Genomic DNA, 137,359 nt, shown 5'->3' with positions numbered 1-137,359 from the left:
TAAGTTCCCATCATCAGTCAGCACCCTAAGGAGGAACCAGATCAAGATGACAGGCATGTCGAACTCCCTAACTGGATTCTCCTCTGCACTATCTGCTGTGACAGGTATGATTTCACATGTTTTCCTTCATGAACAAACAGAACTGAACCAACATGTGGTATCAGAGCATATGTTGATTAGTCAGTTCTGTTTTCGTATCCATAATTCTGGGATTGAAACTTGGAAAACGGAATTTTTTTTCTTTAAAAACCGTATGAACATAACAGCCGATTTCGAGTTCATCAGGTTGCGACTCGAGATCTCTGTTTTTCGGGAAAAGATTAATTGTTTGTTCACCGAATTAACTGGATTATATTTACAACCGAAATCTGTTTAGAAGTCTTAAAAAAATTTCAGGTTTCGGGTTCCAGAATTTTATTTTTTATGATTAGGGTTCATCATGTTCATGAGAAAATTCGAAGTATTCTGTTATGTTTTGGAATGATTTAGGATTAATGGGTGTTTTTTCCATATTTGATCTAATTTTATCTTTTAATTTTATTCGAAACTGTTATTAGATAAACAGTTATTATTTTCGAAATATGTTGATAAAATTAGATCACTTTAAAACAGGAAAGAATATCTCTTAATCCCTTAGATTTCGAATTTTCGGTTATGATATCACAATTAACAGCTGTTAACGAGGTTGCTACTCGAGACCATGAGATTGCTACTCGAGATCATGAGGTTGCTACTCGCAACCATGAGGTTGCTACTCGCAACCATGAGGTTGCTACTCGAGAGCAAAAGGTCTACAACTCGCAACCATGAGGTTGCTACTCGCAACCATAACGTCATCACTCGCAACCATGAGGTTGCTACTCGCAACCATTACGTCATTACTCGAGACCATGAGGTTGCTACTCGCAACCATAACGTGATTAGTCGAGACCGTAGTTGCGACTCGCAACCAAAACGTCATTAGTCGAGACCATAGTTGCGACTCGCAACCGTAACGTCATTAGTCGAGACCGTAGTTGCGACTCGCAACCAAAACGTCATTAGTCGAGACCGTAGTTGCGACTCGCAACCGTAACGTCATTAGTCGAGACCGTAGTTGCGACTCGCAACCATAACGTCATTAGTCGAAATCGTGGTTGCGACTCGCAATCTCATTATTTTAGGCTGTTTAAATGTGAACCAAAACGTCATTAGTCGATCCGCGCTAACGGGTGGTTTGCTATTAAATGAATGGTTTTGTAATTTACTTAGTTAATTAATCAGAATCAGATAATGTAATGTTTTACAAAACCAGAATAGCTTAACTTGAATGAGTTTTTTGATATATCATTTCTGGCCAAAGCTGACTTGATACATCTACTTATCATTCAAGTATTACGAAAGCTATGCTAAGTGTGCATCATAAGCATGAATGTTTTAATATCTGGCCAAAGCTGATTTAATTCTTTCATAGATGGCATACTTAGCAAGTGCATAACTAAAGTGATTGTTTCAATTTCTGGCCAAAGCTGATTTGTTACAACCACTTTGCACATATGCTTAAATGACTACACTTCTGGCCAAAGCAGTTTTGTTTTCGTTTAAGTAGAACTTTTAGTTAAGTCTATTATTTTGATGTTAGTAATAGACATTATCACAGCTTCATTATGTAAAATGGTCATTATTTTGCCTGCCTTAGTTTAACGTGCCCATAGATCACATTAGTTTTCTTCCTTAGTATCATAACTTGCTCATCTTATTTCCACTATCAGCACCCAACTGCGGGATTCCACCTTTGACTGGTGATAACTTTGCTGCATGGAAGGATGCTCTCATGCTTACTCTCGGATTGCTTGATTTTGATTATGCTCTAAGAGAGAAAAAGCCAGCGGACCTTACCACTCAAAGCACTGCTGCTGAGCAGTTAACTCATGAAAAGTGGACTAGGTGTAACCGCATGTCTCTTATGTTTATGAAGCAATCCATAAGCAATGCAATCAGGGGAGCTATTCCTGATTCTGAAGATGCTAAGACCTACTTGGAACATGTGGAGGCGCAGTTCAAAGGGACGTCTAAGGCGCACGCTAGTACTCTTATTCTCAAGCTGGTGACAACTAAGTATGATGGGAGGAGCGGCATTCGCGAGCACATCATGATGATGAATGACATGGCCAATAAGCTGAAGGGGCTGGAAATGGAAATCAGTGATGGTTTCCTTGTTCATTTCATCATTACTTCGCTTCCTTCTTCTTTTGAAGCATTCAAGATCAACTACAACACTCAGAAGGAAAAGTGGACGATGAGTGAGCTGGTCGCTATGTGCGTACAGGAGGAGGAGCGCATGAGGATGGATCGCACTACTGATGTTGCCAACTTTACTACCTCCAATCCTAAGAAAAGGAAGAACAATTATCAGAGGAAGGATGCTTCTAAAGTCCATAAGTCTAATCCTAACTCTAATACAAGTGCACCTTCCAGCTCTAAGAACTCCTTAGGCAGTATCCGCTGCAAGTTCTGTAAAAAGACAGGACATATGCAGAAGGAATGCCCTGACTTTAAGGAGTGGCTGGCTAAGAAAGGTAACGATTATTTTATGATACTTGAGTCCTATAATTTAAGTGTTCCTGCTAATTCTTGGTGGTTTGATTCTGGTTCTATGGTTCATGTTACCAATTCTACTCAGGGATTCCTTTCAATCCGGAAGCTGGAAAGAAACCAAAGAACGCTTAAGGTTGGGGATGATCGAGAATTAGAAGTGAAGGCCATTGGAACATTACAATTAGTTATGAAAACTGGTTTATGTATTAAACTTTATGATACCTTATATGTTCCTGAGGTAACTCGGAACCTTGTATCAGGACCAAAGTTAGACATGGACGGTTTTATTGTTTCCCATGGTCATCGCCAACTCTCTATCCATTATGATTCTGTTCTTTATGGTACTGGTGTTCTGGATGGAGGTCTCTATAGATTAGAACTAGATGATGGTTTTTCCAAATCTTTGTTGTCATATAACATTAATGAATCACTCACAAAGATGGAAGAGAAACGAGACTTAGAGACTTCATCCATGTTGTGGCATCAGCGTTTAGGCCACATTTCAAAAGAGCGATTAAATCGTCTCGTAAAGGATGAAGTCTTACCTCCTCTCGATTTCTCTGATTTTGGAACATGTGTCAAATGTCTTAAAGGTAAAATGACATTAGCGAATAAGAAAGGTGCCACTAGGAGTTCTAATTTATTAGAACTCATTCACACTGACATTAGTGGTCCCTACCAAATCGCTGGCATAACAGGACATACTTCATTTATCACTTTTATTGATGATTATTCTCGTTACATGTACTTGTATCTTATTAAGGAGAAATCTGAATCTCTAACAACTTTTAAAGATTATAAGGCTGAAGTTGAAAAGCAATTAGATCGTCAGATTAAAGTTGTGAGATCAGATAGAGGCGGTGAGTATTATGGAAGACATACTGATGTGGGTCAAGCTCCTGGTCCATTTTATGAGTTTTGTAAGGGCCAGGGGATTGTGAACCAATACACCATGCCTGGTACACCTCAGCAGAACGGTGTCGCTGAAAGAAGAAACCGTACCCTTATGAACATGGTGCGCAGTATGTTAGCCAACACTAACTTACCATTATTCCTCTGGACTGAAGCATTAAAAGCAGCTGTTCATATACTCAATAGAGTTCCTTCTAAGTCTGTCCCTAAAACTCCTTATGAACTTTGGACAGGAAGGAAACCGAGTCTTAAATATATGAAAGTATGGGGCTGCATTGCTGAAGCAAAACTTTACAATCCTTTCCTAAGGAAACTTGACCCTAAGACAGTTACCTGTTTCTTTATCGGGTATCCTGAGAACTCTAAGGGTTATCGTTTCTATTGTCATTCTCATGTCACCCGTATTGTTGAAACCAAGCGTGCTGCGTTCCTGGAGAATTTCAAGGTCAGTGGGAGCAGTACCAACCCTTATGAAGAATTGCAAGAAGTACAAGACGCGGGGGGGAGAGACTCGTCGCTTACCATTACTCCGATTACTCCTCTTGTACCCAATGCAACTATTGTTCCTGAAGCTACTGCACCAACTGCAAATTTACCTCTACAATCAGAACCCATTATACCTCATGACGAAGGCACATCAAACGCTCAAAACCAAGACAACGCTGAACCCGATAATCTACTCAGGAGGTCATCCAGGCAAAGAAGGCCTCCTAATTGGGATGATTATGTTACCTACCTGACTGAAATGGATCCCGGAAAGCTCAATGATCCTATCTCTTACAATGAAGCCATTAGCAGTGATCAGTCTTCTGAATGGAATAAAGCAATGATTGATGAGCTTGATTCCATGAAGAAAAATGACGTTTGGGATTTGGTAGAATTACCCAACGGAGTTAAACCCGTAGGATGCAAATGGGTGTTCAAAACAAAACTGGATCCGAATGGAAACGTTGAACGCTACAAAGCGAGATTGGTTGCAAAGGGCTACACTCAGAAAGAGGGAATTGATTATCAAGAGACGTTTTCACCCGTCTCTCGTAAAGATTCATTAAGGATCGTCATGGCCCTAGTAGCTCATTTCGATTTAGAGCTGCATCAGATGGACGTTAAAACCGCTTTCCTTAACGGAGACTTGGACGAAGATGTTTACATGAAGCAACCTGAAGGCTTTGAGCCTGAAGGTCAGGAGCATCTAGTCTGTAAGCTGAAGAAATCCATTTACGGGTTAAAACAAGCATCACGTCAGTGGTACCTCAAGTTTGATGAAGTCATGAAGAAGCAAGGTTTTATGAAGAATCAAGTGGATCAATGCACCTACCTCAAGATGAGTGGGAGCAACTTTACTATACTTGTCCTTTACGTTGACGACATTCTATTGGCAAGTAATAGTTTAGACATGTTGCATGAGTCGAAGCGTTTACTCTCGCATAACTTCGACATGAAGGATCTCGGAGATGCGTCTTACGTCATTGGCATCGAAATTCACCGAGATAGAAACAAAGGGATCTTAGGATTGTCCCAAAGGGCCTACATAGATCGTGTCCTTACACGGTATAACATGCAACAGTGCAAACCCTCCGTCGCTCCAGTAGTTAAGGGAGATGTTTTCAGTTCGTTTCAGTGTCCGACAACAGAGGTTGAGAAGGAGCAAATGAGCCAGATACCTTATGCATCAGTAGTCGGGAGCTTGATGTATGCTCAAGTCTGTACTCGTCCAGATATCGCTTATATTGCTGGAATGCTAGGCCGTTATCAGACTAATCCTGGCCTAGATCATTGGAAAGCAGCTAAGAAGGTACTTCGATATCTGCAAGGGACGAAAGACTATAAGCTGACTTATAGAAGAAGTGATCATTTAGAAGTGGTGGGCTATTCTGATTCTGACTTTGCCAAATGCAAAGATGACAAGAAATCCACTTCGGGCTATATCTTTATGTTAGCAGGCGGCCCTATCTCTTGGAAGAATCATAAACAACAGTTGACTACAACTTCCACAATGATGGCAGAGTACATTGCTGTCTATAACGCAACCTGTCATGGAATGTTGATTAGAAACCTGGTCACTGGACTCAAAATTGTTAATTCCATTTCTAGACCATTGAAGCTTTACTGTGATAATTCAGCTGCCGTTAGTTTCTCGAACAGTAACAGTTCGACTGGAGCTGGTTTATATCTCGATACGAAATATCTATTTGTACGTGAACGTGTTGAGGAAAATAATCTTTGTATCGAGTATATTAGTACTAAGGATATGCTTGCGGATCCAATGACTAAAGGTCTCCCTCCTAAGGTTTACGAAGAACATGTTCGGAATATGGGATTATGTAAAGACCTTATTTGAGCATATTGTACTAGCTTATGTTTTATGTTTAATGAAATTTCCTCAAGTTTGATTTTGTATGTCTGTTAGAATATGTTCAACCGGTATAATGGCATATAGACAAATAAAAGTTACAAATCAAACAAAGGGCTTACGCGTATTTTGATCATGACGATTAGGTTTTAAATTAAGGCTATAGTATGATTAATGGGGGTCCTGAGTCGCATAATGATTCAAAGGCTGTATTTTTCTGCTATAGTACTTGTTTAAGGCTAAAATGAGTGTTAACTCCTGATCAGGCTTATCTAATACTCATAGTAAATGATTACTCGGCTAAGTGGGAGAATGTAAGATTAAATATATTATGTTTAATATTTAATCTATAGCCATCTTAATCATTTACATTATAGAGATCAAAATATATAATAACCTATTATTTAATTAGTTGGTAATTGTTGATGGACCATATTACCCTTAGTAACTAATTAGGTTTCCTCCTGGGTGCTTATATAAGGAGAGTTATGTGGAGGTTTAAGGGTTACTCAGTTTCACAATTCACACCCCATAAGTCATAACATCAATAAGGTTTTCGGCCTCCTCTCCATAACCGATACCCTTTTCGGTTTCTAAGTTCCCATCATCAGTCAGCACCCTAAGGAGGAACCAGATCAAGATGACAGGCATGTCGAACTCCCTAACTGGATTCTCCTCTGCACTATCTGCTGTGACAGGTATGATTTCACATGTTTTCCTTCATGAACAAACAGAACTGAACCAACATTCGTGCTTTGTATTAGCGTCAACTTCCCGTTGGCCAGTTTTATAATTTTAGACCCATTTAGAATTTATAAAATACTAAAACCCAAGTATGCTTAGGCTCTTAACTAGTCCATTAGGCCAACCATTCATTCAACCTCTTCAGGAAAAAAAACCAGAGGGCCCATACATGATAAAAAATTTAAATAAATAGATCATTTTACTACCATAGTTTAATTTTGTTTATATTTATCACACACAATTATCGTTCTATAACTAATTATATATAAGTTAAAATTTTTGAAGGCCCATTTTTATAAATTGAACAAAGACCTCCGAGGGCCCTTGAATTCTCCGAAACGACCTTGTTACACCGGTCACCGGGACTTCATGTGTGTAAATAAATCTTATACTACACTCAGATTAAACTTACTAGTCCTTAACTACAAAATTGTCATATTTTTATATTAAGCATTTTGTTTGTTACACCTACAAAATTGAATCCGTAACAAAAAAGAATGCCTTTCAAAAATAAATATAACCAAAAAAGAATAATTATATTTAGAGAAAAATGCCCGGATAGTTCCTGTGGTTTCGCATTTTTTCACCTATAGTCCCCAACTTTCTAAAATTACTTGAATAGTCCCCAACTTTTCATTTTTTGTTCCCGGATAGTCGCCGTGTCTAACTTCAGTTTGTTTTCTCTGTTAAGTGGTGTGAAATGACAAAAATGCCCTTTCCTTTAAAATGCCAAACCACAGGGACTATCCGGGCATCTTCTACATTTTTAGAGAAAAACCCCACCACCACACTTTCCGGCGAACTTTTCCAGCGAAATTAATTTCCGACGACTTTAAATCTTGAACGCGAGTTATTCCGGCACCGCCGCCTTTCCGGTGAACTGACTTCGACCAAAACCACCACCCATCACTATTCACGAACTCCAACCGTACACCACCACAGAAATCTCACATAGATTTTCACTTACAAAATACCAAAACCAAAAGAAATAATAATAATAATAATAATAATAATAATAATAATAATAATAATAATAATAATAATAATAATAATAATAATAATAATAATAATAATAATAATAATAATAATAATAATAGTGATAATATATTAAATTCTAGAAAATACTCACAGTATCCTGGCGAGCTTCTCGTTGACGGTGATGGAGTCCTCCGACAAAACACTCAACTGTTCCAACGAGTACGGATGCTCCGGATCTCTAATGTCCCTCACACAATATGTATCTAAACTAAAGTCAAAGATCACAATTACCTTCCTTACTACCAAATTATTATAATTTAAAAAAAAAAAACAGAAACCTAAGCTAAGAATAAATAAAAAAAAAAACATTAGAAAGGATATCATAGATGTCAAGAGGATAAAGGGCATTAGAGTGAAGATGAAGATGATCTGGTCGGGTGGTTCTCTCTTTCTTTTCACGTACAATTGGATTTGCGTTTATTAAGCCCAGAGTCATTGCTGCTGCAGCTGCTTGAGGATGACTAGAAGATTTGGCTGATGTTTGTTTATTGTTGTTTAAGAGGAAGGAAGAGTGGTGGTTTTAAGTTCCAGTTTGAGAAACGAAACTGGGTACTTGTGCAATTTCTGTGGTGGTGTACGGTTGGAGTTCGTGAACAGTGATGGGTGGGGGTTTTGGTCGAAGTCAGTTCACCGAAAAAGCAGCGGTGCCGGAATAACTCGCGTTCAAGATTTAAAGTCGCCGGAAATTAATTTCGCCGGAAAAGTTTGCCGGAAAGTGTGGTGGTGGGGTTTTTCTCTAAAAATGTAGAAGATGCCCGGATAGTCCCTATGGTTTGGCCTTTTAAAGGAAAGGGTATTTTTGTCATTTCACACCCACTTAACAGAGAAAACAAACTGAAGTTAGACACAGGGACTATCCGGGAACAAAAAATGAAAAGTTGTGGACTATTCAGGTAATTTTAGAAAGTTGGGGACTATAGGTGAAAAAATGCGAAACCACAGGAACTATCCGGGTATTTTTCTCTTATATTTATGTACTTCTAAAGGAAAGATAAGGTAATATACAAGTCCTTGAAATTACGGATTTACCTCCCATGGTGAAGAATGAAATGTAAAGACTGACAAACTTCACGTTTATGTCAGGCATTCTTAAATTTACCCCTTTCTCAACGATTTTATCTTGTGTCAGTCCCCGTGAATGTAATATTTGTGTCTTTGTGAGTAAATGTTGCATAATCTACTATCCCATTGAATTCTTTTGTCATGGAGATCTTAGATTTAATTCTATTGTTGCATTTGGTACTATTGTGTTAAATGGTTACCTAGAGTACACTCACTTTTTTTAATAGGATTAATTTCACATATGTCAACAGTTCGAGTCTGAGCCACCCCATGTTTTAGTCTACCGTGCGTTACGCGGCTTACGCCAAAAAGATTCTCTATTTTGGTGGCGCAAGCCCCTGCTACTGGCAATGGGTGGTATGGTTTCCCGAGGAACGCCGTTAGCCAAACTCTGACGCCAGCATAGACCCTGTTAAGACAATATAGTCTGGCCAGAGTAGGATTATGGCCCGCTGTTTAGGAGGGTGTGAGATCTCTTCCACAACAAGTTAAAGATTCTCACCGTTCAAAAAAAATTTTCGCATATGCGTTTACAAACTTGAAAATTTTCATATATACTTAACTATAACTAAAAATATCATATATGCACTTATAAAATAGTTAAAATATCAAATATACTCAATTTATTAATAACAATCTAATAAATAATCATTTTACCCTTATTTTTTGAACTTTAAGTTTTCATATATGCTCAATTTTTAACTTCATATTTTTATATAACACATTTTAAGCTTAAATCTATTTTTACCTATTTTTATTTTATTTATTTTATTTTATTATAAACAATAGTATTCTTCATTTATAATATTTGAAGTATAATAATAGTAGAATTGTAATTTATTAAATTGTTTTAATGAATTAGATATATGATATTTATAATTTTACAAGGGTACATATATTTTGCAAATTTATAGGGCTATTTATGAAATTGCCCTCTTTTAATAAAAATGTTATATCTATATACACCATCATCATCATCATCATACTCATCATCATACTCAGTAAATCCCATTAATAGGAAGATAAAGGTAGGGTCTGAGGAGGGTAAGATGTAGATAGAGAGGCTGCCTCCAGTGAGACCCCCGGCTCGATAGTAGTTTTGCATCAAGCCTTGAACATAAGACACATAACACTCAGCAATCGGGACAAAGACCGATTAGTGCATGTACCCTTTTGTCTTTCAGCTATCAACGCCAGCACATGATGCATGATTAACCGTCCTTGGCTTTTAACGTTATTTTCACGAAATTAGTAAAATAACGTTAAAATTAGTGCACTTTCACTTTTGCCCATCAAGGGCCCACACATATATACATTATATGCGCATACCGCAAGCAAGACCCACACATATATACATTATATCTATATACACACAAACACATAATAGTTTTTTTTATCATGATTCACCAAAAAAAATCAGTTAATACATCTATTCGTACTTAAGACTACCCGGTGTGGTTTGGTTAGTCCCCAAAGAGATTACCCGTCACGTAGGCACCACCTCACCATGGGTGGAGGACTATCCCCTTGGGGACTACCTAAGAGTGTGAAAGACTACTCAACCTATTATAAAAAAACCAATATAATATAATATATAATAAAGGGGGGAGAGAGAAGTCAGAGGGGGGGCCCACTTGCTTGCCTCGTCTCCAACAGCTTGGAGAAGACGCCGGTGCCGCGACGAGCCCAGGGGGCGGTGTGTGACGTGGGGGACGAACCGGGACGGAGAGGGAACGGCCCCATACCCCATGTTCTAAGTCATGTTGGGTAAGAAAAAGTACACGAACTGTAAAAATACGCCACATTATTAATTTTGATGATGTTACAAGATATGTGGCTTTGGTAATTTATTTTCATGATGTTACAAGATGTGTCGTTTAGGTTGTTTATTTTCATGATGTTACAAGATATGTCGTTTTTTCCTCGTGACTATACGTTATTTATTATCATGTTGATTTAACCTTATAACATTACATCATTTTATTATTGTTGGTAGACATTATATAATTTTATACACAAAACCTTACACATTATACGTCAAAAAGTACACTAATGCTTATAGAATAACCACTGGTAAACACATAATTAAAATTACAAGCTCGTGTTTAACAGACTTTACGTACGGTGTAAAACAAGTAGAACCCGTCTTGAGATAGTTAGGTCGGATCATTTGAATGATTTCGAGTTGAGATTAAAACTAAATTAGTTCTCAGTTAATATACAAGTTTGAGCACCAACTTTATGATTAATTAGATTAGCGAGTTTATATAAATTTAACTAATAACTATCATATAATGATGATAAAAATACAAATAATATATATTGTTATATAATTGTATATATACAACAAATTATATATATACATAGAAATAACTGAATAATACTTACATAATAAATACACCAAGTGCAACCTGGATTTTATAAAATTATGCACAAGTCGAGTTGAGTTTAAAACTAAAAAAAATATATCGTACATTACGGCTTAACGTACTTCACGTACAACAACGTGCGTGATTTGTTTTATAACATGCATGATTAATGTTTTTAATATGCGTGATTATTGTGTTTCAACATGCGTGATTTTGGATTTTTGAGTTATAACGTGCGTGATTTTAAAATGAACGTGCGTAATTACCTGTCGTAAGTGATGTACGTTAAGCTTCCTCTAAAACTACATTAGTTCTCAATTAATATACAAGTTTGAGCCCGAACTTTATGATTAATTAGATTAGCGAGTTTATATAAATTTAACTAATAACCATCATGTAATGATGATAAAAATACAAAATAATATATATAATTGTATGTATACAACAAATTATATATACATAGAAATAACTGAATAATACTTGCATAATAAATACACCTAGTGCAACTAGAATTTTATAAAATTACTCACAAGTCCGGAGTTTTATACATTTTTTTAAGGTGTGAATTATTCACGAATGTCGGGAGGTCTAGCATACGTTGTCTTAACGGGTCTGCGCTAGAGAGCCCATTCACACAATAGATCCCCAATTTTAACCCCTTAACGAGAAACCCCTATCACCCAGACTTAAACTTGAGACCTGGAGGGGAAAACTCACCCGGGCCCACCATAAGTGGAACTTAAATACCCGTAGCCACCACTAGAGCACTAGTGATGGTTGGTCCAGAGTTTTAAACATGATGAGTAGAAATGTAGAATTAATTCCAGTTCTTGTAAATTAAATAAATAAAGACCAAACTGGCATTAATTTTCTACCATTATTTATTATTCCTAAAGTTCAAAATCTTGGCCAGGTTTTTGGGTTCAAATTTTGGCAACCTTTGAAAGCTTGAAACTTAAAACAAATTTAAAAGAGGGTGTGGCCAAGAATCATGTGAAGTGCATCAAATGTAACCCTTGCATTAATTATAAGCACACACTTTCACTTATAGCATGTGTGTGTATATATATTGATGTGCATGCATGCTTATTATCCAACCCTTCTGATTCTTTAACTCCTGCTCAGTCTCTTGGTTTTGACCATAAGCCATCCCCCCCCCCCCCCCCCTCTCTCTAAGTTTGTCTTGTAAAACCCTAAAAGAAAGCCACAAACTTTACCACATGAAGAACATATATTCCAACATCTTGCTTCTTGTGACTATAGTTTTCTTGGTACTTAACCTTGGTGAAAGTCTCCATCCTCATCATTGTAAGAGCAATATACTTGCATAAGTAAAGTATTAATATATTCATGTTTATATATTTTATATCATATGAAATTGCATTACATATTAATAGTTTTCTACCTTGTATTTTAGTTACAAATAATCGAGGACAAGGCGGTCTTAGTCGATCCCAAAGTCAAGAACATCCTAAGGTTTGTTTGTTTGTTTGTTTCCCTCCGAAATTAGTTTTAAGTTCTTTTCGCGTATTAAACTATGAAAAATTAACAAATCTACGTTCTTATATTTCACTATCGGTTTAGGGTTAACTTTCAGCTTCTTGTCGATTGAGGCTTATTTATTATTATTAAGTTAAATTTTGATTTTGTAGAAAGGAGAACGCGTAGAGCTTGGGATGGATCTATACCCGACAGGATCAAGCATACCCGATTGTTCACACGCGTGCGGACCATGTTCTCCTTGTAGGAGAGTGATGATAAGTTTCAAGTGTTCCATGACTGAATCATGTCCAGTGGTCTATAGATGTACTTGCAGGGGTAGATACTATCATGTTCCATCTAATTGATCACTCTTCATGGATACAAACTTGGACAGTTAATTGGACTTTGATGGGAGATTTGTTGAATTAATATAGTTGTTAAATTAGAAGATTAATTTAGAACATTTTGGAACTAAGTTTTGTGGATAGGATCTTTGAGATTGTAACTTTTGTCACTAAGTTAGCTATTTTAGTTTCTTGTTATTTCATAGTTTTTTTTTATCAATTAGGTATTGTGACTTTAGTTTTGCTCATTGGTATAATATTTCAGTTATTTCAAACTAGTGTTATGAAGTTGTTTTATGCAAAACCAATTTTAAATAGAGATCTACAAAACCTTATAAACACATGTATATATTGTTATAACTATGCATAAAACGGTTATATTGTTATACGGTTATTACGGTTCGCCTCTTCTAAACTTCTTCACAACGGATCAGGACTAGAGGTGCACAAAAAACCCGAACTCGGGTATCAGAAAAACCGGGTTTTTTTAAACCCGATCCTACCCGTAGGGTACGAACCGGGTATGCATATTTTGTTCAATACCCGAACCCGGGTTTTTTCGTACCCGGGTTTTCAGCATACCTGTGTTTTCATAAAACCCGTACCCGGGTTTTCGTAATACCCGGACCCGTTGTGTACAACAACTTTTTTTGAATGTTTAGAGCTTGTGTGAGGCTTTTTGGTAGATTTCAAGGCATACAATATGTGAAAATAAGGTAGCGTTTGGTATGCAGGAATGAGAGGTGGAATGGAATGGATGATTACGAGGGAATGAAGAAAAGGGTGTTTGGTTGGTCAATTGAATGGAATCACCCATTCCAAAATGCATTCCATTTCCTCAAAATCATTCCTTCCACCCCCCATTTTTTTTTCCATTCCATCCCTCTTGCACCATTCATCAACAACACTACAACCCACCACATTTGCCACAACCCACCACCACCCACCACCGACGCCATCGCCGCCACCCGCCACCACCTCACCCCGACAGCCACCGCCGCCGCCGCCACCCACTTGCCACCGTTATCACCCACAGTTGCGACCAACTGCTAACGACACTCGTTGCCGCCGCCCACCACCGTCATCGACACCACCACCACCAACCGTCGCCGCCGCCACCATGTAACACCTCGTAAAATCACGTCCAATGATGTATTGACACGTGTAATAAACCCTGATGAAGTCAAACAGCGAAGTTTAGGGACTAAATTTTCGAAAAATCAAAAACTTTGATTTTGAAAGGACTAGAAGTGTTAGCATAACTAAAATAAGTTTCTAAATAACCTCTCACGATGATGATGTTCACAAATGTGCCACTTGATGATAAAGTGTAGCCGTTTGCGTAATTAATTGAAAGTTTGCGCAATGAAGGGTTAAAAGCGTCAACATGTTAATTCTTACCTCTGAGTGACCTTTTAACAAACCGGGAGCTTCATAATATTTAATTATACTCTCGGGAATGCCAAGTAATGGCCAACTAAGGTTTTTATGCCTATAAGTAAAGTTACGCGCAACTTTGCAAGTTAGAGGGGCTAAAAGTGTCAATATGTTTAATTATACCTCTGAATGATATTTTAGCGAACCCGAAGCATCGTGATGTTTAATAATACTTTCAAGGATGCCTAATATGGATTAGATGAGGCTTCAATGCTAATAAATGATGAAATGCGCAAGTTTGCGCAATAGAGGGGCCTAAAGCGTCAACTTTTGAATCTACGCCATCCGGGGACCATTTAAGCAAGCGGGAGCGTATTAATATTTAAATATATGCTGGAGAATGATTATTATGGGCAATGGAAGGCTTAGATATCATTAATCGGCATTTCGCGCTACTTTGCGCAATTAAGGGACTAATTGCGTCAAACTGCAAAAGGAGGTCGAATCGTATGGTAACGGACCTTCCGGAATATGTTCATAAGTTAAACATACCTTATTTATCCTTTATATAGCTTAGATATAGGCTTAGAGGTGTTTAGTGCGCAAAAATAAACTTTTATGTCATGCAGGGACTAAAAGTGTCAAAAAGTGCAAAAGTTTGCACTTTTGCGCATATCTTGCATTCTGAATATCCCCGGACACCCAAAAATTTATGTAAGCACTAAAATATTTTATTTTAGTGTGTGGCATGATAAAATTCCATTCGTCGCGTCGTTTGGATCGTTTTTCGCGTCCGTTCGTGTTTCGTCGTAATTAGACGCACAACGTGACCGTACGACCAAACGAACTGACATCCGACATATTCTTGAGCATGTTTCATGTCCCTCATGTTTAGGCATCATTATAGAGGCTTAAAAATGGTTTAACGGGCCTCAAACGCATCAGAAAGGGGCTAGAAGCATGCAGGGACCAAAACTGCCATTTCAGAAACTTAATTTCCAGCTGTTACCAGCTGTTACCAGCTGTTTCCAGGTGTTTAAAGTGGGTTTTTATCAATCTAGGGGCTGCCCATTGTTTTGTAAACCATGGGTAATAGGTGTATGGCTCAGATTTGATCACGGTTTACGAGAAACGATCCTAACGGTTCTCAAAATCCTATAAATACCCACCTTGATCTTTCCCCAAACTCACACCTTGATCTTGAATCCTCTAAGTTGGAGACCTTGCTCTTCATACCTGAGAATTTAGGATCAACCCTCCTTGCTTGGACCCTTTGTAAGTGTCCCCTTTCATGCTTAGTTTAATTTTAGCGGTTGTAACCGAAAGTCAAGCGTCTTCGATAAACGCTTTGACTTTTAAACGGTTGAGCCATGGTTCGCTTCGAACATGGCTACGTGATCGTAATTAGGTAGGCAATTAACCCTCAAAAGGGCGCCTCCTAATTACCACATTTACTTGGTTTAATTGTCGGATCAACTTAAAGTCAAACGGGTTAGTTTTAAATAAAGTACATAGCTATTAATATAAATGTTATAAAATCAGTTTTCTCACATTAATAACTTGGTAAATATTAGTTGAACATGCCTAAGCATGATTCAACCCGACAATTCTAAGTATAGGCCCGGTTCGGAGCCGAAAGTCGCGAAAGTTGACTTTTGCTTTGACTTTCAGTTCTGACCCGAATTAGACTTATTTAGATATGCCTTAGGATTCCTTTAGGATCATGTTATAGGTTAGTATAACCCTCTGAGGTTATACAACCTGAATCCTTAGTTATCCTATTCATTTGCAAGTTTCCGTTATATGCCGAATTGTTGACCGTTATGCCCTTTTGACCTTAAAACGATATTTTTGAAAATGTGAGAGGATAGAAACCTTCACTACTAAATTATAAACTTGTCCATAAAATTTGACATCAGTTTGAGGTCTAGATTAGGAGTTATGCTCAATAGCGTAATTAGAAGCTTCTTTAGTAATTAAATAGCGTAAATTGCATATAGCCTATCTAAACCCAAATTTTTATACAAAACTTTGTACCTACTGTATTAAAATAATATTTTGGGATTTTTAGAAATTTTTATTTAATTTTAGGGTGAGCATAACTTAGCGTTCTAAGCTTAATTCGGCTAATGCCGGTTTTGCCCTTTTGGGCTATAAAATGAGTTTTATATATCCAATTGACCCCAAACCTTTTTCTACTGATCTAGTATGTTAAATAAATTATTTTGAGCCTTCTGGAATTTTAAAAATATCAGCTTTCTATATAAAACCCGGAAATGGCTCCAAATCGCCTTTTTAAGCGTTTTTAACGCATAAGTATGTGCTAGAACCTAATTAAGCATATGAGGTTGAAACCTACTGATGTATTCAGTAAAATTTTATATTTTAAACAGTAGGAGGATATCTTAAGATCAGAATTCCAGTTTTGATCTTTTAAGCATATGTGAAATTACCAAAACGCCCCTACGGAGTCTAGGATGATTAAGATTGATAAATTTCACATAGGACTGATACCCTACTGTTATAACTTGGTAAAATGAGTAGGTTTACTGGTTTATTCAGACCTGTAACTCAGAATGTCATTTAAACCCTTTTTATACCCTTTTAAATGACCAAAATGCCCTTATGAGGCATAGTTTGGGTTTAAAACCACTTGGGGCATAATGGAAGGTATCTTACTGATATCACAACATGTTTAAGGCATATTAACTTAGGAAACTTGTATATGACTCTTATGGTTACTCGTTACGCACTTTATGCGTTCGGATCGGCGTAGGTAACTAGTTTACCCATTATAGCCGAAACGGGTCAAACCATATCATTTCGGTCTCAAAATCCAGAATGTGATTAAGTTACCCATATTAAACAAGTATGCAAGCTTGTTGGGTCAAAACCATATTCTAAAAACGGTCTTCGCCTTATCATGCGTTTAAACCGTAATCTTCATTTAAGAACTAACCGGTCTAGGCTTAGGCCAAATTAAAGACCCGTTAGAAATCTAATAGGTTATAAAAACCTTCGTTCCAGATTTAGGAGCCCAGTAAAAGCTATCCGTACTTGCTTGGTGGTATACGGCTGGGATTAAATTTATATTTAGCTCAGGTAAATACTTTTAACTTATTTTCCCTTATACGGGCTTGGGGGTACGGTATATAAAATACCGCTTGGTCGGGCAATTGACCCCAACTCATTAGTAGTTGGGTACTATCAATGTGACCCGTTTAAAAACCTGGTTTTGTTTGTTTTTACGCCTTTGGGAGCTTAATGACCATGTCCCGGATATCCTTGGCATCATTTTTGGCCACGACCTTGACACCCGGGTGTAGGCGTACACCCGGTATTATGTCCATATTATTAAGGTATAAACGTTGGCTTCCCGCCGCGGACTTATACTAAGTGGTGTGCCATTTAACCTTAAACCCGATACGACTCGGGCGACTGAACGCACAACAAACATGTAAATCTTTTACAAGTTTAACTTTGATTAATTATTCCCAAGTTATAAAATGTTTTATGCCTTGTGCATTCAAATCAATTTTTAAAAACCTTTTCAAAATGAGTCAGTTAAATTGTATTTACCAGTGAAAACTGACGTATTTTCCCAAAAAGGCTAGTGCAGGTACTACGCGTAATAGGCTGGTTTCTCCTAGCATCAAATAGAAGTCTCGCAAGCTTAGATGCCTGAAGTCTGTTGAACAATGTTTTATTTTATTTGCGATCCGCCTGTGGATCTTTTACTTTCCGTAATGTAATACTTGGATATTACTTCATATCGGATTGTAATATATTTATCTTTTGCTTCCGATGTGCATTTAAATTGTGTGGTTTGACTATGATGATATCAACTACGTCACGTACTCCCCACCGGGCCCACCGGTGACACGTGGAAAATTGGGGTGTGACACACCAACCGCCACCTCTGCTGCTACCCACCACCAACGACCACCTTGCCACCTCCACCACTCGTCGTCGCCGCCGCACCCCCACTCGCCGCCACCACCACCACCCATCGCCGTCGCCGACACCCACCACCGCCACCTATAACCACCCACAATCACCACCACCACCACCACCACCATCACTCACCGCTGATTATATTACTCCGTTTTTCTTGCCTACCGAACAATACACAATAATAACTCATTCCATTCACACATGGTAACCAAACAAGATGTGGAATGGTAATGATCCATTACATTCCCTCGTTCATTCCATTACCCCGTCCATTCCATTCCTTCGCCCATTCCATTACCCCATACCAAACAGACCCTAAAGGTTTCCATTATATTTCTATGTTTTATGCCAAAAAATAATCGAAAAACCCAATCTATACCCGAACCCGTACCCGAACCCTACCCGACCAGTACCCAAACCCTACCCGGACCAAGAAATAAAGTATTCTAATACCCGGGTATTAAAAACCCGAACCTGAACCTACCCGAACCCGAGTAGTACACAGGATATAGACTTTCTGGCCAAAACCGGGCCCAAACCGGGTATGACCAATACCCAAAAAGTCAAAACCCGGTCATACCCGTACCTGGGTATATACCTGAACCCGGGTATTAAAAAAACCTGGTTTGTGCACCTCTAATCAGGACTCGGGAGGGTTAGTTTTTACACAAATCTTTTTTATTGAAGGGCCTTCAGTTTTGTTATAGGCCCATTGAGCCTTGAAGAAAGTATTTCAAAGTTTTTTTTAGCCCATCCAGTAACGGTGTGTGTAGGGCTGTAAACGGATCGCACGAACACGAACACAGCCTTATTCGCGTTCGTTTGTTAAAGAAATAATGTTTTTTAGCCTTGTTCACGTTAAACGAATTTTCTGTCGAACAATTCACGAATTGGACGCTTACATGAAAGAGAAGCCAATGACCGTTCATAATGGCACGCTTCTTGGTTGGTTTTTGCCTTTGGTGACAAAACAATCGTAAATATTTATATATTTTTTTAAACTAACAAACTAAATTTTTAAAAGGAAATTAACAACTTACACCGTTAGTCCATGTGGTTTATGAAAAGTAACAAGATCAGGTACTAATAGTTTAAAGTCACACTCTGAGATTCTAACGTTTCGTTTTGTAACAACCTTAGGTATTAATACTAACTTTTATTTTCTATTCTGTTAAGTTGGAGTGAATTTACTAAAATGCACTTTTGCAACTATAGGGGTCATTTATGTAATTAATTTTATTTTAAAGCTGGAATGATTTGTGTAATTACACAAACGGTCCCTGATTTAAAATATAACTAATTACATAAATAGGCCCTGTAGTTAAAAAATGGTATCTTGGTAAATTCACTCCAATTTAACAGAAAAGTTAATAGAAGTTAATGTTAATACCCCATGTTGACATGTTGTTCAAAATGAAATGTTGAAACCTTAGAATGTGACTTTATACTATTAGTGCCTGACTTTGTTAATTTCCATAAACCACAGGGATTAACAGTGTAATCTTTTCTCTAATTATATAATATTTAAATACAGTATGTAATACTTTTTATATTTTATTATATTATATTTATTTATTTATTTATTCATATGATATTAAAACTTAAATTATATATTACATAAATAAAGTAGTTATTTATTTATCTACTATAAATAAGCAACATTTCAATGCATAGAGATGTTGTACTTATAGTCCTAAAGTTGATTGATATTTTACTTTTAATTTAAAAGTTTTCATTTTATAATTTTGTTTTACTTTCAACTTTGGTCCCCTACATTTTCATATTTGGCAAAATTTTCGTTTTACCTTTTGTTCTAAATTTTGCAAGTTAACATGACGCAAAGTTCGTGTGTGGTTCAATGTTTTTTACGTTTTGTTTTACGCTTCGTTCTATATTTTTCAAGTTAACATGGTGCAACATGCGTGTGTGGTTCAACGTTTTTATGTCATCTATTTTTCCCGTTTGACAGACCCGTCGCAACGGCGCGGGTCTTTAATCGACTTAGTTATTATTTTCATGTTTTACGTCTAGGTCTCATTTCTCCGCATTAACACACCGTAACTTCAGTGTTGGTGGTCACTGATGGTGATGTGGTATGGATACTATTTGTCATGGTTTTACGACCCACCACAACGCACAATACTAGTTGGATATAAATGTAAAAGTAAATAATGATGTGAAGATGTAAGGAGGTTTGTGGGATGAATTGGTTTGATTGAAAAAAAATTAAAAAGTTTGTTTTGGGTGTTGCTAATATGTTAGACGACCATACATATTTTACTATTTTAGGGTTTTTGAATTTACTCTAGATGATCTTAGGGGCTTCCAACTTCCAAACTTATATTAGGTTTTTTAAGCTTTGGAAGTTTCATAAGAGAAGAAAAAAAGGGTTGAAGGTTAGCACATTGATGAGTCAATTACTTGCTCAAATGTGGACTTTTCTATAAAGAGGCTATTTCGGCTCTAGTCATCGTTTCATCCATCCGTCTTAGATCTGTTTTGATTAATTCTTACAGTCCACGCACGTGGATCATTTGTTTCATCATCATCGTACTCAGTAAATCTCACTAATAGCAAAACTAAGTTAGGATCTGAGGGTAAGATATACACAACCTTACCTTTACCCCGTAGGAATAGAGAGACCGCTTCCAGTGAGACTCCCGACTCGATAGTAGTTTTGCATCAAGCCTTGGACCTAAGGCACATAACACTTAGCAATCGGTACAAAGACCGATTGGTGCATGTACCCCCTTGTCTTCAGCTATCAACGCCACCACATGATGCATGATTTACCCCCCCCCCCCCCAAAGCGCCCACACATATACACATTGTATGTGCACACCGCAAGCGGAGTTTGAAGATTCTAAAACATTGTATAGTGTATGTTTCCATGTTTTTAAATCATTATACTAGTCAATATGTCCGAGTAGACATGTCATTCCTCATTTTTGACTCTCGCGCAAATGAACATTCTTTAAACCAGCCGACGATATGCATGCTCGTGCATAGTGATCAAACATGAAGACTTCTATTGGGAACGAATGTTGTTATTCAGGGTCGAAACTATATTTTCTTCTACAAAATTAGCTTTTCTCAAGAGTCAACATTAGAAAGATAATAAAACTAGACTTCAGCTTTGATGAATGTTTACATGAACTTATCTCGAATTACTTTCTCGATTTCTTCCATTTTTTGGATGATTGTAGGGTTCATAAGATCTCGCGCTTCCTTTATCAATGTTCCTTCTCTGCTAAAATGGTAAGCATTCACCACCGCTTTGATCCACGTATGCAGCTTCTCCGGTGTCCTGCAAAACCATAACATTATTATTCAAATAATATAAATTTATAAAGGCATATTGAATTTTAATAATTCCAACTATTCGCTGTTGGTCGCCAACAGTCCCAACTTCAAAAATAACCACTGTCAGTCCCAACTATTGACATATTGACCACCAATGGACCCTGACTAACAGAACCCTAACGCCGTTAGTCTCCGGTTGCCGGAAAACCGTTTTTGTCCATAAAAAGGTTTCTAAAGGTCCGATCTAAGGTTACAAAGAGGTTTGGGGTGAAAATGTTGAGTTTTCCGGCCAAAAAGTTGAGTTTTCCGGCGAAAAAGAATTTTTCCGACGACTTTAATAATTGGGGCTTTTACTAGAAAAGAGTTCCCAAAAGTCCATAATAAGCTTATTCGGGACGAAAATGGTGAGTTTTCCGGCCAAAAATGAGTTTTCCGGTCAAAAAACGTTTTTCCGGCTACCGATACTAACAACGTTAGGGTTCTGTTAGTCAGGGTCCATTGGAGGCCAATATGTAAAAGTTAGGACTGCCAGTGGTTATTTTTAAAGTTGGGACTGTTGGCGGCCAACAGCGAATAGTTGGAATTATTAAAATCCAATATTCCATTTATAAATTATAATCATATTTGATAAAGAAATCTGACGGACTACATACGTATATAAATTATCGAAATCCTTTCCTTCAAGCTCGTCACCAGGGGTAAAAGCGTCATTTAGCGCGGATAACAACCTTTCAGGATCTTCAATAGTAAGAAGATACTTGACAATCCGAACCTCTTTCGGCATAAGCCTTTGAAGATTCCCTCTTGCTGTCATGTACAAATGATACAATATATCTTTCACCTATCATTAGCCACACAATAGTAAACAACTCATCAATATTAATCAAAAAAATCGAAAGACGTCAAATAATTTAGGTCTGCAAACGAACACAAACACGAACAAGACCTTTTTTGTGTCCGTTTGTAAAGGAAATATATCTGTTCATGAACACTTACCAAACGAGATTTTCTGTTTGTGTCCGTTCGTTAAGGAACTGAACGTGTTCGTGTTTGTTAATTAAAAGTGACAAACACAAACTAGGGGTGTTCATCGAATCGAATATCGAATTTTCGAATTATTCGAATAATTTTTATTTTTCCTTGAATTCGTATTCGATTCAAATTCGATTAAAACTTATCGAATTCGATTCGAATTCGTATTCGAATAAAAAAACCCAATTCGTATTCGATTCGTATTCGATTAAAAATTCGAATTCGAATCGAATTCGAATAAATTCGTTTTAATTTAGATTCTTTAAAAACATGTAAATAACTATCAAAATGAAACATAAATTTTAAAGCAGCCATAAAGCACGGTATCACATTAAAAAGTTCCAAATAAAGTACTATAATTCTAAAATTCAAAACTAGAAGTCGGGAATAACCACTTCAGATTAAAAGATAATATTTTTAGGGTTAGAGATCTATTGATAGATTTGTTACTTAGGTTTTAATTGTGGGCCATGTAATGGGTAATTTTAATACTTGGAATAAATTTTGAAAATAATTTACACTATAGCCTAATAAAAGTTGTATATGTATTATATATAAAAATAATTAATAAAAATGTATTATTTTTATTCGAATTTCGAATCGAATCGAATTTGAAATTATAAATTCGTATTCGATTCGTATTCGATTCGTATTCGATTTACTTGACTCGAATTCGAATTTTTATAATCGAAACGAATTCTTGATAATCGAATCGAATTTAAACGAATTTCGAATTTTTCGAATTCGAAACGAATTCTGAACACCCCTAACACAAACTAATGTTCATGAACACAAATGAAAACAAACGAACATAAACAAGCATTCATGAACATAATATATAATACACTAATATTTATTAAATATTTTATTTGTCGGAATTTTGAAGTAATTAAATAAAATGTTAAATCTAAAAACACTAATGAACTATCGAACACAAACGAACATAAACAAACAAGTTACCGAACGTTCACGAACACAAATGAACAAACACGACCTCTGTTCATGTTCGTTTGTTTATCAACACAACGAACTTCCGATCGAACGGTTCACAAACTGTTCGTTGAACGTTCAGTTCATTTGCAGTCCTAATCAATATATTTCAACAACATTCGAGCGTTGACCAAATGCTCAACATCTTTTCATCAAATTCCGATGACACATTCGGCTAAAAAAACATTTTAAACATATTTACCTCGTCTTTCATCATATCCGTCTCCTTTGCAGCTGACCAAGCTTTAGTAATCATTAAAACCAGTGCGGAATCTAATTGATTTTTTTCAGCCAAATTATCGATTTTCCTACAAGCAGCATCGACAGACGGAGAATTGATAATATCCTGAAATTTTAATTCTGCAGCATTAATTGCTTCAATGCTTTCGGTTGCAGTATCATACGCTTGTACAGCAGCCAAGCATGTGTTGCCAATTTTCGCAATTGCTAGCCACATAAAATAAAAAGATTGTTATAAAATTAGTAGTAGCATAAAAAAAAAGACCGTAAGAATTAGCATAAAAAGATTTAGAGTAAAGTACACGGATGGTCCCTATAGTTAACCAAAATTTTGGATTTAGTCACTAGCTTTTTTAAAGTACACGGATGGTCCCTGTGAATTGCATTTTGTAACGCATTTAGTCCCCATCTTTTGCCAAAAGTACATGGATGGTCCCTGTGGTTTGCACTTTGTAACGCATTTAGTCTGGGGACTATATGTGTTCTAAATGCATTACAAAATGCAAACCACAGGGACCATCCGTGTACTTTTGGCAAAAGTTGGGGACTAAATACGTTAGAAAGTGCAAACCACAAGGACCATCCGTGTACTTTTGAAAAACTAGGGACTAAATTTAAAATTTTGGTTAACCACAAGGACTATCCTTGTACTTTACTCAAAGATTTAGTAAAGATCACAACGAAAAATTTTCCTTACAAAATGGAGTGTTACCATTTTGTTCGACCTCATTATCGTGATAAGATTCTGCGACAGCGTGAAGATGCATAAAGAATTCTTTTGTGAAATCTTTGCGTTGCCTGGCAACTATATCACCAATTTCAGAAGGGGCGTTTTTGACGATTTGAAGAAGTTCATTGTGTCTTTGTACGTCTTCGTCTACCTGCATAATATTGTATGTAATCACTAGATGAGTGTGCGCGTGATTATGTGTGTGTATATTGGGCCATATTAAACGTGAAAGGAACATACTTTCGGATCAATATTTATGAACAGGTGTTACAAGGTAATAAACAAATGAGTTAATTACGTTTTTGGCCCCTGTGGTTATATCACTTTTACCATATTAGCCCAAAATAAGAATTTTTAACATATCTGCCCCCATGGTTTCTATAACTAACCATTTTGGCCCCTAAGTCTATAGATCACGGGGGCCAAAATGGTTAGTTATAGAGACCATGGGGGCAGATATGTTAAAAATTCTTATTTTGGGCTAATATAGTAAAAGTGATATAACCACAGGGGCTAAAAACGTAATTTACTCTAAACAAATTTAGGGACTTACTACATAACCGAGTCCCTTTTTTTTTTTACGAACTTACAAAATAAGCCCTTAAATGTTGATTTTGAAAGTACATTCCCTAAATCAACAAACGACTGAATGGTTGTTCGTTTTACATGAAATTTGTCCTTACAAAAGTTTCCAGAAAATTTATGTATTCGTGGTAGATCCAAAACAGAAAATTTTTCATGTTTCATGGCATAAAATATGAGAAATTTTAGATTAGAGTAAAATGCCATTTCCGTTGAGGTTTGGCTACTTTTGCGACTTACGTCCAAAGGTTTGTTTTTGCGCATCTGGATCCAAAAGGTTTGAAATCTTGCTGTTTTCATCCATCTCGTTAACTCCATCCATTTTTTAACATTAAGTCAGGGGTATTTGCGTCATTTTAGACACTTTTTGTGATGATTAAAGGGTTTCGGTGGGGAGAAAGTCAACAAAGGCGGATCTTTATTTCCTATAGTATGTCTAAAAAGACGGAAATGCCCCTCATTTATCGGAGAAAAACGGATGATGGAGTAAACAAGTTGGATGAAAATAGCAAGATTTCAAACCTTTTGGATCCAGATGCGAAAAAACAAACCTTTGGCCGAAAGTCGCAAAAGTGGCCAAACCTCAGGGACGAAATACGGCATTTTACTCTTCAGATTATCTACTGCAATAACTGAATTAAGAGCCATTAACAAGCAATATAATTAACTAAATTCAACTACCTCTTTCAACTTTCTTCCAAGTCTTAATAACTTATGTTTCATTCCAGGGTCATCTTCCTTATCCGCCCGATTTCGACACCTGTCAAAGAAATGAGGTCGAATCGTATCCCACTCTTTGCTAAAAGCTATTAATCGTCTCCAATCAATAGGATTAGGTTTGTCAACCATGAAAACATCAATCAATTTGTCACATATTCTATCCATTTTAGGGTCACCCGAATCATCACAAGTTTCCGGATTAGCTCTTGGGTCGGTTTGTTCATGAACCGACTCGTGATCTGCAGTAGAATCGTTTGGTACAGCTGTTGTGTCACCAACAACAGCTTTAAGTGTAAAGTTTGATTGTTGCAGTCTTTCTGCAGTCAACTTAAGACCTGTAAATGTTTATAAAGCTGTGATCATTTTTCGAAGCGATATACTTTAAAAAAGCACAGGGCGTTTAAGTCCCAAAAGCCGATGCGCGAAGTCCACATCTATGTACAGCCAAATAAGCTTTATTTACAACCAGAAACTGCATATATCTCATATTTTTTACATATAAATCTATTTATCAAGTAAACCTTTCATAGTTTTTGGATTCCTAAGCATAGTTGTTAATGGCGAATAGCGACAGATAGCGATAAGGTACCTATATGCTACATATCGAATAGTGATAAATAGCGAGCGCCTATTTTATAAAGGCAAATTGGAAAATAATAATCCCATCTTTCTGAAATTGGCCGATAATAATCCCAAGTCAGTTATTAGCCAATAATAATCCGACCTCGTCCAATTTTTTTGTAAAATAGACCGCCGTTAAAATAAGCTTAACGGAGTTAAGTTTTTTTCCGAATTACAAACCGATGTTTTAGGGCTTTTGATCAGAACGAGGATACGAGTCAATTGATGTAAAACTTACCTCGAAATTGTGTTCGAAATGGCTTGAATTTTGTTAATTGGAAGTTAAACACCCGAATTGAAGCACCGTTTTCGTGGGTCGGGGGCAGTATTTTGAGGTAAGTTTTACATCAATCGACTTGTATCCTCGTTCTGATCAAAAGCCCTAAAACATCGGTTTGTAATTCGGAAAAAAAACTTAACTCCGTTAAGCTATTTTAACGGCGGACTATTTTACAAAAAAAATGCACGAGGTCGGATTATTATTGGCTAATAACTGACTTGGGATTATTATCGGCCAATTTCAGAAAGATGGGATTATTATTTTCCAATTTGCCTTTTATAAATAGTGATACACTAGAAGAAAATTTTAAAAAGTTTATATGTATGTTATACCAAAATACGCTGGTATATATGCTACTTTACATATATATATAACAAAAAATCCTAAAATCTAGATATTTTATAGCTACATTAATTGCTATTTATATTAAAATAAAAAAATAAACTGTCGCTGTTATCGCTACAACCCTAATAGCGAGCCTAGACCTATACGCTACGTAGCGCGCTATAGCGATCGCTACGCTCGCTATTGACAACTATGTTCCTAAGATTGTTTTTACACGTAAACCTCCTACAGACCCTAATTTTGACCCAGAACTACATGAGGCGCGCGCACCTTCATCACCCTGATGAGTTTTCCTCAGCATAATGTGCTCCTTCTAAAACCTAGACAAACACATCTACAAAACATTCTAGAAAAAAAAAAAAATTCCTCTAATGCGCAATCTGTTTTCATGGCAGTTATACACCTGCTACAAAATCTGATAATTTTGGGCCTAAATAATTATATAGAGGCCAGTTAACGTACAATACAGCTTAACGTACATCACGTACGACAGATAATTACGCACGTTCATTTGAAAATCACGCACGTTATAAACTAAAAAACCCAAATCACGCATGTTGGAAAACATTAATCACGCACGTTATACACATAATCACGCACGTTGTCGTACGTGATGTACGTTAAGCCGTATTGTATTTTTACACTTTTCCTAATTATATAATCACTATTCACTTATAAGCGAAACAGATTATCAAGGGAGTGTTTGGGACTGCATATTTAAACAGCTTATGCTTTTAAGCATTCAGGGAGGGATCTATGCAGCACACTATACATTGTATGAACACGCAAAACATAATAGATCATTCATTTTTTTCAATCCTGATTTTTTTTAAATATAAGTAACTGGTTGAAATGCAATTTTTATTCATCTCTCCTGAAATTCAAAAATAAAATATAAAAAACTTTGTTTATGTATGAACCTACTGCCTACACATGTGTGAGTAAACAGTTAAAAGTTCAACAAAAAACCATATGAACAAATTAGTCTAATAGTGTTTATGAACACAACATATGCATTTAGGCTTGTAAACGAACCGAACGTTCATGAACTGTCCGTGAACTTGTTCGGCGGGAAGTTCATTTATGTTCGTTTATTTAATAAACGAACGAACATGAACAAAAATATTTGTTCGTTTAATTAAATGAACGAACATGAACACACATTGTGTTCATTCGTTTATGTTCGTTCATTTATTTTCGTTTATGTTCGCTTAAATTTTAGTAAATACATAAAAAGTTATATTGATATAAATATTAGGTTTTCTAACTAATTATATAAATATAACTAACTAGTAATTGAGTTTTCTAGTAATAAAAAATTAAATTTTAAAATTTTTCTTATAGTGTAATTGATCAGTTAATATTTATATAAAAACAACTTAATTTCAGTATCTATGAACCCTAATTTAGATGTGTTTTCGGATGAACTGTAATATATTAGACTTCTTTATTTGTGTTCACTAATGTTAAATTATGTTTGTTTATATTTGTTCAATTACGTTCATTTGTGTTCGTTTATGTTTGTATATGTTTGTTCAGTTAATTTTTTTGTTTATGTTCGTGAATTGTTCATTTACGCTTTAAACGAACGAACATAAATGAACACGAACATGCCTGATTTCTTAATGAACGAACACGAACAAAAAAATGCGTTCGATTATATGTTCGTGTTCGTGTTCGGTTAAAGTTAAATGAACGAACACGAACACGCCTATGTTCATGTTCGTTCGGTTCGTTTACAGGCCTATATGCATTTGCATGTAAGAAGTAAAAGATTTTAAAAAATATGAACCATTAATAAAAAGCATGGTTGTAAAACAAGGTTTCCAAGTCCGAGTAGTCGAGTACTCTCCGAGTAACCGCTCCAAGGTAGGCTACCAAGGCGACTTTCTTTAACTCCGCCTAATTACTCGGAATCGATCAAACGCATCATCCTCGGCCAGAATCGGATCTAGTAGGTCAACTCAGGCCAAGTTTGACTTTATAAAAAAATAAAACAAATTTCTATGCCTATCCTATTAAAGAATGAATATCATTTTCACGTATTTTGTTATAAATATTAGTAAATTTATGTTATTTGACATATATTTAAATTCCGATAACCTATGCAGTTAATGTGGTAAAATATCGGATATCAGTCAAGGACCAATATTTGAAATATAGGTTAACTCGGTGAGATATCGGTGGGATATCGATAATTTTAATATAATGCAGAATTTATATATATAGCAATTTAACACCAATAATTCAGTGATATATCAGTGATATATCGGTTATATCGGTCAATATGCCGATGATATCGGTACCGATATTTGACACCGATATTTTACTAAGGGACCGATATTTGACACCGATATTTTACTAAGGGACCGATATGACCGATATAACCGATATATCACCGATATTAACTGCATAGCTGATAACTAATTTCTTTATAAGTTAGCATGTCCGAGTACTCTCAACTCCCTGCTCGACTGACTAGGGAGCGCCTAGCGACTTTTGCAACCATATTAAAAAGTTAAACGATTCAGGTTTATTATATATGTTCTAACAAGCATATAATCAACTTATTCCCACCAATTATTTAAAACAAACATCTTAATTTCACCCTAAGCAAGCAAATGAAGTCTTTTTTTACACGAAAACTCAAAATTCCTAACTTAAGAACAAATTTCTGATAACAAAACCAATTCGAACAGATTCAATTTTATATGAATCGACATAATCATTAAAGAAAAACAACTATCTGAAATTGAAGGAACAATTGGGGGCGAGTGGAACTTACCAGAGGAGAAATGAGTTGTTGGGTTTGAGATTGTGATGAAAGAGGGAGAAGATTGTTTGGAAGTTGAGGCTGAGAGTGTATATGTGAAGGAGCAATATGAACTGAATGATGGGGATGATAGTAGCTCCATTGATGAGCTCTAGTTAGTTAGGGTTTCGATAGTGAATTAGTAGTGGGAGTAAACAGAAACCACAGAACCGTTAGAATTTGGGTGAATCATGAATGGGTGAAATCGGATCCTAAACCCAAGACTAGTTAGAGTTAGAGTTAGAGTTAGACTAGTGGGTATGGTTCGGCTCATCCCCACGGGGATGAGCCTCCATGTAGGCGCCACGTAGACGGCCAGTGGAGGATGAGCCAAATGAGGGATGGAGGGGGGATGGAGGATGGGGCCCCACCTCATTATTTTATAATTTTCTATTGTTTAATTTAATAACCAAGGTAATAAAAACTTTATAAAATTTAAAAAGGGGATGGAGGATGGGGCCCCACCTCATTATTTTTGTTCTTTCCTTACAACGTTCCATGCTCGGAAGTGCGGGAAAGGCGTTGAATTTTGGGAGTCCCACTTGGCGATAGCAAGGTTAAGAATATCTTGCTCGTTACTCCCGCTTGGAGGAGAAAGGTAAATTTGGTTATAAATTTGATTAAAGGCGTTGACGACCTTGATCATTTTTCGCCACTTGCCCGAGACGGATTCGACATCACGAGCCTCCCCATGCTCCATAATCGCGTTAAACCTATCCGTTGTCTTCTTCCAAAAACTACTACCCGTTTGGTTGTTTCCTAAAATTTTAAAAATAGTGCATTAGTAAAAAAAATTAAATTTTATAAAAAAAATAGAAACCGAAAATAAAAAAAAAATTATACCGACTATCGGGCAATTAGAGGCCTTAGTAAACGCCATAGCTAGCGCCTCCTCTTCTACTTTCGTCCATTGCCTCCCCTTTGCTCTCGGTTTTTGTGCGGTTTCGGGTTCAACCATCTTTCCCTTACCCTTCTTTTTTTTGCGCGTGAGCTCTTGCGGTGGTGATTCGGGGACGACTTCTTCATCATCATCTTCAACTTGAACCGGGGGTTGCGATTGGGATTGGAGTTGTTCAAACGTGTTGCGTTGCATGATTTGTTGGAGCGCTTGATATTGTTGAACTTGTTGTAGTTGAGACATTTGTGAGAAGGCGTTGGGTGTTTGTTGGAAACCCGAAAACGGAAATTGCGTAGCCCCCCACGAAGGATCCATAGTCGGAGTGTAAGCGGGACTCGAAAAAAAATTAGGTTGGTTCGGATTGGGATTATTCGGGTTGGGGTTGTTTGGGTTGGGGTTGTTTGGGTTGAATGGATTCATGTTTGGGAGAGAATGGTATAAAAAATATAGAGTATTTTTATAAAAAAGGATGAGAAATGGAGAAGAATGGGAGTAGAATGAGAGAAATTGGTTTAAAAATGGATTGGGATTATAGTATTTATTTAAAAGGAAATTGATTTTTTTTGTTATTAAAATAGCCGTTGAATAACGGTATTATTTTGAAAAGAGGGGCGGCACACCCGGCTATGGGTGGCCGATTGTGATGGAAGCCGGGCCAGGGGGCGGTGTGGGGGTCCGGCGCCGGGCCAAGCCGGGCCAAGCCGGCCCCCATACCTTCTAGTCTTAGAGTGGGTAGTAGTCTAGGTTTAGACTTATGGCATTATAGCCTAGTGGTATCTTGGGGGTGGAATAAGGCTTATGACCATTAGGTCATGGGTTCGATTCCCACAAAGGGGGTTTTCCCAGATTTATTTGGTTTCCTCCTGAATTGGTGTATAGGCATTATTGCCCAGTGGAGATGGATATGATCGGGTGGTTCTGCTGGTGGTACGATGTTACTCTAGTGGTCCGTCAGTGATCCAAATTTGCCGTTCGAAAAAAAAAAAAAAAAGTAGTCTCGGTTTAGAAAAAGAGAAAATTACCTATATTCACCGTTTGACTTTAAAATCAAAATCTTTAATGTCGTAAGTTTCTATACTCACTTTTTTTAAGACTCCAAGTTATGGAACGTGGGTTGGGGCGGCGGAATATCAAAAACGCTGGCTAGTCCACACCCGGCTAGCATTGGCTATGGCGTTACCCAGCTGATGTGGGGATTGAGCCTTGCGTGGGGACTGGGGTGATATGGCTGGGTTTGATTGGCTATTATTTGATGACCGTTGGGCTAGCCGTTGGCCAACGGCTATATAAAAAAATCTTTTAGTTATTTTCTATATAAACCAAACACTTTTTACTCATTTTTACCATCCAAAAATTCTAAAATATATAAAATGGATTCTTCAAGTTCAAGCGATTCGTATGATAAATTTGTTTTGTCATCCTCATCCGATGACGGGGCGGAATTAATATTATCAGTAGTGACGATGGTGATGAAAGCTATTGTTGAAGATGCAGATGAAGTGACTTTCCAATCCCAACGAAGGAAGTATGTTGTTTGTGAACGTGAAACCGCAAACGATTTGCTAGTAAATTCAACGATTAATATAAAAAAAATTAGGTGTAACATGGCATGTTATATAGAAGAGTAATTAATATTAATGTTATATTATTAATTTTGGATGTTATAAAATCTGATTTAGCATTTGCATCCGTCATTCAAGTGACATTTTGACACAATAACTAGAAAATTTGTAAACGGCTAGCTTTTAGTTTACAATAATAAAAAAAAACCGGTACTAATAGTTTAGCTCATGGTTTTTCTTTTAAAATCGGATCGTGAACACCACTACCATTTGCCAAGATTTTCTTCGACAAGTTAATTAGTTCCATCTTCTCTTCCGTGTCATTCTTCGACAAGATTTTCTTTTTCTTCCGCCGTTTGGCCCATTTCCATGTGTTGTTAAAATTCTCCGTTGATGCCTTCTTCTCATGATCAATCTGTATAATCCATGCAAATATATGAATCAAAAAGATCTATGATAAGTGTATATAGTATATATTCAAGTTATGTTTATTTCTAGCAAGTGAAATAATATAATAATAGTTGCTAACCGAAATCCTAAAAAAAATTATACAAATATAATCAATCAAGAAAAGTGCATGTAGCAAATTCGGGATATGTTTTATTGTAAGTGAAGTGGTATACATGAATAATGGCCTTATTTATGGGTGTTGTGCGTCATGTGTCAGTTCAGTCAGGGTCGGTTCAACCATTTTGGTGGCCTAAGGCGAAGTAAAATCTTGTGACCTTTTTCCCAAAAAAAAATGTATGTGATTGAAAGTTAAACTTGAAGGGCCCAAATGTAATTATTTGAAAGATTGTGTTAAAATTTAAAAACAAGAAAAAAAATGGTGAACCAGGGATTTGAACCCGGGTCTCACCAACATCCATACATACACAAAATCACTACACTACCAACCATCAATCTATTGATAACCCACACTCTAAATATTTTATAAATGGACTGTGGTTTCATCAAATTTTGGAGACCCTATAGTTTTGGTGGCCCAAGGCCCAAGCCTCATTTGGCTTACCCTTGGGCTGGCCCTGAATTCAGTCAGCAATGGGTATTATGGGGCGTTTTTTTAAAATGGGTGTAGTAGGGATGTGGGCATTGTGGGACATTATGTTAAAAGGGGTGAAAAAAAAAAACATCAAAAAAATCTTATTGACCAAACAACAACAACAACAACCATACCCAGTAAATCCCACAAATAGCAAGCTACTTATAGGGTCTGGGGAGGGTGGGATGTAAACAGACCTTGCCTCTATTCATAAGGATAGAGAGGCTGCTTCCAGACAGACCCTCGGCTCGAAAACGAACAACAAACCAACACACCAAGTCAAAGAATATAGAAATAAGAAGTCTCCCATACCAATTAATTTATCCGAGTGACACAATATAATGTAAATCATGTATAATAACATGTAAATCATGTATAATAACATGCATACAACATCATTTGGGCACACACAGAAGAAGGCAATCACCGGAAAAGTCCCTCAAAGAGTTCATTGGCTAATTCCTTTCATCTCTGGCGTGGAAAAAAGGACGCCCTGAGCTTTTTTTGAAAATAACGCCCCGGGGCGGAACATGGGCGTTGTGGGGCGTCTTTTAGGGGGGAAACGCCCAAAACCCCCCACTACGGGCAGTAGCGAAGCTTGAGATTTCCGACCGAGGGTCGAAAACATATATACCAAAATATTTCTATAAAACCAGGGGGTCAAAAACGTATATACCCAAAAATTTCTATACGAAAACTACATACTCCCCACTACTGAACGAAAAGTTTGAGGAGTCGGCCACCCCTATTATCCTACACCCATGACTACGGGTGGTCTAACAAGTGTGTGGGGGGGGGGGGGGGGGGAGGGGTCCCTGACTAGTCACAACCTATTTCATAAGCAACTAAAATTGGCCAAAAAGTGTTTCTTGTTTTACTTAAAAAAATGCTTATCTAAATCGCTATGTTTAAGAAATCAGATTATTCTTAATATAAAATACCTTCGAACCAGAGAGAGCACACATTCGAATATTTAACTCGCGATTTTGTTGTTCAGCCCAAGCAGCGATCGTCATATCACCTCGTTGATCAAAAGCCTTGCGTCTTCTCGTTAACCATTCCATCCATGCTTGAGATGCCTGCCAACATTATGTAAAATAAATCTAATATAATCATGGTTTTACACAATAGACCAAAATATGAACTTCTATCTAACGTCATGCGTAAAAAGGAAAATTATGACATGAGAGCAAAATAGGTGCATTATTGTGATTTTGTACTTAAAAACTAAGCTTATGATAAAATGTTCATGAGTTTGCACACAAAATGTTTGTGTGTAGTGAAGTAGATTTCCAACCAATTAGTCTCCTATAACATGTCACTATGTTCTCTAGCGGTTCACGTGTTCTTACAAAATGGTTTAACGTATGATTCGTACACGATACATTATCAACATGCGAAATCTAGTATCTAACATACGAATTTGGGTATCAACATGCGAAATCTAGTAAACTAACATGCGAAATTGGGTTCCCTGAACAACATGCGACTTTTAAACACAACATACGAAATTGTATTTGTTTTGAACATGCGAATTTTAGTTTTTTGAACGTGCGAACTTTCGTTTTTATAACATGCGATATTTCATCTCCGGGTATATAACATGCGAACTTGTCATCGCGTACGCAGCATACGTTAAGGCATTTTGTACGATACACCTTTTCTTTTGTACATATACGCACAAATTTATACCCACAAAATGTACAAATAAGGTGAAAAGGTAAAAAAACGCGGTGACATTTTCGTAATTATTTACTTGTAGAGTAATTATAAAATTACCCTACAAATGATCTCGTAGGGTAATTTTATAAAATGATCATATAGGGTAATTTTAATCTTGTAGGGTAATTTTGTAAAATGATCTTGTAGAGTATCATAATTACTTTACAAATGATCTTGTATAGTAATTTTGATCTTATAAGGTAATTTTGATCTTGTAGGGTTATTTTGTAGAGTATCATAATTACTTTACAAATGATCTTGTAGAGAAATTTTGCATTGTATGTTGTTTGATAAACTTGCAGCGTAATTTTGATACACTTGTAGAGTAATTTTGATAATTACCCTATGTGCAAATATTTACGAAAATGCCACCATGTTTTTTATGCTTTTTTCATGCCTTTCATATGTTTTGTATGATAAAGTTCTTTGTACGTGAACTTAACTCCAAATTTATATTCAAACAATGTGTTTCTACATGTAACATACTTGTAGTAGAAAAAAAATTCTTCAATTGTGTTAAAATAACATGATTTCGACTGTATATAATAATTTAAAAATTAAAAATATGAAGTGCTCTTAAATTTAAGTTCTAATCGACTAGAAATTAGTATATAATAATTTAAAAATTAAAATTATGAAGTGCTCTTAAATTTAAGTTCTAATTTTGGTTTTCTTTTATTATTTTAACTTCTGCTAAAAATATGTTAAGGTAAATTGATAATTATCTCTCTTTTGATATGAAAACGATTTAAAATACTTTTTTCATGACAAGCATAAACACCAAGATTGAATATGCAAGAACTGAATTTCTTACGACCCAACATCTCTTGTATGTTGTCGATGTGGGATTTGCATAGAATATAACATGATATCCAAAATAAGACTAGCGGTTGGCTACAAAATCCAAATTTTCTAAAATGTGTAAAAAGTCACAAAACATCGAAATGTCAATCATAAAACACGTCCAAAACTCACAAATAATATTCAATAAAGTGATTAGAAGGACCTTTATTGGATTGGCTCGGTTTTCCATATCATATTCGCTTCTCTTCTCACTATCTATGAGCAACTCATAGGATGCTTGAATCTTGATAAACCGAGCTTCATTGGTTTCTCCTCCTTCAAGAGACCATGTGCCATCATAAACTACAAACACATATCATAAACCCAAATTGAGGCTTTGTTACATAGCTTAAAATCACAATTCAAGTAAACAAGTTTGTTATAGAATAACCAAAACTAAAACATAGCATTTATATCCATAAACCATAAAGAATACCATGTTGCACTATGTAAGAAATTATAAGGAACCTTTATGGAGGTGGTGTAGTGATAAAGCACTTGAGTCCCTCTAGCAGAGGTCTCAGGTTTGAATCCAGCTTTCACTGGTTTTTCAACTTTTTTGTCTTTAATCCCCTCAAAGGCAGTTAAGAACAAACCATCAAGGAGATAACTCTTCACTAAACGTCCGTAAACCAACTTTACTTGGTCGTCGCTAGCGTCGGCCTCTAGCTCTGCACAATTAGATTTTATCATGAACTAAAAATGAACAAAGTATGTTGAAGAGGTACGGTACCAAATGATTGGTCCGGAATTCCTTTTTGACATCAGGATGGGTGTTTGGATTTGCAACTAATTGATTTTTATGGTTTAGTTATGATTGTTTGGGTAAAAAGTGATTATGATTCTAAAATTTTGATAATGTAGGATAAAAAATTTAGCTTTATTTTTCTAGTATCAATGGTCGCTTTAAAAAAAGCACATCCAAACTTGACGGAAAACCCGAAACAAAAATTCGAGACTGGTATTGAAACATGTATGATATTGGTGATACCCACCTAATTACCCAAACCCGTAAACCCCGTCATAACACAATATATTAATATATTATCTAATCCTTAGAAAATATAATAAATCGTATAATGATACTGATATATACTTGAAACAATAAGAATTAAAGAATTGTTACAACCATCGTGTGAATAGTTTATATCGCAAGTCAGTTTTTAAGAGAACACTTTTTTATCAAAGAAAAGACCATATACACGTATACTTATACCTGTGACCCACACATACACGATGGTCCCGATTGTATAACCTAAGATAGTATATATTTTTTTCGAGTTAAATGCCACTTCAGTCAAAAAAAAAAATTGCGTCAGTTCCGTACCCAATATTTTTGAAACGTGTCACGTCAGTCCAAAAAGATAATGCCTTTTGCCAGTTCCGTCCTCAATATTTTTAACGGGCATTATCTTTATGGACTGAAATGACACGTTTCAAAAATATTTGGTCATATTTTCTTCCCTTTTCCCTCCCCTTTCCCTGTTAAATGAAACTCGGGAACATGGTTTTTCATATTTTCATCTCTTTTCCCTCCCTCCCTGTTAAATGAGTCTCGGGAAGAGAGAGTATTTTATATCAAATTCCAAACCCTAAAAATCGATCGAGGCCCACAAATTGTTCTCAAATTGCTCATTTTCTACAATTTTGAGAAATCAATTATCAAGGAGTCATTGAATATGAGATTTTTATTTTGTTTCTATTTTTAAAGGGACAAATTTAGGGTTTTTATCAATGGATTTGTGCAGGGCGGGCCCCTGAGCATGGGTCGGGAGGGCGACGGCTCAAGGCCAAAAACGTAAAAGGGTCCGTATTAACTTTTTTTATGTGTTGTAAATTACTAGCAGGGACTAAAATGACAATTTACTCTTAATTTTTTCAATAATATCTTATTTTTGAATATCATATTTCGTTTTATTTTTTAATATCGTATTTCTGAATATCATATTTCATTTATTATTTTAATTTGATCGTTCTACGATAATTAGTCAACTTTTTTAAATTTCCAAATACAAAGTTATTTAATATCTTTGATCAACATTTCAATATAAATTTTATTAAGAACAAAATCATTTTTAAACATTAACACTTTAAATCTCTAATACGAAGTTATGTTAATATTCTTTTTATCAACATTTCAATATAAATTTTATTAAAAATAGAGTTTTATCTAAACGTCAATACCGGTATTCATTTTAGAGAGTGTGTTTTAAAATCTTACTAACAATTGTATTTCATAATGGTAATAACACACAATATAACAACAAAAAAAAAAAAAACCACTAGGATCCATGATATGATATATGACAAATTAAATCAAACTCGAAACATACCACATGAAAGTTTGAATCTTTTTAACATCTTTTTGATCTACAAAACTTCTATATTGATTCATATTCTAACACAAAATCATGTCATCTCTCTTTTTTCACTTTCAGGTTTTGAAAAATAAAGGTCCAAACAAATTTCTAACGATCGAAAGATAATAAACCCTTCAACATTCTTTCCTCGACCGTTGTATCATCCGAGATTCTTTTCTTTCACAGGATTGTGCAAGAACAACCGCTCTTTTTTCGCTCCCCGTCCTGCAACTTTTCTGCACCAAAATCAAAGAAGAAATAATTAGAAATGTCGGGTCTGTTGACCATTTTGAAGTTGGTTTGACCTCGACGGTCAAATACACGAATTTCTGACCATTGAACCTGTGTGAATTAGTTATACTATTATCCATGTAAAGAGAAATGTTGGTGCAAAATTTTTACCAAACTACAATCAAATCTTGCATCTAAAAAGTCAAAAGTTTGACTTCAAAAGTCAAACCATATCCTAAGGTTCCGTACTTCGATACCCTTATGTCAATTTACCGTCTACATTTTGTGGGTTTTCCTTTGCGTTAAGTATACTTTTGTGAAATGACATAAATGCCCTTCAAAATTACTCAACGATAGTAGATCAAGATAGGTATCAACTAAGCTAGCCTGCATACCGACAGTTTTTTTTTACCAAAAACGAACAATCTTGAAGATTAGCATAGAGGATAGTCCAATGATTAAACTACTAGAAAGTCAGATTTTTAGCATTACTTTTGTCTAATCTTAAAAATCATAGTGTTGTGAAATGACATAAACGCCCTTCAAATGTACTCACCAGGGGTAGATCAACTTAGGCTTCATGACTACACTACGCAACATAAATTTACAAATTTTTTTACCAAAAAGTGAGCAATCTTGAAGATTCGCATAGAGCTTTTACTCTAAAGATCAAACTATAAGAACGAAAAAATATTAGCACGCTTTGTTTAATCGTAAAAAATCATTGCTTTTTAAAATGACATAAATGCCCTTCAAGATTACCAAGTGAGCAATCTTGAAGATTCGCGTAGAACTTAGTTTAAAGAGCAAACTATAAGAACGTCAAAAGATTAGCATACTTTGTTTAATTGTAAAAGTCGTTGCTTTTTTAAATGACATAAATGCCCTTCAAGATTACCAACCAAGTGAGAAATCTTGAAGATTTGTGTAGAACTTAGTTTAAAGAGCAAACTATAAGAACGTCAAAAGATTAGCATACTTTGTTTAATCGTAAAAATCATTGCATTTTAAAATGACATAAATGCCCTTCAAGATTACCAACCAAGTGAGCAATCTTGAAGATTCGCGTAGAACTTAGTTTAAAGAGCAAACTATAAGAACGTCAAAAGATTAGCATACTTTGTTTAATCGTAAAAGTCGTTTCCTTTTTAAATGACATAAATGCCCCTCAAGATTACCATCCAAGTTAGCAATCTTGAAGATTCGCATAGAACTTAGTCTAAAGATCAAACTATAAGAACGTCAAAAGATTATCATACTTTGTTTAATCATAAAAACCGTTTCTTTTTAAAATGACATAAATGCCCTTCAAGATTACCAAGTGAGCAATCTTGAAGATTCACATAGAGCTTAGTCTAAAGATTAAAGTATTAAACTATAGAAACATCAAAAGATACATACTTTATGTAATCGTAAAAATTGTTGCTTTTTAAAATGACATAAATGCCCTTCAAGATTACCAACCAGGTTAAACATGTTAAAAATAATGCATCAGAATCTAACAATATTTTTACCAAAAATGAACCACCGTGCAGTAATATTTATATAGAACTCATAAAATTTAAAATGCTTTTACCAAAAATTGGGCAATCTTGAAAATTAGCATACAGTTTAGTCTAAAGTTCGAATCAAAAAGAGTAAAGACGTCAAAAGATTAGCATAATTTGACACAAATGCCCTTCAAGATTACTGACAAGAGTATATCAAGCAAGGTATCAAAGACTTTATGCATCAAAAATAAAACTAAAATATCTACAAAAAAATGAACAATATTCTTATCGAAAATGAACAACTGTAGAGTGACCTTTAAACGGAACCCACAAAGCTTAGCAATTTTTACAAAAAAAAAAAAAAAAAAAAAAAAAAAAAAAAGAGCAATCTCGAAGATTAGAATAGAGTTTAATCATTGCTAATACTATAAAATCATTGCTTTTTGAAATGACATAAATGCCCTTCAAGATTACTAACGAAGGGAATATATCAAGCAACGTATCGAGACTACACTATGCTTGAGAATTCAAGATTACTCACAAGGGGTAGAAGACCAAGTTAAGCATAAGGAATAATCTATGCATTAGAATATAACTATATTGTTACCAAAAGTGAGCAACCGTGGAATAATATTTAAACGGAACCCACAAAATGAAATTTTCTCAAACGAGAAAAAAGATGAGAATCAAATGTCAGAAGATATTATACAATAATAAAGAATAGTCTAAGCAAAGATCAATAAATAAGAATATCGACAAACGACAAAGTAGCATACTTTTTCTAATCTATACAAATCACTAGTTTAATGCATATAACCTTCTAAGTTGGTTTATGCAAAATATTGAATTAATAGATAAGAGTAAAGTACGCAGATGGTCCCTGTGGTTTACCAAAAATTTGGATTTGGTCCCTAGGTTTCCAAAAGTACACGGATTGTCCTTGTGGTTTGCACTTTGTAACGCATTTCGTCCCCCAGCTAACAAATATAAATGTTTTAGCATGTCCAAGCGAGAGACTAAATGTGTTACAAAGTGCAAACCATAGGGACCATCCATGCCCTTTTGGAAAAAGTTGGGGACTAAATGCGTTATAAAGCTCAAACCACGGGGACCATCTTTGTATTTTTGAAAAGCTAGGGACCAAATCCAAAATTTTGTTAAACCACAGGGACCATCCGTGTACTTTACTCTATCTATTAATTAAATTTTTTTCATAAACCATTTTTTTACGTTAGAAAGTACAAATCACAAGGACCAGTTGTGTACTTTTGGAAAGCTAGGGACCAAATCCAAAATTTTGGTAAACCACGGGGACCATCCGTGTACTTAACTCTAATAGATAATCATGTAGTTTTTGTAACTATATTTAACACGCAACTTACTCATAAAAAAACTAAGGGTGAGCAAAAGGAAAAACCCGACCCGACCATTACCCGCCCCGACCCGAGAACCGATCAAACATAAAATGCAGAACCGATTCACTACCCTAAATATAAGGTCGGTTCCGGTCCATAGGTCCAAGTCGGGTTTCACCATGAAAAGAACCGAGAACCGACCCGACCCTATTTTATATGAAAAATTGGAACCGATCTAAATACCTAGGTACTTGGGTTCGGGTCGGGTTGGGTATATTTTCGGTTCGGTTCTCGGTTATTTTCGGTCCGGACCTAAACTTGCTCATCCCTAAAAAAAACATATGTTAAGGGTCCACCCAACCCGTACCATATGTCCAAAACATACCCGTTTTGATTGGAACCGTTACCCGCCCCTAATTCCACATCTAGATTACATGCATCGTTTAACAATATTCCCACCAATAATTAACAACTGTGGAGAAAAAAATCAATGAACCCCACACTTACAAAAGATTATAAATTTACATGCAGTCAATAGCGGTGGGATAGCGGTTATCAGGCCTTCCAAAATAGCGGTGTCAAATGCGGTCCATAATAGCGGACCGCTACTATAGGCGCTAACTACTATTTGACCGATATTGACCGTTATTTTAGATGCCTTGGTTGATATGGACTCGGAGGAAGATTTCATGCCTTATGATTAGATCATGTTTCAAATATTGTCACTTTCTGATATTATTACTAATATTATATGTGTTTCACGTTTTATATATGTAGAAAAAGTATATCGTACATTACGGCTTAACGTACTTCACGTACGACAACGTGCGTGATTTGTTCTATAACATGCGTGATTAATGTTTTCAATATGCGTGATTATTGTGTTTCAACATGCGTGATTTTGGATTTTTGAGTTATAACGTGCGTGATTTTAAAATGAACATGCGTAATTACCTGTTGTACATGATGTACGTTAAGCCGTAATGTACGTTAACCTTCCTCTATATATGTATATATACAAATTCTGCATGATATAAAATTAACGAGATCCCACCGCGATAACCTATATCTCAAATATCGGCCCTTGACTGATATTTGGATTTGGACCGCATTAACTGCATAGTAACCTTCTTAATTGGTTCATGCAAAAGATTGAATTAATACGATAGTCACGTAGTTTTTGTAACTATATTTAACACGCAACTTATACATAAAAAACAGATGTTTCGGGTCCACCCAACCCGTACCAAATGTCCAAAACATACCCGTTACCCACCCCTTATTCCACATCCAGATAAAATTAATCCAAACTTTATATGTATTGAAGGTAGATAAAAGAGTAAATTACATTTTTGGCCCCTGTGGTTATATCACTTTTTCTATATTAGCCCAAAACAAGAATTTTTAACATATTTGCCCCCATGGTCTCTATAACTAACCATTTTGGCCCTTAAGTCTGGAGATCATGGGGGCTAAAATTGTTAGTTATAGAGACCATGGGGGTAGATATGTTAAAAATTCTTATTTTGGGCTAATATAGTAAAAGTGATATAACCACAGGGGCCAAAAACGTAATTTACTCTAGATAAAATGAATCCAAAATTTGAATTGTTTGTGAACACTTTACCGCTGTTTTTATCAGCCGTTGGAGGACGCACGACAACAAGCATAGTGATGGCGCCTCCCGGGATTTCACTAACCGGAGATCTTGATTCTGCAAGCGTTTTGTTGTTTTCCAATATCTTTCCAGCATTTATGAGCTTCAGATCATTTATTGATTTCGGCCCGTTTTCTTTGTCTGACAAAAGATTGGAAGATCGTTAGTAAAAAAAATTAATGAACATCATTTTTTTATTGATTTCGGCCCCTATGAATACCATCATTATTTAGAGTGAATTGTCATTTCGTCCCTAAGGTTTGGCCATTTTTGCAACTTTCATCCAAATGTTTGTTTTTTCCGCATCTGGGTCCTCTGGTTTCAAAAATTTGTCGTTTTCGTCCCTGAGGACCAAACCTCGAGGGATGAAAATGACAAGATTTTGAAACCATGAGGACCCAGATGCGGAAAAACAAACATTTGGATGAAAGTCGCAAAAATGGTCAACCTCGTGGATGAAAATGACAATTTACTCTTTTTTTTTTTTCAAACAATTCTTAAGCTAAAAGTACATATTTGTATATTGCCATCTTGGGTATGAAACTTGCTTTGTAGGGGATGTTTTTCATTGCGTTTATGAAAAACGTTTATCTGCTTATTGCGCTTTGATACAACGAGTTACCGTGACGGTGTTCGGGAATTAGGATTGCTTATCCAAAATGCTTATTAAATTTTTGTTAGTATACTAAGCATTTTAAAGTTGATTATTTCAAAACGTAATGCGCCAATAAGCGATTTTATAAGCAATCCAAACACCCCCCCCCCCCCCCCCCAACTTCTAGTTCTACTAATAAAAATCTAACAAAAACTATGGACATAGGTAAAAAAACTGTTGAGTACTTGAATCATGTACACAAAATTTTAACTTTTAGGTTTCTTGTGAAATGACATGACTACCCTTCAAACCTTCTTAATAACATAAAGTAGTAGAATGTTACAACTTTCATGTGAGTGATGTAACATAAGAAATATCCTAAATTATTACTAAAAATATCCCAATATAGAAATTCTAACATGAACCTAATTGAACCTCTACTAGCAATATCTACACATCCCCTTCTAACTTTTTGCAAATAAAATTAGAGTGAATTTCAAGGATTGTCCTTTATCTTTATACCCATTTTCAGGCGCTATCCTTTATGTTCAAAATTGACGAGTTTTGTCCTTTATGTTTTCATATCATACACGTTTTGTCCTTTAGGCCTAACCCAGTTAGTTTTTTTTCAGTTAAATTTGGTCATATGCTTTGTACATGAGAGCATTTTTGTCAATTCAAAGGTAAGTTCAATGGCAGATTTACAGCTCAAAGCTTCTGCAACCTTTGAATTGGCAAAAATTTGCACATGACCAAATTTAACTGAAAAAACTAACTGGGTTAGGCCTAAAAGACAAAACGTGTATGATATGAAAACATAAAGGACAAAACTCGTCAATTTTGAACATAAAGGATAGCGCCTGAAAATAAGTATAAAGATAAAGGACAATCCTTGAAATTCACTCTAATTTTATTTTATGCATCAATTCATAACATTTTTTACTTCAAATAACATTTTCCCAATCCTAAAAAAACAACAAAAAATAAGATAAAGGCATCAATAATTCCACCCAAATAGAATTTTAAAACAATCATAATTCCTAGAATAAATTACTTTTTGAGTCCCTGTGTTTTAGTGGTTTTAATCACTTGAGTCCAAAATCAAAAAGTTTAACCCCCTGAGTCCCTATCAACTCATTTTATAACATTTTGAGTCCAATTTTTAAGACTTGTACTTTTGATTTTGGACTCAAGTGGTTAAAGCTACTAAAACGACTCAAAACGTTATAAAATGAGCGGTTAGGGAGGCGTTAAACTTTTTGAAATTGAACTCAAGTGGTTAAAACCACTAAAATAGAGGGACTTAAAAAGTAATTTACTCTAATTTCTACTATAAAAAATCAATTTTAGATGCAAAATATTTTCTACTACAAATTTAACATTTTTCCAATCAAAAAAAAAATAAATAAAAAAAAAATACAAGAACAACAATAATCAAGATTAAGGCAACACTAATTTAACCCAAATAAATTTTCAAAAAAAAATCATAATTTCTACAATCCAACTATCAAATTCTAGATGCAAACTGCATAGTAAAATCCCAACAAAATATCACACAAATCAAGAATCTTGATATTTCTACAATAAAAACTAGCAATTCTAGATGCAACTTCTGGTATAGTAAAAAAAAAAAAAAAATCAAACAAATCAAGAATCTTGATATGAAACTAACCTTTGGGCCATTGTGAAACAATCTTTTCTTTCAAAGATCCAACAGTGGTGACAGAACTGTATTTGCTGGGCCCAATATCAGTGCCATCAGCTAACCTAAACTTGACTTCAATAAGTTCTTCAGCAGCCATTACAACAACCTGTTTCAAATAATCATTACCCACTTGGGATTCTTCAAAAAGATTCAAAAGAAAGAATCTTTTTCAACTGGGTGTGTTGAAAAGACACAAGATTTAACAAAAATAAAAGATTTTGCAGTGAAAAGTGATGAAAATTGTTGAATGGGATGAAGAAATGATAGATCAAGAAGAGGTTTTTGTGGGTTTGAAGAAGGAAACAGAAGGAATTAAAGAAGGGAAAAGGGGTGAAATTATAGGGAATGAGAAGGTTTGTTGATTGGAGAAAGAATAAGAATACAAATTTTAGGTCAATGGTCCCTAATTTTATGCCAAATGGGGAGATTTTGTTTGATAAATTGGAGTGATGATGGTGGGATAGGTGTCACGCTTGTAGATTAATTATATATATATATATATATATATATATATATATATATATATATATATATTAAAGTAACTAGCAGGATTCCGTTGCCTGATGGGACGGGATTTGGTTTCGATCGATATTTTGTTTGGTCTGTAACGGTACCGACATTTGGTACAACAATCGAAAGAGAAAACGAATGAAAAAAATAAAGTTGTAGTTATATGGTCAAAATGATATTGACACGTGTTTATAAAAACGAATATCGGTACCAATTCTGATAATATCTTATACTGGTAGTGATGATACCAGTTTAGTTCGTCACGATACTGATACAGTACTGACATCGTCATAGCTTATGATGGCAAAAAATTAGTCTACTAAACTTTTAACAAAATTTATGTTTGAAAAAAAAAAATTGAATACACCTGTAAAAAGTTAAGAAACACAAGTTATTAAATTAAAAACTAATAGTTAAAAACGTATGTATAAAGGGTGAATATAAAAGTAAAATGTATTATATTATCAATATTCACTTTTCTTTAATATATGTTGTAATAAAATTTATATCTGAATGTTGCGGAAGAAAACTAAACACAAATGCCTATTTAGTTTTATTTTTATTTTAATAAACACAAATTATTAGAGAAAAATGAAATTAAATGAAAATTAAATAGGTTAAAGTGTATATTATTTATAGTTATTGAATCTTAAAAAAATATAAAAAAGACACTTGACAATATATTAATCGTGCGTTTACTATTTTTAGGATATAAAAGAATTAAATGTTATACTCTATTTTTCAATGTTTCTAACTCTATTTTTCAATGTTTCTAGAAATTACAGACTTGATATACATCACACAATAATACATTTAGTCCTTATTAGTACCTAGAAAAATCCCCTCGCGCTACGCGCGGAGAAATGGGAATTCAGTCACTATTGATTCGTTTTGTGACATGATCGATATGGTACCTTCACTCGGTATATTAACAGAAAAAAAAATTCTAAATAAATAAGATCATGCCATTACTAAAACAATACATACACATAAAAAACACATTACGTCTAGTAATGTTCAACTTGCACTACACCGCAGAAAGAATATATCTTAAAATGTTATAATTTTTTAAAAATATATATGGTTTAAAAAAAAACCAAATTTAGAAGGAGAGAAAACTACATAAAAGTCAGAAAAAAAGGAATAAATAACTAAAAGATTTTTTGGAAAAAAATAATAAGACAAATTACTCTATTTGATAAATATTGAGATTTGACCAGCCGGGATTCAAACCTAGGACGTCTGTGTTGTAGACATGCAACTGGAACCGGTTGACCTGCATCAGAACCTTGTAGGTAGTTGACGCATTTATTTTTATAAGCTATAAATAAATCAACAAATGACAAAAAAAACAAGGTGCGACTGTACTTGCATTTTAATAAATATTATAGATATATAATAGACATTACAAATCTATGGAATGGCAAATAACTATTTTATCCTTTTACTTAAAAAACATGAAGTCCTCAATAGTCCCTCATCACATGGCATGAATTCTCAACATATACAATAACAAGTTTTGCTGACGTCAGGGAATAGTGTTGCACTTTGACTTTTTGTTTTTTTTTTTAATTTTTCATTTTTCATATAATAGTTATTTATAGGTGATGTCAAATTACAATTTTATCCTAGGTGTAAAATTACGATTTCGCCCTCGATTCAAAATAAAATGTTGCTTTTGCCCCTTGCTTAAATTTACGATTTTGCCCTTAGTTAAAAAATACAATTTTGCCCCCAGTTCAAAATAAAAATATGGTTTTGCACTCAGCTAGAGTCCTGCCAAATTATGATTTGGTTCCCAGTTTAAAATTACGATTTTGCCCCCAGCTAAAAATTACGATTTTGCCCGCAGCTAAAATATTACGATTTTGCCCCCATTTCAAAATAAAAAAAATGGTTTTCCCCTCAGTTCAAAATATTATTTTACCTCCATTTTAAAATTACGATTTTACCTCCGCGAAAAGTTGCAATCTTGCCATCGTTTTTTTCCTTTGGCAAAACCATGGTAGTGTTTTATTTTACTTTGTTGATTTAATTTTGTTTTTATTCATGCCAAACAGCTGCCTAGCACTCGCTAATTGGTCCTGACAAATTATTGTTTTGCCCCCAACTCTAAGTTACACGCTTGTCATCGTTTTAGTTAAAATTTTTTATCATAACTATGGTACTGTTTTTCTTTAATTGGTTAACTTGATATGTCTTTTTTATATCGTTTTATAGGTAGCATGTATAACTAACCGACATAAAGGCGTACATGTTATTAACCTAAGAAATACTCGGTTTAGCGCCCCGCAACGCGTGCGGCGCATAACTCTAGCTGCCCAACACTGGCTCATTTGTCCTGAAAAATTACAGTTTTTCCCTGAGCCCAAAATTACGGTTTTATCATCGTTTTTTTTTTTCATAGCAAAGTTATAATAGTCTTTTTTTAATTGATTGAGAGTTATTCGGCCATTGCCCCGCAACGCGGGCAGGGCATCTACTAGTTTAACATACATTCTTACAATTGTTAAATCATTAATTTTAACCGTGTTATCGTCTGGCAAACAATGAAAACCAAATTCATAATTTCTAAAAAGAAATATCTTCTTTTGTCAATAGCAAAATAGAAACTCTTAAGTTAGGTCCCATTTGGTTCACAAGTATTGTTTTTTTCTTTTTCTTTTTTTTTTTTTTTTTTGAAAATTAACTTTCATACACAAGTATTGTTAAAATTTGGATAACATCCCCTCAAAAGATTATGTTTTTTTGTCGTTATAGAAATTGAAAATGGAAACTTTCCCTCTATCATAGAATTTAACTTTCCTTCAATAGTGAAGTTGCAAATGTTCCAATGAAATATTAAAAAGAGTAAAATGCATGGATAGTCTCTATGGTTTGGTAAAATTTCACCTTTAGTCTTTAATTTTTCAAAATTACACTTTTAGTACCTGTGGTTTGAAAATTTGTTACTCGGATAGTACCCAAAACGGATGGAGGTTAGTTTTTCTGGTTAAGTGGGTGTGAAATGACAAGGACTATCCGAGTAACAACTTGTCAAACCACAGGGACTATCAGTAACAACTTGTCAAACCACAAGGACTAAGAGTGTAATTCTGAAAAGTTGGGGACTAAAGGTGAAATTTCATCAAACCACAGGGATTATCCGTGCATTTTACTAATTTACTCTATTAAAAACTAGGTTATAACCCCGTGTATTACACGTGTTAAATAATGTAATTTAATATATCAAATAATAAAACAAAAGTTATATCTGTAAAAACCATGTGTATTACACAGATTAAATAAATGTAATTTTGTATACTAAATACTAAAAACGTTCTATCTTTAAAAAACCCGTGTATAATCGGGTTGAATAAATCTACCAAATGATAAAAAAATTTACATCCTTAAAAACCCTGTATATTACACGTGTTGAATAAATCTAAAAAAGAGTTATATCTTTAAAAACCATATGTATTACATAGATTAAATAAATGTAATTTTGTATATTAAATACTTAAAAACGTGGTATCATTAAAAAACCCGTGTATAGTTGGGTTGAAAAATTTACCAAATAATAAAATAAATTATATCCTTAAAAAACCCCGTGTATTACACGTGTTGAATAAATCTAATTTTACATAGCAAATGATAAAAAAGTTATATCTTTAAAAACTTCGTTTATTACACAGGTTATATAAATGTAACTTTGTATAGTAACTAATCTATATCTATATCTATACTATATAATAAAAGAAACCAATAAGTGACATGTGTCATTCATTGAAGACGTCTACAATTGTAATTTCCTGCATTTTCATACTTATCTTATATCAATTAATTAAATAATAAATAATCAATTAATATTAAATCTTATATTACTTTAAATGTCGGATAGAATCATTCTATTTTTTCTAATAATATTTTATCTTCAAGATATATCACTTTAAAGTTCATAAAACTAAAATATATAACAATTCTTATTGATAGCGCATGTTTTCTTCATTGTAACTTAACTTTATAATATAAAATTAGTATTATTAATAATTTTAATCAATTAAATGAGAGAATGACAAGTGTCTTAAAACAGGTTTCTTTTATTATATAGTATAGATTTACCAAAAAACTATCATCTTCCTCTTCATCACAAGATCATCAACCATGTTTCATATTCCACTATGATCGAGCGAATCGTCCAAGTGAAGAAAAATAAAATCCGCCTAAATCGTCACCAAATTCGTGATTATTATAGCTTATTAAATAAAATAAATCTTTAAAAAATGATAATACTTTTGGATGATCATTATATCGATAGTATTGTCATGAATAGACTATAATCATCATGAATTTATCAAAAAAAAAAAAGGTCGTAATTAATATAAACTACCTGAATATAATATATGTCATATGATCTTTCTTAATACCTATTATTTTAGATTAGAAAAAAGAGTTTAAAATTAATGGATATATGTGTGGGCCTTTAGAGGGCAAAAGTGAAAGGGCACTAATTTTAACATTGTTTTACTAAATTCGTGAAAATAACGTTAAAAAGCTAGGGACGGTTAATCATGAATCATGTGGTGGTGTTGATTGTGTAATGACTAAATAAGAAACAGGGTAATTGATAAATGATTTCTATTGATAACTGAAGAATGAGAGATGGGAAGAACAGAAATACAGAAAGGAGATGAGAAAGGAAATATGATCTGAGATCTAACAAATTGCCTACTTCATGATCACACCATAATTACTTAAATACCCTAGTGCAACTAATTCTGTTGTGGCAAGGCTGACGTGCCTCCCATAATGTGGTCCTCAAATCTCTTGGGTTGCACTTTACCCTTTCACTCCTTCTTGTTTGATGTGGATTTATAGTTTGTACCTCATTTGTAACCTGATGGCATATTGGATTCATAACAATACCCGCCCCATTAGAATCCACCTTATCCTCAAGGTGAAGGTTTGGAAACTGATGGTGAAGCCGGTTCGTGTCTTCCCAGGTAGCCTCATCCTTGGTGAGACTCTCCCATTGAATAAGGCTTTGATGAACCTGTTGACCACTTTTAGAAACCGTGCGAGTCTGCAGAACCTCCTGCGGTTGAAGAATCAGAGTCGCAGTAGAGTCAACCAAATGTAATGGGGTGACTTGAGTACTCGGTTTGCCAATACACTTGCGCAATAACGAAACATGAAATACCGGATGGATCTTAGCGGTGACCGGTAAGTCAAGTTTATAAGCGACCTCTCCGATCTTGGCTATGATACGATAGGGACCAAAGTATCGATGACCCAACTTGTGATGACGCTGCAAACGAACCGAGCCTTGTCGATAGGGCTGTAATTTTACAAAGACCCAATCATTCACCAAAAACTGCACATCACGTCTATGTTTATCAGCCGCCTTGAGACTTAGCAAGATTTGTTTTGAGCAAGGATAAAACAACATCACGTTCCAAAAACTGAGTGTCTAACTCCGGAGTTGCACTAGACCCTCGAATATAACGAGTAAGAGAGGGTGGTTTGCGGCCATATAAAACTTCAAAGGGTGTCATTTTAGAAGACGTTTGGTAAGACGTGTTATACCAAAACTCGGCCCAAGGCAGAAAATGCACCCATTTGTTAGGATGATCAGCGACATAACAACGTAAGTACATTTCCAAGCAACGCTTACGTGCCTCCGATTGGCCATCCGTTTGAGGATGGTACGCGGTGCTGAATTTGAGGGTAGTACCGTTAATACGGTGCAATTCTTTCCAAAAATCAGTCATAAAGCGAGCATCGCGATCGGTGACGATAGAAAGCGGAATACCGTGTAAACGAATGATCTCGATAGTAAAGACTGCTGCAATCGTATGGCTGTTGAAAGTAGAAGGTAAGGCAATAAAGTGTCAGTATTTCGAAAGTCGATCAACCACCACCATAATAAAGTTTTCCCTTGCGAAACCGGCAAACACGTGATAAAATCCATAACAATATCTTCGAATACCGCATTCGGAATGGAAAGTGGCTGAAGTAAGCCACCCGGGGACAAAAAGGAAGGTTTAGTTTGTTGACATACTTGGCACTGGGCAATAAAGTCTTTAACATCAGCCTTCATTTGCTTCCAATAAAAAGTGGCAGATAACCGTTGATATGTACGTGTGACGCCCGAGTGGCCACCCATTGCTGACGAATGAAATTCGAGAAGTAATTGGTGTCGTAGAGCGGAATTCTTTGGTACCAACAATCGTCCCTTAAACAACAACAACCCATCTTTCACCGAGTAATCAGAAAAATGGGTTGGATCAATGAGATAACGTTGAAGCAAGGCTGCCATTTCAGGATCAGCACGAACAGCAGATGTGAGGCCCTGCAACAAGGTAGGAACCGGTGCTGAAATGGCCATTATATGGCCTAAGGGGACTCGAGAAAGGGCGTCGGCAGCACTGTTTTGTTTTCCGGGACGGTAAACAATATCAAAATCAAACCCCAAAAGTTTACCGAACCATTTTTGTTGTTCGGGAGTTTGAATAACCTGATCTTGAAGGCGCTCTAAGGATTGTTGGTCGGTGATTATGGTGAACTTGTGGCCCAATAAATATTGACGCCATTTAGCAATAGCTTGCGTGATAGCATACATTTCCTGATGGTATGTCGAAGCTTGTTGCATTCGAGGGCAAAGCTTTTTACTAAAATAAGCCAGGGGATGTTTCTCTTGGGACAAAATAGCTCCAATCCCAGATCCGGAGGCATCGGTTTCAATGGTAAACGGTTTAGAAAAATCGGGAAGGTGAAGAACAGGCGTGGAACTGAGGAGCTGCTTGAGTTGAGTAAAAGCTTGCAAGGTTTGTTCAGTCCAACAAAAAGCATCTTTTCATAATAAATCGGTGAGGGGTCCGGCAACGGAAGCATAATTTTTGATAAAGCGACGGTAATAATCGGCAAGGCCCAAAAAACTACGAACCATTTTGACATTTTTAGGTATAGGCCACTGTTGGATGGTACTAATCTTATCGGGATCGACAGCCACACCGATAGAAGAAATAACATGGCCTAAGTAAGCCACTTGAGTTTGCCGAAAGATACATTTAGAGAGCTTGGCTACCAAACTGTGATCCAACAGTAGTTGGAGGGTAAGAGCAATATGATGGAGGTGATCATCCCACGTCTTGCTATAGATTAAAATGTCATCGAAAAATACCAAGATAAAGCGCCGTAAAAAGGGTCGAAACACCTCATTCATAAGCCGTTGAAATGTGGAAGGGGCGTTGGTAAGCCCGAAGGGCATAACCAAAAATTCGTAATGTTTATCATGAGTGCGAAACGCCGTTTTCATGGCATCCCCATTAGCGAGTCGGATTTGATGATACCCGGCCAACAAATCAAGCTTAGAGAAAAAATGTGCACCGTATAACTCATCAATAGATGGAATAGGAAATCGATCCTTAACCGTGATAGAGTTTAAGGCACGGTAATCCACACAAAACCGCCATGTCCCGTCCTTTTTTCGAACCAATAAAACTGGTGAAGAAAAAGCACGTGTACTAGGACGAATAATATCTTGTTGAAGCATCTCATTGGCCAACCATTCAATTTCGTGTTTCTGAAAATGGGGGTATCAGTAAGGGCGGACCGAGACGGGTTGACTAGCCGGAAGTAACTCAATATGATGATCTTGAGAACGAGTAGGGGGTAACCCTTTTGGGGCAGTAAATACAGCTGCAAACTGATCCAAAAGAGCCTGTAAATCTGGTGGGTAAACAGTTGTGGTAGTGACAGTTGGAAGAAGTGTCAAGTGGTACAATTGACCAATGCCATCACTATGTACTAAGTGTTGAAACCCATGAAATTGAATGGTCTGAGCACTAGGAACATCTCCCAGCCAAATAATTTGTTGCCCATGAAGAGAGAACTCAAAAGTCGATTTGGAATAGTCGGTGATAACCGGTCCAAGAGTGGCTAACCACGAAACGCCCAACACCATATCCCAACCTTGTAATGGTAAAACATAGAAATCCACGACAAGGGAATGGCCTTGAATAACCACTTCCACAGCCCGAGCCAAACCCGAACAGGGCAACCGTTCACAACTTCCAACCAAAACAGAAAATGGTTCAATCGTTGCGATAGCAAAATTCAAGAACGTAGCAATTCTGGTTTGCACAAAACAGTGGGTACTTCCCCCATCCTATAGAACTTGAACCGATTTACCTTGAACTGTACACGTGAATCTCAACGTGGTGGAAGAACACCCCCCCAGACAAAGCATTATAAGAAATGGCAGATTGAGTTTGAACTTCATCTAATTGTAATTTATCAGCCAACAGAGAATCCATACTTACCGATGACGGCGAATCCAGGGAGCCACCAGGATCAAGTGAATCCTCATCGAAGAACAGCAACTGTGGTGTAGATTTACACTTATGATCCCATGTAAATTTCTCATCACATCGATAGCAAAGCCCTTGTGCACGTTTCTGAGCGATTTCGGTGGGTGTGAGGCGACGAAACCCGAACTTCGGAGCCGTGGTGGTGGAGGAAGATGGTTTATTTTGGAAGGAGGGTAATCGTGGAGTGGTCAACGTTGCAGGTTTAGGAGTGGGTAATAACAGCTTTGATGAGCCCAAAGTGACCCGACCCAAGCCACGTTCAAACTAGATCCTATTCTCGTGTAGTTGGGCTTTATCCATAGCATCCTCTAGGTTTGGGGCTGATGACAAAGCACGAACTGTTTAATGTCAGAACGTAAACCAGAAATCCAATAACTAATGAGGAACTCCACCGGTAAAGGCATTGTCCGGTTGGAAATTGCCTCGAATCGTGAACGATAGTCAGCCACAGTCGTGGTCTGAGTTAATTTGGCCAATAAACCTTCAGGTGCTTCAACATCGGAATAACGGAAGTGTTTTGCTAGAGCGCTGGTGAACGCATCCCAGATTGAGATCTGATTGTGGCGTTGAAGCCAATCTGTCACACCCCGATATTTCCACGTATTACCGGTGGGGAGTATCGTGACGTAGTTGATATCATCATAGTCAAATTATCACAATTTAATACACAGCGGAAGTCGAAAGATAAAAACGTTACAAACCGAATGAAAGTAATATCAATTATTACAAAACGGTTGTAAGGGATCCACAGGCTGATCAAAGTTAAAAGGAACATTGTTCTACAGATTTATAAACATCTAAGCTTGCAAGACTTTTTATTGATGCTAGGAGTAGCCAGCCTATTCCGCCTAGTACCTGCACTTTAGCCTTTTTGGAAAATACGTCAGTTTACACTGGTAAATACAATTAACCGACTCATTTTGAAAATGTTTTAAGAAAATTAATTTGAATGCACAAGGCACAAAATATTTTTTATAGCTTGGGACAATTAGTTTAAAAATAATCTTGTATACAGATTTATATGTTTGTCGTCCGTCAAAGCCGGTTAGAAGAGCCAGACAAGATTAACTGACACACCACAGGTATAATGCCCACAAGGAGAACTCCTTATTGTGGATTACCATTTATACATACGCAACTGTCAGGTGTATGCCTACACCCTGTGCTTAAGTCGTGGCCATTTCAATGAATGAGCCGAGGATATCCAGGACATGGTCATTAACCCCCCAAAGGCCCTATACCAAACAAAACAGATTAAAACGGGTTATGTAAATATATTAATCACAATCTGATTTAAATAAATACACACCCGACCAAGCGGTATTATTATAATACCGTATCCCAAGCCCTTATAACGAAAAATAAGTTAAAAGTATTTACCTAAGCAAATTATACAAATTTATCCCAGCCGTAGAAATCAGCAAGTGCAAGTATCTTTTACTGGTCTCCTAAATCTGGAACGAAGGTTTTAATAACCTATTAGATTCCTAACGGGTCTTACTTAAGTTTAAACTTAGACCGGTTAGTTTTAAAGAAAGGTATACGGTTCAAAACGCAAGATTAAGCGAAGACCGGAATAGAATGTGATTTAAACCCGACAAGTTTGAAGACTTGTATAATATGGGTAAACTAAACACATTCTGGATTTTGAGATAAAAATGATAAGGTTTGACCCGTTTCAGTTAATTTATGCAAATTAGTTACATAAACCGCACCGAACGCGAAAAATGCATAACGGGTAAACAAATGAGTCATGAACAGGTTTCCTAAGTTAATATGCCTTAAATATGTTGTGATATCAGTAAGATACCTTCCATTATGCCCAAAATGAATTTAAACTCAAAGTAAGCCCCGTCGGGGTATTTTGGTCATTTTAAAGGTTATAAAAGAGATTAAATATTAATCTGAGGTTCAGGTCTGAAATGATCAGTAAAAATATTCAATTTAATAAGTTATATCAGTAGGGTATTGCATATATGTGAAATTTATCATTTATAACCAAACTATGCACCGTAGGGGCATTTTGGTAATTTCACATAAGCTTTAAAGGTCAAATTTGGAAATCTGAGTTCAAAACTTTTGCTTACTGTTAAAGTATAAAAATTTACTTAAAACATCAGTAGGTATTAAGTCTTATATGATAAAAATAGTTTTAACCCATACTATGCGTTTAAAACGCGTAAAAGTCGGTTTTAAGCGATTTTCGGGTTATAATAGGAAATCTGAGTTTTTGATCAGTTTATAAAGTTCAAAATATTTTATTTATCATATAAAATCAGTATAAAAAAGTTTGGTATCAAAATGTTATGTAAAACTCATTTTATTAGCAAAAAGGGTATAACCGACAATTACCGAATCAAAGCAAGAACCCTGTGTTATGCTCAGCTTAAAAATAAATAAAAATCTTCAAAAATCCCAAAATACTATATTACATCAGTGGGTAAAAAGTTGGTATCGAAATTTGGGTTTAAATAGGCTTTATGCTAAAATACCGTTTAAATAAATAAAAAGCTTTCAATTTACGCTATTGAGCATAACTCCTAATTTAGACCTCAAACTGATGTCAAATTTTTAGGACATGTTTATAATTCAGTAACAAAGGTTTTTGTCCTCTTACATTTTCCAAAATCTCGTTGTAAGGTCAAAAGGGTATAATGGTCAACTTTTAATCATATAACGGAAACATGCAAATGAATTGGATAAATTAGGAACCAAGTTGTATAATCTCAGAGGGCTATACTAACCTATAACCTGGTCCTAATGGAACTCTAAGGCACGTCTAAACTAAACTAAATCGGGTCAGAACTGAAAGTCAAAGCAAAAGTCTACTTTTGCGACTTTCGGTTCCGAACCGAGCCTAAACTCAAAATTTTCGGGTTGAACATGCTTAGACATGTTCTTAAATTAATTACCAAGTTATATAAGTGTTAAAATAGGTTTCTTAGCTTCTACATTGCTAATTATGATTTTATTTGCAAAATAGCTTTCTGTTGACTTTTTATAATTAAGTTTGACCCGACAATTGACCTAGTTAGAGTGGAAATCAGAGGGTGCCCTTTTAAGGGTTTATTACCCACATAATTACCAACTCATAGCCACTTTCAATTCGAAAAATGACTGGACCATTAGTGATTAATCACTAAGTCAAAGCTTAACTACGACGGCTTTGACTTTAGGTCATTAAACTAATAAAACTTGAATTAGGAAGGCTAAGAATGCTTACAAAGGCCCTTAGCACGAATTAGAAGATGAGGAAAGCTTGCGCTTGCTTGAAGTCCAGGGAGCTCCAGAGAGTAAGCTTTGAATGATTTTTGAAAGTATGCACAAGAACAACGAAACAAGAACTCTTATGTAGGCTTTAAAACATCACAAGATTGCTCCACACAAGTCAAGTGTCCCCTATGCATGAAATACCACTGGTGCAGCCTCTTGGATCGAAAACCATGCATGTAAGGCGGTGGAAAAGGCTGAACAGGCACATGTGCATGTTTTCTGTATCTGCAGGTCTCAGGCGGCCCGCGTAAGGATTAGGGGAGGGTCTACGCGGCCGGTATGAGGCCCAGATCCGGTCACAAATTTGCCAGATTTGCAATTTTGGTCCCTGGTCCTTCAAATCTTTATTTTAACTTGTTTTTATTGCATTTTTAACCCCCAAACTTGACTTTTAAGGACCTTAAGTCATAAACAAACTTCGTTAAGCTCCCGGTTAGTTCTATGATCACCGAAAAGTCCTAAATTTCAACGTTGACGCTTTTAACCCCTCACTTACGAATGTTAACGTATTTTCCTCATACGATATCAAAACCTTGTAAAATTTTTATCACTTATTCTCGGGAGCATAATTAATCATTACAAGGTCACTTAGAGGTATAATTTAAACATGTTGACACATTTAACCCTTGCGGTTTGTAAACTTTCACTTTCTTCCACAAACGGCTTCATATTATTCATAACTAGTTTATAGACCCGCGTATTACACGAATTGCATATACATACATATTTAAATACATTATAGGACTGAAATTGCATTTTTACATATGATAGTGGAAACAATCAATTAGAGTCGTATTTTGTCAGAAATATTCAACTGAGTAACATGTTCCATTTTTAAAAAAGCAAAAAAAAAAAAAAAAATGAATGATCAAATGTGTAAAAAGTATTTGAATGCTTAAAATGTTCTTAATCGTTTTATTAAAAAGAAACCTTATATCATACTTTTAATAATATGTTTTTGCTACTCATAAACAATACACCAAATATTACAAAATATATATAAAAAAATAGAATGTACAAAAGGTGTTGAAACGTTGGCCTAACATGACTAAAAATCATTTTGACCCGTAAAAATACATATTTTGAAATGAACCCATTCAACCTGAAAAGAAGGATAAATAAGATTCAAACATTTCCTATTAAAAAATAAATAAAATTCCTATTATAAATATGTGATTGACCTGAGTAGTTTATAATATTCACTTAAGCATAAATTATTATGAAATACAAGAATAAATCGAAAACTATAACTAATACGTGGCATATGAAAATTATAGATCATATAAAAAAAAACTTAAGCATAATTATTCAATTAAAAAGTATTAAAATCATAGGTTTTAAAATTATAAATAATTGCCATTAACAAAGTTGAAGTATTCTTTTAATAAAATCTTTAAGTATTTTTTTAATCATTAATCGTGAATTTTAATTAATATTAATAGCATAATATTATTAATAATCATTAATTAGAATTAGATAATATTATTAATGATTTAAAGAAGAAAATACCATATGGTATTATTTGAAATTTTGAATAAGAAAATGCCATGTTGCATTAGTTGGAGTTTTTTTATTAGAATTAGATTCATTCGTTTAAGGGTATAAACATCGCGTAGGGTTGTTGAAAGATATAATTATCAAATGTTGACACTTTGAATCCTTTTACACACATACTTTCTTTGTTTGTCAGCTTTACTCCCTCTGAAATAATTCCTTACATGTTTAAAGTCCATGACACGTGTCGATATTATATTGGACATGATTTTACGAGGTGTTACATCCTCACCCCCTTAAAAGAAATCTCGACCTCGAGATTTACTGAAATAAATGAGGGTATTTCTGTTTCATTGTCGACTCTACCTCCCACGTGTACCCAGGACCTCTACGGGCATCCCATTTAACCTTAACAATCGGCACGTGCTTCCTTCGAAGCTTCTTAACCTGTCAATCCTCAATCGACAAAGGTTTTTCAACAAACTTTAAGCTCTCATCTATATGCACATCCTTATGTGACATGGCTAGTGATTCATCAGCTAGACATTTCTTCAGATTGCAGATGTGAAACACATTATGAATTCCACTGACCTCTTCAGACAGGTTTAACTTATAGGCCACTGTTCCGACACATTCGATGACTAAATAAGAAACAGGGTAATTGATAGACGATTTCTATTGATAACTGAAGAACTGCAGATGGGAAGAATAGAATTACAGAAAGGAGATGAGAAAGGAAATATGATCTGAGATCTAACAAATTGCCTACCACATGATCATACCATAATTACTTAAATACCCTAGTGCAACTAATTCTGTTATGGCAAGGCTGACGTGCCTCCCATAATGTGGTCCTCAAATCTCCTGGGTTGCACTTTTACCCTTTCACCCCTTCTTGTTTGATGTGGATTTATAGTTTGTACCTCATTTGTAACCTGATGGCATATTGGATTCATAACATATTGCCGAAAGACAAAAGGGTACATGCATTAATCGGTTTTTGTACCAATTGTTTAGTGTTATGTGTCTTATGAGGGTGTTTGGGGTTCCTTATTTTGAGGGTAAAATGACTTTTGAAGGGCAAAAGGACTTTTGGAAAGTGTTTGGCTTTCCTTTTGAAGGGCAAAAGTCCTTTGGATTTGCCAAAAGTCAGGATTTCCTGACTTATTTTGGGCAAAAGTCCTTTTGCAAAAGTTGAAAATAAGCTAAGCCAAACATGCCCTATGTCCAAGGTTTGATACAAAACTACTATCGAGCCAGGGGTCTCACTGGAAGCAGTCTCTCTATACCTATGGGGATAGAGGTAAGGTTGTCTACATCTTACCCTCCTTTGACCCTACCCTAACTTTGCTATTGGTGGGATTTAGTAAGTATGATGATTATCAGTTTAAAATTAATGGACATGAAATCTATGTTTTTATTTAAAGACTAAGCAGAGAGATCATGTCAAGATGTTTGTTATATCAACTCGTATACCCAGTAGATTCATAACCAACCGTTATAATTTCATCATGTTGTGTGTAAAGCAGATGATAGTATGGTGATTGTCTGGTGTGAGCTTAAATCATTGCATGTCCTTCATAAACCGGTGTGAGCTTAAATCATTGCATATAGAATTATAGATGGTGCAAGTGTAAAAAAATGTTTGTTTAAAAAATGACGGTGATCCAACAACACGTAAGTTGTTTTTCTTTCAGCTTTTCTCATAATTAAATTCGCGTTACTAATCAAACCTTCCCTTACAATTGCAAAACCTACGGGGGACTAAGTCAAGGTGTTCTGTATATAACCAAACTACATTACAACATAAAGTTATATACAAAGAAAACAATTTTAAATTTTGTTTAAAGCGTTTTCTGATGAAATTAAAAAAAATATATATAATTACGATTGATAGTCAATCAAATCGTGTCATCTCAAATAGGATGTCATTAATCTTATTATAGAACATCTAAAAAAGTATGCTAGGTTGTGGAATCCTATACCAAAATCATGGTAATCAAATCATACAAAGTTTACACATGACGACTACACTGAAGGTCCTAAGCAAAATGTTGTCACGAGCTAGCCGTTGAGTTTGAATAAGATCGTGTCTTACAGTACTTGTGAACTCACTTTGCTTTAATACACACTTGGTGTCTTAAACTAGTTTCGTTTTAGGTATACTTGTAACAAGCTTTGGCCCTGTTTATGTAAACAGCTCTGTTATGTTTAAATCCCCTATGTTTTTATTAAAGCATAACCTATACTCTCTAGCTACAACATTCGAACAACTAAAACCAAAGTTTTGGGATATCTGGCATGAACTTGATTCTCTAAAGACTATGGCAATTGGCAAATTCCCAAAATATTAGGGCGAAAACCAACAAAAAAGTTCATACGAATCTACAAGTCGGAAAACAATTATAACAAAAACCATAGTACCAAAACATCAAAGACCATAAGCACAAGTCAAACTAGGTTTTAAAAACCAAAGTGAGAAATGTAATAATCCACAATTACGCATATATTGGAACCGTCTAAAACATTTTGAGAATGATCGAGTGCAACCACTTCAACTTGGGGGGGATATGTTTGATGTATCATCCAATACTATGTAATCCAGCTGAGTCAACACAGAAACCAAAAAAAAAACACAAAAGGTCAATCCAGCCACAAAACATATTATTATAGTTATTATCATCAAAAAAACACAAAAAGGTCAATCCAGCCAAAAAAACATATTATTATAGTTATTATCAATGATTTCCGCGGTGCGGCAGGAACTCGGTCGGTGTCAAAACCTCTAAAATAAAGTCATGAGTTATTGAAAAGGACATCAACATGTGTTTTACATCAATCAATAACCATAAAAACAAATACAAACCAGAAATCGATTCTGATACTACTGATACCGGTACCGATGTTACTTGGTCAGAATCAGTTTGGTTTGACATGGTAAGTATTATCACTTGTATAACGTACGATTAAAAACAACCTGTATTTTGAATATAACTCCGTTGAAAAAAATAACAAATATGTATTTAGTTTTGTTTCTTTAATAAGTTGACAAACCCAAATGATAAAAGAAAAATCAAATTAGTAAAATAAAAATGTGTTAAAAGACGTATAAAATACATAGTATAAAAGCTAAAAATGAAACTTAAAATATATATAGGGGTTGGTTAACGTACAAGATGCAGTTTCAACTTGCGGGGTTTCTTTTATGGGGGTTATAGCATGCGGACTTCACATCGCGTACGCTAAGGCAAATTGTACAATACACTATATATATATGACCTTTGATGGACCTGGGTCCAGCCAACGGATACTAGCCATAAGAAATGGGTCGGGCATGACCCAGAGATGGACCGCAAGACATGAAAACGGGTGACGGTCAAACATCACCCCACGTTTACAAGCAGTTCATCTTTATTTTATTATATGCTTTATTTTACTTTATTGCATTTTATATTTCAAGCTTTATTTACATGTACTCTTAGCTCTTTTGATAGTAAGTAGTCTTGGCAGTTGCTAAAGTTTAGGAACGTTGGTAGGTTTTTAGTTCTTCATGTACTTCTTTTCGATGAATGAAGGCGGTTGATTTGTTCTGATAAAAGTTTCTTCTCTGTCGGTTGGGGGGTGACACAAACACCGAAATAAATAATACGTCTTTAATAAATTAAAATAAAAACATACAAACACCATTCATGAAATACTAAACATAAATATAATAAATTTATTTGTCGGTGTTTGTGCCGCTACCCAACTGACAGAGAAGAAACTTTTATCAAAACAAATCAACCGGTTCATTCATCGAAAAAAAAAAGTACATAAAGAACTAAAAATATACCCGCGTTCCTAAAGCTTGAAATATAAAATGCAATAAAGTAAAATAAAGCATAATAAAATAAAGATGAACTGCTTGTAAATGTGGGGTGATGTTTGACCGTCACCCGTTTTCATGTCTTGCGGTCCATCTCTGGGTCATGCCCGACCCATTTCTTACGGCTAGTATCCGTTGGCTGGACCAGGATCCATCAAAGGTCATACATATATAGTGAAAGTGTATTGTACAATTTGCCTTAACATACGAGTGCATGCGATGTGAGGTCCGCATGTATAACCCCATAAAAGAAACCCCGCATGTTGTAAAAACCAAAGGCCGCATGTTGAAAAAAAAAACGCAATGTTGAAAAAAAAATTCGCATGTTGGAAAAAAAGTCGCATGTTGTTAAAAAACAAAACTCGCATGTTATGAACCATTATCCGCACGTTGAAACTGCATCTTGTACGCATCGTACGCTAAAGCAATTCGTACGTTAACCAACCCCTATATATATATATATATTAAATAAAAGAACTCCCTGATATACAATCGATGAACAGCTTGCTAAATGTTCGGGTTTACATGCCCAAATGTACGTGGTAAGCTTTATATTAGTTTGTTTACACTTTACATAATCAAAGGGATTTAAAAACTCAAAAAAAATATATATATATATATAAATACTCAAAAAATCAAATATAAACAAATAATGCATGTATTTTGGAGAATTCATGATTTGCTGTAAAACGGTGGAGCACAAGAAAGGAATAGGTGGCAGAACCGTAATTCATAACCAATTGTTGTCCAAGACATTTACTATTCCTATAATCCTTCACGAATTGTTATATTATACGGTACAAAAACGTGTACCTAATTTTTTTAACAAAATAAATGGAAAAGAAAAACTATACCTAACCATTTTTTTCACAAACCAGCCACATAAAAAGTTGAAAATCAGACAAATAAACAATCATCATATGCTCATCAGAACAAAACCAGAAAAGACGAACACTAACCTTCATATGAACTCCTTAAAAAGTGAACAGAGCAGAAAGCTTAACGAGTGCCGCGAAGCTGGCTCTGGGCCCCACTCCACCCCCCTCCGCGGGCCCATGACAAGTGCTTGATTGCTAGTCCGACTCGTAAATTTCTCCATCATCAGACAGCTCATCAAAAGACCTAATGTCCAGCTGGTATCGAAGTATTCCACCAATTCCACCAAAACCCCTACAAAACTGCGAACCCTCTTGAGATTTGTTCGTAACAAACTCGAGCGTGCAACCGAATTTCTTATACTCGTTAGCAAACCATTCGAGCAACGACATCTTTTCCTGAACTTCCAGCTCAGCATTGGTGTCGGAATCTCTAAAGTTACTCTGATCGGATTCTTGGTCTTTGTTCAAATGTTTGATGATGATTTCGCCAGTTGTGCCGTTTTTAAGTGTGTAACGATTGATATCGAGATTTTCCCACACGATAAGAATCTCAACGGCACCCATTTCTAACGACTTCAATGTGTCTTCAACACCAAATACGTACTTTCCGGTATCCTGACTAATTTCCTCGAAATACTTCCCGATTAGACGTTTTTCTTGAATAAACTTCACATTTGCAAGTATTTCCGAAGATAATTCAATAGCTTGATTAAACCCGTTCTCGCCTCCGTAAGAAACATCAACCACGTTCAAAATTTTAGCTTGAAGACGAGGATCGAACATATCAGACTGACTCAGCTCAGTTTTAAAGTCAGCAGAACCAGCAAGGATAAGCCCGGAAACATTCGGCTGACTAGTGGCGGGATTGATGAAAAACTGTGTTGCCAGCTCAGCAGTCTTCCTCACGTAATTGTGACGTTTCTCCATTCGAAGACGCGCAAACCGAAGCGCAGATTGACCTCCTCGACCGTGCTTTTTCGGTAAATCGACAGTAAACTTGTGTAGAACTTCTCTCGTGTTGCCACTTAACGTCCCGAAAAGGGTACCGTTTCCGTCCATAACAATGAAACCGAACTTGTCATCGGACTCTAACAACTCGTTTAAAGCTTCGGTATGGAACTTATTGTCACAGAGATAAAGTGAAGCGTTGATCGGCTTGAACGGTTCAAAATCGATCGTGACCTTTTTCTCTTTTCCGTCATCGGTAACAATGGTTCCGGTATAGAGCACAAGTCCATTTGGTGGGACCTTGTTGTAGAGCTTGAGTCGTTGTTGGGCTGATGTTATGGCACCTAAAACAGACTGGCGGTTAACCCTGCTCTTGATGTTTGAAGCGGTTCCGAATTCGTCACCAAGCATTTTCGTGACTCGAGAGATTTGATCACGTGGTGGCATGATTAGAGAAATCATGCTGGTACCGTTGCCTCTTGCAGCTTCCAATGCTTTGATCAGCTTCTTGATCTTCCATATTTCGATATTCTTATCGGTTTCCTGACCTTCTGACATCGTGCCAAATTATCTGCTAAAGAAAGCAAAAAAGACAACATTATTATTGTTACGTAACAACACATAATTTATCTTGACAAGAATGTCATAAGCACAATCAAAATTGTGGCTAAAAACAGAAAAAAAAACAAAGCATTTTACAAACAAGTCACGCATAGATATAAACAATAAAACCTTACAATGATTCCAAATTAAAATCATGCTACAACAAAGATGAAACAATGAAAACAACAATCTTATGTTATTTCCCAGCAACTTGCATGTATTTAGTTAAATCAATGCACCCAAAAATAATCTAACATTTAAAAAACTGAAGAGCTTAATTGAAGTCAACAAAACTTGACCAGAAAGTTTCCAAAACCACACAACCACAAAACCGTAAGCATTGAAGTTCTACTACCCTTATCAAAACTGTAAATCATATCCATATAATCAAGCACAAACTACATGGACACATTATTCGTCAATTACTGATCAAACAATAACAAATCACTCGAATTTACGTTCGAAGTGACTCATCAGAAGCATAAACTAACAACACAACAATTCGATGTGAAGAGAGAGTATAACATCATAACTAAAAGAACTGCAAACACAAATCTGATGAGATAAAGTTCAAAAACATCACAAAATCCGCATGTCAGACCGCTAATTCAACTTCTCCTAATCAAAACCGTAAATCATATCCATATAATCAAGCACAAACAACAGCAATACATTATCCGTCAATTACTGATCAAACAATCATGAATCAATCCGATTTAAGTTCAAAGATTCTCATCGCTAGCATAAACTAACAATACAACAATTCGATGTGAAGAGTATGCTATCATAACTAAAAAGACAAAAAATCGCACAAATCTGATATGATTTATGTTCAAAAACGTCACAAAATTCATCATCGTTTAAGCAAATCACATAAAAGTCGATCTGTATTATCATCAGTAGATGTAACTACAGTTTCTAATAATATAAACTAACAACACAACAATTCGATGTCAAGAATATAGCATCATACCTAAAAAACTAAAAAACACACAAATCTATAAACTAACAACACAAAATTTCGATGTCAAGAATACAGCATCATACCTTAAAAAAACGCAAAAATCTGATGCGATTAAACTTAAATACATCACAAAACTCATCACAGTTAGCACAAATCATATAAAATTCACCAAATCTGATGCGATTAAGTTCAAAAACATCACAAAACTCATCACAGTTAGCACAAATCATCTAAAATTCACCAAATCTGATGCGATTAAGTCCAAAAACATCACAAAATTCATCACCGATAAAGCAATCAAATGAAATTCATCATATCTGATTCGAATAAGTACAAAAACATCACAAAATTCATCATCGTTTGAGAAAATCACATAAAACTAGAAGTAACAATAGTTTCTGATGATATTAACCAACAACACAACAATTCGATGTGAAGAGTACAACATCGTAACTAAAAAACGCACAAATCTGATGCGATTAAGTTCAAGAACATCACAAAATCATCATCGTTTATATGAATTTATCAAATCTGATGCGATTAAGTTCAAAAACATCACAAAATTTATCACCGTTTGAGAAAATCTCATGAGATTCAATCGATATTATCTTCAGCAGATGTAACAACAGTTTGTAATGAGATTTATAGATCTGAGATGAGAGAAACCTTACGTGAAGAACAGGATGAAGAAGTGGTCTGCGGCAGGTCAGCTTTTGGAATGCGTGGAAACCCTAGAGAAAATATCTTATATGTGGAACACAAGATTTAGGAGATAAATGTTTAAATGGATATTTATTCACACCCCTAAAGTTTTGAATGTTGTAAATTGGCCCCAATATATAACTTTTATTTTTAACTTTTAAGTTTGGGGTAGGGATGTGCATGATTTGGTTAGTAGAATTATTGTAACCGTTTGATTTATTCTGTTAATTTGTCGGTTTTCGGTTCGGTTAATTTTGGTTAATAACCAAACCAAACATTGGCTAAAATTGTTTAAAATACATGTAATGAATATATAGATGTATACATACATCTACTAGGTTAGAACCCCGTGTATTACACGGGTTAAATAAATGTAATTTTATATACTAAATTAAAACAATTATTCTTTAAAAATCTCGTTTATTACACGGGTTGAACAAATGTAATTTTATATATTAAGTAATAAAAAAATTATATCTCTAAGAACCTCATATATTGTACTGAATAAATGTAATTTTATATACCAAATAATAAAAACCCGTGTATTGTACGGGTTGAATAAATCTAATTATATATACTAAATAATAAAAAAAAGTTATATTTTTAAAAACACTGTGTATTACACGGGTTAAAATGATGATGATGCATGATTAACCGTCCTCCGCTTTTAACGTTATTTCACAAATTTAGTGAAATAACGTTAAAATTAGTGCAATTTCACTTTTGCCCTCCGAGCGTCCACACATATATACATTATTAAAAGTTAGATTAGATTATATATGAAATTAAGTGTATAACAAAAAGTCTTTATGAATTTCACGTAGAATTAATTGGAATCCTTTATTAAAAGTAGGTTAGATTATATATGGGCTTGTACGTGTGAGTAATTGTGATTATTGAAGGGTTAAATTTTGAGGGTTTTGAAATGTGAATTTGATTATGATAGATTATATTTTAGTTTTAAAACTTCTAGAATGATTGAATCAAATAAAAGGATTATGATTTCCTAGAAACAAAAATAACTGAGTTTTTTTTTCTGATCATTTTGAACATGAGCAAATAGAACGATAGCATCTTAATAAAAAAATAACTAATTACAAATGTGAACCCCAATAATTTTATTTCTGTCCCATTTGAACGGAAAAGATAAGTACAAACTATATTTAAAAAAATAAAAATGCAATGTGAAAATAAGAGATAGAATAATCGATATTTTTTTTTTCATAAAATAAGAGATAAGGGTAAACTAAATAAAAAAAGTGTCAATTTGATAAATAATAATATTAAGTATCAAAAGATAGGAAATTACAAATGTAGACATCTTCAATGAATGACACATGTCCAAAATCAGGTTTCTTTTATTATATAGTATAGATTATGAAAACATTATCCCCATACAACCACTATTTACTAATAAACCTATTTACTGTTATCAATAATCAACTAATCATAACATGTCTCATTCTATTACTATTATCTTAAAAGGCATGGTTGGTGGTTCCGGCCATGCCTTTTTCACGTGACTAACTTAATAGAGCTTGCACGTTTAACCTCAAACTCTATAGATCTTGTATATCTAACTCTAATCCTTTGTTAAATGACATATTGACCTTTAACTTTTGGTAATTGTCAATTTTCACTCCTCATTTTTTCTATCTAATAACTTTACACCTCATATTCTCCAAAATTTTAATTCTTTTGTTTAAATTATTTTTACGACTATACACCGTAACATGCGAGACATTATACTCTTCTTTTGTTATGCCTAACCACGTTAATGTCATGAACGTAGCGTGTGTGACAAAGTAAAAAAAAACTCATCTCACATGCGGACATCACACGTTAATGTCATCATTGTAACACGTGTAACGAAGTCGTAAACACAATGTTGCCGACCCAACCCGCTACATGGATAAAAATCTAGTTAAACTTAAAGAAAACCCAACTTGAATCGTAAGAACCAAAGAGCCTTTGCCTAATGTGTTTCCAACAGTAAGTGTTTAATCCTTATGAAATTTTTAATAGAAGTAAAAAGTATCTGAGTTGTCGTTTTAATATAATTTAGGGGCTGTTTGACAAATTCTTAATGGTTAAGTGCTGAACAAGTAAGAGGTCTGAACCATTAAGTGCTGAACCAATAAGAGATCTGAACCATTAAAAGTCAGTATAATGCTTAACCGTTCAGAGACAACTGTCTGACCAATTCATATTGGAGGTCTTAACCATTCAGACTCAGTATAATGCTTAACCATCCAGAGACAAATGTCCAGGGGCGGATTTAGAGGCTTTTAACGGGTTCCCAGGAACCCAGTCGATTTGGAAAAAAACGTTTTTTTTGTAGTGTAAACCTTGTATGATTTGGAAAAAGGAACCCAGTGAAAACTGGCTGGATCCGCCACTGCAAATGTCTGAACCAACATTTGCTCGTAAAACAAACAGTCTGAACTATTAAATGCTGTCTGAACTATTAAATGCTGAACCAGTAAGAGTTCTAATTCATTAAGAGACTCATTAAGAGGTAAAGAAACAAACCTTAGAGGTGTCTCATTTTACGGTAGAGTTGGGTCGGGTCATGACCCGATTCCCGGATCTAATCACTATTTCAATGTCACAAACACACCTCTATCGAAGAACCAAAACCAGGGTTCACCATGTCTCTTCTTCCGGTGTTCCGCCATTTTCTGACACATTACACCTCAAAACCCACTTCACACACAACCGTTATACCTGTAATTCGTACTTTGAAAACCCTAACTCCACTTTTTCTTTCATCTTATCCCCTTCAAAAACCCATCTCAAACTCCACCCCTCAAGTCTCATCCAGAGGTATGTATGTATATGTTTGATCAAGTAGATTCATTTGTAATGCCTGTATTATCATGAAGCTGTGTTAAAACTTACAAGTAGATTGATTTGTAGTGATTAGTTTAGGAAAGTTGTGATTTTTAAGGAAGAGGTAGGTAGAAAACTATGATTAGTTTTTACAAACACCCGGTTTTGCAACCGCCGTAGGGCTGCAAACGAACCGAACGAATTTGTTAGAAAATAGATGTGTTCGCGAACCGTTCACGAACACTTATCGAACGAGATTTTATGTTCGTGTTCGTTTGTTAAGGAAATGAGCTTGTTCGTGTTCGTTTGTGTTTTGTTTGTTAATTTTAGGCAACGAACAAAAACAAACATTGACGAAGACAAATGAGCACAAACTAATGTTCATGAACACAAATGGAAACAAACGAACACAAATAATCGTTTTTGATCAAAATATATGATACACTGACACTTATTAAATATTTAATTTGCCGGAATTTTGAAGTATTTAAATAAATATAAAAACTAAAAACACTAATGATCTATCGAACACAAACGAACACGTTACCGAACGTTCACGAACATAAACGAACGAACGCGACCTCTGTTCATGTTTGTTCGTTTAACTAAACGAACGAAATTTCTTGTCCGTGTTCGTTTGTTTAATAAACGAACGAACACAAATGAACTTCCCGCCGAACGGTTCACGAACTGTTCGCTTAACGTTTGGTTCGTTTACAGCCCTAGCAACCGGGATATGTTAAAGAAACACCACAGACACACTATCCAGTATCCACCCAACGTTTCGTACCGGACGTATGGTCAAATGGGTTGACATGCGAGAAACGGTCATACGGGCCATATGGCATGTGAGAAACGCTTGCTCGTGTGGGCAAGTGTATAATGACACTTCATACGGGCCATATAGTTTTTTTTATTGGTTGTATGAGTTGGTGTTCACCAATATCATATAGGGCGTATGATGCGTTGGACTGACATAGAAGTGACTGATGTGACGGTGTACACCGTTGAGTACTGACAAGTGTTATATGTCATGTATGGCCATTTTCCGCATGACATGTGAAAACACCACTGCACGTTTCTTAGTGGGAGATATGGTCATACGGCCATATGACATGTGAAAACGGTCATATGGGTATGTATTATAATGACACATGAGACGGGTCATAGTGTTTTTTTACGGTTGTATGGGTTGGTGTTTGTCAAAATCACACAGGCTGTATGATGTGTTAGACTGACACATAAGTGACTGATGTGACGGTGTGCACCATTGAGTACTGACAAGCGTCATACGACTTGTATGACCATTTTTTGCATGTCATACGGCCCGTATGATGACGTCAGATGGTGTACATATAGTAGCACCCTTTGCAACTTGGAATCGCCATAAAAAGTTTGGTGGTATGATTACGGTATTCTGTTTATTTTGGGTCTATCTATAGTTAGTGAAAATCTGATTCTTGATTCTCGTTGCTCAAACCACAATAATCACTTTCAGCTGCAGATAGTGCTTTAATATTAAACAAAGATGAGCGGGTCGGGTCGAGCTCGCTGGGTTCAAACCTGCCTGACCCGGAAGTGAGTTCAAGTAGTACAATTGCTGCCATTGTTACTTCTTTGGGTGGGCAGGCGAGTGCGGTAGGTATCGTAAGGTTATCTGGTCCAACAGCAGTGAGTATTGCAGGTCGGGTTTTCCGTCCGTTAAAGAAACGGAAACGGAAGAACGTTTCTTGGCAGCCTACTAGTCATGTTGTGGAATATGGTGTGGTCTGTGATTCTCACGGCAATGTTGTTGATGAGGTAAATATTTTTATTTATTATTATTTTTTTTCATAGGGGTGTTTGGTAACTTGTGTTGAAAAGGATTATGAGATATGGGATAATCTTTTTTTTTTTTTTTTTTTTTTTTTGTAGGTTATAGCGATACCCATGTTAGCCCCAAGATCATACACCAGAGAAGATGTGGTTGAGCTACAATGTCATGGGAATGACGTTTGCCTACAACGCGTGCTACGAGTTTGTCTAGAAGCTGGCGCGAAGCTTGCAGAACCAGGTTGAGTAGATAATTCTTGAAACCCTAAGCCCTAACCGTAACGCTAAACCTAGCCCTAAACCCTAGTTGTGTTTGGGGATATTTATTTATTTATTTATTTATTATATGCAACGTATTTTTACTTTTTGTTCTTTTTTATTTATCAGGTGAATTCACGCTTCGTGCTTTCCTCAATGGTCGGTTAGACCTTTCTCAAGCCGAAGATGTTGGAAAACTTGTATCAGCCAAGTCTGTGGCTGCAGCCGATGCTGCACTTGCCGGAATTCAGGCATGTGGTTCTCCTAAAATATTTTTTGATTTAATCGGTTAGAAATAAAACGTAATTTGATTTATGAGTCCATTTGACCAACTAATAGTTACACGTATCGAAATGATGACTATTAAAAATTTTAGGCGCTAATACCGAAATAATGGTATGAAATTCTCATGGCAGGGTGGTTTCTCTTCACTGGTGAAATCACTAAGAACGCAGTGCATTGAGTTGCTTACAGAGATAGAAGCCCGATTAGATTTTGATGATGAAATGCCGCCAATAGACATGGATTTAATTTTGAGTAAAATTAGCGCGATGTCGCATGATGTGGAGAGTGCGATGGAAACTGCTAACTACGACAAGTTTTTGCAATCCGGATTACAGGTATTATCATCGTCAATAAAGTATTGGTATTGATTTGGGTCGATAAGTTTCTTTTCCTTGATGGAAGTGACTTATGAGTGGTACAACGGGTTTAGCTAATGCTATTCTAATAAATAAAAAGAATAGTACTTTTAAATTACTAAAGAGTAAACTGCCATTTTGGTCCCTGAGGTTTGGTTACTTTTGCCACTTTAGTCCAAAACTCAAACCTTTTTGCATCTGGTCCCTGTGGTTTCAGTTTTATTGCCATTTTGGTCCAAAAATGAAATCAGGACATACTTGTCTTATAAAATCCTGCAATTTTGTCTTTTTCCTCCGGGGCAAATCAGGTCATATTTGTCTTATAAAATATGGTATTTATTTATAAAAAAGAAATGATCATTTTGCCCCTGCGGAAAATGACAAAATAACAAGATTTTATAAGACAAATATGACCTGATTTCATTTTTGGACCAAAATGGCAATAAAACTGAAACCACAGGGACCCAGATGCAAAAAGTTTGAGTTTTGGACTAAAGTGGCAAAATTGACCAAACCACAGGGACCAAAATGGCAGTTTACTCATTAGTAAAAGACCTGTTTGACTTTTAAAAGTCAAAGCAGCTTTCTTTTACATTTCAAAACCCTTTCTTGAACAGTACTTTTAAATTAGTAAAAGATCTGTTTGACTTTTAAAAGTCAAAGCAGCTTTCTTTTACATTTCAAAACCCTTTCTTGAACAGTACTTTTAAATTAGTAGATAATATTTTTATTTAGCTGTAATTTAAACTGATTGAACGGGTCAAGCTAGTAATTATATATAGGGGTGTGCAGAATTCGTTTCGAATTCGAAAAATTCGAAATTCGTTTAAATTCGATTCGATTACGAAGAATTCGTTTCGATTATAAGAATTCGAATTCGAATTCAATTCAATTCGAGTCAAGTAAATCGAATACGAATCGAATACGAATATATAGTTTCAAATTCGATTCGATTCGAAATTCGAATAAAATTATACATTTTTATTTATTATTTTTATATATAATACATATATAATTTTTATTAGGCTATACTATAAATTATTTTCAAATTTTTTTCCAAGTATTAAAATTACCCATTACCAAACCCACTACATGGCACATTACTAAAACCTAAGTAACAAATCTATTAATAGATTTATAAGCGTAAAAATATTAACTTTTATGTGGAGTGTTTATTCCCGACTTCTCGTTTTGAATTTTAGACTTGTGGTACTTTATTTAGAACTTTTTAAGGTGATATCATGCTTTATGGCTACTTTAAAATTTATGTTTTATTTTGAAAGTTTTTTACATGTTTTTAAAAAATCTGAATTAAATCGAATTTATTCGAATTCGATTCGAATTCAAATTTTAATCGAACACGAATCGAATACGAATTGTGTTTTTTATTCGAATACGAATTCGAATCGAATTCGGTAGGTTTTAATCGAATTCGAATCGAATACAAATTCAAGGAAAAATAAAAATTATTCGAATAATTCGATAATTCGATATTCGATTCGGTGAACACCCCTAATTTTATAAAGTCACAATGTGGATTATCATTACCATTTCTGAAATTCACCCATGAACATAAAAGAAAAAAAGAAAGATTGCGATTGCGACCGCTAATCTGAATGTTTCTTGGTTGATGAAGTTTTTAATGTCTTGTATTTTGACAAAATAAAAGTCTGATAATTACAGATCGCCATTATTGGTCGCCCAAATGTTGGGAAGTCTAGTCTGCTGAACTCATGGAGTAAGGTATGTTCAAATCAAACACATTTAGTTCGGGGTGAAATTATTGTTCTTTTCGCACATATATTCTTCGAATTTTATAATATCATGTTTACTCTATGAAGACACTTAACAATATCATATTGACCCATTCCGTAGTAAATACAATAAAATGTTACGTGAAGAATAATAGTTTAGGGGTATTTTACTAATTATTAGTAGTTTAGGGGTGTCTTATGTAAGTTTCTATCTATTTATGTGGATGTTACGTATGGAATGAAATCAAGCAGAATTTGAGTCAAATATCTCTCTATCTCTTAGTTTTCTTCTTCTCCAAGGTTTTAACCTATCAAGGGTATCAGAGCCAGCCGATACCTCATCGGAGCTCTTCCGCCGCCGCCATGACGAACACCCGTAACAACGAGATTGATAACACACTGAAGTTCCACGATAGGGTCATCAACGAGATCCAGACGGCGTTATCGGCTTTGATGAAACAGCAGGAGCAGGCTTCGAAACAGCAGGAGGAAATCCTCAAGGCTGTGCGGGACAAATCTCAGTCGTCCGGCAGTTCTTTTGGATCCTTCTCCGGTCCAGACAACGATTCCAGGGGTTCTAAACCCTTTCTAAACCCTTTCGGATCGGAAAAATCGAGTTTCCCAAGTTCTCCGACGCGTTGTTTGAAGACCCACCGGAAGAGATGGCTTCGCTACAACAAACTGGTACGTTACAGGAATTGAACACCGCTTTTGATTCGTTATTAAACAAGGTGACGTTGAGTGAAACCCAGACCGTGAGTTTGTATATCAAAGCCCTCAAGCCGGACATCCGGGGCCCGGTTAAAATGTTCAAGCCACATACTTTGCACGAAGCGTATGGGTTGGCGAAAACACAGGCTCTTAACAATGAAACCCTAGAAGAGAAGTTTACGGGGGGGAAATGGAACGGAGGTACCAAACCCACTGCTACAAAAATTACCCCACCCACAAATCTTTTTGGTGCCTGTTTAAAGGCAAAGGCGAGTTCCGTAAATGATTGGCGCCCGCCATGGCGCATCGCTAGGATTTCTCCGATTGCAACCGGAAGGACCGAATGGCGTCCACCCTGGAAGGAGTCGACTCAAAAGAACTCATGGATGCTGCATTTTTTTTTCTCTATTTTGTGATTCTTGAGGTCAAGAATCTTTTAAGGGGGAAGTATTGTTACGTGAAGAATAATAGTTTAGGGGTATTTTACTAATTATTAGTAGTTTAGGGGTGTCTTATGTAAGTTTCTATCTATTTATGTGGATGTTACGTATGGAATGAAATCAAGCAGAATTTGAGTCAAATATCTCTCTATCTCTTAGTTTTCTTCTTCTCCAAGGTTTTAACCTATCATAAAAGCAGTTGTTACTATTAGACTATGGGCCCACGGGCTCAGTTAGGTTTCTAGGGTTACTCGTAATCCTTATATATTATAACCTACTCATAACTGAGTAACCCGAGAAACCTAACTGAGCCCGTGGGCCTAATAGTTACCACCCGATATCCTGAATAAATAACGTTGTTTTCATATTTATTAAGTAAAATACATTGTTATTAGTAATTGATATTGTTTTATTTACCACAGAATGAGTAAATAAGCTGTTGTTAGTGTTCGAAAGGGTAGATATGATGTATTAAATTTATAAGGATACATTTTTTTTGAACGGCAAATGTTACTCCTACACCAATTATTTTAGAAGGATGTATATGAAATTAGATATATCATTTTTTTTTACAATAAATCGAGCCGGGGGTCGTACTGGAAACAACCTCTGTATTCCTAACGGGTAGAGGTAAGGCTGTCTACATCTTACCCTCCTCAGACCCTACCTTAGCTTTGCTATTGGTGGGATTTACTGAGTATGATGAAGATGATGATTTTTTTTTTTTTTTTTTTTTTTACAAAAAGCATACTCTAGGGAACTTAATCATGCATTAGAAAACAATAGTTTATGTTTTCACTTATGATATTTATAATTTAGCTTGCAGAGTGAAAGAGCAATAGTTACAGACATTGCTGGAACAACACGGGATGTCGTGGAAGCCAATGTGACGGTTCAAGGTATCCCGGTCACACTACTCGATACAGCTGGCATCAGAGAAACAGATGATATTGTGGAGAAGATAGGTGAGATTTTCATTTTAGCTTAAATTTTGTGAATTTGTAGGTAAAAGTCTTGATAATAATGACTTCAAACCGACAAAACTAAAAACCCTTTCTTGGTTCAAGATTTTTCAAATATTGGTTTTCGTTCCGGAGTGGGAACCCAACTCGGATTTTCTTAATTTATTTTAGACTTAAATGCCATTTTAGTCCCTGTGGTTTAGGCCATTTTGCCAGTTTAGTCCAAAGGTTTCATTTTTCGCCTGTGGGTCCAAAAAGGTTTCATCGGTGCCATTTTAGTCCACTGGGTTAACTTCATCCATTTTTTCTGTTAACGAGAAGGGCAACTCGGTCATTTTATATGTAATTCTGTTAACTAGAAGGGCAATATGGCCTTATAAAATCACCAAATTGCCCTTCTCGTTAACAGAAATAATGGATGAAGTTAACCCAGTGGACTAAAATGGCGACGGTGAAACCTTTTTGGACCCACAGGCGAAACATGAAACCTCTGGACTAAACTGGCATTTAACTCTTTATTTTATTTTATGAAATATGAAATGACATTTAGGTTTTGTCAAATTTAAAAGTAAGCTGTTATTTAAACGCAACAAACAAATAATCTGATTCGCATAGGTATCGTTTACTTATGTAGTTTATTATTTTCTCTAAATAAAGGTGTCGAAAGATCGGAAGCGGTTGCTATGGGTGCTGATGTGGTTATAATGACGGTTAGTGCTATTGATGGATGGACTAATGAAGATTCCAAGCTGCTCGATAGGATAAAACACTCTAAGGTTAAACAACAACAATTCTTTCTATTTATTTTCACTTATGAACTTAAAGTTTAAAACATTTGCTTGGGACCCCTTTTTGTTTATTTCAAATGTTTATTCCCGTAGTGTCTTTCGGACAATATGTTATTACAAAGGGCAATTGTCAAAAGAAAAAAAAAAGACTATTAGACTTTTTTCGTGTTCATACATATCTCCCTGGCATGGGTGGATCTTAATAGGGCTGTGGCAGGGCCACGGCTCGGGCAAGTTTTTCGGCTGTAGTGCTAATTTTCCGCATTTCGATCGAAATTTTTTATATATACTATGTTTGGCCCGGGCTTACCCGGGCTTTTTTTAGTGTCCGTGTCTTTCGGCCCTGGCACGTTCAACGGGCAAGATCCGCCACTGCTCCCTGGACCTTATTTTTGCATGATTAAACTTTTAAAACTCATGAAAATGTCTATTTAAAGTTTAAGGACTAAATTATGCAAAAAAGGATCCTTTTTAAAGGACTTTGATGTAAAATTTATGGGATTTAATGTAATAATGAAAAAATAAAGTCGAGGGACTTTTATGCAAAATTGAAAAACGTTCATACGTTTTTATATGTTCTTATTACAATGATAATCTTATATTTGAAACAGAGTTAAATTTCATTTTAGTTCTTGTGGTTTGGGCCATTTTGCCAGTTTAGTCCAAAGGTTTTATTTTTCGCCTGTGGGTCCAAAAAGGTTTCACCATTGCCATTTTGGTCCATTGGGTTAACTTCATCCATTTTTCTGTTAACGAGAAGGGCAATTCGGTCATTTTATATGTAATTCTGTTAACTAGAAGGACAATTCGGCCATATAAAATGACCGAATTGCCCTTCTAGTTAACAGAAAAAATAGATAAAGTTATCCCAGTGGACTAAAATGACAATGGTGAAACCTTTTTGGACCCACAGGTGAAAAATCAAACCTTTGGACTAAACTGGCAAAATGGCCCAAACCACAGGGACTAAAATGGCATTTAACTCTTTGAAATAAACCAATTTAAGAGGCTTTGATGCTTTTTAATACATGTTGGTTGACATTCAGCTTGTTTGAACCACTCAATCCATTTTCGTTTTAGCTAATTTTCTAAAGCTGACCCATTCAACATGTTAAAAGACAAAATATAACCCGTATCGACCCGCAACCATATATGGGTCAAAATTTAAAAGTTGTGAACCAAGTTTTACTCTATAAAAACTGTTAATAAAATCCAATCTTGCACCAAATTAACACGTTAGCTTGTTATTTTATTTTTTATTGTTTTGGTGAGCACAGGCCGCCTCAGGATCTCCGGTGATATTGGCAATCAATAAAATCGACCAGGCCCCATCAGCACACTTGGAATTTGTTGACACTATAGATGAATCTTTCGATAAGCGTATTTACACATGTGCCATTACGGGTCATGGAATTTCAGATTTAGAGGCTGCAATTCTCGAGCTTGTGGGCCTCCAAAATATTCCTGCAGGTGGACGCAAGTGGGCCGTTAACCAGGTATGGTCGAGCTATATGGTTCAATTATAATTTTTATTGAAGGATTAATGCAGTTTATTTGTCTTATTTAAAACTTGAGGTACTAAACCACAATTTTAATGATATATATGGTTCAATTATAATTTTTTTGAAGGATTAACGAGCTTCACATGTGAGGCTCGAGCTCGGGCTCGATAAACAAACGAGCTTTCAAGCTTGGCTCGGACTCAATAAGGCTTGACTCGTTTTGAGTTTTTTCTCGAGCCGATCTTGAGTAGCTCGCGAGCCGCTCGGCTCGTTTGCACCCCTAGTTAGAGAGAGGACCTTGAATTTCTAGCTAACTATTTATCAAAAGCTGTTAAAAAAACTGTACAAAATAAGAAAAAGTGTTTTAGGTCGATCCAACTGTTACAAAATATCCCATTACCAACCCGTCAAATCCACTCATTTTGTCAACGTTAAATGTCGGTTTTGAAATTCATCAAATTTGTTTATAACTTTTTGTTGATGAATTATTATCAGAGACAATGTGAACAACTTGTTCGGACCAGGGAGGCCTTAACGAGGTTGAGGGCGTCCATAGATGATGATCTTCCGCTTGACTTTTGGACCATAGATTTGCGGGACGCTGCGCTCGCGCTTGGGCAGATAAGTGGAGAAGATATATCCGAAGAAGTTTTGACTAATATTTTTGGTAAATTTTGCATTGGTAAGTAGATGTTATAGTTTTATGTATTCATCAAGCCATGAGTCATGTAACTTCTTTTTTTTTTTTTTGAACGACAAATTTGGATCACTGACGGACCACTGGAGTATGATCGTGCCATGATGCATGTAACTTACTTCTACATATGATTATCTATGTTTGTTAAAATAGTTAGTTTTTTTAGTGTGTTTTGGTAACCTATTTTTTTGCTTACTATTTGATTATTTAAAATGAAATGTATTGTTTGTGATTTTAACTACAACGAAACAACCGATTAGTAGATGGTTGAGTCGAGTATTGATGATTGTTACCCGTAAACTCACACAACACCACCAATACCTTGCTAACCAACATTAACAGGTAAATTGCAACTTGTGCTGGTCATGTGGCCCTCAAGAGATTGTCGTAAAACAAGCATTCATATATGGTACAAAATGTTTTGGGGTGTTCGCATATGTGTTTGAAGTTTTCAAGACATTATCTTAAGATAAACTAGAAAATGTGCCCGCTCGCGTTGCGGCGCGTGTACATTGGTTGATATGGTTGCATTAATATTCAAATAATAGCCTAAATAAGAGTAATTGTCTTCTAGACATACAGAGGTCATGGGTTACATTAGGATTTATACTACAACTTTGATAAGGGTAATAGCTTATAGATACTTTTTATAAGATTTTTAAAGTTGCGGTCCTTGCTTGTTGCTTTCACAGTTTTGTCGCCTTGTAACTTGTTGAAGCCAAAATGTTAATTCAGACGTTGATGTCTTGGCCTTTCCAATTCTGTTGTTGATGCCAAAATATTGTGCTGAAGCCAAAGCATTTGTTGTTGTTTGTGTGGCGCAAAAGAGATGGCTTTTGTGAAGGCGCTATTTTTTTCACCTGGAAAATCAGCAAGGAAGCATCTTGGGTTTTTCCGACTTGGCAAAAATGTTACCTTCCCCATTATGCTTTTACTTTTTTGCTTGTTTTCCCGTTGTTTCATTTTTTGTATAATGGTAAAGGGATGTTTGCATTTAAAATTTAGATATATTTACATGAGTGTAATCTATATACCTGGCGAATCTGGTGTTCTTCTTTTGGTAGTTTTTGTTTTAGGATCTAGGGTTGCCGGGATTATGGCTGGTGGTACTCCGGCTTTGTTCATGGCCATTGAGTTGTCTTGTTTCATTGAGATGTCCAAAACTGCAGTTTTTCCCCTGATGTTATAGATATCCGTGGGTATGATTTCCGAATCTGTGTATCCATCCTTGACTACCATGTCGTAGCAAGATTTTTCCAGCATTTGTTCCATTGCTTCATCGAAGAAAATAGCCTTTGCTTTCATTTTCATCTTCTATAGTTATGTTTTACACAGTACCTAGCGATTGGAGTTCAATTGTTCTTTCAGTCATCTTTTCAAGTCATGCAGAAATAGGTCATACCCAAAAAAAAAACTGAAAAGGTAAGGAAAAATTCATTAGTAAAAACTGGTAAGTAGATCTTTATACCCATAATCATTAGACAACTATGAAACGACGAAAAGAAACATAAGGATTCAGCCAATGTATTAATGACACAACAAAGAGTTTCACTCAACTTATTTTTTCTAACCACTAAAAAGAATCCAGCAATCTAAGCCTAACAACAACATGAATCAAACAGTTATACATGCCTTTTAGGAAAATACACAAAGTCCAAGAAGATTTAGCCTTATTATGAAAACTGGAACTTTGTTCTTCATTTTCACAGTTTCCTATACCTCTCAAAGATTTATAACCTATTTTTTTCTGGCCATTTACTCATTTTTATAACCGAGACAAAGTTCCGCTCAAATATTAATAGAATCTGAAGACTTGGCTAATTGCAAAGATATCAACCGACAAATGACAGTGCCTTTAAAATCCTAAGTATGCGACGATGATGTAGTCAAATAAAATCAACCATAGATACATGAAGTTCACATAGCAGTAAACTGACATCTTGTCTACACCCTTGTTTAATCGTTTATATAAAAGTATACATAATAAGTTCACATAGCAGGCCCCTCTTTGGGCCTGCTGTGTGGTTTGGGATTTGGGCCGGGAATAAAAGGGGTGCGCGGCCGAGAGTATGTGTGCGGGTAAGAGAGGGTGTGCGGTGGACATTGATTAATAATTAATAAGCTCATATCATAACTACAACTCGCACATTCATATATATACAAATCAAATATATTCAACCACTTTCACATAAGAGCCAAGTAATCATAATAAATCACGTTTGTTTATCGAGTTATACAACGTATAGTGGAACACGAAAGGAAAATGATACAGGTACGAGTTGTCACACAACACCTGTCTAAAAAAACACTTTTTTGTCAAATACAGAACAAAGTTTTACTAACAACACATGTTTTTCCATTCGTCCAGGTACTAATGAAGGCCCCACAAATGATTTTTTCTTTCCAGTACTTAAACTTTAACACTCATGTTCACACCAACATCATTTTGAAACTTGTAACTTTATTCTTATACTTACATAACTTATGTGTAATTAGATACTTTATGCTTGTACTTACATAACTTATATGGATTCAGACATGCTATCAATATGGGGCAGCCTTACTTGATAGAGACACATTTCTCTTAGAATGGATGTCACATATTCAAACATGTGCAAGAGAGTTGTTTATAATCATTGGTATGAATTAGAGTGTGAGTAATAATTGTCGTTAGAAAAACAGTCGGATCTGCTACTATTCTAAACATTAGTCTACCTTCCGTCTACATAACATCGCCCGCACCACACATGAGAATTCCAAACTTTCAGCCTTACAAAATAAGGGGTGTTTGGTTCGCGGATTTCATTATAATTAGAATTGGGTATGGAATTGGAATTTAAAGGATTCTTTTGAAATTATAGAATGTGTTCGGTTGCTACATTTGTTATAGAATTGGAATGTAAAAAATTTTGGAGGATGGTGGGGTGATAGCGGGTGGTGAAGGCAGTAGTCGTGCCGGTAGTCATGGAATGTGGCGACGACTAGTAACGAGGGGTGGCGGTCAGTGGCCGGTGGTGGCGGCTGTAACTGGTGCGGGTGAAGACGGTCGATGGCAGGTGGCGGTGGCAGCGGTCGATGTGGGTGGCGACGTTCGGTAGTGAGTGGTTGCAATGATCAGTGGCGGGTGGTGGTGGCGATGGTCGGTGGAGGCAGTCGGTGTGGGTGGTAGCGTTCGGTTTTGCGGTCAGTGGCGGGATGTTGCAATGATCATAACACGTCTCATTCTATTACTATTATCTTAAAAGGCATGGTTGGTGGTTCCGGCCATGCCTTTTTCACGTGACTAACTTAATAGATTTTGCACATTTAACCTCAAACTCTATAGATCTTGTATATCTAACTCTCATTTTTTGGTAAGTGGCATATTGACCCTTAACTTTTGGTAATTGTCAATTTTCACTTCTCATTTTTTTTCTATCTAATAACTTTACACCTCATCTTCTCCAAAATTTTAATATTTTGTTTAAATTACTTTTACGGATTATACACGTTAAGGTCATGAACGTAGCGTGTGTGACAAAGTAAAAAACAACTCATCTCACACGCGGATCACACATTAATGTCTTCATTGTAACATGTGTAACGAAGTCGTAAACACGCTGTTGCCGCCCCAACCCGCAACATAGATAAAAATATAGTTAAACTTAAAACAACCTAACTTGAAATCGTAAGAACCAAAAGGCCTTTGCCTAATGTGTTTCCAACCGTAAGTGTTTAATCCTTATGATTTTTTTAATAGAATTAAAGAGTATCATTGTTTTTACAATAAGTATAGTGTAGGGAACTTAATCATGCATTAGAAAACAATAGTTTATGTTTTCACTTATGATATTTATAATTTAGCTTGCAGAGTGAAAGAGCAATAGTTACAGACATTGCTGGAACAACACGGGATGTCGTGGAAGCCCATGTGACGGTTCAAGGTATCCCGGTCACACTACTCGATACAGCTGGCATCAGAGAAACAAATGATATTGTGGAGAAGATAGGTGAGATTTGCATTTTAGCTTTTAATTTTTAAACAAGGTTCTTGTTTTAGCTTAAATTTTGTGAATTTGTAGTTAAAAGTCTTGTTAATGATGACTTCAAACCGACAAAACTAAAAACCCTTTCTTGGTTCAAGATTTTTCAAATATTGGTTTTCATTCTGGAATGGGAACCCAACTCAGATTTTCTTAATTTATTTTATAGTTAAATGTCATTTTAATCCCTATGGTTTAGGCCATTTTGCCAGTTTAGTCCAAAGGTTTCATTTTTCGTAGGTGGGTCCAAAAAGGTTTCATCATTGTCATTTTAGTCCACTGGGTTAACTTCATCCATTTTTTCTGTTAACGAGAATGGCAACTCGGTCATTTTATATGTAATTCTGTTAACTAGAAGGGCAATATGGCCTTATAGAATCACCAAATTGTCCTTCTCGTTAACAGAAATAATGGATGAAGTTAACCTAGTGGACTAAAATGGCAAAGGTGAAACCTTTTTGGACCCACAGGCGAAAAATGAAACCTTTGGACTAAACTGATAAAATGGCCCAAACCACAGGGACTAAAATGACATTTAACTCTTTATTTTATTTTATGAAATGACATTTAGGTTTTGTCAAATTTAAAAATAAGCTATTATTTAAACGCAACAAACTATTAAAACCTTATACTTTTGCCATCTCCCACGGTTCCTTCGATGTAATGGCTACTCTTGTTACCATGAAGACGTGCCTTAGATTCCGAGCTCATAATATTTTTTGCTTTTACCATGGCAGGCGGAGACCACGTTCCTCCACATACTGTTAACCTCCGACCGGTACCTCCAAGCCCACTTACCCAAAAGAGCTTCGTTGACAAACTTTAGTCTACAGAAGCCGAGACCGCCATTTATCTTCGGCCGAGACACTAAATCCCACGCAACCAATGCATTTTCCTACCCGTCTCCGACACTCCCCAAAGAAAATTCTTCATTAGAGATTCAAGCCTCTCGACGACTTTAATAGGGACTTTAAAGATTGAGAAGTAATAAATTGGGAGACTTTCCAGGACCGCCTTAATTAGCACCACCCTACCTCCAATGGACAACGAATTAGATTTCCAAGTCGCCAACCGGTTCTGAAAAATTTTGATAATGGGGTCCCAATTTTTGACTCTGTTCATGTTAGCTCCGAGAGGTATGCCTAAGTACTTAAAAGGAACCTCACCTTTCAGACAACCCACCGACTCCGCCATACGACTATTGTCCCCTTCTTCCACACCCAAACCAAAAAGGTTTGATTTGTGAAAATTTATTTTCACTATCAAGTGGAAGAACAAGCTCTTTAGAATCTGGGTGGATGAAGATCAAGACGTTTGGGTGCCTGATTGCTTGGAAGAAGAGGACAACGTTTCTCCTGTGAATGAGTCTCCGATGAAGTCTTCTCCGGTGGCGGATTTGGGTTGTTCAGGGACGGAGGGAGGCGGAGAGTCGCTTCTAAAGGTTGGTGAGGAGTCAGCCAAAGGGTCGCCGGTTAACATTGGGGTTCCCCCCGAGGTTGATTCAACCATGCACGAGGAAGGCTTTGTGCATGGGGTTTCTTCTTTTTTTCAAGGTAGGTAATAATGAGGAGGAGGTTTTCGAAAAGTCTAATAGTGATATTGGGACAGACGTGGGAGGTAGTATGTCAGTGTCAATTCCCAATGTTGCTGGAAGTCTTTTTGTGAATTCAGGTTTAGGTGGGGGCTTTGAAGAATTTAATATGGGAGGCAGCATTGTGGTTAAGAAAAATAGGGGTACCCCACCTCTGAGTAGAGCCCACATGGTAAAAGAGGTAACAGATCCAAGGCCCAACTTTCAGCCCAAAATTCGGCCGAAAAGTCTTCTGGGGGCGTTAACAAAAAAAGAAGGAGATCCGATGTTGATGCGGGTCCCTCCTCTATGGATAATCATGTGTCTTCTGGTAATTGTTCCGATGCCTTCGAGGTTCCCTTAGAGCCTTTCCCAAATAGTTTCCTGGATCTCAACGTTAGAGCTCAGGAGGAAGCTTCCTCTCACATTAATATTGCGGGGTCTCAATCGGCGGGGGAGAGGCATCAAATCGGAGAAGAAGGGAGTGAACTGGGGAAGACTCGGGAAGAGGATCAGTTAAATAAAGAAGTGGATCTGACAACGGAGTTGGGGAGAGAGCTGGGAGTTGACCTCTCTCAACACAAAAATCTGGTGGAGGATATTATCAGGAATGAAGGCATTCAGCCAGGTAAAATATGAATTAGTTGTCGTTAAATGTTCGAGGCATGGGGGGGGGGTTTCTAAAGCTGGATGGGTCAGTGATTTGAAGAAGACTCATCTAGTTAATTTTGTGGCGCTTCAAGAAACTGAGTTGGAAACGATTAATTCGGAGCTGGTAGCTAAATTTTAGGGGGGGGGTAGTAATTTTCATATGGAATTTGTTGGGTCGGTAGGGAGGTCAGGGGGCCTTTTGTGTTGCTGGGATCCGCAGTTCTTCAACATGCAGAGTGTGTTGAAGCAGAACCATTTTCTGTTAATTAAAGGGAGAATAGTGGGGAATCTTCAAGATACTAATATGGTCAATATTTATGCCCCGCACAGTGTTACGGAAAAAAATTGTTGTGGAGTGCCCTGCTGGAGTGTATTAATGGTGGGGAGGGGCAGTGGGTTTTACTGGGGGATTTCAACATAGTCCGTATCCCCGAAGAACGTAAAAATTCTTCATTTAACGGAGCTTGTGCCAACGATTTCAATGAGTTCATTTTTTCGGCTGGTCTTGAGGAGTATAATATGAGGGGAAGGAGTTTCACCTTCCAAGCGCCCAACTCCAATAAGCTTAGTAAAATCGACCGTGTCCTGGTGTGCAAAGGGTTCAGTGACAAATGGCCGGATGCTTGCCTCCGAGCGCTGCTTCGAGTGCACTCCGATCACAGTCCTTTAATTCTTGAAACAAACCGTTTCAATTATGGGCATAAACCTCTTAAGTTCTTCAACTCTTGGCTCGGGGTCGACGGGGTTTGAAGGTGTGGTGGAGAACGCGATTAACTCTTTTGTCAGGACTGAGGTTCGTCCGGATGTCAATCTTACGTTGAAGCTGAAACACGTCAGAAGTATAACTAAAAGCTGGTATGATAGAAAGAAAGCAAAAGATAAGGAGGACTCTAGTAGAGACCTGGAGGAACTCACAAAGTTGGATCTTCTAAGTGAATCCGGCGAGCTTAACGTAGAAGAATGCTGGATAAAAGCGGAATGTCTCAAGAATATCAAAGAACGGGATTACATCGCTTCTTTGGATATTAAACAAAAGTCCCGTTGTCGTTGGGCTGTGGACGGCGACGAGAATTCCTCCTACTTTCACGAGCTGTTCAATAATAGAAAAAAAAAGAATTGCATCCCTGGGATTTACGTGGGAGAGAATTGGATCACTAAGCCGAAAATGGTTAAAAAAGAAATTTTGGGTTTCTTTAGGAATCAATTCTCTAAGAAGGTACATAATAGGCCGGTTATTTTTTGTCATGGTATAAAAAATCTCTCGGAGGTTGAAGCTGAAACAATATCGGGGATGTTTACAGACAAAGAAGTTAAAGATGTGGTTTTCGAATGTGGTTCGGACAAGGCCCCTGGGCCAGATGGTTTTAACTTCAAGTTTCTGAAACATTTTTGGAGATTTTTCGAAGCGGATTTTAGAGATATTCTGAATCACTTCCATGAATCTGGATCGATTGATAAAAGTTCGAGCTCATCGTTTATCACTCTGGTTTTATCGCCGACTGCCGGAGGTTCGACGGAGTGGAAAAAGTCGAAATAGCGTGAGAGGTCACCGTCCGTGGCTGGACCTTCCATTCTATCTTGGTCTTTTAGAAACTCCCATTCTCCTTAGGAGTGCGGGTTCTCAGCGTCCCTTATCGACCTCCCTGCCGGCACTCCGAGCTTGATTGCTTAGCGGGTCTGTTATCGGTCGCGGCTGCCTGGTGTAGTTTAGCTAGACTGCATACGAATCCCGTTAACCTTTTAAAGTTCCTGTGCTCGACACGGTTGGTTATGGGGGAGGCCAGTCTCGGATTGACTAAGTTTTTCGTCACAAATTTGCCGGAAAGGTGCAGCTCTCAGGACATCGGGGATTTTTTCAGTGTGTTCGGGGAAGTGGTGGGAGTTTATGTGGCCAGGAAGAAAGACAAAAAAGGTAACAAGTTTGGTTTCGTCTCGGTTAAGGATGTAAAGGACGTGTCTGAGTTGGAAGGAAGGATGAAGGGTGCCAAGATGGGAACATCCAAGCTTTTCGTGAATATAGCGAAATTTGCGGTAGAGAACTCAGGGTATTCTGCTCAGTCCTCGGCCAGAAAAGCTCAAACTAAACCCCCGGAACATGTGGATAAGAATGTGTTTAACTATAGGGACCGGAGGTCGTATAGGGATGTTGTGGGTAAGAACAAGGTGACAGGTGACTCTGATAAGGAATTCGGAGGTCACAGTGGGGGGGGGGTGGGGAGCGTGATGGCAGTAGAGAAAATGGTAGTGGTGCCAGATAGAACCTCTGCGTTCAAGGAGTTGTATGGGTCAGCGGTAATCGGGAGGTTGGTTGATTTGGAAACTCTGGTAGATTTCGACAAGCTTTTGAGGATTGCCAAGGTAGCAATTAACAGGATTCAATATCTTGGTGGTCTTAGCATCATCATTTCTTTCCATGATTCTGCTGCGGCTAACAAGTTCTTGGATTCACACGGGATTTGGGGACCCTGGTTCTCCAAACTTGAAGCATGGGGAGGGCAATCTCTCCCGATGGAAAGAGTAGCGTGGCTAAGCTTACATGGTATTCCACTTCAGTTATTGGAGCCGGATGTTCTGATGCAAGTTGGAGTGCCATATTAATATATAACTTCTTTTTCTTTCTTGTTTAATAAAGCACTTCTATCTTTTTCATTTTCTTTGTTGCAGGTTTCCGACAACCGGAGATTTTCATTACCGTTAACCATAAAATTTCATTTCATCTTATGTTCATCTACACTTAGGGGTATCCTAACATTTACTTAGAGGTATTCCCTGATAAATAAAACAGAGATTTAAAAGAAAATTACCCTTTATCAAGAAAGTTGAGGGGTATCCCGGGCCCCTGGGCCTCACATAGATCCGCCCCTGGACGAATCATTCAATAAGCATATTTACACGTGTGCCATTACGGGTCACGGAATTTCAGATTTAGAGACTGCAATTCTCGAGCTTGTGGGCCTCCAAAATATTCCTGCAGGTGGACGCAAGTGGGCTGTTAATCAGGTTCGTAGAGATATATGGTTCATAAAGTTGAAAATTTCATATGTACACTTCTAAGTTTATTCTTTCAAAACACTAAATATGTCGTGCTTTAGCAAATAAAACAATATCAGTTAATTATACAAATTGTTTCATGAAATAAACAAATTAGAAAATAATAACGGTATTTATTGTTAATCATCTTCACCCTTAATGTTTTCTTTGTTCATTCAATGAAACAAGTTGTTATAGTGATATCAGTGTATATATTATATAAAAATTTGAAGTGCCCATGGCATTATAGTCTAGTGGCATCTTGAGGGTGAGATAAAGTTTTGGGACCATTAGGTCCTGGGTTTGATTCTCATAAAGGGGGGTTTTTCCAGATTTATTGGGTTTCCTCCTGAATTGGTGTATAGGCATTATAGCCTAGTGGAAATGGATATGATCGGGTAGTTCTGCTGGTTGCACGATTGATCCTAATTTTCCGTTCAAAAAAAAAAAAAAAAATTGAAGTATACAATGTAATATAATTTTAACTTTTTGGAAGGATGTATATGAAATCGCCCCCACGATGGATTTTGTACCCAAAAGACGAATGCATTATTGATCATTAGGTGATTTTTAATCAATTTGAAAATGTATTCACAGTTGCTAGTTTTGACCCTATTAACTTATGAACGGGTCAGCTGGGTACAAATGTGTGTGTGTGTGTGTTTTTTTTTTTTTTTTTGGGGGGGGGGGGGGGGGGAGGGGGGGTGGTTAACTGGTTTTGACTAGCTTTGTGCATCTCTGTACTAGAGCGCTTATAATCATATACTAGTGGGAATGCCCGCGCGTTGCAGCGGGTGTCCCGAATGATTTCATATTCAATTTGTTTGTTCAATTATATACGTATAACTGAAAAGGAGCCACTATAATATGTTATTAGAAAGCTATATGAACAAACCCATAAGTTTCTTAATTGGTTAAATCAGTTATTAATAATTATAGTAAGAGTTTTATGTTGCTGCAACCCTTGTTTTCGATTGACCGGCAATACCGAGGCCCCTTAGCTTCCTATCCATCCTCCATAAGTAAGAGTTTCATGTAAGTTGTATTTTATTAGCTGATGAGTCATTTGAGTTGTACGGGTGAGATAATTACAGCACATTTGATCCCGTTCAATGTGGTACGTCGGATCAAAACTAAACCAATGCACCTGTGTCACCCACTCATATTAACAGCATAATAATCGTAATCAATTATCTTATGAGATTAAGTGCAAAAAAGATTAACGCGAAAATTTCATAGTATCAATAGATCTCCGAAAACGAAAAATCAGAACAGTATCAATAGATCTCCGAAAGCAATAAAGATTAAAGCGAAAATTTCATGGTAAAATTACCTCAATGACTATTCGCATTCCAGATCGATCACTCTCGTCACGGATGTCACTTATGCCTTCCAAAGTCTTTAACAAAAGATAAAAAATATACATTCAGGTTATAAACTTATAATGGAACATAAAATTAGATAGCATGAATAAAACATAAATGGGTAGAGGTGGCAAGATAGACGAGTCGATTGATAATCAACCTAACCCATTATCCATATCAACAAACCAAAACCATCAATAAAGTCATAACATCTGCGACGGTTTAAGGATGATCACAAAACAGTAAAAAAAATCAAAATCATTTTATTAAAACCGAGTATCCACTTTGACTTATAACAGTCAATTCTGAATTTAAAAGTCAAACATACCACTTCCTAACTTGCTAAAAGGTTTCTATAATAGATGATAATAGTTAAAAAGTCAAGGATAATAAAATATCTTTATCAAAGGAGTAAACCCATTTCCTGTTGCAAGCAGTTCCTGTTGCAAGCTGTAATGATACCATATTTTGGGATCACATATCATTCACCCCTTCACGCAAACAACAAAATGAAAAGTAGAATAACAATTATCAACAGTGTAACTTACCATTATAACAGTATCATTAGGATCTTTTGGCACAAGCATTTCTTTTCTTATTGGAACACTTATTTGCCCCATCTCCAGGCTTTATATCACCTGCCTGAAGCCATAGTTAGTTAATGATGTGTTGAAATTGGTCCCCTCAAAAGGTTAGTTTTTAGTATGTCTCGGTAAGGTTGAGTGGACTGAAACGTTGTGTGTAAATTTGTCAATGAGCAATTACTGTCAAATATCATTACATTATTTCAATAGTTTTCCATCTTTTGAGTAATAAAAACTATAAAGTTGTAAGGCATTCAATTTGCTATTGTGAACCACCCTAGCTTTAAACTATATTATGCAATAGTTGTCAACATGTTATCTGCTATGCTCATCAGAAAAAAGTTGGATTCACCTTAAAAAAAATAAACGAATTAAATTCAGTGACTTACCTTTGGTGCGGAAAGTACATCGTAGCCTGTGTTGTTGAATCGTGTGACGGTGGCTGGTTGGTGTTGCGCAACTGTATTAGTCAGCGGAGAGCACGGGAGGTAGAGATGAAGCAATAATCCAAGCATTAGTGACTCGATTAGGCGTTTGAGAGAAAAAGGAAAGTGCGAGACGGAGAGATGAAGTAGTGATCCGAGCATGGCGTTTGAGAAATATTTAGTTGGCTAATCCAATCATGGGCATTGAAGTGTCCGTATTTATTGCTAACAGTTTCATATGATTGGAAGATGACTGTTTAGACTCTATCATCAATTCACCCACCACCGTTTCATATATCTATTTAATCTGAATTCATTTACTCTCAATACCACAATGGAATATCTGTTGCTTGCAATCAAAACTTTAATCAAATATAATGTAATACACATGCACCGATTAATATGCCTCAATTAAAATACAATGTTAATTTAATCATAAAGTCAATTAAATGATGAGATAGTAGGAGGCATAGGCATGATGAAATCCCTAAAACGCCCTTAAAGTGTCTTAAATTTTTGAACAATTGGCAAGTTTACCCCCTCTAAAATAGTTTGACTCTTTTGTACATGTTGCTTGAAGATGTGTACACAATGCAAAAATGACTAAAAGGGTAGAAATCCTAGTTCTCTTAATAAAGGTATATAGATTTTATAATCTTTAATTTTTTAATATTACCCTACATACTTTCACTTAAAATGCGATTTAGTCCTTAACTATTTTAGATGAAGTCCTCAAAAAATTTGTTTAGTTCAAAATCATACATGTATTTTGTTTTTATGGTTAAATCATCAAATCATGTTTATGATTTTCCGATTAAAATTTATGAAGTTTATTTGTCTTATTTAAAAGTTGAGGGACAAACCACATTTTTCAAAATATGAGGACTTTAATCAATCATGAAAATAGTTTAGGGACTAAACCACATAGTTGGTGAAAGTAATCATATATATTGTTAAAGAAACCGTACAATAAGTGTTTCAGGTCGATCCAGTCGTTACAAAAAAAAAAAAAAAAAAAAAAAAAAAAAAAAACCCCATTACCCAACTCGTGAAACCCGCTCATTTTGTCAGCTTTATGTGTCGGTTTTGAAATTCATCAAACCGGTTGTTTATAACTTTCTTGATGAATTATTATCAGAGACAATGTGAACAACTTATTCGGACCAAGGAGGCCTTAACCAGGTTGAGGGCGTCCATAGATGACGATCTTCCGCTTGACTTTTGGACCATAGATTTACGGGACGCTGCACTCGCGCTTGGGCAGATAAATTTTGCATTGGCAAGTAGATGTTATACGTATTCATCAAGTCATGAGTCATGTAACTTCTGCAAATGATTGTCTATGTTTGTTAAAATAGTTAGTTTTTATAGTGTGTTTTGGTAACCTAACTTTTTGCTTACTATTTGATTATTTAAGATTTAATGTAGTATGTGATTATAACTACAACGAAACATCCGATTAGTAAATGGTTGAGTCGAGTATTGATGATCATTACTTGTAAACTCACACAACTCCACCAATACCTTGCTAACCAACAGGATCTGGTAAATTGCAACTTGCGCTGGTCATGTGGCATTGTGGCCTTCAATAGATTATCGTAAAGCAAGCTTTCATGTATGGTACAAAATGATTTTTGGGTGTTTGCATATGTGTTTGAAAGTGATTGTTGTGGCTTAACGGTTGCAATAATCAGTTATCTCAAGATAAATAGATCGATTATCTGTGGTTCGAGCTCGCCAAAGCTCGATCTTGGCTTGTTTTGAGCCAAACTCGTTTATGATTTTGTTAAATATTTAATTATTTTTATACACATGTTTACATATAAATTTTATATAAAATATATAATAATAATGGTTTAGTGAGTATCTATATTTAATTACTTTAGTAATAATATATAAATAGCATACTCGTTTAGGCTCGTGAGCCTAGTCAAGCTCGTTAAGTAAATCTTGGGCTCAAGCTCGTTGTGCACAAACCGGTTAATTTTAATAGCCGGTTATACCGGTTAATTTGACTTTTTGACTTTAACCGGTTATTACTTTAACCGATTATTTTTTTAACTGGTCCTGTTAATTACTTTAACCGGTTCGGTTAATTAACCAGTTATTTTCGGTTATTAACTGTTTTTTTTGCCTTTTTTTTAATTTTTTCGGTTATCCGGTCTACTGGTTAAAAAACCGGTTAATAACCGGTTACTATACTTAATACTTATAACCGGTTACTAACCTATGGTTAAAAATAACCACTAACCGGTTATTCCTAAATCGGTTATTAACCGGTTACAGTTTCGGTTAATAACCGGTTATTTTGTGCACCTGAATCTATTAAATCTATTAAATGAGCTTCAACAGAGGCTAGAGTTTGGGCTCAAGCTCGTTTCGAGCTTTTAGCGAGTTGGTCTTTAGTAGCTCACCAAATGCTCGCCTCATATACACTCTTAAATCGATAATCGCCTTCAAAACACCCTTCTACTGTATGAAAACTAATAGACGCTCGATCACATTTATTGTAATTATTGTAATTGATTGTAATTGGTCGTGTCCATATTTACGAGATCCTAATTGATCTCATCTCATTGTATTTATACCAACATTGTGATATGTGAAGAGGCAAGTAATTACGTGATCTTTTATGGTATCCGAGTTTTGGTTCCATGATGAATGGAAGAATAAGGGTTGAATAAAGCAACAGGGGAGAGGATGAGGGGAGCCGGCGGTGGTGGAAGAATAACCGACGACAGTGGGGAGGAGGAAAGGGGCTAGGTACCGATTTTAGGTATTTGGTACATGTATCGGTACCCAGTTTTATTGATTTTGGTATTCGGTACTTTCGGTATTGGTATGGGTACGGGTAAAAACGGGTACTGGTACCGAATTCTATGTAGCCCTTTAAAAGTTTTTTTGTATTATGTTTTATTTCATATTATGGTATTAATAGTGTACTCGTATTGATTTTACCTATATGGTAGCCGTATCGTATTGGTACACGTACCAATTTTACCAATTTGGTACTCGTACTATATTGGTACCCATGTCAATTTTACCTATTTAGTACTCGTACAAGTGCTCAAAAAGTAAATAAAAACAAAATGGTACCAAGCGGGTACTGTACCGAAAATACCCGTACCAGTACCCGTACTCGTATCCGTACCGTACCTATATATTTGGTACTGTATTTTGTACCTAGTTTTGTTCAAATTTGGTACCAGTATTTTCGGTACTGGTACGTGTATCGGTACGAGTATGTTAGTGCACTTGTGTCTGTACTTTGTCTGTATTCGGTCTCGATGTAAACGATGTCCTGATTAGTGTGTAAGTTGACCAAGTCAACCATCCTCCAGTTTGACTTGGACAACAGTTGGTAAAATGATGAAAGATGTTCTGATCGAAGGATAGCTCCTCGAAGGATACTGTTGATCCTTCGAGGTGTTCGAAAGATATGTTTCGAATGGTAGACCTCGAAAGGTGATCTTTCGAGGTCATTGATGATCCTTCGAATGACTTGTGTTCGATAGATGATCCTTCGGACCATCTATCGGATCCTTCGGTCAAGACATCATGGGCTGGGTATATAAATACCCATGCATGTGTTGAGTTTTAGTAGACTTGTTAGAGAGAACACACACATCCGAGAGATAAGCTTGAGAGCATTCTGCCCGGAAACTCACACACACACTTTGAGAGTTTACAAGTTAGATTTGTAAACATTGTGCTTGTAACCGGAACCTTCATTTGCATTAATACAACTAGTATTAATCGGTGAATCTTGTGTGTTTGTGTTTATACTTGTCTCATCCCGGTTTGCCTTCTAGCTTGGATTCCGCACTCGCTAGTGTGTTTGTGTTTATAACAAGGTTTAGGTTTGTTCTCGATCCTCCGAGAGGGACCTACAAGTGGTATCAGAGCCTCGCTCTTTACCTTGTTTAAAACCGGGTTTGTTCAAGTTTTGGTGTGTTTGGACACTTGGTTTAGCACCCGTTTTTGGTGGTTTTCTTGCTTGTTTAAACTGAAAAACGGTTCCTAAACTTTTGGGAGTGTTCAAGGTTGGGTTGGGTAACTTGAAAACTTGTTTTTGAGTAACTTTGTGTTTTCCGGCGAAAACTCCGGTTAAACTTCCGGTGACTGGTTTGAAGATAAGGTTTTTCCTTTTTGGGCAATCTTTTCAAAGTTTGGTGGGAAAGTACAGTCTGAACATCCCCATTGCCGAAAGTTGACCTTACCAACCCATCACCTTTTCACCAACCTATCACATCAACGTCAGTTGTGTCAGAACCTCTCGAAAGATACCTTTCGACATCGAAAGACTATCCTTCGACATCTTTCGATCAAGGAGGACTCTAAAGATTAATATCCTTCGACCCATCCTTCGAAGTCAGAAACATATCTTTCGACAAAGGAATCTTTTCGAAAGACAGGTGTCCGAAAGATAAGGATTTAGCTCGAAAGTTAAGGATCTTTCAAAAGGGAATCCTTCGAGTTCTTGAATCTTTCGAAATCATTGTTCGAGATTCAACAGTAATCTTTCGAGTACTGTTGATCTTTCGAACAAGATTGATCTTTCGATTGTGGTCATTTTATTGTTAACTAGTTTCTATGATTTCAGATCTTTCAACCAGGATCCTTCGGCTGTGTTATCTTTCGGATTATTCTCACTTAGCATTTATTTTGCTTATTAATCATGAATCCGAATTGGTGGAATCCGGCTCCCGACAGCGGTAAATATACAAGTTCTGGTTCTACTCCTTCATGGTGGGGTACACCGGCGCCAGACAGTGGAAAGTATACGTCTACAAGTCTATCGCCTTCATGGGCCGAGTCTCCGGTATCGACATCTTCTCAGGGAAATCAGTGGGCGTTGGTATCAAATCAAACTCCGAGCATTCAAAGTATTCTCTTAAGCGAAAGCGAAACAGGGAGTTTGAATCGACCTCCAAAGCTGATGCATCTAAATGAATATCCGAGTTGGGCTGATCGTTTTCGTACATATGTTCTGGGTCAGAATACAGAGCTGTGGATACGTTTCACTACAGATTTTGATCAGGCTATCGAGGTTGCTGCTTCTTCAACTGCCACATTTGCAGATCTTCCAGAGGATCAGAAGAAAACTTATGATCTGGAGAAGAAAGCTTACGCCATTCTCACTCAGGCGTTAAGCAAAGATATTTATCATCAGTTTGTCAGCTTCAAGACTACAAAGAAGTTGTGGGATGGTTTAAAGACCAGAGGGGTAGGGAATGAGGCAACACGTCAATTGCGTCATGATCTGCTCAAGAAGGAATTTGACGGTTTTGCATGCTTAGATAAGGAGTCTCTGGGGGATATGACAAGCAGATTTTATCATTTGCTTACTGAGTTGAACAATTTTGGCGTGACAACAACTCAGACAGAGGTTGTGAAGAAGTTTGCTGATGCATTGCCTCCCCAATGGAACAGTTTTCTGGAGATCTTAAAGTATAATGGGGTTATGGCGACTACAAACATCAACGACTTCGTGCAGTTGTTTGAGAACAAGGATCAGGAAGAGACCTTGAAAGCTAAAGATGTTCCAGTGCCACAGAATCCAGAAATGTATTATGGAACTACAAGCTCTTCTTCCTCAAGAGCCATTGTGCCAAGCAGCCAACATGCACCTCTGCAGACAGCCTTTGTCACAAGCACTGACATGTATGGAAATACAGTGCAAGTTCCTGTTAAGCCTCCTCCAACCACAGACATGTATGGAAATCCAATACAGCCACCTCCTCCTCCTCCCGCTCAAACACAACGTGCATGTTATGGAGGAACATCATCTGCTGGTCAACCAACAAAACCAAGTACAGTGCAGCTTGACACTTCAAGCTTTTCTAAAGTCAGTGTAGAAGTAGCTAAGGAACACATGGAGCTGCTTAACACCGTAGTGAGCGCGTACTGTGGGTTAATAGAAGGTCAGATTGGCAACATTAATCTGACACAGGAAGATTATAGGCAGATAGATAAGGAAGAGATGGATCTGATGGATATCAAGTGGGCCTTTGCGAGTGCTGTGAGAAGAGCAAAGGATTGGATGGAAAGCACTGGCAGAACCAGCTTGGAAAGTAAGCGAGACACCAAGTATGGATTCGATAAACAGGCAGTGAAGTGCTTCAACTGTGGTGAACGGGGTCATTTTAAAAGGGAATGTACAAAGCCAGTCCAGCACGGTAATCAAAATCCCTTCAGAAACCAAGGCAACCAGCAGAACAGAAACAGAAACAATGAGCGTACATTGGTGCCTGTCCACAACCAAACTAATCGGGCTCTTGCAGTTCAGGTGGATGAAGGTTGTGACTGGTCAATCCAGTTGGGAAGTGATGCTCCCGATGGAACAGCGTGTTTTGCTCAGGTTGTGAAAGAGCTAGTTCACACCAGTGGTGGAGAATCTTCTGCCAGTGGTGGTGAATCGTCTGAAGATGAAGACTCTTCTGGGTACAGCAGGAGTGTTGATGAAGAATCATCCAATTCTGGTGATGATCATGTGGGTGAGACATCAAATGCAGCAATTGATGCAAATATTGATGAACTTTTGGAGGAAACTGCAGCAGACACTCAAAGAAGATCTATTCTGGTGGATCAAGCTGCTTTTACTTCGTCTTCTCTTTATTCAGCCTTTATGGCTAATGTCGGCAGTTCGTCAAGTCAGGTATGTGTCGATGAACCCACTGCTGATAATTGTGTTAACTGTGATAGCTTGAATGCTAAATGTGCTGATCTAGAAGGAAACATGTCTGAGTTGCAAGCCAAACATGATGCTTTACAAGCTAGTTTGTTTGACTTGCAAGACAAACATGGTTCCTTATCTGCTGAGTGGTGTGAATTGCAAAGCAAGTATGAGGCTTTGCAAGAAAAATATGATGTGACATTCATCCACAATCAGAAATTGACTGTGGATCTCTCAAAATGCACAGAAGCCAACATGTTTTATGAAAACCATGAAAAAGAGTTTAAGTCAGTAATTGAAACATTAAAGAAAGATAAAACTGAACTGACTAAAATGGTTTCAAGAAAACAAACTGATATTAATTTGTATATATCTCGCCTTGAGATCATGCAAAAAGAGATGGCTTGTGTGAAAACAGAAAGTGATGCGATCCAACTCAAGCTAGACAGTTATTTGAGCTCTAGCTATGTGTTGGACCACATCATCGATGTTCAGAAGGAAAAGAGAGATGTCACATGCATAGGCTACAAGAAGTGTCCACCACCAGTTAGACACAATTATGATGCCATGCCTGATGAGGAGGACAGAGTGTTCTTTGAACCATCTGTGCCTCTAGATGTGAAAGAGTTTGCTGCAGGGCTCGGATACCAAAAAGAAGTATCCTCAGATTCAGATGTGTCAGCAGATACATTTGTAAGTGCTGAACTGCATCAGGATCCTCCTGTCATTATTGAGGATGCTGATTCGTCTGATGATGAATCTGATGATGCTGTCAAAGCAAAGTCTGATGCGGTTGTTAAAGATGAGGACATACCTCTTGAGAATTACATTCTATGTGATCCTCCAGCAAAACCCGCTAAGACTGTTGCAATCGAGCCCGTGTCTGAGAAAGAGTCGGAGAATGTGAATTTGCTGTACACTCTGGTTGGTGATGATAAAATCTATTCAGACAAAGACTTTCCGATTAAAAACGTTAATCAATCCTTAATCAATAAAGTTTTTGAAAATTCGACCAGTAAGTTCTTGGGAAAGACAGGACCTAAAGTTACAGTTACACAGTGTCCTCCTGTCCCAAAAGCCGAAATTCGAAAGCAATTTGGCAACAAGAAATCACCAACAATGCCAAAACAGCAAAATCACACCAAGCCCAAAGGAAAATCACCGGCTCAAGCTGAAAAGAAGCCGAATCAGAAAAGAAAGAAAAATGTTAACTTTGTGAAATCGACGGGAACAGACAAAATAGAAAAGTTTGAAAATCAATCTAACTTAGATTTTGTCAAGAAAGCCATTGTCGAGAAAAGAAATGAACCAAGCAGTTCAAAACCTAGTACCTCGGGTTCACAAAGTTCAACATCATCGGCTAGACGAACACATGATACTTCGGGGTTTGTTGAACGAAGATCATGTTTTGAGTGTGGAACCATTGGGCATATAATTCGAAACTGCCCATATCTTCATAAGCTGAAAGAGAAAGTTGATGCTCCCCGTGACCAAAATGACCGTAAGCGATCTGTTTCTGCAAAACAAGATCCCTGCCTTGTAAAAGAAAGGGAAAAGAAACAGAAACGCCAACAGGTCAAAAGAATTGAAAAAGCGATTAAAACCGATGTGGTTCAAAAACAATCTGTTTTTGTAAAACCGGTTAACCCAAAAACTTCAAACAACAAAGAAGTTAAAATTTTAAAGAATAACACTGGTGAGACCAAACAGACTTGGAAACCAAAAACGGTTGTTAAATCAGGGGGACCATCACAATTCACCAATCATCAAAGACAAGAAGTTATTGTTATTGATGAAAATGGAAGACCCAAGACCACAATGGCTTGGGTCCCCATCTCCAACTAATCATTTGAGTTCATGTGCAGGGTGTTCCAGGAGGAACTATCAGTAGTCACTGGATTGTTGATAGTGGGGCATCCAGGCACATGACGGGCGACATGAAGCTTCTCTACGACGTTAAATCTATTAGAGGCGGTTATGTTGCTTTTGCTGGAGATAAAGGTGGATATATAACGGGTGAAGGAATGATATCTAACGGGGTTGTCAGCTTCGACAAGATAAATTTCGTGCAACAACTTGATCACAATCTTCTTAGTGTTTCTCAAATTTGTGACAAGCAATTCTCAGTGCACTTTAATGCTAATGGATGTTATGTGCTGAAACCCGGCTTCAAAATTCCAAAAGAATGGATTCTCTTGTCGGCTCCAAGGATAAATGATTTGTACGTCCTTGATATGAGCCAGGCTATTACTACGTCTGCACAAGCAACATGTTTCGTTACAAAAGCCACTGAAAAAGACACAATCTCTTGGCATAGACGTATGGGTCACATTCACTTGCGCAAAATGAATCATTTGGTTTCAAATGAATTGGTGAATGGTGTTCCCCTCAAAAATTTCCATCTTCAAGACGTCTGTGTTTCGTGCCAAAAGGGTAAACAAACGAAGAAGAAGCACCCTACAAAGAAGATCAACACGGTGGCAGTTCCCCTTGAACGCTTGCACATGGATTTGTTCGGTCCTGTCAAGCACAAAAGTATTCGGGGTGATCAATACTGTCTCGTCATTACTGATGATTATTCAAGATTTTCTTGGGTTGCATTCATGGCACACAAGAGTGAAACCTTTGGAATTATCAAAAACTTGATCGTTCAGATTGAGAATTTGTACAAACTAAAGGTTAGGCGGATACGTAGCGACAATGGTACTGAATTCAAAAATCATGCCATGGCGGAGTTTTGCACTGAAAAAGGTATTCTTCATGAATTTAGTGCAGCTTATACTCCTCAGCAAAATGGCGTCGCTGAACGTAAGAATCGCACATTGATCGAGACTGCTAGGACAATGTTGGTAGAATCACAGCTGCCCATTCCATTCTGGACTGAAGCTGTCGCCTCTGCATGCTACACATTGAACAGAGTCCTTACAGTCAAAAGGCACAACAAGACCTGCTTTGAGCTTATCAACAAACGGAAACCAGATCTGTCTTATCTTGAACCGTTTGGAGCTCCTTGCACTATGATCGATCCTAATGGAAAGTTTGGGGCAAAAGCAATTGATGGATACTTTCTTGGGTATGCCACCCCTAACTTACGTGTCTGGAATCTAGAGACAAAAAGGGTCGAAGAATGGTCTGAAGTCAGAGTACAAAGGCACACCTTGCCAGTCAAATGTCCTGGTCAACCTTGGATGTTTGAGTACGATGACTTTTTCAATTCGATCAATGTTGAAGCCGTTGAGGAAAATACTGCGGCTAGGATGTTTTTCGAGAGTGACAATGCAACAGTTTCACCGGTGGTTCGTCCAATTCTTGTTAATCAAGAACCATCTTCTTCGGTGAACAATAATACTCTCAACAATGAGGATTTTCATGATGCAACCGAGTTGAACGAATCTTCAGAGGATGATGAATTTCTAGATGCAGATCAAGAAGCTCCTACAACAGCAGTTCATGGTACTTCAGAAGGTACTCCTCCAGTGGATGCCACCAGAACAGCTGAAGCTACTGCATCATCCTCTTCGTCAATTCCGGGTCTTGAATTGGTTGTTGATCTTAATCTCAACAACCTGGGTATCAATATTCCAGTTCGTGATAATCCTGAAACAAGGATTCATAATACCCATCCTCAACAAAACATCCTCGGTAATGTGCAGAGTGGCGTTCAAACGAGAAACATGTTGCGAAACAACAACAATGCAGGCCTGTATGCTGCCATTAGAGAATCTGGGCAACAAAACGATTGGTCTTTCGCGTGCTATGTGTCACAGGAAGAACCAAGAACTTGGAAAGAAGCCTTGAAAGATAACTCATGGGTGGAAGCTATGCAGGAGGAATTGCAACAATTTCAGAAGCTGGGTGTCTGGAAACTGGTAGAGAAACCTCCTGGATACAAGAAGATTGGTACCCGTTGGGTTTTCAAATGCAAAAAGGATGACCGCGGAGTTGTTATCCGAAACAAAGCACGTTTAGTCGTTCAAGGTTTTCGTCAGATAGAAGGCATCGACTACAACGAAGTGTATGCACCAGTGGCACGTCTCGAAGCAATTCGAATTTTTCTAGCCTATGCGTCCTTCAAAGGATTCAAGGTTTATCAGATGGATGTGAAGAGTGCATTTTTACATGGTGTGGTGGAAGAAGAGGTATATGTCGAACAGCCTCCAGGTTTTGAAGATCCTATTCATCCCGATCGGGTTTGGTTGCTCAACAAAGCTCTCTATGGTCTTCATCAAGCACCGCGAGCTTGGTACGCAACCTTATCACACTATCTGCTGGAGAACGGTTTTCGACGTGGTCTTATCGACTGTACTCTCTTCATCAAAGAACAAGATGGAGATCTTCTACTGGTACAGGTATATGTTGATGATATTATTTTTGGTTCTACTAATGATGTCTTGTGTAGGGAATTCGAGCGCATTATGCAGGATAAATTCGAGATGAGTGCTATGGGGGAAATGACCTTCTTCTTGGGCCTTCAAGTGCAACAAACGGAGTCTGGGATATTCATCCATCAGACTAAATATGTTGGTGACATCTTGAACCGGTTTCAGATGTCTGACGCAACGCCCATTGGTACCCCATTGCCAACTAATCACGGGATTACTCCAGATTTGAAGGGTGAAGCTGTTAGCCCCTCCAACTATCGCGCAATGATTGGATCTCTTATGTACCTCACAGCATCAAGGCCAGATATTATGTTCCCAACATGCCTGCTTGCCAGATATCAAGTTAATCCGAAGGCCTCACATCTTGCTGCTGTTAAAAGGATTTTTCGTTATTTGAAGGCTTACCCGGACACCGGTCTGTGGTACCCTAGGGATAATAACTTTGAATTGGTAGCATTCAGTGATTCTGATTTTGGCGGATGTAAAATCGACGGCAAATCCACAACGGCTGGATGTCAGTTTTTAGGAAATCGCCTTGTCACATGGCAGTGCAAAAAGCAGACGTGTGTCGCTACATCAACATGCGAAGCTGAATACATTGCTGCCTCAAGTTGTTGCTCCCAAGTTCTTTGGATCCAACAACAATTGCGGGACTACGGTTTTGAATTCCTAACTACTCCTATATACGTTGATAATTCTGCTGCTTTAGATATCACTAGAAATCCTGTGCAGCATTCAAAGACCAAACACATCGAAATCAAGTATCACTTCATTCGTGATTTCTTTGAGAAAAGATTAATCGATGTTGTTAAGGTCCACACCGATGACCAACGTGCCGACTTATTTACCAAAGCTTTTGACAAATCAAGATTTGACTTTTTATTACTGGTAAATGGCATTCAGGTCAAGCAAGAGTAAACCAACATCGGAAAATCATTTTTGCAAATATCTTTGTGTTTTTCAATTTATCTTAGTTTATTGATTTTAGGGGGAGTAAATCCAAAAATATGAAAATCCAAAAACATCGAAAAATTTCAAAAACACAAAAACAATAGAAAATCAGAAATGAGTTTCCTGGCGAGAAAAAGAGAAAATGATAGTACATCAGTGGTCTATCCAAACCTCTTTAAACATTAAATGATAAACGATAAGCAGCTCTATATAAGATGTATCGGTAGGCTCACAATCATTTTAAAGTGTGCAGGAGATATAAACCTTAATCGACCGAAGACCAGATGGGAACCATTCATTGGCATATGGTCTTAGTACCGAAATTTCGTTTGATAGATTGCCGAGGTTCTGAGATATTCGGTCTTTATGCTGCTTATCATCTGGGTATCATGGTTGCTTCTATAAATAGACTAAGTCTAAGATCTTCCATGATACTATACATACGTGTACATAATACATACTGCATTCGACCTCAATAAGTGATAAACAATCACATGTCCAATACAAATAAGTGATAAAATATCACATTTATCCGGGAGTCAAGTTCGTCTCTCTGCTGTATGAAAGTACTGACCTGTTCACGGACTTGCTCCTGTGCCCCCATGCATATGAAAATCAAGTTCCTCATCAATAAGTGATTCTATCACAAAGGACTTGTTTTCAAATCAAAATAAGTGAGAATCTCACATCAATATACGGTCAAACAGATGATAATCGGTATACTCACCGGTAAGATGAACCCTCGTGCATACCTTGATACGGGAATGTGTCGTGATGTGGATGAACACCGGTCGGTAAGCATAAATCATACATTAACGTATCTCCTAATCATGATTACATCTGATAAGTTGAGCTTAAGTGGACAACAATACCGATAATTGTTATAGGATGCTTATCTTAATGTTAACTAATTGAACAACAAGAGCGTTATGGCATGATCGTACACTGATATGATTCTCTTACCCTCGAAACTCGCAAAAAGATTGTCTGTATATATTTATTTACTGCTTTCAGTCCTTACATTTGAAAAATTTCAAAAAGCCAAAAAGATTTTATTTCTTCTTTATTTTCGATCGTACAATGTTGGAACTCGAGTCTTCGTTGCCTGAAACCTGAACGAAAACCGAATTGACTAAATCTTCATAAACGGTTGAAATTTGCATGTTTTTGAAAGTTAGAAATTGAAATTGATAAATTTATTAAACTTTCAAACTGTCGGACGGTGTCTGTTTGTGACATGGTCATGAGTGTGTCATTTGTTTATGATTAACTATATTCCAAGCAGTTGTTCTCATTACGCGTTTAGATCTCTTGCATGTGCAGATTCTAAAGGTTAGGAGAACATAGTCGATGACAAAGCTTTGGAATGAAGACACTACATGAAGGCACTCAAATGATGAAGATGATCGAGTTGCCGCTGGCCATCGTCAACTCCACAAGGATCTCACTTCATAAAGTTAAAGTATTTCACGAGCATAACTCAAGGGGGAGCTTATGTTAAGGGGGAGTTTGTCAACACACTTCCTACATGATACGGGTAGTTTGTTGATATACTCTCTTCTTTCAAGACGTGAAGACTTTGAAGATCCTCCGATATTGAAGACTTGAAAGGACATCAGAGTTTTGGAACTCGAAGACCAAAGACCGTCGAAGTTCGAGACGCGTCTACAATTTTGGAAGATAAAGACAAAGCTACAGCCAAGGGGGAGTTTGTTAGTGCACTTGTGTCTGTACTTTGTCTGTATTCGGTCTCGATGTAAACGATGTCCTGATTAGTGTGTAAGTTGACCAAGTCAACCATCCTCCGGTTTGACTTGGACAACAGTTGGTAAAATGATGAAAGATGTTCTGATCGAAGGATAGCTCCTCGAAGGATACTGTTGATCCTTCGAGGTGTTCGAAAGATATGTTTCGAATGGTAGACCTCGAAAGGTGATCTTTCGAGGTCATTGATGATCCTTTGAATGACTTGTGTTCGATAGATGATCCTTCGGACCATCTATCGGATCCTTCGGTCAAGACATCATGGGCTGGGTATATAAATACCCATGCATGTGTTGAGTTTTAGTAGACTTGTTAGAGAGAACACACACATCCGAGAGATAAGCTTGAGAGCATTCTGCCCGGAAACTCACACACACACTTTGAGAGTTTACAAGTTAGATTTGTAAACATTGTGCTTGTAACCGGAACCTTCATTTGCATTAATACAACTAGTATTAATCGGTGAATCTTGCGTGTTTGTGTTTATACTTGTCTCATCCCGGTTTGCCTTCTAGCTTGGATTCCGCACTCGCTAGTGGGTTAGTATAACAAGGTTTAGGTTTGTTCTCGATCCTCCGAGAGGGACCTACAGAGTACTCTACCAATCCCATCCCTACTCCTTACAAGCCCAGGGCCCAGGCCCATTCACCACCCCACCAGCCCACACAACTCCCACGGTACCCATTCACACTCGTCCACCCCTTCATCGAACCCACCTTCCTCACCAATCCCAACTTCACCCCCTACTTCGCCTCCTGTCGACCAGCCAATACCTACCCCACCTGTCCACACCCGTACCATGCGTACGCGTGCTATGGACGGAATTCACAAGCCGAAACAACTTTTTAATCTCCATGCCGATACCATCGTTCCAATTCCAAAATCCCCCCACCTTCGCTTTATCCATACTAGAATGGCGTACCGCCATGGCTAACGAGTTTCATGCGCTTATTAATAATAAAACGTGGGAGTTGGTTCCACGAGACCCACATATGAACATCATTAGAAGTATGTGGCTTTTTAAACACAAGTACAGGTCAGACGGGTCGCTTGAACGATACAAGGCGCGATTGGTTTGTGATGGTCGGTCTCAACAAGTTGGCATTGATTGTGGAGATACTTTCAGTCCTGCCTTCAACCAGCTACAATCAGGACAGTCTTATCTCTTGCATTGTCCAAATCATGGCCTGTTCATCAACTTGATGTTACTCACGCTTTTTTGCACGGTCATTTACATGAGACAGTGTACATACACCAACCTCTGGGTTTCCGCAACAAAGAGTTTCCAGACCATGTTTGCTTACTTAAGAAGTCTCTGTACGGGCTCAAACAGGCCCCTAGGGCCTGGTACCAGCGATTTACTGATTATGTCTTAACCCTTGGCTTTGTTCAGAGTCGCTGTGATGCATCCCTTTTCATTCTCAACAGTGCGGGTCACACTGCTTACCTTCTACTCTACGTTGATGATATTCTCCTTGTTACTTCGACTACAGGTCTGCGGGAACATCTTCTCTCTCTCCTATTCAAAGAGTTTGCTATGAAAGACCTCGGCACACTTAGTCTATGTCTTGGCATTCATGTCAGACGCACGAGTGACTCTATGTTTCTATCTCAGCAGAGCTATGCATCTGACATCATTGAGAGGGCAGGTATGACTTCTTGCAAACCCGTGGCCACACCAGTCGACACTAACTCCAAACTTAGTGCCTCTTCTGGAACCGACATCGAGAACCCTACCCTATGCAGAAGCCTTGCGGGTGCGCTACAATACTTAACTTTCACTCGCCCCGACATCAGCTATGCGGTTCAACAAGTTTGTATTCACATGCATGCCCCTAAGACTGACCATTGGAATGCCCTGAATGTATAATTCGATACATACAAGGGACTCTCGATCTTGGCCTCACTTTGGGTTCTCAGAAGGACCCTCAGCTTCTTGCTTACACCGATGCCGACTGGGCTGGTTGTCCTGACACCAGACGCTCCACCAGTGGTTATTGTGTTTATTATGGAGACTGTCTCATCTCCTGGTCCTCCAAGCGCCAACCGACTATCTCTCGCTCCAGTGCCGAGGCTGAATACCGCGCAATCGCAAATGTTGTTGCTGAAGTGTGCTGGCTTCGAAACCTTCTCTTGGAGCTCCATCAGCCTATTACAAAGGCGACTCTAGTTCATTGTGATAACATTAGTGCCATATACCTCTCAGGCAATCCGATTCAACATCAGCGGACCAAACACATCTAGCTCGATATTCATTTTGTTCGCGAACAAGTACAACATGGGCAGGTCCGCATTCTTCATGTCCCAACCCGCTATCAGATAGCTGACATCTTCACCAAAGGCCTTCGTCGGGTTCTGTTTGAAGATTTTCACACCAGTCTCAGCATTCGCCTCCTCCCGCTTTGATGCGGGGGAGTAATAGACGCTCCATCACATTTACTGTAATTATTGTAATTGATTGTAATTGGCCGTGTCCATATTTATGAGATCCTAATTGATCCCAAGAGGCAAGCAATTACGTGATCTTTTAAAAACATGATTATCACCATACATTGTATATATATATATATATTTTCTTTCGTTACATGCCCCCACATACCATACAACACAAGAGCAAGAAGGCAGGCAAATGACATGTCTGGTTCGAACTGCAATATGCAGGATGATATCCTTTAAGGACTAGTGCGGTGGTAACCTTTTTATAAGGTTACTGAGTATGGGGACCGTCCCCGGAGCGTCGAGGACCGGCGCCGCCCAGCACACCATGCCGCCCCCTCCGACCCCGTCTTCAAGGTCGGCATCTTGACTTTTGAGACGGTGCACAAAATGACAAAAATTTTGGAGGATAGATGCTTGATGACCGTTATAGAATAATAAAAAAATGTTTCCAATTTTAATAAAGAAGCAAGAAGAAGTTCAGATCTCTGATAGGTGAAACGCTTCTTGTTTATAGATTCGATATATGTCACAGATCTCTGATAGGTGAAACAAGAAGTGTTGTAGTTTCTTCAATGACACAAAGATAATTGATTTGCTGGAAATTCAAATTGTGTGAAAGAGATGAAGTAGAAGTAAAGTTAGGGTTTGGATGTTTTTGCAGAGAAAGAGATGGAGTAGAAGTAAAGTGGCAGCGGCTGATATGTGATATGTTGTTTTATGGTTTGTTATGTCAACCCTTTTATCCATTCTAGTTAATTAAAGTGGTTGACATCCGTTCACTTAAAAAATAACAATAATGAATTTATTTTTTTAAACTTAGTATTTTTATTTGTTTAGTTTTTTTTTTTAAACTTATGTAATGTTTGAATTTTTAATATCAGTGAAAGTATTTTTCTATTTTATTTGTTAAATGTTAAAAAAAGTGGAAGATTAAAAAAATAAAAAACATAAAAGTGGTGGGGTAGGATCATCTAGGACCATCCTCCCATGCCCTCTAGTTTTGTGGGATGAACCATCCTTGGGAGGACTATGATGTGGCGCCTACGTGGTGGATTATGGGCACCATACCCTCTAGCGTAAGAATGCCATCTGTTTAGTACAAGCTGCGATTTATATGATCCTGTTGGTTAACATGCCTGACATTATTCGGGCTCTGTGCTCTACCAAGTAGTTGACCCACTAAATATAAATCTATATACTCTATTAAGGGAGCTTAGATGATGACATAGACATTGGCGGATGCATAAATTTTTTTCAGTGGGTTCAGTGATTTTAGATGCTCCAATTTCATAGGACCGAATATAAAACATGTAGTGTCGGTTCAGGTCAGATCGCTTGGGCCATAAAAACTTTCTTGTCCAAGATTTTAACTTATATTATGAATGACAAAAACAATTTTATTACAATAAGAATCTTAATCTTTGAACAAAATGGTTAAATGAGGTGCTTTGAAGATGAACTTTGGTGACCAATATAAAAGTAAATGAAAAAAATTGACACATCAGTCTTTGTAAATAATAAAGAAAACTTGTACCCAGTGCCAGTAAATAATGAAGAATGAAGAAATAATGAAGAAAACTTGTACCCAGTGGTAAAATTTAGCTTTGTAAATAATGAAGAAAACTTGTACCCAGTGCCAGTGGTAAAATTTAGACTATATGTAGCTTTATTTATAAGTTGTAACTGATATAATGCAGATTAGAATGAGGAATTGCTGAATTGGCTACAAGTGAGATGGATTCAAGCCTATGCCCATAGCAGATAATGGTGTAAGGCAAAAACAAGTTGAACGACACCAAATAAGTTTTAAATTTCGGTGAAATATAATATTAGTTAATTAACTTGGTAATCAACCTTCAAATAAGCCATGGATATCAAATTACACTCCAAAATACATTTGTATTATATTATAATCTATTTAAAAATAAAATATATTATAAGTAAAATAATCTGAGGTAACAAGGGAGTCAATTCGGCTCGTTACGAGCGAGCCGAGCGGAGCTAGGCTCACTTCTAACCAAGTGAGCCGGCTTGGCTCAGTTTCAAACCGAGGCATACCGAGCGTGCTTTTTTCAAACTAAATCCGAGCGAGTTTCGAGCTTTTTACAAAAGTCATGTAACAAATGTAAGTAAATTTCGACACGTTAATGTCATGACATTTCTTATGGGGGATGTTATTTTTAAACAAAATAACTTGATGGAAAGGTGAACACTATTAACTAATATAAAACCTAGAAATAAAAAAATAAAAGAAAAATTATAGCATCACTCGACTACACGTTAACTAGTAGCCCTATCCGGCTTCGAAGACGCATGCCCCATGGCGCCACCATCCCCCTCGGTTTGGGAAGCCGCTACTTTGTTTTGGCTTGGGGTTGCCAAAGGAAAAGATCAACATGAGCGTTCAACAACGGTAACCATTGTTTTTTTTTAAATAAATTATAAATTAATTTATATTTAAACCCATTAAATATCCATTCAAATCATTATCTTTCCAACCCAATTAACACCCACAAAAACATTAATCTTGTTTTCATCCATGGATAACCAAAAAAGGAATGCTGGTTCAAGCAAAAAAAACCACATAATCTCGAGGGAGTGGTTCGAATATACTAAGTGGCAGTTCGAATAGATGAGGGGTTGTTTGAATTTTCCGACTGAATTTCGTGGTGACCTTTAATTATAGACTATCAATACCCTGTGGTCTAAAACGACATCCGCGACCATATTTTACACAACCACAAGCAAATTTTTATGGCCCTCAAAACCCACCAACCTTTTTTTTGAAACCTAGTGCTCCCACACTGGTTGCACCCGGTTGGTTCGATTTCTCTCAAGATGCTTTGGCCATATTTGACGTGTTTGGCGCGTATGGGAACCCACCAAAAAACTCAATGCTCCTCGCATGGGGAACGAAAACTCCCTTTGTTTGAAGATGTTGAGGATGATGATCATGTGACAGAAACACAATTTTAAACTAACTTCGAAGGAATGAATATCCAAGATGAGGAGCATCAACAACAAGATGTTGAAGTTGACATTAATGAAAAGAAAAAAAGGAAAATTTGTTATCCGAGCCTATCGGGTAGATTGGAGTCTAGAGCAAGAAATAGCCCTGGCCAAAGCATATGTTCATTGCCAATGAAGCCTAGCTCAATTGGTGAAAATTGGGGGAGCTAGAGTGAAGGTCAAGTGGAGGTTGGGGGTTTGACTCCGGTTGAGCGCGTATTTACCACTTGTGGAGAGATTTACCTCTATGGGCTCCAAAGGACTTGTTGGGCCTCGGCCCAGACCCTAGTAGGCCTGGTAAATCGTACCGTTCAAAAAAAAAAAAAAAACTAACCCCAAACAGATGATCAGACATCTGTTTCAGGAAAAAGTGCAAAATTAATAAAAAAGAAAAAGTAACAGTTCCGTTTTATGAATATTGTGAAATGGCAAATCATGTGACTAAAGATTATTTTCTTTTAAAAGCATATGATATAAACAGAGGAAACAGTATTTGTGAAGCAAATCCAGAGTGCACCATCTGTGGTAAGAAAAATCATGTACCTCGGGAATGTTACTATCTTAAACCTTATGTCATAAGAAGAAATAAGGTCAGAGATAGAACATCTGTAAGTCAGGGGGTTGGTCTAAGTAAGAGGAAACCACAACCAACTCATAAGATAGAACATCGTGACATGGATTTTTCATTTTACTATCGCGAGTATCTTTCATGATATGGGATGTGTTTTGGGCATCACGAGTATACCTTATGACACGGTTTGCAAACTCTCCTTATGCTACAAGCGATCTTCGTTACATAATCTTTTTATATTCTACAAGCGATCTAAACTTTTTATATTCTTTAGTTTTTATTTATTTTATTACTCTAACAGTTAAATTAGTAAACCAAGTTTCTCCCTTGTTAATGCAATTTCCCCATTCCTTTCTCATTATTTACATTGACAAATACGATCGACCTCCATTCCAAAATTAGGGCTTCAAGTTCCAGCGCTCTACTCTCTCTGCCATCCACCTGTAGCCTTCGTTGCGTTCACCGAATTTATTTGTGTACGTGAACCGTTCGTGAACAAGCTCATTTCCATAATGAACGAACACGAACATAACATCTCATTTTGTAAGTGCTCATTAACCGTTCATGTACACATTTATTTTCTTAACGAAGGCCTTGTTCATGTTCGTTCAGTTTGTTTACAACCCTATTTATGAACATTAACCCATGTGAAAAAATTATGCTTTTAATTAAAATAAGCTCTTAAAAATATATATTTATGAAATCCGTGTCATACATTTTAATACATTTTTTAAACTTTACTCATATCGACATATTATCTGCTTTACTTGACAGCAGGATTATACAAATGGGTTTGTTATGCCTTTAGGCATCCTTGCTCCTTTGGATCTGAACGAAAAAGGTATAGGAGTATTACATTAGCATCTTCATTTCCAACACCTCAAAATGTAGGATGATTTGAACACACTTATGAAAATGCCAATTATTGATTACACATTTAATGACGACTAAAAATTAAAATATCTTGATATATAACTCATAGCTATAGGGATAGGAAGATTCATGCACATGTCTAAAATAGTTATGAAAATACAAAACAACAAAAAAACACAGTGACCCACACTAGATTTAATCAATCAGGAAATGGGGACCTGCACTTAATTTTCTTCTATTATTGTATCCATGATTACTAAATACACCCATGTGACAAATAGGGTTCACTACAAAAAAAAATGCCATCTAGTGGCATGCAAAAAGTGCCACGGGAAAACAAGAAAGTGCCACTAAAAAACCTTGTAAGAATGGGTGGCACACAAAAAAAGTGCCACAAGAAGCGCTAACGCTAAAGCCTTTTAATGGCACTTTTTCAATGTGCCGCACAAAGTTTTTAGGCTTTTAGTGGCACTTTTTTATGTGCCAGTACAAACTTTTGAGCTTTTAGTGGCACATATTTTTTGCCACAAAAATCATATCAAATTAAATAACATTGACGTTTATCATATTAATTTTAATTAATTACAATTATCATATATTTACATTAAAAAATAAAAACAAAACTGTAAAATGTAGAAATCATAAAATAATCACTTCAATTAAAAGTTCAATCAATCTTCCAAAGATTCCAAATGTCTAAATAAGTGTCGATCTAAGTCTAGTGATCAAACATATAACCCAAATAAACTAACAAGTGTATGAATAAAAACTCAAAACTTAATTGTGTTCATGAATCTCTTTCACAATCTTCATGCGAGTTAAATAAACATCTTCTAACAATTTTCTTGGCAACAGGTTCAAATGCAGCGCCATTCTGCATGGAATGCTTAATGATGCCAACGATTGAACCAAGATTTCGCTCAATATATGGGTGTCTCGATTTCAATAAGTGTTGCAATTTTCCAGTTGTCACCGGCATTTGCTTTGCTTTAGAAATAGAAGAGATAAAAATAATAAGTTAATATCAAAATTAAAAAAAAAAGAGGAATGAAATTATGAAAGAGCTACTGCATTACCAATTTCAATAAGAACTTTGTATGGCAATAAATAACCGGTACTTTCATCTTCTGAACGAGCAATAACGTCTCTCCACTGACAAAGTCCCTGTATTCCACAAGAAAAAACCCTCGAATATATTATTTATTATATCATTAACAGAGAAATAAAAATCAGTGACTTACTGCAACAATCGCAAGTTGCTGGCCGTTGAGATCAACATCATAGAACCTGAATCAGCAAAATAAGTGATGTCGTAAAACAATTTCAAAATTGGAAATCTCAGAACGTATCACAATCACAAACATAAATAGAATTTACCCATATATGTTTAGATATGAGTTCTCAGCCAGAATCTCTTTCTGCTAGAGATGCATACATAGATCATAACTGCGTTGGTGTACCTGAAACCAATGGTTTTAACTGAAATTATAAGACAAAAATATTTTTCAAATATTATACAGAAAAAAAGAACCATTAATTTACTACCTCAACAAGAGATGCTGGGCAGTTTGGATCTGTTGATGATGAAAGCGGATTTCTTTTCATAAGATCATATATGTACAGAAGATAATGTGTGTCTTCTCTAGCATATCTATCGAAGATAAAAGTAAAAGGCACGCATAAACATGAAGAAACATGTAATAAAAAGGAAAAAAATAGAGTAAATTTGTAACAAGCAACAACTACCTCAGCATTTCACCAGTCAACGGTCACAACCGCCACTCCGCATTTTGGTATCTGTTAATAAAAAACATGTAAATTACATGTTATGTGTTGTGCCATGTGTGCAAAAGATACGTACTCTTTATTTGCAGCAACGTCACAAAAGTGTTTCAATAGATACTCTAGGGAGTCTCTCCAACTTTAACACCTGTGAGGCCTATACGATTTCAAATTCACGATCGAATTAAACTCAATAAAATAAAAAAAGATAATTCTTTTCAAAATCATACACTAAATATAAAATGAATAAAGCATACTCAAAATGAATAAAAGATAACCTGTCCAGTATCAAACATATTGCAGACATATATACCAAAGTCACGTTACAACCATATAATATCTCGATCAGCTCCATGCATAACCTGATATGTTGTAGTGTCAAAACGTTTTAAAATGATTAATAATTAGCTTCGAAACTTTTCCTTCAGACAAAAGAGATTACCTTTCTTTTGGTAGGATCATTAAAAACCTCTCAGATACGGGCCAATTTGAACCCGTAGTTTCAAAGTGTCTACGATAAAATCTTCCGTTCTGATAGATATTTGCATCAAGCAAGTCAAACCTTGAAAAGATCGATAATGATTGTATTCTAAATCAACCTAAACAACACCAGAATCATAATAGTGAGTACTGACCAGCATTATTACTAGGTGCATTTCAAATAAAATAATGTAATATAAAAGATTACCGCAGATTCATTGGCATCACACAATTTAGCAGCTAATTCCTTCAAAACTTTAACATCTTGTACGAGCTTAAAAGAAGTACTTTCAACCGGAGGTGGGTTCGCAGGCTCTACATCACTTACCGTCATATCAATGAAATCCGTGGCTGAAAGTTTCTCCTGTAAATACATAAGTAAATCTTATTATTTTGAGGGACCCATCTATATCTATCCCTTTATTGACTAACAGAACCGACAATAGCATCTTCGTATCTCATGTGATATCAATAAGATCAACAAAAAAAAATATGGGACGTCCAACCTGAGAAAAAAAAAAAAAAAAATCTTAAAACAACCGTTAGTATAGGGTCAAGAATCTCTGACAGTAAGACCGGCAACAACCCTTAGTATAGGGTCAAGGCAGTTAAAAACCGCACCAAGTATAAGCATCTTCCCGAGCTTTGGCTCCACAGGAAGCATTGACAAATAACGGCGTGTTAATTGGTCAAATACAAAACACAAGAAAAAAATTTACCAAAATGCATGCTGCATTCATATTAAGAACAAAGCATAGAAATATTTGCATACCCAGTACAATTAGATTTTCACTCTCGTCTAAAGCACCGATAACCTTGAGATACTCGATAGCGTTTTGGACCTGTGAACGAGCAATTGAGGAAAGTAAATATGATGTATTATTTGAGATATAGATAATTTATCGAAATTTGAGTTGACCATTACCGCTAATAACTTGGGTGACTATAGAGCCTTAGATAAGAATTCGGATATACTTCCAAGCTTTAAACTTTTGATTTGAAGACATAGCGACTGCAAGGGTGTCCTTAGTATTTCGGGCAACTGATACTCTGCGAAAGCGTTATAGACGCATCGAGGATATGGATGGTAACACTATCCGGGTTGAACACGACCCGCCCGTCCTCGCCTCTGCATATTAAATTTTTTATGGTTCTTCAGAAAGTAAAATGTAAACGTCATTCGTGGAACCAATAACAATATAAGTTCCAGTACTATTTTTCATTATACTCACCCAAAATTTCCCAACTTGCACTCACTACCAACATTCATGACAAAGAGCCCAAAAATTAACTTTTCAGTTACATCTTTCAAATCTGCAATCACAAAAAAATAGACTCAACACCATCAATGAGGCAATGAAATTTCATATTTTCATATGGCATAAACGTTGGAACTAAAGCCAACTATGCTGATATATTATTTAAAAAACGGATCAACACCATCCAACGTCCTTCAAACTCGCCCTTTTTCATTCCGCTCCTCTGCCATAACAGCCTTATTCCTGTTTAGAAACTAACAAGGGATAATAAACACTTACAATCACTTGCGAGGAGAATTAAGACACGAGTGTCACTTTAATTTTAAGGCTTTTGTAGATTGGGTCAACTAGTGAAACCACATGTTTTCCATTGGATTCATAATTCCCACTTATGACCAATCAGGTTCACTTTTAGTTTATTGGCAATCTTTATTAAAAACTATATATGTATGTTACGTCATTAATTATCACACCATTATATGAAGAACTGAGAGATGATATTACAAGGGAAATGGGCCAGGAGTGTAAGGGACCAAAATTAGAAGTTTTACCAGGTACCAACGGGTCCATCAATACCAATGGTAACAAGTGGCGGTGCTCGACGGCTAAATAATCACGGCGAGTAAATGAGATTGTTCCAATACATCATGGCTATAGTATAACTTCCAACGTTTCCCCACAAATGATGACCTAATTCATACAAAACAACCCAAATTAAGAACGTGAATAAATCTACAAATCAGGTAATTTGCTTACCGGTGTCATGATGGTAGTGGTCGTCGTCATGGTGGAGATCTAATCTCAAAGTCGAATCGGCAGGGAAGTTTGAGAACGAGAGTTAGTACGATTTGCTTAAAGATTATTTGGGATGTTCAGTTAGGTTTTGAGAATGATGGGGAACTTGGGTTTTGGGGAAAAAGTGGGCGGGGAAGTTTCTTTAATTTAGATGATTTTAAATTTAAAATTTTTGGGAAAATAATTTTAGGGTGGTCAAATTAGGAGGGAACTTCAATAATTTTCAATGAAAGTATCAATTAGAATTAGGAGTAAAATGCATGGATAGTACCTGTGGTTTGGTGAAATTTCACATTTAGTTCTTAACTTTACAAAATTACACTCTTAGTTCATGTGGATAAGTTGTTACTCGGATAGTCTCCAAAGCGGATGGAGGTTAGTTTTTTTTATTAAGTGGGTGTGAAATGACAAGGACTATCCGAGTAATTTGTCAAACCATAGGGGCTATCCAAGTAACAACTTGTCAAACCACAGAGATTATCCGAGTAACAACTTGTCAAACCACAGGGACTAAGAGTGTAATTCTGAAAAGTTAGGGACTAAAGTCAAAATTTCACCAAACCACAAGGACTATCCATGATTTTTACTCTAGAATTAGGGAAAAGTTATTAATTTACAATTAATTTCTTTTAACTTATAACATAATTTAATATTTTAATCTACTTTTTTTTGAACAACCGGATTTTATTAAACACCCAAAATCATATACATAGTGTATGACATCTAGCAAGTTACTAGAGCACCTTCACCCACATTTTGCCCATCTTACGACAGTAATTGTTTAAACCCAAAAACTCACTCACACGCCACACCCGACAATAGACAAGATAAAAACATTTAGGGTATAGAATTATGGTGGAAAAAGAAATTTAGGAGTTAAAATAATTACGGGTACAGGAGGGAAACCAAAAATTTTCAAAGGGTTTCAACTTTTAAGGTGGGAAATTTTTAATGGCATATATAAAATATATAGAGTGCCGTTAAAAACTTAAAACAGTGGCTTAATAGCTAAATGCCACTAAAAGTGTGTGCTAACAAAGTATAACATATCTAAAGTGCCACTAAAAGCTAAAATTAGTGACACAAAAGTTAAGTGCCACTAAAAGTGTGTGCCACTAAATGGCATTTTTTTTGTAGTGGTTGTTCATGAGGTGAGCCAAGCCGGTACAGGGGAAGCTTAGGCTCGACTCAATTATAAACTGAGCTGGCTTGGCTCGGCTTAGATTTGAAACCGAGCTAATAATCTAAGCTCGGGCTCGGCTTTGCTTGATTTAGCTCGATTTTAAAAAGAAAATTTAATACCTATCAATCAAAAGATAGTAATCTAAAATATTATTAAATAGTTCAAAAAAACATATTCAAAATAAGTTTGAAAATCCGGATCCGGTGGGTTTAGACGGAAGTTTGGATAAGATAAAACTAATTCAGTAAAAATTTATTAAGAAGAAGCAGCAGCGGAAGGTTTTCATTATTAATACCGAAAGAGCATTCATCATTTTACAAGCCGGAGAGAGCATCATGCAATCTCTCCAGAATCTCCCCTAGATCCCCCAAAAACTTAACAACTAATGAACATATAACCCTATTTATACATGAGGATTTGGTGAGGATGTACTTATCCGTGCGAACCAATGTTCGTCCTCACCAAAATGTCAAGTGTTCATTTCTAACTCGTAACTATACAATATTCAACACATGCTCTATCTAGCCTATTCGTACAGTGGCAGACACACAAAATATGCACTAACAATTTCGCCCTTGTACGTCACTGTCGAGTCTTGATCTTCAAATATGAGAGCCGTGTTTGAATGTTCTGCAACTTCAATCAAGCATTTGATATCTTCAGATAATTCCCCCTTGATTGATGATTCGGGCTTACATTTGCAATAGCATATTCCGCCTAAAATAAATCTTTAGGTATTTGTTTGCACGGTTCCCTGTTAGTGCATATGGCTATTGCCGAAGTCTTAGATCGAGTCGAATAGGTTGATAGTGTTGTGTTTAAAGAAAGTTAATGTATTAAGGCCACTTCGGCCGAACTTGAATATATGTGTATCCAGTGGCGAAGCTTGAAAAAAAAAGTTCGGGGTGTCGGAAGGTAATGGACCTAAAAAAAATTTCTATCGCATAGTTTCGAGGTCTATGTTCGGGTCGGACGCCGGTGATTCAGGTCGGGTCGGGTCGGGTCAAACATTAAAACGTAAACATTGTTTAACAAACAAACGAACAAAGACACCAAAACATTAAAAATGAGAGAGGAAGGTGGGTACCCGGTTCATTATTCGCTTCATTAACCGGTTCGCTTGTTAAAACTTTTTTGACGTTTAATCTCATTGTTTCCATCAACAATTCCCTCTACCTGTTCTTCATTCTTTCTTTTGAAAAAAGAAGTTATCATTTTATTCTTACCCATAGCATAATGTAATAACAAAACAAGTTAACAAATCACCCTAAATTTCAAACTCTAATTTCTATCTAAATCAAATCACAATACGATTAAACAAATAAAATTAGACCTGGTTACAGAAAGATTCAACAAGTTTAGGGCAAAAATTCGGACCAATTTCACCCATAATTTCAACCTAAATCACATAAATTGTAGCTCTAAATTGAACATAAAGATAAAAAAAACAAATACCTTTAACCTTATGAAGATTGAAGAAGTCGAACAGTTGACTGGAACCTGCGTTTTTCCACCCTTCTGCAGTTCTGGATTGTGGCTTATGTTCTTCTGGTCGATTTCCCAAAGTAAACGAATTTGGGTTTTTTTTTATAGGGAGGGCTTTTAAGTTGGGCTATATAATGATTTGATTTCGGTTATATAATATACATTCTAGTATTCTACCAAATATAATGATTTGGGCTATAATATTTGGGCTAATTAAATATTTTATTTGCGCTACATAAATAAAAAAATAAATCCGGGAAGTCGAAAACATATATACCTAATTTTTTTTTATAAAACCGGGGGGTTGAAAACGTATATACCTACAAAATTCTATACGAAACGTACATAATAACACTACTGACCGAAAAGTTGGGGGGTCGGACGCCCCCTCCCGCCCCTTAGATCCTACGCCCCTGTGTGTATCAAGTTCGACCGAAGTCAGTTGGCTATGTTTGTTTGTTTGTTTGTTACCTTCGGCCCAAGTAGAGTTCATGTTTAGTCATTTTCGGCCGATGTAGTGGGTCTATATATTGAGCTTCAGGGTCTTCATTGTAAAAAAACTTTTGCGACATTGACGGCGAAGCTCTGGCAGTTTAGGGACTCGATGTATATGATCTTTGAATGAATAAACTTGCAATTTAAAGTAAACTTGTGTATATCTAACTAAAATCAACTAGATTCCGCATGGTTGAACTTTAGATACGAATTAGGACCCTTACTATGGACGGATCTCGATCCAACAAGTGGTATCAGAGCCAAGGAGCCTGATTCGTTGCAGATCTACACAAGATTTTCTCATTCTTCTACTCTTTTTTTCTTATTTTTCAACTTTTCATGCCAAATTGATGAACCTATGGACAAAAATGGCTAAAAATAAAATATGTCATGTAAAATCGGTCAATAACAAACCCTTGAAACTTTCAGACTGTCATGTCGAAATCTTGAAAAAATTAAGTTTGTGAAACAAGTTCTGTCCGAATTGATATCTCAACTTCGGCCGAAGTGACATCAAAACTATTGTTTTTTGTTAAAATCTAAGTTCGGCTGAAGTGGAAGTGTTGGTTTTGTCTTGATTTGATGGACTTTGATCGAAGTGTGTGTTAAATCAAGTGAATTTGGTCTATTACTTTGACCGAAGTGACCGATCAAAATTGAAAAAAATTGTTTAAACAATTTCGACCGAAGTTGTTATATAGTGAATAGTTTCTTTGTTATTGGGTCACTTCGACCGAAGTGACCATTGGCTAATCAATTTTCAAGTGTTTTAAAAGAGTGTTTTAGGTACACGTGTTCAAATTCTCACGATGTCGGAACCGGAATTCTATAACGCATTTGCAGCAGCAACAGTACCACAGACAGAGACCACTAGGATGGAGAATGAACTCGGAACGACAGTGAAGCCACCAAAGTTGTTTAACCTCGATGAATACAGCAGCTGTAGAGTGAATGTTCCGGAACTGGGTTCAAGCTAATAATTTTCTCTGCTGGTGTGCTGTTCAGGAGAAGTATCTACCGCCTGCAGGAGAGAATGGTCTGGATAATGTTGGCCCGAACTTGGATCTTGATCTCTAAAGAGCGTGAATAACTTGAATAACAATAACTTGTAATAATCAAACGAATGTTTACAAATCGAATCTAGAATGTATGTACAAATGAATCAATCTATCCTATTTATAGTTTCCTACGGGTACGAGTGAATAGACGCGTCTCTTCGTGAAAAGTCATGTCTCTTGGATGTGTGGTTGTGATTGAATCATGAAGAGGTGTGTTGAATGTCGTCCGTATGATCAACAGTCGCGTCTCCTTGTTCCTTTCCTTGCACCGGTTCGAAATAGTGTGTGTGTAGAGACACACCCATTCGGTTATGAGGGTAGTTTCCAACTTCCATCTTGTCAATTTTGGTCCTCGTACTTTGTAACCGCTACTTAATAATCTATTCTAACTATCTATTTAACTTACATGGTGTTAAGAGATTAACCGGTTTCATTCACCCCCTTAATCTCGAACATCCATGAGTTGCTTCAAATCTTTAATTCCGAGCAGTTCTCTCATTGTAGCAAACTTGATCCTTGCTAGCGCCTTCGTTAGTATATCTGCCCGTTGTAGTTCTCCACTTATGTGTTCCACAGTGATATCCTCGTTTTCCACGCATTCTCTTATGAAGTGATAGTGTGTGTCAATGTGCTTGCTTCTTCCATGAAAGACTGGGTTTCTCATGAGTGCTATTGCTGAAACGTTATCTACTCTGAGTGTTATCTTTTCTTCCTTCCAGCCTGTGATTTCACTTAACAATCTTTTAAGCCATAGTGCTTGACATGCTGCTGCAGTGGCTGCCATGAATTCTGATTCGCATGATGATAGTGCCACTGTTTGTTGCTTTTGTGTACACCAGGTTATAGGTGATTCTCCAATGTAGAATACCAGACCAGTTGTTCCTTTACCTTTGTCTGTATTAACTCCAAAACTACTGTCACTATAACCTGTGATCTTACATCCTCCTTGTCTTTTGTAGATAATTCCATGCTCTTTAGTTCCTTTGATGTAACGTAGTATTTGCTTTACTGCTTTCAGGTGTTGTTCCTTTGGTTCTTGCATGAATCTACTAAGTAGACTGACTGGGTAACATAGATCTGGTCTTGTATGCAATAAGTACCTGAGAGATCCTATCAGGCTTCTGTAGTGTGTTGCATCTACTAGATCTCCTTCTTCAGTCTTTGTTAATTGAGTTCCTGGAGTCATGGGTGTTTTCGTGTCATTGCAGGATAACATATCGGCGTCTTTGAGTATCTTGTTGATATATCCTGTCTGCTTGATGCCTATCTCACCCCCTGTTTGAATTACTTCTATTCCCAGATAATATGCTAGCAATCCTAGATCGCTCATATCAAATTTGTTCTTCATCTGAGATTTGAAGATGTCTATCTCTTTCTTTGATGTTCCAGTGACTATCAGGTCATCAACGTAGACTCCAACTATTAGTGTAGAGGCTTCACTTGTTCTTGTATAGATTGCGTTCTCTAAAGTGCACTTCTTGAAGTTAAGTGACTTTAGGGTTTGATCTAACTTCGTATTCCAAGCTCTTGGTGCTTGTCTCAATCCATACAGTGCTTTTGATAGTCTGTAAACCTTTCCTTCATTTCCTGGCTTTATAAAACCTTCTGGTTGTGATACATATACTTCCTCTTTGAGGTCTCCGTGTAAGAATGCAGATTTCACATCTAAATGATGTACCTCCCAACCTTGATATGCTGCTAAAGCCAACATTAGTCGTACTGTTTCCATACGTGCTACTGGTGCAAAGACTTCGTCAAAGTCTATTCCGTGTTGCTGAACATATCCTTTTGCAACTAGTCTTGCTTTGTGTCTGACAATATTTCCGTTTGCATCTTTCTTTGTCTTGAATACCCACTTTAAACCTATTGCCTTGTGATCTCTTGGCAATTCCGTCAAACTCCAAGTGTTACTCTTGTTTATTGATTCTAACTCAGCCTTCATTGCTTCAATCCATTTTCTGTCATTAGATGCTTCCTTGTAATTCCTCGGTTCTTCTTCAGCGAGTAATAATTCATGTGGATCTAGTTGAATTTCTTCTGTTTCTTCATATAGTTCTTCGAGACTTTTTAGTCTTACTGGAGTGTTGCTAATATTTCCTGTTGTACTTTCAGAGGTGGTTGGACTTCCACTTGATAAATTGCTTGAGTTTCCTGCTGAGTTCTGATTGTATGAATGTGCTGGCGGGGTTACATAGGAGTCTTGTTCTTCTGTCTGATCTACTCCTGAATCGTCATGTTGTGGCCCGCTGCTGCCTGGACTACTTGGCTCATATTCTTCTAATTCTGGTGGTATGTCATCATCTTGAATGACAAAGTTCGTCCATTCGGGATTCCCTGAATCTACCGTTTCCATATAACTATTCCAGTTCCATGGTTGACCTTCCATGAACTTTACATCTCTACTGACACTTATCTTGTTCTTTGCTGGATCATATAATCTGTACGCCTTTGATCCTTCTTCTATTCCAAGTTAAACCATAGGTGCACTTCTATCATCTAACTTCTTTTGTTGAAGTGGTAGTACCTTAGCGTAAGCAGTGCAGCCAAAAACCTTCAAGTGTTCTAAATTTGGCTTCCTTCCTTTCAATGCTTCATATGGTGTCTTGTTCACCAGGGCTTTCGTCGGAACCCTGTTTAGTACGTATATCGCGTGTCGTATTGCTTCACCCCAAAAGTTCTGTGGCATGTTCATTGCCTTTAGCATACTGCGAGTAGTGGATAACATCGTCCTGTTTCGCCTTTCTACTACTCCATTTTGCTGTGGGGAATATGGTGCTGTAAGCTGTCTTGCTATGCCGTTGGTTTTGCAATACTTGTTGAATTCAGCCGATGTGAATTCACCTCCTCTATCCGTCCTTAGCATCTTTAACTTGGTCTGCGCTTCCTTTTCCACCTTTTCTTTGAACTCCTTAAATGTTTCGAATGCTTGATTCTTGGAAGTTAGTAAATATGCCCACATGTAGCGAGTACAGTCGTCTACAAGTAAGAATATATACTTCTTCCCAGCATGTGTTGGTGGAGTTATAGGACCACACAAATCTCCATAGACTAAGTCCAGAGGTTTTAAAGATCTGAACTTCGCCTGATTTGGAAATGGTGCCCTACTATGCTTTCCTAATAAGCATGTGTCACAAACTTGACTAGCATGACTTATTTGTGGAACTCCATGTACCAAGTTCTTACGAGTTATTTCCTTAATAGCGTCAAAGTGTAAATGGCCTAGCCTTGCATGCCATAACCATGCTGTGTCTTCGGTCTTTGATAGTAAGCAGATTGGTTTTCCCGTCTTCAGTTTGACTTTGTACAGCCTATTCTTCATTCTCTTGACTCGCATTAGTAGCTTTCTATTTCGATCTCGGATATTAAGTAAATCTCCATCCATAACCACTTTGCAACCGATTTCTGTAAGTTGTCCGAGGCTCAATATATTGGTCTTCAGACTTGGAATGTAGTATACTTTGTCACACCCCCAAATTCCACCTGCGGAGTATCACCCGCTTGAGGGCGTGACTGACCAGGATCCAGCCACCAATTATACTAAGCATTGGTCAATAGTAAAATAATTGCTATCTAAAGTAGTTAGCAACATCGTAGTTTAAGTTCGATAATTAGTTTAGACAAAAACAGCGGAAGCATAAACCAAAATGATAGTTCTAAATTCAAGATAATTAAAACCCAACACACGGGTTTTGACGAACACTACACATTCCCAAGCAGCAGCTCCTCAGTCACTGGTTACCTGCAAAGCATGCAGTAAGGTGTCAACAATAATGCTGAGTGAGTTCACTAGTTGTCCAGTTTTAATTACCAAAAACTTGTTTCACCAGTTAATTTACTCGTTTATACATGCCACGGGGAGCTACCCCAAAAGTTAGCGACTAAACTGTTTTTCCAATACCGAACACTAGGTAACCGTTTGCGTTTCCGCAGGATGCCCCGATGTCAATGTTCTATCATCATTGACGGATGCCTGAGTACATTAGTTCACGACCGATCCCAAACCATGGCACGGTGTGAGGTTGGTAAACCTAAATAGCGCTATCAACTAATAACCCGTTCGCCTGGCCCCGACGACTAATCGGTATTATGTAGTAGGGACTTTGAGTGATAGAGTTTCGTTTAGTGCCGTTGGTTGCATTCCGTATAAACAGTAATTAACTAAAGGTTCCCAATAACAAGGGAAGAAAAGTAAGTTGTATCCCTCATAAGGGGATAGTGTTGTTTGTAGTTCCGTTTCCCAAACCACCGGGAACGCATGCTTTAGGTTGTGAACTCACCTTGGGTTGCTCGGTAGATATTTTACTTGGTCAAACACGTTGGTCACTACGTCCTAGTATGGTTACCAAACATAGGTCAAGTTGGGGTACAAGTAATCACGTATAGCAAACACGTATAAACACATTTAAAATGCGCACATTCAACAGTTGGGTTATTGGGCCTGTTCTAACATTCACAACAGTAACAGATACACAGCAATCCAGTCAATCAGATAGTCCAACAGCTTGGCCCAATAACACTTAGGCAGTCCGGTCGAGACAAGGGCGGTTTCGACTCGAGAATGCACAGTTTCGAGTCGCAACCAAGGGTTCCGACTCGCAACCTCGGTTTCGGCTCATCATGCTTAGGTCTCGAGTCGCAACCAGGGATTCCGACTCGCAACCTCGGTTTCGGTTCATCAGGTACTGCTTGCGAGTCGCAACCGAGAGATCTCGACGAATCACGTTTTGGTCTCGAGTCGCAACCAAGGGTTCCGACTCGCAACCACTGTTACGTGCACCTGAATCCTTCTAGAACCTGGCAAATGTACTAACCAATAGCATTTCATATTTGTGATAAAGTGTACTAACCAATAATATTGCACTAACATGTTTTATTGTCTAAATCATAACAAAATCAGATCAAAACAAGCATATTTGAATATTCATATCACCTTCAAACTTGTTCTTCATATGTTCATCATAATTATGAACTTTCAAGTCCTAAACCTAGCATACACGATCCGAAACAGCATGTTTACACAAGGTTATCCGTCAACATTCATTTTTCAGTTATGTATATCATTCGGTAACAAAACCATCTAACCAACATCCATCATTAATCGGATAACATAGCTATGTAACAACTCATCTTATGCATCAAACCGGATAATACAACCATTTTTCACATTCAAGACACTAAATCAACACATAAGCTTGCCCCGTTTACCAAAGCGGACCACACCCTTCCAGGGTGAGACTTTAATTAGAACCCGGTCACCGACCTGGAATTCTGGTGGTTTCCTACACTTATCAGCGTAGTCTTTCTGACGGTCACGAGCTGCCGCCATGCGCTGTCTGATCTGGGCAATCTTTTCCGTTGTATCTACCACCATCTCTGGGCCTGTGATCTGGCTATTGCCAATTTCTGCCCAGCAGAGGGGTGATCGGCATTTACGACCGTACAATGCCTCAAAAGGTGCTGCCTGAATGCTAGTGTGGTAGCTGTTGTTGTACGAGAACTCTACTAGCGGTAGGTGCTTTTCCCAATTCTTGCCAAAGTCGAGCACACATGCTCTAAGCATGTCTTCTAGGGTTTGGATGGTGCGTTCAGACTGCCCATCCGTTTGCGGGTGATAAGCCGTGCTCATATCTAGACGTGAGCCAAAGGATTTGTGCATAGCTCGCCACAAATCCGAAGTAAAACGAGCATCTCGATCGGAAATAATGGAGGTTGGCACCCCGTGCTTTTAAACCACTTCCCTTAGGTACACGTCTGCCAAGGTAGAAAACTTATCTGTTTCCTTTATGGCCAGAAAGTGTGCGGATTTGGTCAATCGGTCTACTATTACCCAAATAGTGTCATTTCCGCATTGAGACCTAGGTAGCCCTGTAACAAAGTCCATGGAAATCTGTTCCCATTTCCATTTCGGGATTTCTGGTTGTTGGAGTAGGCCTGCGGGTTTCTGGTATTCTGCCTTGACTCTTGAGCAAGTCAAGCATTTGCTGACATATGCTGCTATGTGCGCTTTCATACCAGGCCACCAATATGTAGTCTTCAAGTCGTGGTACATCTTATCCGAGCCAGGATGTACTGAGTAACGGGACTTATGGGCTTCGTCCATCACGAGCTCACGTAAATCTCCATAGAGTGGAACCCAAATGCGTCCTGTTACATAGTAAGCACCATCTTCTTTCTGTTCTAGTTGCTACCTCGATCCCCGCAGGGACTCGGCCCTGATGTTTTCCGGCTTCAATGCTTCAATTTGAGCTTTACGAATTTGAGTAGGGAGGTTAGACTGGATGGTAAGTTGCAGTGCTCGCACGCGCTTTGGGGTAGTGTCTTTTCGGCTGAGGGCGTCTGCCACGACATTGGCTTTGCCCGGATGGTATTTGATGGCGCACTCGTAATCATTCAAGAGTTCGACCCATCGACGCTGTCGCATATTCAATTCCTTTTGCCTAAAGATATGCTCGAGACTCCTGTGGTCGGTGTAAAAGGTGCACTTGGTGCCGTACAGGTAGTGTCTCCATATCTTAAGAGCAAAAAACTACTGCTCCCAGCTCCAAGTCATGCGTAGTGTAGTTCCTTTCATGCGTCTTAAGTTGTCGAGAAGCATAGGCAATAACTTTCTTGTAACATCCATCAAAATTGGCTCCCAAAATCCGACCCGTTTTGAAATCCGAATCCTAACTTTTGAACCTTGGAAAATTTTTTTTTTTCTCGAAATAAATAACCGTTGAAGGTTATATAACTTAACTAAGCTAACCAAGTTAACCTTTCTAGTTAACTAAGTCTTTACTAGTTAAGGGGTTATTGCTAATACTTTATAAAATCAAATATATTAACAATAATAGTAATGAATAAGTATATCCATATAATATAATCGGGATATTTTATATTATGTTTTTCTTTCATATGATTTTAATTTGGATATATTAAACAAAGGAGAAAAAAAAAACAGAAACATAAACAACCCATGTTTCCTTTTACTCTCCCTGATTTTTAGATGATTAAAAAAATTCCGTGTTTTCCTAACACACACCAATCACGAACAAGGATGAGATCCTGTCTTCATTCTTCGAGTGACAACCAACATTCCATTTCGATTTGGAAAGTTGAAAACTTCGAGCCTTTGACTTCGGAAACTTTTGAAATAGAAATCATAGTGTTAATATATATAGACAATTGATCCTTAGCATCCCATTCTCAAACCATACTCTCCATCAACGAGAAACCCACTCATTGTTTTACTCTCTCTCTCTCGCCGGAATACCCAACCCATCGGAGTTCGTAGACGACGCCGGGATCACCTCACTCCTTACGTTTCGTTGGTGGTAATCGCTTTGGTTTTGTTAACTCGAAGACAACACCGAAATCCTCGTCGGAACTCGCCGGAGACCTACAGTCATCGCAACGGGTCTCGTACACCTTTCGGTATACCTTTATTATTTCTTTGCTTTCCTTGTTTAATTCTTTGTTAGAATAATACAACTTCTGACATTATAATCATTTATGAATTGTAAGTTGGTAAAAATTTTGTAACAGACAATTGGTTCTTTGTAAAAAAAAAATGAGGAAGATGACTTCCATTGTTTGATTCAAATATATTGAAAATTGGGTAAACTTACAAACTGGTTATGTAGCGGATTCGTTTTGGGTGTATGTTTATGAAACAGAAGGGCGCGGGTTCGACCCCGGCCCCTTATTATTCGCTCTTCGTTTTTTTTTAAAACGATTTGAATAAGCTCATGATGAAAGGTTACATTACTGGGCGATTTTTTTTTAAAACTTTAATTTTTTTTTGTTTGTTACTGTCCAATCGAGTTTAATCCTTAACCGTTTTCTTTTCTTTCTTTACTTTAACAGTTAACAATTTCTTTCATAAATTGATACTCTTTTTCAATCTAGATTCAAATAAAAATATATATACATATATACATAGATAACTATATATATATATAAATAATTAATTTATAAACTTAAAATACTAAACTTTAACTTAAATATTAACAAGATTATTGCATGGTATCACCTAGGTTAACCGTTTCATCCATTCGGGATCCTTTTCCCAACCTTTCCTCGCGTGTTATTTTCAAGAAAACTCCATACGCAAAACGGTGAGTGAATCTTACAACTCCCCTTTTTATTTTTATACATTTTTGGGGTGTATCATGTGTCGCAATGTTTTTATCGCATTTTACAAGTTCAATTCCGTGCAATTACTATTATGTGGAGTATCTATGTTATGTGTTGTTTGGTTGTTCATCATTTGGTGCATTTTCATTCAATTTGGTTATCACATCATCATAGGCTCGTCGGTTCCCCATTACCTATGGGCGGAACTTGATGTTGCCACCCATACGAGGTCAGCTCCGTTTGATTGAGCTTAGACCTTGCAGCACACCATAATACCGTGCAACATACATTCATTCATTGGCACACCATAATACCGTGCAACATGCGTGCATTTATTGAATCATTTCAGTTGGTTTGTTTATTGTTTAAGATTATGTTATGAGTTATGATATATGACATACAACATATTTACTTACATTGGTTAATGCACGTTTTCACAATAAATCAAACTTAAACATATTACTTTTTTTTCCAAAAACAATAAGGTTCACTCGCCAACTTTTGTTGACCCAAAAACCATTTTTACACATGATACAGGTGTACATGTACGAAGAGAAGATTGGACGTAGGATGGGCCTTAGTTAACAAGAAACGGATTAGTGTAGTTTATTTGTTATGAAAAATGTCTTGTGTTTGTAATTGTGTATATGAATTATTTGTTTCGTGAAACATTTGTTATGAATAAATTATTATTTAAAACAAGTAATAGCAGGTCATAAGCTTTGGATCAACCCAATCATGCCCCGATCACCTCTTTCCGCTGCGGGTCGGGGTGTGACATTTCTCGCGTTGCATCAACACGCAACCGAGCCCATGGATAGACGCATCGCAGTAAACCACAAAATCGTCAGTACCTTCAGGTAACGAGAGGATAGGAGCACTACAGAGGTTATTCTTTAGTCTTTGAAAGGCCGACTCCTGAGCCTCGTTCCACTTGTAAGCAATGCCTTTCTGAGTGAGAGTCGTGAGAGGTTGAGTAATCTTTGAGAATCCTTTGATGAATCTGCGGTAGTACCCTGCTAATCCCAAGAACTGGCGAACTTCGGTGGGAGTCTTGGGCGTAGGCCAATTCTTTATCGAGTCAATCTTAGCGGGGTCGACATGAATTCCATCCTTATTGACCACGTGCCCAAGGTGATGGACCTCGCGGAGCCAGAAGTCACATTTCGAGAATTTGGCGTACAATTGCTCGTTACGCAGGAGTTCAAGGATAAGACGTAGGTGTTGTTCATGCTCTCCTCGGCTTTTCGAGTAGATCAGAATGTCGTCGATAAACACAATCACGAATTTGTCGAGGTAAGGCTTGCACACACGGTTCATGAGATCCATAAAGACCGCAGGCGCGTTAGTCATTCCGAAAGGCATGACGAGGAACTCGTAATGACCGTAACGAGTCCTGAACGCAGTCTTGGAGATGTCTTCATTTCGAACTCTCAGCTGATGATAGCCTGATCGCAGGTCAATCTTCGAAAAGTAGCTCGATCCTTGCAACTGATCGAATAGGTCTTCAATGCGCGGGAGAGGGTAACGATTCTTGATGGTAACCTTGTTCAGCTCACGATAGTCGATGCACATCCGGAATGTGCCATCCTTTTTCTTAACAAAGAGTACCGGTGCTCCCCAGGGTGACGAACTTGGACGGATAAATCCTTTATCCAATAGTTCTTGTAATTGCGTAGAGAGTTCCTTCAGTTCTGCAGGGGCTAGACGATAAGGCGCACGAGCTATGGGCGCTGCTCCAGGAGCTAGCTTGATTTGAAATTCGACCTGACGGTGGGGAGGGAGTCCAGGTAGTTCCTCAGGAAATACCTCGGGGTAGTCACGTACTATTGGAAAATCTTCAATCCTCTTTTCCTTTTCGTGGGTGCCGGTGACAAGTGCTAAGATAGCGGTGTGCCCTTTCTGTAAACACTTCTGGGCCTTTAAGAGTGAGATAATGCCTGTGACTTCTCCGCCTTTGCTGCCTTGAACGATGAGGGGTTTGCCAGAACGGCGGGGAATACGAATAGCCTTCTCTTGACAGAGGATCTCAGCATGATGTTTGGATAACCAATCCATACCGACAACGACGTCGAAGCTTCCGAGGGTGATGGGGAAAAGGTCGATACGGAAGGTCTGACCGGACAATTCTAGTTTGCAGTCACGAATGATGTGCGAGGCTTCGAGGTTTCTACCATTAGCTATTTCGACGACGCGCTTGGCGCTTAATGGCGTGAGAGGGGACTTAAGTTTCTTACTAATTCGTAGGGATACATAACTAGCATCTGCTCCAGAATCAAATAATACGGAAGCATAGCGATCATTAAGTAGGAACTTACCCGCCACCACATTAGGGTCGTTCCTTGCCTCAGCTGCCCCAATCACAAATGCCCTGACATTGTTTCCAGCTTCCCGGTTGTTGTCGTTGTTTCCAGCACCTCGATTATTGTTGTTGCAGTTCTGGTTCAGTTGAGGGCAATCCTTTCGCATGTGCCCCTCTGCTCCACATTTAAAGCACCCGCGGTTATTTCCCTGCTGCTGCTGTTGTTGGGGTTGTTGCTGATCTGCCTTGCTGGGAACTGACTCCTACAATCTTTGGCTTCATGCCCCATCTTGTTGCACCGCTGGCACTGACCTTTGTTACATGCCCCGTTGTGGTGCCTGTTACACTTGTTGCACTTAGGGTAGCTTCCTCGATAGCCACCCTGTTGCTGAGGGCCTTTGTTGTTCTCAGTTTTCCTTTGCTGGGCTGGGGCTTGAGTAGAGTTAGCATCTTTGCCCTGATTTCCATCCCACTTTCGTTTGCCATCACTAGAAGTTCCTTCCGCAACACTGATCCTTTTGGGCAACTTGCCCTCCTCCACAGCCTGGTTGGTGAGTTTGTGGGAAAGGCGAACCACAGGCTGTATGGTAGTGAGGTTAGCTGAGGTCACATGACTCCTGATTTCTGGGACTAAGCCTTTGATGTACAATTCGATCCTTCGATACATGGGTCGAGACATGTTTGGGCATAGAGCAGCGTAGTCGTTGGACAACTTGGTGTAGGTCTCAATCTCTGACCCAACCATCTTGAGACCATAGTACTCGTCCTCGAGTTTGTGGATGTCATCCCTGTGACAGTACTTTTCCTTGATCATATCCTTGAAATCTTCCCATGCAGTAGCATTAGCAGTCTCCAAACCAAGCATTTGAATTTGCGCCTTCCACCACGAAAGCGCGCTTCCCTCAAGGGTACCAGTAGCAAACTTTACCCAATTAGCTGGGGGACATTCACAGACAGCGAAGACAGCTTCCACCTTCTCGATCCAGTGCAGAAGCCCAATGGCACCCTCAGTGCCATTGAAAGGAAGAGGTTTGCAATCCATGAAAGTCTTGAAAGTACAAACACGTGGTTGCACAGGCGCAGGCTGACCCCCAGGGTGGGCTGCGAAAGCTGCAGCCACCGTGTTGAGCAGGTTAGTGAACTAAGCCTGAGTCATGTTGATGTTTCCTCGTCCGCGTCCACTCATTGTCTTCATAGCCAGAAAACATAGCATGAGTGTGATGTCGTAATATAGCGAGAATGAGATAGAAGAGGGGAGGCATATCTATCTAATTAGGCAAACTAGTACGTATAGTAGAGCAGAAAGCATAAGACGAACAAGCAAGTAAACATGGGTCCGAGCTACAAGGTCAGATAAGTCGAGTCTTGTACTTGGAGTGTAGTGTCGTCACGAGTCACGGGTTATAGTCTGGTTTTTCTCAAAAAGATTTTTCCCCTTTTTAAAACCAAGTTCACTATAACCAATGGCTCTGATACCAATCTGTCACACCCCCAAATTCCACCTGCGGAGTATCACCCGCTTGAGGGCGTGACTGACCAGGATCCAGCCACCAATTATACTAAGCATTGGTCAATAGTAAAATAATTGCTATCTAAAGTAGTTAGCAACATCGTAGTTTAAGTTCGATAATTAGTTTAGACAAAAACAGCGGAAGCATAAACCAAAATGATAGTTCTAAGTTCAAGATAATTAAAACCCAACACACGGGTTTTGACGAACACTACACATTCCCAAGCAGCAGCTCCTCAGTCACTGGTTACCTGCAAAGCATGCAGTAAGTTGTCAACAATAATGCTGAGTGAGTTCACTAGTTGTCCAGTTTTAATTACCAAAAACTTGTTTCACCAGTTAATTTACTCGTTTATACATGCCACGGGGAGCTACCCCAAAAGTTAGCGACTAAATTGTTTTTCCAATACCGAACACTAGGTAACCGTTTGCGTTTCCGCAGGATGCCCCGATGTCAATGTTCTATCATCATTGACGGATGCCTGAGTACATTAGTTCACGACCGATCCCAAACCATGGCACGGTGTGAGGTTGGTAAAACCTAAATAGCGCTATCAACTAATAACCCGTTCGCCTGGCCCCGGCGACTAATCGGTATTATGTAGTAGGGACTTTGAGTGATAGAGTTTCGTTTAGTGCCGTTGGTTGCATTCCGTATAAACAGTAATTAACTAAAGGTTCCCAATAACAAGGGAAGAAAAGTAAGTTGTATCCCTCATAAGGGGATAGTGTTGTTTGTAGTTCCGTTTCCCAAACCACCGGGAACGCATGCTTTAGGTTGTGAACTCACCTTGGGTTGCTCGGTAGATATTTTACTTGGTCAAACACGTTGGTCACCACGTCCTAGTATGGTTACCAAACATAGGTCAAGTTGGGGTACAAGTAATCACGTATAGCAAACACGTATAAACACACTTAAAATGCGCACATTCAACAGTTGGGTTATTGGGCCTGTTCTAACATTCACAACAGTAACAGATACACAGCAATCCAGTCAATCAGATAGTCCAACAGCTTGGCCCAATAACACTTAGGCAGTCCGGTCGAGACAAGGGCGGTTTCGACTCGAGAATGCACAGTTTCGAGTCGCAACCAAGGGTTCCGACTCGCAACCTCGGTTTCGGCTCATCATGCTTAGGTCTCGAGTCGCAACCAGGGATTCCGACTCGCAACCTCGGTTTCGGTTCATTAGGTACTGCTTGTGAGTCGCAACCGGGAGATCTCGACGAATCACGTTTTGGTCTCGAGTCGCAACCAAGGGTTCCGACTCGCAACCACTGTTACGTGCACCAGAATCCTTCTAGAACCTGGCAAATGTACTAACCAATAGCATTTCATATTCGTGATAAAGTGTACTAACCAATAATATTGCACTAACATGTTTTATTGTCTAAATCATAACAAAATCAGATCAAAACAAGCATATTTGAATATTCATATCACCTTCAAACTTGTTCTTCATATGTTCATCATAATTATGAACTTTCAAGTCCTAAACCTAGCATACACGATCCGAAACAGCATGTTTACACAAGGTTATCCGTCAACATTCATTTTTCAGTTATGTATATCATTCGGTAACAAAACCATCTAACCAACATCCATCATTAATCGGATAACATAGCTATGTAACAACTCATCTTATGCATCAAACCGGATAATACATCCATTTTTCACATTCAAGACACTAAATCAACACATAAGCATCATTTGGTAACAAGAAGCCATTTACTTTATCAAAAAATCATTTTCATCATCAAATATTCTAAGCACAATGGTTCATCTTTCATTCATCATTTAACCAATCAAGCAAAACAACCATAATATACTAACCGGTTGATGTTGTGGGTGCGAAGGATCAAAGGTTCCACTTCCGAGTGATAGTTCCGAGTAGAAATTCGGGAGTCTTGATGCTACGGTTGGATCCGAGAGATGAGAGGGTGAGGAGGTGATCTTGGTTTGCTAGGGTTTTAGGGTTTTAGTGAGAGGTAGAGAGTGTGAGAGAATGTTTGAGTGTCAAAATGAGGGAAGTGTGGCTTATGTGAGGATTTTATAACCCATTCAAGGGCCATGCACCCTTATGGGTTTCCGAGTGGGTTTCGTGTGAGGCTAAAGGAAGCGGCCCAACGGCCCATCAGTTCACTATTCACTCGAGACCGGGTGGTCTCGAGTCGGGTTCGCGGTCTCGACTCGCTTCTACTCTAATATATATATATATATATATATATATATATATATATATATATATATATATATATATATATATATATCATACATACATACAACACATTTCGGCACATAGCACAAAAGAAATCACAACTTTCATTTTATAACACATATACACGCACAATGTAATTACAAGATAGTTGTTCGGAAAACCTAGAGTGTCACATACTTGTGAAACAATCTTTTGTTCTTGATTCAGACATTCCAGTAGTATTGAACCTTTGCCTTTAATTTCTACATGTGACCCATCACCGAATCGTACTTGTCCTGTCACCGTTTCATCTAATTCCTTGAAGTGACTTCGCACTCCTGTCATGTGGTTGCTCGCCCCGTTGTCTAAGTACCATAGATTCTTATCTTCTGAGGCGTAACTTGTTGGTTTTATACGTTCCTCATTTAGCAGAGCCTTCTCTTGGACATTTTCATCTTGTATTGTCATCAGCAATACGGGTGCTTCGTCTTCCTCGACGAGGTTTGAATGTTCTTGCACTTCGTCTTTCTCAGAACAGTCCTTCTTGTAGTGTCCAAACTTTTGACACTTAAAGCATTGGATCTTACTTAGGTCGGTTCTCGCAAACTTCCTCCAATTTCTAGAACTTCCATTTCTAGGTCTAGATGTAGATCCTTCGTTTCTGGGACTTTGCCTATTTCCATTGCTTCGCCAACTTCCACGCGTCTGGTTAAATCTACCACGACCGCGGTTTCCAGATTGCCTTGCTCTGGTGTTATCATTATGTGTGAACATAAGCCTATCTTAGCTTTCTCCTTGATTTCCTTTCTTTAACTTGAGACGTTCTTCATACGTCTTTAGTCTTCCGACCGCTTCTTGTAGCGTCATGGTTTCTAGATCGGAGTATTGTTCCATAGAGAAAACGATTTGAGTAAACTTATCCGGTACGCCATTTAAGAGTTTGCGTACTAGAGTCGGTTGACTCATTGTCGTTCCTACTTCTGTTGCTCGGGTAACGATACTATTAATCTTTGCGGTAAACGAATCAATAGTGTCGTCATCCCTCATTTGCAACAATTCAAATTCTGACATTAGCGTGTGCATACGCGCCTTTTGTACCCGATCTACGCCAACGTGTCTAATCTTTAGATTATCCCAAATCTCTTTTGCAGTTTTACAACTTGCAACTTGCAATACTACGTCTTCTGGTATTGCTTGAAACAGATATGCAATGGTAGACTTATCTTTCTTAGCGTCTACCGTTGCATTTTCTGTCGGTTCAATCGTTTCCCACAGACCATTCGCTTCAAGAATCGTCTTGATATGAATAGCCCAAACCGTATAGTTTGTTGGTTTCAGAATCGGACACTGAAACTGGGAAAGAGAATTTCCATTTGTCGGACTTTGCCCGTTTGATCCTGCCATATCTTTCTACCGAATAATCTTCACTTCTAATAAACTTTCTTTTGGTTTCAATATATCTCAACAACCCCGATTACCCGAATCGTGTAATAACCAAATAACCAAACCAATCTAATTCGCACTATAACCCCGGAATCAAAACAAACGAACCCTAGATTCCTAACCGTTCGATTCAACCGATCTTCCCTAGAACCGAAAATTAAAAACTGAAATGAAACTTTTGCGAATTTAAACGAAATTGAAACCTGATCGCGAATTCCCTGCGATGCCTTGCGATTCCCACGCCTAGAGCCTGATGCTCTGATACCAATTTGTTGGCCCGAACTTGGATCTTGATCTCTAATGAGCGTGAATAACTTGAATAACAATAACTTGTAATAATCAAACAAATGTTTACAAATCGAATTGAGAATGTATGTACACATGAATCAATCTATCCTAGTTATAGTTTCCTACGGGTACGGGTGAATAGACGCGTCTCTTCGTGAAAAGTCATGTCTCTTGGATGTGTGGTTGTGATTGAATCATGAAGAGGTGTGTTGAATGTCGTCCATATGATCAACAGTCGCGTCTCCTTGTTCCTTTCCTTGCACCGGTTCGAAATGGTGTGTGTGTAGAGACACACCCATTCGGTTATGAGGGTAGTTTCCAACTTCCATCTTGTCAATTTTGGTCCTCGTACTTTGTAACCGCTACTTTATAATCTATTCTAACTATCTATCTAACTTACATGGTGTTAAGAGATTAACCGGTTTCAGATAAACCTTTGGCATCATATACACAAGCTGAAAAAGACAAGTTCAGTGCAGATAAGAAAATGATGAGTCTCATTCAGCAATCAGTGAAAGAAGATATTCTAGTACTGTTACAACACGACAGTGATGCTCAGTCTATGTGGAATGCTTTAAGAGTGAAAGATAAAGGCAGTGCAGAAATCAGAAAGAGCAAGAAAGCGTTGATCAATAAACAGTTTGATATCTTTGGACTTCTCAAAGGCGAATCGATGAAGCAGCTAATCGAAAGATATTGTCACCTAGTTCTACAAATGAAGAGAATGAGAATCTCAAAAACCGATGAAGAACTAGTAGACAAACTGGCTGATGCGTTACCGGGAAGGCGAATGGACTACTTATCTTACCATTTTGAATAATGGAACCGCTTACAGTGGTTATTCGCTATCACAGTTCATCGAAATCTTGAGGGTCATTTTGAAGAATGGAACTACAGAAGATGGCCAAGATGAAGAGTGCAGCAGCAGTTCAAGATGTTGGACTATACTTCAAAAGTCATTCGAAAAAAAGTTCAGACAACATTTGAGCTAATCGACATCAAGTGGTGCATGGCTTCAATTGTAAGACGAGCGCAATGATTTATGGAAATCACCGGAAGAAAGAATCTGAGGGGACCAAATGAAAAGCTAGGGTTTGACAAATCGAAAGTAACTTGCTAGCGATGCAAAGAACAGGGGCACTTCAAGCGTGAGTGCACGAACCAGCCCACATATACATCCCAAAATCCTTTCAAAGATGATTATTACAAAAAAGCCATATATCACCGTCCGGCAGCACCACAAACAACATCCAGAGCGGTGCAGATAGAAGACGGTAGTTCATCAAAGACGAAAGATAAGGCCTTGATGGTGACACAAGAAGATGAAGGATTCAACTGGAGCAA

At 37.2% G+C, this 137,359-nt stretch overlaps 7 protein-coding genes and 1 pseudogene across 10 annotated transcripts; 2 read left to right on the top strand and 6 right to left on the bottom strand.

Moving 5' to 3' along the window:
* Positions 1-12,214: 12,214 nt before the first annotated feature.
* On the top strand, positions 12,215-13,159 carry LOC110880591 (protein EPIDERMAL PATTERNING FACTOR 2). The gene is made up of 3 exons (XM_022129089.2): positions 12,215-12,363; positions 12,473-12,531; positions 12,708-13,159. Exons 1-3 carry the CDS (start codon positions 12,276-12,278, stop codon positions 12,900-12,902), a joined length of 342 nt encoding a protein of 113 aa, XP_021984781.1. The 5' UTR covers positions 12,215-12,275; the 3' UTR covers positions 12,903-13,159.
* Positions 13,160-21,221: 8,062 nt separating this feature from the next.
* Positions 21,222-30,088, bottom strand: LOC110883820 (uncharacterized protein At4g37920). The gene is made up of 6 exons (XM_022131468.2): positions 29,841-30,088; positions 25,771-26,144; positions 24,490-24,658; positions 23,740-23,984; positions 22,169-22,356; positions 21,222-21,519 (listed from the first exon to the last, which is right to left on the bottom strand). The coding sequence occupies exons 1-6, from the start codon at positions 29,968-29,970 to the stop codon at positions 21,360-21,362; spliced, it is 1,266 nt and encodes a 421-aa protein (XP_021987160.1). The 5' UTR covers positions 29,971-30,088; the 3' UTR covers positions 21,222-21,359.
* Positions 30,089-30,336: 248 nt separating this feature from the next.
* LOC110880439 lies at positions 30,337-31,288 on the bottom strand. The gene is made up of 2 exons (XM_022128962.2): positions 30,711-31,288; positions 30,337-30,626 (listed from the first exon to the last, which is right to left on the bottom strand). The coding sequence occupies exons 1-2, from the start codon at positions 31,183-31,185 to the stop codon at positions 30,337-30,339; spliced, it is 765 nt and encodes a 254-aa protein (XP_021984654.1). The 5' UTR covers positions 31,186-31,288.
* A 2,989-nt stretch (positions 31,289-34,277) lies between these two features.
* On the bottom strand, positions 34,278-36,959 carry LOC110880438. The gene is made up of 4 exons (XM_022128961.1): positions 36,938-36,959; positions 36,531-36,605; positions 36,098-36,237; positions 34,278-34,448 (listed from the first exon to the last, which is right to left on the bottom strand). Exons 1-4 carry the CDS (start codon positions 36,957-36,959, stop codon positions 34,278-34,280), a joined length of 408 nt encoding a protein of 135 aa, XP_021984653.1.
* Positions 36,960-38,211: 1,252 nt separating this feature from the next.
* LOC110883819 (membrane-anchored ubiquitin-fold protein 6) lies at positions 38,212-45,737 on the bottom strand. The gene is made up of 3 exons (XM_022131467.2): positions 45,295-45,737; positions 42,998-43,168; positions 38,212-38,530 (listed from the first exon to the last, which is right to left on the bottom strand). The coding sequence occupies exons 1-3, from the start codon at positions 45,422-45,424 to the stop codon at positions 38,475-38,477; spliced, it is 357 nt and encodes a 118-aa protein (XP_021987159.1). The 5' UTR covers positions 45,425-45,737; the 3' UTR covers positions 38,212-38,474.
* Positions 45,738-61,305: 15,568 nt separating this feature from the next.
* On the bottom strand, positions 61,306-67,010 carry LOC110883818 (eukaryotic peptide chain release factor subunit 1-3). 4 transcript variants are annotated; one of them, XM_022131463.2, is made up of 3 exons: positions 66,885-67,010; positions 63,780-65,220; positions 61,306-61,560 (listed from the first exon to the last, which is right to left on the bottom strand). In XM_022131463.2, exon 2 carries the CDS (start codon positions 65,202-65,204, stop codon positions 63,894-63,896), a length of 1,311 nt encoding a protein of 436 aa, XP_021987155.1. In that variant the 5' UTR covers positions 65,205-65,220; positions 66,885-67,010; the 3' UTR covers positions 61,306-61,560; positions 63,780-63,893. The 4 variants fall into 4 exon arrangements, with proteins under 4 accessions (XP_021987155.1, XP_021987157.1, XP_021987156.1 ...); XM_022131465.2 differs by having other exon boundaries at positions 63,780-65,217; XM_022131464.2 differs by having other exon boundaries at positions 66,880-66,984.
* Positions 67,011-69,530: 2,520 nt separating this feature from the next.
* Positions 69,531-79,482, top strand: LOC110883817 (tRNA modification GTPase MnmE). Its single transcript, XM_022131462.2, has 10 exons — positions 69,531-69,741; positions 71,246-71,547; positions 71,662-71,800; positions 71,947-72,068; positions 72,234-72,437; positions 74,142-74,201; positions 76,190-76,328; positions 76,983-77,101; positions 78,391-78,609; positions 79,111-79,482. Exons 1-10 carry the CDS (start codon positions 69,567-69,569, stop codon positions 79,303-79,305), a joined length of 1,674 nt encoding a protein of 557 aa, XP_021987154.1. The 5' UTR covers positions 69,531-69,566; the 3' UTR covers positions 79,306-79,482.
* A 32,780-nt stretch (positions 79,483-112,262) lies between these two features.
* On the bottom strand, positions 112,263-116,067 carry LOC110883816 (annotated as a pseudogene).
* Positions 116,068-137,359: the final 21,292 nt, after the last annotated feature.

Source organism: Helianthus annuus, chromosome 10 (assembly GCF_002127325.2).
Source record: "Helianthus annuus cultivar XRQ/B chromosome 10, HanXRQr2.0-SUNRISE, whole genome shotgun sequence".
NCBI lineage: Eukaryota > Viridiplantae > Streptophyta > Magnoliopsida > Asterales > Asteraceae > Helianthus > Helianthus annuus.
The sequence above is the reverse complement of the archived record's forward strand: the minus strand, read 5'-3'. Positions and strand labels throughout refer to the sequence as shown.

What these genes read in the sequence shown, in the direction of transcription:
- LOC110883820 (XM_022131468.2), bottom strand. Translation starts at nt 29,970, where the DNA reads ATGGAGCTACTATCATCCCCATCATTCAGTTCATATTGCTCCTTCACA. An exon ending in AACAACTCATTTCTCCTCTG is followed by an intron (nt 26,145 to 29,840) that starts GTAAGTTCCACT and finishes AAACATTTACAG; the next exon opens with GTCTTAAGTTGACTGCAGAA. An exon ending in CGGATATGATGAAAGACGAG is followed by an intron (nt 22,357 to 23,739) that starts GTAAATATGTTT and finishes GGCTAATGATAG; the next exon opens with GTGAAAGATATATTGTATCA.
- LOC110880591 (XM_022129089.2), top strand. Translation starts at nt 12,276, where the DNA reads ATGAAGAACATATATTCCAACATCTTGCTTCTTGTGACTATAGTTTTC. An exon ending in AAGTCTCCATCCTCATCATT is followed by an intron (nt 12,364 to 12,472) that starts GTAAGAGCAATA and finishes CTTGTATTTTAG; the next exon opens with TTACAAATAATCGAGGACAA. An exon ending in AAAGTCAAGAACATCCTAAG is followed by an intron (nt 12,532 to 12,707) that starts GTTTGTTTGTTT and finishes TTGATTTTGTAG; the next exon opens with AAAGGAGAACGCGTAGAGCT.
- LOC110880438 (XM_022128961.1), bottom strand. Translation starts at nt 36,959, where the DNA reads ATGACGGGGTTTACGGGTTTGG. An exon ending in GAAGAGTTATCTCCTTGATG is followed by an intron (nt 36,238 to 36,530) that starts GTTTGTTCTTAA and finishes ATGTGTTTGTAG; the next exon opens with TTTATGATGGCACATGGTCT. An exon ending in ACCGAGCCAATCCAATAAAG is followed by an intron (nt 34,449 to 36,097) that starts GTCCTTCTAATC and finishes TAATGTTGGCAG; the next exon opens with GCATCTCAAGCATGGATGGA.
- LOC110883817 (XM_022131462.2), top strand. Translation starts at nt 69,567, where the DNA reads ATGTCTCTTCTTCCGGTGTTCCGCCATTTTCTGACACATTACACCTCA. An exon ending in TGATATTGTGGAGAAGATAG is followed by an intron (nt 76,329 to 76,982) that starts GTGAGATTTTCA and finishes CTCTAAATAAAG; the next exon opens with GTGTCGAAAGATCGGAAGCG. An exon ending in ATAGGATAAAACACTCTAAG is followed by an intron (nt 77,102 to 78,390) that starts GTTAAACAACAA and finishes TGGTGAGCACAG; the next exon opens with GCCGCCTCAGGATCTCCGGT.
- LOC110883819 (XM_022131467.2), bottom strand. Translation starts at nt 45,424, where the DNA reads ATGGCTGCTGAAGAACTTATTGAAGTCAAGTTTAGGTTAGCTGATGGC. An exon ending in TGTTTCACAATGGCCCAAAG is followed by an intron (nt 43,169 to 45,294) that starts GTTAGTTTCATA and finishes ATCTTTTGTCAG; the next exon opens with ACAAAGAAAACGGGCCGAAA. An exon ending in AACGGCTGATAAAAACAGCG is followed by an intron (nt 38,531 to 42,997) that starts GTAAAGTGTTCA and finishes ATTTTGGTGCAG; the next exon opens with AAAAGTTGCAGGACGGGGAG.
- LOC110883818 (XM_022131463.2), bottom strand. Translation starts at nt 65,204, where the DNA reads ATGTCAGAAGGTCAGGAAACCGATAAGAATATCGAAATATGGAAGATC.
- LOC110880439 (XM_022128962.2), bottom strand. Translation starts at nt 31,185, where the DNA reads ATGAATCCATTCAACCCAAACAACCCCAACCCAAACAACCCCAACCCG. An exon ending in CTCTAATTGCCCGATAGTCG is followed by an intron (nt 30,627 to 30,710) that starts GTATAATTTTTT and finishes TTAAAATTTTAG; the next exon opens with GAAACAACCAAACGGGTAGT.